The sequence below is a fragment of the Diceros bicornis genome, unplaced genomic scaffold, assembly GCF_020826845.1.
Source record: "Diceros bicornis minor isolate mBicDic1 unplaced genomic scaffold, mDicBic1.mat.cur scaffold_396_ctg1, whole genome shotgun sequence".
NCBI lineage: Eukaryota > Metazoa > Chordata > Mammalia > Perissodactyla > Rhinocerotidae > Diceros > Diceros bicornis.
This window is the reverse complement of record NW_026691266.1, coordinates 1-141159: the sequence shown is the minus strand read 5'-3', so window position 1 is coordinate 141159 and position 141159 is coordinate 1. Positions and strand designations below refer to the sequence as shown.

The 141159-nt window shown below is 41.9% G+C and overlaps 4 protein-coding genes and 2 pseudogenes across 11 annotated transcripts; 4 read left to right on the top strand and 2 right to left on the bottom strand.

Moving 5' to 3' along the window:
• Positions 1–32312: 32312 nt before the first annotated feature.
• Positions 32313–37782, top strand: LOC131402964 (stomatin-like protein 3). Its single transcript, XM_058537411.1, has 5 exons — positions 32313–32316; positions 33048–33130; positions 33898–34032; positions 35008–35211; positions 37108–37782. The coding sequence occupies exons 1-5, from the start codon at positions 32313–32315 to the stop codon at positions 37309–37311; spliced, it is 630 nt and encodes a 209-aa protein (XP_058393394.1). The 3' UTR covers positions 37312–37782.
• Positions 37783–59838: 22056 nt separating this feature from the next.
• Positions 59839–62539, top strand: LOC131402957 (serine/threonine-protein phosphatase 4 regulatory subunit 2-like; annotated as a pseudogene).
• Positions 62540–65902: 3363 nt separating this feature from the next.
• On the bottom strand, positions 65903–78187 carry LOC131402963 (small ribosomal subunit protein mS31-like). Its single transcript, XM_058537410.1, has 3 exons — positions 77865–78187; positions 66787–66945; positions 65903–65906 (listed from the first exon to the last, which is right to left on the bottom strand). Exons 1-3 carry the CDS (start codon positions 78161–78163, stop codon positions 65903–65905), a joined length of 462 nt encoding a protein of 153 aa, XP_058393393.1. The 5' UTR covers positions 78164–78187.
• Positions 78188–86712: 8525 nt separating this feature from the next.
• On the top strand, positions 86713–102618 carry LOC131402956 (mitochondrial ornithine transporter 1-like). 8 transcript variants are annotated; one of them, XM_058537403.1, is made up of 7 exons: positions 86777–86795; positions 87918–87967; positions 89552–89676; positions 95154–95412; positions 99160–99329; positions 100329–100487; positions 102036–102618. In XM_058537403.1, the coding sequence occupies exons 3-7, from the start codon at positions 89622–89624 to the stop codon at positions 102158–102160; spliced, it is 768 nt and encodes a 255-aa protein (XP_058393386.1). In that variant the 5' UTR covers positions 86777–86795; positions 87918–87967; positions 89552–89621; the 3' UTR covers positions 102161–102618. The 8 variants fall into 8 exon arrangements, with proteins under 8 accessions (XP_058393383.1, XP_058393386.1, XP_058393389.1 ...); XM_058537399.1 differs by lacking the exon at positions 86777–86795 and adding an exon at positions 87534–87552; XM_058537398.1 differs by lacking the exons at positions 86777–86795; positions 87918–87967 and adding exons at positions 88462–88883; positions 89015–89288.
• On the top strand, positions 89692–140946 carry LOC131402958 (serine/threonine-protein phosphatase 4 regulatory subunit 2-like; annotated as a pseudogene).
• On the bottom strand, positions 106767–133694 carry LOC131402960 (phosphatidylinositol 3,4,5-trisphosphate 3-phosphatase TPTE2-like). The gene is made up of 9 exons (XM_058537409.1): positions 133568–133694; positions 133377–133465; positions 121308–121369; positions 119675–119755; positions 116021–116126; positions 113026–113117; positions 110038–110130; positions 108665–108735; positions 106767–107062 (listed from the first exon to the last, which is right to left on the bottom strand). Exons 1-9 carry the CDS (start codon positions 133672–133674, stop codon positions 106933–106935), a joined length of 831 nt encoding a protein of 276 aa, XP_058393392.1. The 5' UTR covers positions 133675–133694; the 3' UTR covers positions 106767–106932.
• Positions 140947–141159: the final 213 nt, after the last annotated feature.

The following is a 141159-nucleotide window of genomic DNA, read 5'->3' as shown; positions in this document are numbered from 1 at the left end:
TTTTTAAAGATTATTGTGTATTGCTTATATATGTTGTCCATTCATTCAGATAAGTTATTGAGTAATCTTTCTATATTGATGCTAACAGGTTTAGTCTGCTGTCCAATGAGCCCCTTATCATCACAGCAAAGGAACTGTATCCTATTCGTTTTTTAGATGTATTCCTGACATCTTGCACATATTGGGCACTTAAAGGTTTATATAAAACGAAGAGAACATTTTGGAGCACTTGCAATATAATTACTGGGAACTAGTTTTATGTATCTCACAACCCTGTGAGATAAGTACTAGCAACCTAATTAACCAGATAGAGAAACCAAGATGTAAGTCACACATGAGGAAGTGTAGATTTGAACCAAGCATTTACTACCAATATCAAGGCTACTTGTACTATCAAGTGCTATGAAAATACATAGGAGGGTGGGTGAGTACCTTACTGCCTGAGGAAATCCAGAAAGGTTTTCTCAGTGACATTAAAGTCTTAAAGGATGGGCAAGAATTAACATCCTTTATAAAGGCACAAAGTGTGACAGAGTAGCATAGTAAAACAATCATATAACTGGATGGAGTTTGAATGAAGTTTGTAGTTCAAGTGAATCTAAAAAACAAGGGAAAGACATGATCACAAAAGACCCTCTAAGCCATGCTAAGGAGTTGGGCATTTGTTTTGTGGTCAAGAGTTTGGAAATTTATCAGAGAGCACTTTGCAAAAATCACTTGGGCTGCAGCATGGAGGCTGGATTGGAAGTAGTAAACTGGATGGTTATTGCAGAAATCCAAAAACGAAGAGGATAGATTTTTCATTATGAGAAGGGAATAGAAATGTACCTCTCCATTCCCTTTCCATAAAGGCCTGTGGTCTACACAGGATTTGCAAACATTGTTATATAATTGATTAACCTTATTTTAAGCCTTACCATGTGATTTGCCAAATGAGTTTAGTGTGTGCATTTATAAAATACAGTTAGTGTCACAGAATTTTAGAAAAGACTTTACTCCGAATCAAACTTAATGAGCCTTTGTTGTTTTTAAAGGTGATACAATGTTAGTAAACAGTGTCTAATTTGGATGAGTTAAAAGATTAAATATTTGAAAACACTGGCAAGTAAATTGGGAAGGATGATCAAAATTAAAGTATCCCCTTGGGGGCTGGACCTGTGGCGTAGCGGTTAAGTGCACGGGCTCCGCTGCTGGTGGCCCCGGGTTCGGATCCCGGGTGCGCACCAACACACCGCTTGTCAGGCCATGCTGTGGTGGCATCCCACATAAAGTGGAGGGAGATGGGCACGGATGTTAGCTCGGGGCCGGTCTTCCTCAGCAAAAAAAAAAAAAAAAAAAAAAAGGAGGATTGGCATGGATGGTAGCTCAGGGCTGATCTTCCTCACAAAAAAATAAATAAATAAATAAAAAGACAACTCTTTAAAAAAAAAATTTTTAAAGTATCCCCAAGGTCTTTGTACTCAGGAGGGGCATTATGATACTGACTTTTTAATTTACATTTAAAATTTAATTTATGCCTGGTAAAATTTCATGGTGAAAGGTAAAAGTCATCAGTGTTTATAACTCCTAATTGATAGAGAAGGAAAAGAATAAGAAAAAACATCTAGAAGGCACAGAAAAATGGAAGAAGTGAGAAGTGCACAGTAAGATGTTAGCAATACTTGCCTGTGTGTTAGTATGACAAACCTTGTAAGTGGAAAGGAAGCAGCAGGCTCAGAAAGCTTTCCAGGCTGGTTCTCCTGAACATACTCTTCCTAGAGAATAGAAAGAGAACACACTCCTCAGCTCATTCCTATGGACCAGTATAACCATGATACCAAAACTCAGACAAGAATAGTATGAGAAAGAACAAACGCAAGTCAACCTTACCCAAGATAATAGTAAAACATCATAAATAAAATAGCAACAAGAATAGAGCATTTATTCTTAAAAAATGATATAATCAAGTTGGGTTTATATCAGGAGTGTAAGAACAAAATAACATTAAGAAATCTAAAAGTGTAGTTCATCACATGGACAAATGGAGGAAAACCATTTTCTCAGTCTCTGTATAAAAAAAGTAAAATTCAGTCACCATAATGGTTAAAACACACACACTTAGCAAACTAGGAAAAGAAGGAAACTTTATCAGGTAAAGAAAATCTATAAAAGTATAGCACACATTATTCTTAATTATGAAGTGTGAGGAATATGCCTTTAGAATCAGAGAGTGATCAAGTAAAATGTAATTCAGCGTTGTACCTGACATCCCTAGCTAGTTCAGTAAGGTACAAAAAAGAAGTAAAAGGTGTAATGATTGGAAAGGAAGATATAAAGCTTAGCAAGATACATTTTACAGATTTACAGATATACTCAAAAGTCAGTTGCATTTTCAAATATGAGCAACAGGAGAAAACGATTCAAAAAAAGAAAATACTAGACAATGGAATACTATTTGGCACTAAAAAGAAATAAGATATCAAGCCATGAAAAGACATTATGGGACCTTAAATGCATATTACTAAGTGAAAGAAACCAATCTTAAAAGGCTTCCTGTGTGATTCCAAGTATATGACACACTGGAAGAGGCAAAAATATGGACACAGTGAAAAAAATCAGTGGTTGCCAGGGTTGAGGGGAGGGGCAGGGAAAGGTAAATAGAGTGCAGAGGATTTTTAGGGCAGTGAAAATACTCTGTATGATAGTATAATGATGGATACATGATGTTATACATTTGTCCAAACCCATAGAATGTACAACACCAAGAGTGAACCCTATTGACTTTGAATGATTATAATGCATCAGTGTAGGTTCATCAATTGTAATAAATGTACCACTCTTGGTGGGCAATGTTGATAATGGGGGAGGATGTGCATGAGTCGGGGCAGGAGAGATGGAAATCTCTGTACCTTCCTCTCAATTTTGTTGTGAACGTAAAACTGCTCTAAAGAAATAAAGTCCTTGGAAGCAACCTAAGTGCCCATCAAGGGACGAATGGATAAAGAAGATGTGGTATATATACACAATGGAATACTACTCAGCCATAAGAAACGATGAAATCCAGCCATTTGTGACAACATGGATGGACATTGAGGGTATTATGCAAAGTGAAATAAGTCGGAGAAGGTCAAATACCACATGATCTCACTCATAAGTAGAAGATAAAAACAAGAAAGAGAGACAGAGATTGGATTGGTGGTTACCAGAGGGGGAGAGGGGAGGGAGGAGGGCGAAAGGGATGATTAGGCACATGTGTGTGGTGATGGATTGTAATTAGTATTTGGGTGGTGAATGTGATGTAATCAATGCAGAAATAGAAGTATAATGATGTATGCCTGAAATGTATACAATGTTACAAACCAATGTTACTACAATAAAAAATTTAATTAAAAATTAAAAAAACAATAAAGTTTTTCAAAATCATCCCATTTGCCAACAGCATGGATGGACCTGCAGGGTATTGTGTTAAGTGAAATAAGCCAGAAGGAGAAAGACATACACTGTATGACTTCACCCCTACGTGGAATATAAACTAAGACACAGACAGAGAGAACAGTTTGGTGGTTACTGGGAGAAGGGAGTTGGAGGGTGGGCACAAGGGGTGAAGGGGCACATTTATGTGGTGACTGACAAATAATAATGTACAACTGGAATCTCACAATGTTATAAACTATTATGACATCAATAGAAAAATTATTAGAAAAAATAGAAATAGCAACAGAAAAAAAAGTCTTTAAAAAAAGAAGAAAACAGTAACATGTTACCTAGGAATAAATCCAACAAAAAAATAAGCAACTTTATGGAGAAATTTTTTTTTTAACTTGATGAGAATCATTAAAGAAAACCTGTTTAAATGGAGGACACACAATGGTCACGGTTACAAATAACAGATACTTGAGGATGTCCAGTCAATCTCTGAATTCAATGCAATTCCAATCAAAATCCCAACAGTTTTCAATGTTTTCTAAGCTTATTCTAAAATTTATATGGAAGAGCAAAGGACGAAGAATAGCCAAAACACTTCTGAAGACAATGAACAAATAACCTGCACTATCAAATACCAAGACTTATTATACAGCCATAGAAACTGAGACAATGCAGTATTAATTGGGGATAACAAACTGATAGTGGAGCATTATGGAGAGCCCATGAACACCCACTCATATGGAAACAATTTATAACACATCAGTTAAGGTGTTGGACTATTATAAGCTGCTGTGATAATTGGTTATTTATATGGAAGAAAATTTAAATGAATCCCTACACTACACCATGCACAAAAAGCAACTCTAGGTGAATTAAAGACTTAATTCAAAAGAATAACTCTGAAAGCTTTCCAAGAAGATACAAGAGAGTGTCTTCAAGACCTTAGAAAGGGAAGGATTTTTAAACAAGGCACATCAAACACTAAATACATTAAAGCTTCATGTATTTATATCAAAGGCATCATAAAAAAGGTAAGATAAACCACCACTAGGAGAATATACCTGCCACTCGTGTAACTGTTACATATCAGTGTATATAAGTATATAGAAAGTATTTGTACATATCATGTATATATAAGTATATACGAAGACTACCCCTAAATCAGTAAGAAAAAGGCAAAAAAATTTAAAAAGAGCAAAAGACACGTACAATTCACAGAGAAGAAAACATGAGTTGTAAATAGCCATATGAAAATTGTTCAGCCTCGTTAAAATTCAGGGAAATAGAAATTCAGATTATGATGAAATACTATTTTACACCCACTAAGTTGTCAAGTATCAAAAGTGCTAACAATATCAAGTGGTATCAATGATGTGTAACAAGAGGAAAACTTGTACACTGCTAGTAGAAGATTAAGTTGATAAGAACAAACCACTTTGGAAAACAGTTTTGCAAAATGGTGTACGACAGTTTTGTAAAGTTGAATATAATTCTAGCAATTCCATTTCTGGATGTGTATACCTTGATTTTAGGGCCTAGAGAAATTCTTGCATATATATATGTACCAGGAGACATGTACAAAAATATTCATGGTAGCATTATTTGTAATAACAAAAACTTGAAAATATTCCAAATAAGTGAACTGTGGCCTATTTACACTATCATGTGTTAAGTAGACTGAAAAAGAACAAACAATAGCTTCATGCAGCAATGTAGATGAACCTTAAAAACATAATATGGAGCCATAAAAGCAATCCAGGAGACTACATGAGTATTTTTACATAAGTCAAAAGCAAATAAAGCTAAATAATATATTGTTCAGAGATATATACATGTATGATTAAAAAACTTTTAAAAGCAAAGAAAATAATCGACACAATTATGCATTGTGGTTATGGGGAGATGGAGATGAGACTTGGGGAAGAATACTCAAATAGCTTCATCGGTGTTGGTCATGTTCTAGTTCGAAGGTTGGGTAGTATGTTCATCATTGTTCCTTTTACTCAATAAATACACACATATGCACACATTATACATATACATACATACATTGTATATATTATGTCATGTGTATCATCAAAATTTCCATAATAAAAATGTCTATTCAATAGAATGCTTTCTAATGGATAGAATATTAAATTGGAGGGAGGGGCATTCAGGTAGAGCTGTTTAGTCAGCTGATAGTTGAAAACATTCTGGGGGCCGGCCGGGTGGCACAGCAGTTAAGTTCATGCGCTCTGCTGCGGCAACCTGGGGTTCGCAGGTTCTGATCCTGGGCATGGACCAACGCACCGCTTGTCAAGCCATGCTGTGGCACAGTCCCATATAAAGTAGAGGAAGGTGGGCATGGATGCTAGCCCAGGGCCAGTCTTCCTCAGCAAAAAGAGGAGGATTGGCATCGGATGTTAGCTCAGGGCTAATCTTCCTCACACACACACAAAAATATTATTTTGGGGGCCAGCCCCATGGCATAGCAGCTAAGTGCACGTGCTCCGCTGCTGTAGCCCAGGTTCGGATCCCGGGCATGCACTGACACACCGCTTGTCAGGCCATGCTGTGGCGGCGTCCCATATAAAGTTGAGAAAGATGGGCACAGGTGTTAGCTCAGGGCCAATCTTCCTCAGCAAAAAGAGGAGGATTGGCACAGATGTTAGCTCAAGGCTGATCTTCCTCACACACACACACATACACACACACACTAAATAAATAAATATTAAAAAAATATATATATATTATTCTGGAAAGAGGTCTAGGCCAGATGTACAGTTTGGAAAGTTATCACTATAAATATCCTTACAGCTCTATGGACTGGATTTGTTCTTTAAAGATGTGGATACTCAAGAATCAGATAAACGACAATGAATAAGATAGATGGATGATGGATATTGGTGAAAAGTTAATGAAATCAGAGAGTTTAGCCATTTAAAGAAAAGGGAACATTTTCCCAAGGGAGTAGCAAATGTCCTGTAACATACGTGTGCATCTTAGCAAGAAGTGATGATGGGTGACGTCTGGCGGAAGAATGTTTCTGAAACCAGGAGCTTGGGAAAGGAGAAAGGTCCAAGGCTACAATGGATTATCTCAAGAAGCATTTGTGCTCTAAGATGAACATTCAGGGAAAATCAAATATACATATTTAGGGACATCTTGTATATACGTCAAGAGTGGGAATAGAGACAGGGCTTTTAAAAACATAGCTGTCCTGGTGAAGGGGAAGTCAAGATGGCAGCGTAGGCAGACTCTGAACTCGCCTCCTCCCGTGGACACAGCCAGTTTACAACTACTCATGGAAAGGTTACCCCTGAGACGGGACTGAAAACTGGATAAGAGGAACTCCTGCAACAACGGACAATCCTAACTGAGGTGGAAGAGGCAGAGACTCCCTTCTGGAGAGGAAAAACACCACCTTCACAAGCCTCAGCACCTCACGGCCGCCGGGAGAAGCCCACAGGTCTGCACCCCTCCCTGGAGGAGCGGGGCCCTGAGCCGGGGTGCGCCCCCACTGTGGGCATTTTGGGGACCCACCACAATCGAGACGAGTGGCATAATATCTGACTTTGCCTGCTACTAAAATATTGGGGAGTACCCCCAGAAAAGCTGGTTCACAAAGACATTAAAACCGGCTCTTAAAGGGCCCCCACGCAAACTCACCCATTTCAGAAAGCATCCTAAAATCACCAGAAAGAAAAGTGCATAGTGCTTTGGTGAAAAGAGACTCACCTAATAGGCCCTGAGTGCATCTCGGTGAGAGGTGGGACCTCTCCAGGGACTGGGACGTTGGCAGCGGCCGTTGTTGTGGCCTGGTGTGGGCATGCTGACACAGATGCCATTGGAGTTTTCCCTGAGGCCTGCTAGCCCAGGGTCTGCCCCACCTGCTAGAGCACCCATTTAATCCAGCTCAGCCAGGGCCGGCAGCCCACCCTAGAGACTGGCCCCACCCAATAAGAAGCCCTCAGGCAACTTGTGGGCCTGCATAGATTAGTGACTGGATTCTCTGCAGCCTGGCAACTGAGCCCACTTCAGAGGGGCAGGGTGAGCACAAGGAGCGGGTGGAGAGTGTGGGGCAGTGGTGGAGTGTTTAGGGCTCCCGCCGTGGAGAGACTGGGTCTGCTTCAGGAGGTCGGGGCACGCACACGGGGCAGGACTGTGTTGACTGTGTGTGGACCTGTGGGCAGCGGGGCTTGTCAGCTGCTTGTGCTTCTCAAAGACCCACATAGGGGGTTTTCCCCACCTTCCAAAGCCTGAAACAATTGGGTGCTCCCGTGCCTGAGGCCAGCCCCATCCAGCTGCAATCCTCAGACACCTGACAAGAGACCCAAAGGCTGGAGGCTTATAGCAATTGTAAGGCCCTGAGCCTAACAACCTGCCACGCTGGGGGCCTACTCACTTAAAAGAAATACTGCAACACAAATGTGCTATTAGAACTTGCAGCCAACTGTGCTGGGCTCCCCACACCTGATAAAGAGACTGAAGGGCCCACAACAACTACAAGCAGCTGAGCATTACAGCAGCTGGCCAGGAGCATAACTTGGCCTCCCTGGGCACCCACAGGGAGAGCAAATAGGCCACAACAGAAGGACACACGTAGCCCACATAGGGGTCACCCCTGGAACATTGAGAACTAAGGGAAGCACACTGCAGGCCTCCTAAGCCATCACTTACATAAGGTCATCTATCCAAGAGCAGGAGACGTAGCTGACCTACCTAATACGTAGACACAAGCACAGGGAAAGAGGCAAAATGAGGAGGCAAAGGAATACATTCCAAGTAAGAGAACAGGACAAAACCCCAGAAAAGGAACTAAGTGAAACAGAAATGAGCAACCTACCCGACAGAGAGTTCAAACTAAGAGTGTTAAGGATGCTCACTGATCTGGGGAGAAGAATAGATGAACTCAGTGAGAATGTCAACAAAGAAATGGAAGATATAAAAAAGAACCATCAGAAATGAAGAATACAATGCTGGAAATGAAAAATTCACTAGAGGGACTCAAAAGCAGAGTAGAGGATACAGAAGAATGGATCTGTGAGCTGGACGCAAGACTAGAAGAAATTACCCAAGCTGAACAGGTAAAAGAGAAAAGAATTAAAAAGAGTGAGGACAGTCTAAGGGACCTCAGGGACAACATCAAGCGCACTAACATCCGTGTTATAGGTGTCCCAGAAGGAGAAGAGCGAGACAAAGGGACAGAGAATCTATTTCAGGAAATAATAGATGAAAACTTTCGTAACCTAAGGAAGGAAACAGACATCCAGGTGCAGGAAGCACAGAGAGCCCCAAACAAGATAAACCCAAAGAGGCCCACACCAAGACACATCATAATCAAAATGTCCGGAATTAAAGATAAAGAGAGAATCCTAAAAGCCACAAGAGAACGTCAAGTTACATACAAAAGAAACCCCATAAGGCTATCAGCTGACTTCTCAGCAGAAACCTTACAGGCTAGAAGAGAGTGGCATATCAATTTAAAGTGCTAAAAGGAAAAACCTTACAGCCGAGCATACTCTAGCCGGCAAGGTTATCATTCAAAATGAAAGGAGAGATCAAAAATTTCCCGGACAAGCAAAAATTAAAGGAGTTTGTCACCAAGAAACCAGTGCTACAAGAAATGTTAAAGGGACTGATTTAAGGGGAAAAGAGAAGACCACAAATAGGAAAAATTATCTATTTCCATGATAAGAGGGTAATGGATACAAATGCACAAAAAAGAGGTTAGATATGATATCAAAAACATAAAAGGAGGGAGAAGGGGAGTTAAAGAATAGAGCTTTCAGACAGAGGTCAAATTAAAGAGACCATCAATTCTGTATAGAAGAAGAAAGGAACAGAGAAAGACTACTAAAACACTGAGAAAAAAAAAAAGTTAAAAAATGGCAGTAAGTACATACTTATCAATAGCTACTTTAACGTCAATGGACTAAATGCTCCAATTAAAAGGCCTAGGGTGGCTGATTGGATAAAACAACAAGACCCATATATATGCTGCATAAAAGAGACACACTTCAGACCTAAAGACACTCACAAACTGAAAGTGAAGGGATGGAAAAAGATACTCCATGCAAATGGCAATGAAAAGAAAGCTGGGGTAGCAGTACTCAGATCAGACAAAATAGACTTTAAAACAAACGCTGTAGGGCCGGCCCCGTGGCTTAGCGGTTAAGTGCACGCGCTCCGCTGCTGGCGGCCCAGGTTCGGATCCCAGGCGCGCACCGACGCACCGCTTCTCCGGCCATGCTGAGGCCGCGTCCCACATACAGCAACTAGAAGGATGTGCAGCTATGACGTACAGCTATCTACTGGGGCTTTGGGGGGAAAAAATAAATAAATAAAATATTAAAAAAAAAAAACAAACGCTGTAAAAAGAGACAAAGAGGGGCATTACATAACGATCAAGGGAACAATCCAACAAGAGGATATAACACTTGTAAATATCTACGCACTCAATGCAGGTGCACCTAAATATATAAAGCAATTATTAACAGACATAAAAACAGAAATAGACAGTAACAAAATAATAGTAGGGGACTTTAACACTCCACTTACACCAACGGATAGATCATCCAAACAGAAGATCAATAAGGAAACATTGGCCTTAAATGACACCCGAACAGAGGGACCTAGTAGATATATACAGAGCACTCCGTCCAAAAACTGAAGAATACACATTCTTCTCAAATGCACATGGAACATTCTCCAGGATTGATCACGTATTAGGCCACAAAACAAGAATCCATAAATTTAAGAAGATTGAAATAATACCAAGCATATTTTCTGACCACAACGGTATGAAACTAGAAATCAACGATAGGAAGAAAATCAGAAAAGCCACGAATACATGGAGATTAAACAAAATGCTACTGAACAATGACTGGATCAACGAAGAAATCAAAGAAGAAATCAAAAAATACCTGGAGACAAATGAAAATGAAAATATGACATGCCAGAATTTATGAGATACAGCAAAAGCGGTTCTAAGAAAGAAGTTTATAGCAATACAGGCCTATCTCAACAAACAAGAAAAATCTCAAATAAACAATCTAACAATGCACCTAATGGAACTGGAAAAAGAAGAACAAACAAAGCCAAAATCAGTAGAAGAAGGGAAATAATAAATATCAGAGCAGAAATAAATGAAATAGAGGCAAAAAAAAAAACAATAGAAAAAATTAATAAAACCAAGAGTTGGTTCTTTGAAAAGATCAACAAAATTGACAAACCTTTAGCTAGACTCACCAAGAAAAAAAGAGAGAAGGCACAAATAAGTAAAATCAGAAATGAAAGAGGAGAGATTACAACAGACACCTCAGAAATACAAAAGATTATAAGAGACTACTGTGAAAAGCTATATGCCAACAAATTCGACAATCTGGAAGAAATGGATAAATTCTTAGACTCATACAACCTTCCAAAACTGGATCAAGAAGAAATAGAGAATTTGAATAGACCAATTACCAGCAAGGAGATCGAAACAGTAATCAAAAACCTCCCCAAAAATAATAGTCCAGGGCCAGATGACTTCACTGGTGAATTCTACCAAACATTCAAAAAAGACTTAATACCTATCCTTCTCAAACTCTTCCAAAAAATTGAGGAGGGGGGGAAGCTCCCTAACTCATTCTACGAAGCCGACATTACCCTGATACCAAAACCAGACAAAGACAACACAAAAGAAGAAAATTACAGGCCAATATCACTGATGAACCTTGATGCAAAAATCCTCAACAAAATACTAGCAAATCGCATACAACAATATTTTAAAAAGATTATACACCATGATCAAGTGGGATTTATTCCAGGTATGCAGGGATGGTTCAACATTCGCAAATCAATCAACGTGATACACCACATTAATAAAATGAAGAGTAAAAATCACATGATCATCTCAATAGATGCAGAGAAAGCATTTGACAAGATACAGCATCCATTTATGATAAAAACTCTGAATAAAATGGGGATAGAAGGAAAGTACCTCAACATAATAAAGAGAATAATGAGAATAATAATGAGAAACCCACAGCTAATATCATCCTCAAAGCTGAAAAACTTAAAGCTATCCCTCTAAGAACAGGAACCAGACAAGGATGCCCACTGTCACCGCTCCTATTTAACATAGTACTGGAAGTCCTAGCCAGAGCAATCAGGCAAGAAAAAGAAATAAAAGGGATCCAAATTGGAAAGGAAGAAGTGAAACTGTCACTATTTGCAGATAACATGATTTTATATATAGAAAACCCTAAAGAATCCACCAGAAAACTTTTAGAAGTAATAAAAGAATATGGTAAAGTTGCAGGATACAAAATCAACATACAAAAATCAGTTGCATTTCTGTACACTAACAACGAAGCAGCAGAAAGAGAAATTAAGAATACCATCCCATTTACAATTGCAACAAAAAGAATAAAATACCTAGGAATAAACTTAACCAAAGAGGTGAAAGAGCTGTACATGGAAAACTATAAAACATTGCTGAAAGAAATCGAAGAAGACACAAAGAAATGGAAAGATATTCTGTGCTCTTGGATTGGAAGAATTAACATAGTTAAGATGTCCATACTTCCTAAAGCAATCTATAGATTCAATGCAATCCCTATCAAAGTTCCAACAACATTTTTCACAGAAATAGAACAAAGAATCCTAAACTTTATATGGAACAACAAAAGACCCCGAATAGGCAAAGGAATCCTGAGAAAAAAGAACAAACCTGGAGGTATCACACTCCCTGATTTCAAAATATACTGCAAAGCTATAGTAACCAAAACAGCATAGTACTGGCACAAAAACAGACACACAGATCAATGGAATAGAATCGAAAGCCCAGAAATAAACATCTATGGACAGCTAATCTTTGACAAAGGAGCCAAGAACATACAATGGAGAAAAGAAAGTCTCTTCAACAAATGGTGTTGGGAAAACTGGACAGCCACAGGCAAAAAAATGAAAGTAGACCCTTACCTTACACCATACACAAAAATTAACTCCAAATGGATTAAAGACTTGAATGTAAGACCTGAAACTATGAAACTTCTGGAAGAAAACATAGGCAGTACGCTCTTCGACATCGGTCTTAGCAACATATTTTCAAGAACCATGTCTGACCAGGCAAGAGAAACAATAGAAAAAATAAACAAATGGGACTACATCAAACTAAAAAGCTTCTGCACAGCAAAGGAAACCATCAACAAAACGAAAAGACAACTTAACAATTGGGAGAAGATATTTGCAAACCATACATCTGATAAGGGCTTAACCTCCAAAATATATAAAGAACTCATGCATCTCAACAACAAAAAAACTACCAACTCAATTGAAAAATGGGCAAAAGACCTGAACAGACATTTCTCCAAAGAAGATATACAGATAGCCAACAGACACGTGAAAAGATGTTCAAAATCATTAACTATCAGGGAAGTGCAAATCAAAACTACAATGAGATATCACCTCACGCCCGTCAGAATGGCTATAATTAACAAGACAGCAAACAACATGTGTTGGAGAGGATGTGGAGAGAAGGGAACTCTCATACACTGCTGGTGGGAGTGCAAACTGGTGCAGCCATTATGGAAAACAGTATGGAGATTCCTCAAAAAATCAAGGATAGAACTACCATATGATCCAGCTATTCCACTGCTGGGTATTTATCCAAAGGACTTGAAAACTCCAATGCGTAAAGATACATGCACCCCTGTGTTCACTGCAGCGTTATTCACAATAGCCAACACTCGGAAGCAACCTAAGTGCCCATCGAGCGACGAATGGATAAAGAAGATGTGGTATATATACACAATGGAATACTACTCAGCCATAAGAAACGATCAAATCCAGTCATTTGTGACAACATGGATGGACATTGAGGGTATAATGCAAAGTGATAGAAGTCAGAGGGAGAAGGTCAAATACCGTATGATTTCCTTCATTAGGTAGTAGATAATAACAACAATAGACAGACACATGGAGACAGAGATTGGATTGGTGGTTGCGGGGGGCTGGGGGGAGGGAGGATGGGGAGGGGGATGATTTGGCACGTGTGTGGTGATGGGTTGTAATTAGTATTTAGGTGGTGAACATGGTGTGGTCTGTGCAGAAGTAGAAGTATAATGATGTACACCTGAAATTTATACAATGTTATAAACCAATGTTACTGCAATAAACAAACAAACAAAATAATAAAAAAAAATAAAAACATAGCTGTCCTCACTTCAAGACTTTCCCTATTTCCGGAATTGATAGAATGAAAGTGTAGAAACACAGAAAAATCTTCATTGGGAGTGCATTCCAGCAATTCTCCATCTGCTTTATTCCCCCATCCTCACTCCCCTAATGGTGGAGGGGAGAAAATTCCATAAATGTGGCCCACAGATGATGAGAATTCATCATTTGATCCTGATGGTTTATATTTTAGACAAAGGAGGAGGAAATATTGAAAATGGGCTCGTGTTTCATTTGTTTCCTGAGGCCCCCCTGGTTAGGAGCTCGGCTTGTCAGCTTGTCATAGGTGTTCCTTGAGTGTTGAAATCACTCTTGCTTTCTAGGCTGAGCTATTTGGAACATTTTGCAGGAAGAAGAAAAACAGTTGATTAGTCATCTTCCAAGGGGATGTATTTGTTACAAATGCTCTGGAGGCTCTTTCCAGCTGCCACCAGGGAACAATTATTGTTACTGTTGTTTTGAACCTTGTGGCCCCAACTAGGTGCCTCCAGAAACTCAAAGGTGGGTTTGGAAGCAATTAACTGTTTTTGCAAGTTGTTTCTTTTCCTTTTGTGTGTTAAGGAGATGTAACCACCAGCCATCCTGAAACTGACCAAGCCTCACCACAAGAGCTATGCCCATGACCTTTGCCTGATTTTCAATGCAAAGATCTCTCAAGGAGGAGCTTAGGCCTCATTATGTGGAAGCATGTTCTCAAGCTGAGCCTGTGCAAGCTAATACTTGCCTCTGCCTTTTGAATATTCATTCCCCAACCAAAATAAAAGTTCCTGCTTCCCTTTGTTCGGGGACACCATGACTTTGGAAATGATTCCTCATGGTCTCCTATTTGCTGCAAACACACTGTACTTTGTGAGACAACTTCCACTGGTGTAGAGTCATTTAACTCACCAGGAGGCGAGCCCACTTGGTTCGGTAACACTTGCACCTCCGTGACTGGTGGTGCTCCCATAAGTGGTATTTGGCCAATATTAAGCGGAACTGTATTTAGAAATTAGCTAAACTAGTACTTCCAAAACACTTTGCTGCATGACTCTGGAGGGTCATCCAATTCAGAGGGAAGTGGGCTTCCTGTTCCAGGCAAAGATGGTCTATGGCCTAGTCGCAAGAAATGAGGGAAACAGGAAGTTTTCCTGTTGCTTTTTCCATGAGAGGTTAGTCCCAAAGTGATGATGACATGGGTCAAGTAGAGACCAGGAAGAAACAGAATGGAATCTATGGATTGACAGTATGGGACCAGGAACAGACCTCAAATCTTCAGATTTTAAACAAACTGGAGTAGCATTAGACAAAGGAGAGAAGAGAGGTAATGAATGTTTTCAATCAATCACTAATCAATCTTCCATTTGTTTGAAAGAAGGGGAAAAGGGAGATATTATGAAAATTAACACAACACTCTCATTTTAGAAAGAAGATAGTTGAGTCCTAAGAAACACAGCTCAGCTCTCCTTCATGGTAATAATAGTTACCATTTATTAATGCTGGTCATTACTTTGAGTATTTTCCATATAATATTTCATATAATTCTCACATAGCCAACTCTGGTGGAGATCATTATGATGCCCATTTTACAGATGAAAAAAATGAAACATGAAGGTTAAGTAAGTTACCCAGTGTCACACAGCCAGTTCATGATAGAGCTAGGATTTCCTTATACCCAGGCAGAATGAGCCCAGAGCCTGCCTTCTTACCCACTATGCCTCTGGCGTCATTTCCACATCAAGCTGTTAACCCAGGACGTATGACAACAGTGCAGAGGCAAGGATTCTACAGCAGACAGTCACTTACTGTGTGTGTGTTTTAATCTGTATTTCTGGTCCCAGCCTCCTTTCCCAAAGTTCTAACAGTCTGCATTAATTCTTATCATTACCAACTGTGGATGACAGCCCTGGTTATTACTGTAATTCGAGTTTGTGGAGAAGGCAACCAAGATTATCAAGTAGTTGGCAAAAGTAACCCACAATCTGGGAGGTCTTGTAAGATGAAGTTGCTAAGAAGAAAATAACTGGCTGATTGGAGAAGAAAGACTAGAAAAGACAAGATGACCTGGGAAAGATCAGAGTTTGTTTGGTATTATTTTGTTTTCACAGGAAGGAAAACAAAATATTATTTGGAACATTGAAATGAGAAACATGAGCATCAGAAAATTAGAAAGTTAGTGCTTCAGTATTGGAATAAGTGCAAAATTGTCCTCGATTCCAAGTTGCATGATGAAAGGACTCCTGGGATGCAGCCTGGGGATCTGGATTTGAGAAAGAGCCTTGCCATTTGTGAGCTGTTGTCTTTGACAAATTACTTAGTTAACAAGTGACATTGTTACTTTTTAACAAGTATCTGGTAGGCGTCAGCTATGTGCCTGCGTTGTTCTAAATGCTGCAGGTGCCACAGGAAAAATCACAGACCTAGTCACTCCCCTCTTGGAAGTTACGACATAGGGCAGGGGTCAGCAAACGTTTCCGCAGAGGGATCCATAGTAAATATTTTAGGCTTTGCAGGCTACACAGTCTCTATAGCAACTACTCAAGTGTGCAAAAGTGGTGCAAAAGTGGCCATAAATAATATAGAATGTGAATGTGGCTGTGTTCCAATAACATTTTATTTACAGGGCCGGCCCCGCGGCTTAGCGGTTAAGTGCGCGCGCTCCAATGCTGGTGGCCCGGGTTCGGATCCCAGGCGCGCACCGAGGCACCACTTCTCCGTCCATCCTGAGGCCAAGTCCCATATACAGCAACTAGAAGGATGTGCAGCTATGACATACAACTATCTACTGGGGCTTTGGCAGGAAAAAATAAATCAATAAAATCTTAAAAAAAAAAAAAAACATTATATTTACAAAAGTAGGTGGTAGACTAAATTTGACTAGCAGGCTGTAGTTAGCCAACCCCTAGTCTAGAGAAAGAAACAAACATTAACCAAATAATTATGCATATGGTCACATGTGCAAAGGCCCTGTGGCATAAAGGACACACATAACTTTAGTGGGATTGATAGAAGGCCAATGGGGTTGTTGGTAAGTGAGTGAGGGGAGTGTCATGTGAGTGAGGCTGGAAAGGGAGGGAGGGACAGACTAGAAGAGTCTTAGGATTTTAGTCTTTTCCAAACTAACAATTGACAGTTTTTGGATTATTTTAAGCAGGATGGTGACATGATCAGATTTGAGTTTCGAAAGATCACTCACTTTTTGTTGTGTGTATTGTAGTGTGTAGTGTATTATGTAGAATGAATCAGATTAAATTTTCTCATCTGAAACATAAGGATGAATATGCTTACCTTGTGTATCAGACAGTTCAATGTGGTGAATAAATTGTACAAGTTGCATAGAAGTGTTTTATAAAATATAATTTATTTAGAAAATTACGTAGTGATATTTTATGGGAAGCAACACCATCAGAAGATCATATTCTTCTGAACTTTCTATATGAACACAGGCAGTCTGAACTCATGAAAGACATCCTTTTGTTTATGTTAACAGGCTTCCTTCACCAGGGTAACTACTCCTTTGGGTGCTCATGAAAGAAGAGGAAGTTCTCTCACTCTCTCAGTCTTTCTCCTCTTACCCTCTCCCAAGCACGTCTGGGGTGCTGTCTGGAGCCCAGGCCTGGCTCCAAATCCATGAAAATTGGCCAAGTATAAAAGCTTCTTAAGAATGAGATGGATCCTGGGGCGTCCTCTCCTGAGAAGCAGGATAAAGAGAATTTAGTGGGTAGGTTCCTTTGTCCTGCTTTAACTTTGTTTTATGTATATGAAGCAAAGCGAGAGTCATGGCGTTATAAAGAGTTATAGAATGAGCATAGGGTGGATTAGTTCACACTGAGATTGGCTTTGATTTCACTTAGATCCCAGGATTTGGGATTCATTGTTTACTGTGGTTTTATTTGCTTCTTGAACAGCAGTGTATAACTTGCTCTTTTTCTTCAGTGTTAGATACAATTTGTATTTATCTTTGCATTCATTTTGTTTGCATTAGTTAGTAAAGGCGTTGAACAGGCTGAAATTTATCCATTTTCAAATATCATCTGATGATGCTGTGATTAAAAAGAAAAGTTGGTTTGAGCTGCACCATGTTTGGCACAGAGAGAAGTTGAGAAAAACAGAACTTAGCCATAAGTACCAACTACTACCTTGAATGCTAATGGCTATTCTGTACTACAAAGCATTTTGCTTGCATTATATTTTTAAATCCTGCGATAATTCTGAGGTAGATGCTCTTATAATCTTGTTTTATGAAGGAGAAAACTGAGTCTTGGAGAGTTAAAAAATTTGTTGGAGGTCCAGAAAGTGGTGAAGGTCATGATGATGATGATGGTGATGGTGATGCTGATGGTGATGGTGATGTACGTGTGTGTGTGTGTGTGTGTGTCCTAAGCCGTGCTCTGTACCTTATGTTGCCAAAGAAGTCATCGTGCAAGTTAGAAATAGAGAACACATTTAGCATTATCAGTTTGTAAATGAAAAAGTATACAGTTATCTGAATTGGAGAAGAAACTTTTCTCTTGCGTCAGGCCTAGCAGCACTGATATGTCGGAGGCAGTAATATCGTTTGGAAGTGCAAGTGGGAGGTCTCTTCAAGCGGGCCCTTCATTATCTTCTTAAATAAGAAGTTTCATGAGACGTTTTCGCTTCCATTTAACAGGTTAAGACATCAGCTGGGCAAGTGGCACGGTTGAAGCTGTATCACCAGTGAGATATTTAAAAGTGTTCATGGGATTACTTGGTTTTGATTTTTTAATATAATGAAAAACCTGCACTATCACAGAACAAACAGAAATGGGGCTCATATTTTACAACTTCTGATTTCATATGCTTTTGACAATTGATGAGAGCTGTAATACCAATCATTCTCTGAGATTTGTGGGGTACGTTTGCCCTTGCTGTCCTCCATCTTGCATACACTAACGAGACAACATTATTCAGTCTTTCAAGCTGTTCATTCGACTCACGAAGGTCGAATGAATTAGACGAATAACTGAGAGTGATCACCTGCAGCAGGAGCCTTCTGCAGTACTGTGCCGCTGCCTTGTACCAGCTTTCGAAAGCCACTGGCACTGTGCATCTCTTCCTAACTCCAAGCTCACTGACACCAGAGGGGTAGATCAGAAGCTGTAAAATGCTATGAATTAGGGCGTTTCCCCCCAGAGTCCTATTTCTTAAACATTTACTAGCAGACCACTAATCATTAGCCTTTGCGATTCTCTGTCACCTCTTTCTTTTTTTCTTTCTTTTTTCTTTAAGAGTTAAAGTGAAGTTAATTGGAATCTCCATCATCTAAATCTTAGAAGTTCTTCTCAATATTAATATGCAAAAGAATCTTCCTGGGGAGCTTTTGAAAACACAGATTCCTGATCCTCACCTCTAGAAGTTCTGTTACTCTAGATCTGGGATGGACTTGAGATTTTGCATCCAAATAAATTCCCAGGCTGGTGAGGATGCCAGACTGAGGCCACGCTTTGAATAGCACAGGATTTCTTTTTAGCAATTCCACGTTTTTCCTGAAAAATGTTCCTTGATGCAAGCTGTGTGCATATTTCAGAGAAAAAGGCAGAAGGGAAGATGACTTATAGGTGATGAAAGGTAGTGTTTACGCGTAGGGTTTCACTTTCGATTTTATGTTTAGTGCTTAAAATTCTTGATTGTCTAGGGAAAGAACCAGGAAGTTGCTGAGATTCCATTTTGGGGACTGTATCTCCACAGGATTGGAAGTGAATAGAAAGACGGGAGAGGGGCTGGCCCTGTGGTGTGGTGATTAAGTTTGGCCCACTCTGCTTCGGCGGCCCACGTTCAGATCCCGGGCACAGATCCTGGGTGCAGACCTACACCACTCGTCAGCAATGCTGTGGAGGCATCCCACATACGAAATAGAGGAAGATTGGCACAGATGTTAGCTCAGGGCTAATCTTCCTCAAGCAAAAAAAGAGGAAGATGGGCAATAGATGTTAGCTCTGGGAGAATCTTCCTCACCAAAAAAAAAAAAAAGATAAAACTTTCTTTAAAAAAGAAAGAAAGAGGAGAGAATTGTTAACACTACATTCCCAAGCCCAGGGAAGGTAGTTGTTCTCATTCCACACACCTTTTGTTTTTCTGCTGGGAAGCATCTTGTCTTTCTTGCTCTGGAAACACAAAGGAGTGTTTTTTTCACTTGACATGATTAATTTTTTATTTTAAAATTGCTTTTTAAAATCATAAAGGCATCAAAAATTAGGTAAACTCAGAAGAGTATAAACCAGTCATAGTTCCACCACTCAGAATTAACCACTGTTAATATTTTAGTTAATCTTTTTCCAATATTTTTTCTATGCATATATTTTTACCAATTAGGATCATACTGTTCGTATAATTTTGCATCCTACTACTTTTTTCTTTTAACATTATACCATAATAATCTTTTCATGTTTTTGTAAATTTTGAAAAATATTCATAATATAATATTGTGTAGATATATCATGCTTTGCTTAACTATTCCTCCATTGTTGTACTTTCAGGGTGTTTTTGATTTATCACTGTTATAAATAATGCCATCAGGAGACTGGGCATAAATCTTAAGGACAAAGTATTTGCACTTGTTGCTATTGGTAGTGTCGTCATTTCTGACAGAAAAGGCAGGGTGGGGGAGAGAGAACGGTGCAAGGCAAACATTTTCTCTTTAGTTTTTTCTCACAATGGTGTGGCGGTAAGGGTACAGTAAGGTGGTACATATGAAGGAGAAAATGCGAGGCCATATGGGTCTCAGGTTAAGTGACTCTTGAGAGCAAACGGAATCTGCTCTGATGGATTGATATTTCCAGACAAGAAACTTCAAACACATCAATAAATCTATTACATTGCTGAGCATCATTCTTGACATTTCAAAGCATTTAGTGTGCCATTCACTTCATTCATTCAATGAATGAATTAGAATCTACTGTGTATCAGGAGATGGAGACAGAAAATAAAATGCCTGCTCTCAAAGCACTGGGAATCTACAGGGAAGACCCACAAGTTAACTAAAAAGTACAATTACAGGGGAGGAAGACAATTCCTCTACTCTCTGGGTCCTCTAGCTGGTCTAAGAATTAAATTGACATGAGAGAATAACAGGAGAAAATCAAAGTTTAATAACATGTATACATGAGAGAAACCCAGGAAAACTGAGTAACTCGCCAGAATGGCCCAACCCCCCACCTTAAATACCATCTTCAGCTAAAGACAAAGGAAGATGTTGGGGTAAGGGGAAGTCAGTTATGGGAGATAAAAGCATTATTATTACATATTTTTGAACATTCTATTTTGAAATATATCTTAAATATTTCTCAGAAGGATCAAATGGCAAACAGGAACTCAGTATAAATGTGTCCTAAAGTTCATGTAGCTACTAAGCACAGATCATCCTTCTGTAGTTGAGATATACATGTGACAGTTTAGAAAACTCTTAGGATTACGGGATTTTGTGGTCATAGGACCAGTGATGATGATAAGATCATCATCTAGCTCTGATTTAGTAGTTTTGCACCAAAGATCTGGTATCTCGCGCTCTCTTTTTTTAAGGTTCTAAAAGTTATCTGAGTAATCTACACAGAAATTGAAATATAATGATGTACACGCGAAATTTATATAATGTTATAAACCAATGTTACCACCATAAAAAATGAAATAAAAATTATCTGAAAGAACTTATAAAATCAGTGGCCAGATTACTTTAGGAGATAGAAACCTTCAGGAGTTAGAGTTTTATTGTACGTTCTCCTTGAAAATGTAGTTCTTGCACATATAGTAGAGCCATCATCCTGACGGATCAGAACATCCACAGAGATATTTAGAATCCTACCTAGTAAAAGAAAAAAAAATTAAAAATAAAACAAAACACTATGTAAATTGTCAAAGCAAAAACTGCACCAGACAAAGTTAGACAAGAAAGACTTTAGTTAAGAACTATTGCAGTAGAGGAGAGAGGCCGGAAGTCCCTCTGAGCCAATTCTGCTGAAACAAACGGGGGTAGGGTTTTTAAAGGCTGGAGTGAGCGAGTGGAAAAGTACTGGAGAACCTTAGGGGCTGGTCCTAGGCCATCTGTGTTTACTAATAAACTTCTTATATCTTTATGACTGGCGGTATTTTTACAACTTGGAGCAAGGTGCCCACTGAAGTTAGGCTCCTACCCTCCCACAGAGGCTGGGAGATGGGGGTGCTATCTTCTTCTTCTTTTTTTTTTTTGTGAGGAAGATCAGCCCTGAGCTAACATCCGTGCTAATCCTCCTCTTTTTGCTGAGGAAGACCAGCTCTGAGCTAACATCTATTGCCAATCCTCCTCCTTTCTTTTCCCCCCCAAAGCCCCAGTATATTGTTGTACGTCATAGTTGCACATCCTTCTAGTTGCTGTCTGTGGGACGCGGCCTCAGCATGGCCGGAGAAGCGGTGCGTCGGTGCGCGCCAGGGATCCAAACCCAGGCCGCCAGCAGCAGAGCGCGCACACTTAACCGCTAAGCCACCGCCGGCCCTGCTATCTTCTTTGATGATTACATTTCAAAAGAATAGTTCCTGGGTCCTTGAGAAGATAGTCCTGGGTTATAAAACTGGCAAAAGGCTTTAAAAAAGATTTACATCTCAAAGGGGCAGAGAAAGAATTTACAATGATAAGTGTTCTAAAGAAAATGCTCTAGGGGCCTGCCAGGTGGCGCAGCGGTTAAGTGCGCATGCTCCACTTCCCAGGCCCGAGGCTTGCAGGTTCGGATCTCTGGAGGGCACACACCCACTGCATGTCAAACCATGCTCTGGCAGCATCCAGTATACAGTAGAGGAAGATGGGCACGGATGTTAGCCCAGGGCCAGTCTTCTTCAGCAAAAAGAGGAGCATTGCCATCAGATGTTAGCTCAGGGCTGATCTTCCTCACAAAAAAAAAAAAAAGAAAGAAAGAAAGAAAATGCTCTTTTTAAAGGGAAGGATCCGTTTAACATTTGATCAAGCTGAGGGAGGGGGCAGGCCCTGTGGTGTAGCAGTTAAGCGCGTGCGCTCCACTGCTGGCTGCCCAGGTTCGGATCCCGGGCGCGGATGGCCTCACCACTTGTCAGGCCGTGCTGTGGCGGCGTCCCACATAAAGTGGAGGAAGATCAGCAGGGATGTTAGCTCAGGGCCAGTCTTCCTCAGCAAAAATGATTGGCAGGGATGTTAGCTCAGGGCTGATCTTCCTCACGCACACAAAAAAAGCTGAGGAAAATGTTAGGCTGTCTTGACCAAAATACACCTCGAGGAAAATCCTAGGCAATGGCCTGGTTGACTAGAGGGCCTCCTGATACAGCTAATAATTCCTTTCCATGTAATTTACTTAATCCTCATAACTAGTTATTATTGTATTAACAGAGGAGGAAACTAAGACTTAAGCAGGCTAAGTGCCTTGTGAGATGTCATCTGGCTCTCAAATGGAGGTGTCTCCATTAGAACATGTGGCCGATTCACTAGGGGCCTGCACCTTCAGTGCCTGCTCGGCACTGTCCCCCGTCTGTCGTCAGGCTGCCTTTGCTGAAGGTTTTCCATTCTCTCTGTCCCCTGCTTTCTGAGAATGCAGAACAAGCAGTGAGTTTTCCATCCTTAGTACTAGCCTGAGCTTATATTCTCTGATCTTTATTTGAATTATTTATTGAGGTATGAGATACGTACAATAAAGAGCACAAGTCTTAAGTGTTTGGCTTGAGAGACTAAATATATAAACAGACAGTGGCTGGACTATATATAAAAATAGAACTTTGACCCACGACCTGCCGTGGCCTGCCCAGGAACCCAACCCTTTCTCTACAATAATCAGCCCAGGAAGCCAGCCTGCAATAAGTCAGACTTGCAGGAAGCACCAGATTGTTATCTCTAGTAACAATCCAGCAAGTAAACAATCACTTCTGCGTCTACCAGCCCAAAATGGCCAGGACTTGATTATATACTGACAGCTTCCCTACTTTTTGTCCTTGCTTCCAACTTAGGACCAACCAGAGAAAGCCAAATGTGCACCCTAACCAATCACATAGGATGTCCCACGTCTAGTGGGGCCCACAGCCTCCAGTCGGGGCACACCTGGAGCCTTCCCTTTGGTTCACGCTAAAGCTTCCCCACTCCTCTGCCTGCCTTTGTGTCTCTGCCAAAACTCAACTGACAGTGGCTGACTCCCTTGCTTCAGCAAATTGAGAATAAATAGCCTTTACTTTCTCATTTGGTTGGTCGTTGTGTATTTCCATAGGCTCTCTATGTGTAATCTATGTAAGCATCCAGATCAAGATACGGAGCATTTCCAGCACCCTAATATGCTCCCTCGTCCCTTCCCAGATAACACCCAACCACCGGCAACCCCACTACCTGGAGACAGCTACTACCCTGACTTCAAACATAATAGATTAGTTTTGCTTGTTCTTGAGTGAAGTGGTACAGTATAAGTGAGATATACAGTATATACTCTTATACATGGAATCAAAAATTACAGACTCTTGTGTCTGGCTTATTTTGCCCAATATTTTGTCTGTGAGATTCATCCATATTCTGCATATGGCAGTAGGCTCATCTTTTCTCTTTCTGAGTAATATTCCTTTGTATGAACACATCACAACTTTATTCATTGTACTGTTGATGGGTTTGGGTGGCCCTTCTTTTCTTGGAGAATAAAATTGCAATGAACATTCTTGAATATGTTTTGCGCTGTAATCAGCACTCATTTCTCTCAGGTATTACTTAGAAGTTGAACACTCAGTCATAAGGTAAGTATGCCCTGGCTTTAGTAGATACTTCCAAATAGTTTTTCAAGGTGATTGTATCAATTTGCATACATGAAAGCTCCAGTTGCTCCACAACTTTGCTAAAATGTCATATTGTCAGTCTTGAATGTTTGCTATTCTGGAAGCTGTGTATTATTATCTCATTGTGGTTTTAATGTTCATTTCCCTGATATGTAACGCACATCATTCTGTTTTGGTGCTTTTAAACAGCATCATAGCACCCAAATGGCTATTTCTGCTTAGAGAGGAAATGACTATTTACAGTAACACAGATCTGTGGGCAAGAATTACATGTAGTGTTGATCTAATATTTAAATACTGTTGACCAAGCCAAAGTTGGGAAATAAACAACCAAGTCACCTCACCTGTTTTATTTACTAAAATTCATTTCCACTTCCAATGCTATCTAAGTGGGGCTAGTGATTGGGAATATTCTCCCCTCCTTTCTGGCCTCACACGAGTTACAAATCTTGCCTGGAGTGTTTACCCCTAATCCTAAAGGGTGTTCAAGTCTCCGCTGGTGCTCTGTGCTGTGTTTAAGCACCAGGAACAAAGCCCCAGAGGTGCACCTCTACAAGCAAAGCTTGGTTTTGCCTCACTGCCTAAGTCAATAAAGGTAGACATGAATTACTGTCAGTTTGTGGAATTTGTGGGTACCACCTTACTCAAGGAGAGAGAAAATGATGATGGTGACAACACTAACCAGGAAGTTTTCTGTCTGCAAAATGAAGAATTGGCCTTCGTTATCTTTAAAGTCCTTCCGACTGAGGTCCCAGAGTCCTTCTCCCAGTGTCAGCAGCGCTGGGCCTCGGGTTCCGTGCCTGATGGCTCTACCTTTCTCTTTGCAGACTGAAGGAAAGATGTTGACTAAACATTCTCCTGTTCTTTGTCACAGCCACATACAGGAGGGAATCTCCACTTATATCACCAGCTGTACACATCCTAGAAGGAAGCACAGCAGAGCCCTGATTCTATTATTACACCTGTCCCTATGGTCTAGACTTGAAGCGCTAGACTTGAACTCTTGATGGGACTTTCCCCATCTTATTCTCCTTTGTATCCTCAGCTCCAGCACAGTGCCTGGTGTATAACTGGTAAAATATTTGTTAAATGGATGAATAATAAATCTTGGTCAATTTGTTGGAGGTGGCAAAATCCAGTTCTCTACCAGGAAGTAAGCACATGATGATGGCTTTATGGTATCATGACAGTTACCCACAGAAAATGCACATCCATGGATTTGGATAAAGCAGGAGATGATTAAATGTGCTCAGCGCTTAGTGGCTAACAGAGAGGTTGTGTGGCTCCTTTTCCTTCCATTATCCCCTTAGTCTCAGGGAAGGTTCTGGCAGGAGCCTTGTGTAGGCTGAAGGAAAGGTGGTATGGAAGATTTCTGAAGATCCTTTGTAATACAATCCCTGCATATCCTTTCAGTCAGAATTGTCATCCTCAAATCCACTTCTCAGCACAGCATCCTGGTTTTGACTGTGGGAGGGGGTGGGATGGGGGGAAGGCTGGCTGAAAGATTTGCTCTGCTGGAAGCCGTAAAAGCAGGCTTTGTGCTCCCCCCGGAGCCCTGCAGGGAGGCTGACAACAGCGCCTTAGGCGGCGGCTAATGACATCCCACAGGCTCCACAAGTCTCCCAGCAGCAGAGGCCTGGGTAATTCTATGCTCAGGTGTAAATCTTGGAAGACTAATCGCGTCCTCATCTCTTGTCTCAGCACATTTAGTACCTAACAGACCCCACTCCCATTAAGGATGCAAGGGCTTGACGGGACTCCCGAGGAGCTCCTGTAGGTCAGGGCCATTTTCTCTGTGACAAACACTTGCTTATGCAGCTTGCTGTTAAGGCTGTAGCTACTCTGGAAATACCTAGGGCTGGCTCCGGGCCTAAAGTGTAGCTGGTGTCCTTGTTGGAGTCCCAGCTGCCTGTGTGTCCTGCATTGTTAAAGTCACAGCCTGGAGCACCCCAAGGTTCCCGAATACCACATACTGCAGTGTCAGCAGGGAGGGAACACCAAAGGTGGCAGGAACTGTGCTGCCTTCTCAATGCTTTTGTCAAGATTCCAGGAAAGTGCAAGTTGTCCCAGAGAGGCGTGTAGAAGCACAGTATTGCAGCCTTGTTTGTAAAGGTAAAAATTGCAAGTAACCTTAATGTTGATCAATAGGAGAATGGCTAAGTAAATTGAGACACAGGTTTAGGATGGAATAGTAGGCAACAATTAAGAAGAATGAGGTAGATCTGTATGTAATGACATGGAAATATCTCCAAGATATATTCAGTTAAGGAAAAAAAGTAGAAACAGATACAGTGTGATGTTGTTTCTCACAAAATCTACAAATCTAAACCAAGAGTTTTCTAATTGTACATACATGTAGATTTCATGTATGTAAATACGTAGGAATGGCTCTATAAGGAAATATAGATAACTATTCATAATACATTGATAACTATGAGACCTTCTAGATAAAAGTGAATTGAGAGGAGAGTCAAGGGGACTTTAGTTTTATCTGCATTGCTTGGACAGATATTTTTTTCACAATGAGAATGTATATATAGGTTGTATCATTAACAATAATAAAAAAGCACTAATGGGGGCCGGCCCTGTGGCTTAGCAGTTAAGTATGCGCGCTCCGCTACTTGGCGGCCCGGGTTTGGATCTCAGGGCGCATACTAACCCACTGCTTGTCCGGCCATGCTGAGGCGGCGTCCCACATACAGCAACTGAAAGGATGTGCAACTATGGCATACAACTATCTACTGGGGCTTTGGGGAGAAAAGAGGGGAAAAAGAGGAGGAGGATTGGCAATAGATGTTAGCTCAGGGCCGGTCTTCCTCAGCAAAAAGAGGAGGATTGGCATGGATGTTAGCTCAGGGCTGATCTTCCTCACACACACAAAAAAAGGCACTAATAAATAAAATACAACAAAGAGTCTATGAGAATGCACAAAACGTCTTCTTACCCTGCAAAGTGATAGTTTGATCCACTTCAATGTGGCCCAAGGGTTTGGAAAGTGATATTTTAGGAATTTAAACTTTGGCACATGCAGGAGGCCAGCCTGGTGGTGCAGCAGTTAAGTGCGAACGCTCGGCTGCAGCAGCCCGGGGTTCACAGGTTCGGATCCTGGGCGTGCACCAATGCACTTGTCAAGCCATGTTGTGGCACCGTCCCATATAAAGTAGAGGAAGTTGGGCACGGATGTTAGCCCAGGGCCAATCTTCCTCAGCAAAAAAAAAAAAAAAAAAAAGGAGGATTGGCATCGGATGTTAGCGCAGGGCTAGTCTTCCTCACAAAAATCTATCAATCAATCAATCAATCAATAAACAAACTTTGGCATATGCAGACAAGCCCTTATTGTTGTTGAGTATATCTTGATGTGTATTTAGAGCCTATACAAGGACATTTGCACCCAAAAGTTTTTACTGCTAAATATGTATCTAAAACTTAGATACTTTTTATCTATCAGAATGTCACAATTGAGAAGACTGGAAATGTCTAGTGAGGACAGGGCATGTGGCAATAGGCATAGTGTCATGGTGTGCTGTTGATGAGAGGGCAGATTGGTACAAACTCTTTGAAGGGCATTTACCATCTATCAAAATTGTAAATACTAATCCCTTTGACCTGACACTTCCACTGCTAAGAATTTATCCTATACAAGTGCACAAAAACACACATTAAAAAGCATTCATCACAGCATTTTTTGTAAGAGCAAGGTCCTAGAATCTTCTTAAATATTCAAAAATATATGGCTTGGGCACCAACCAGTCAGTATCAGTAAAATGGGTAAGTGAGGATGGATTTGAGGTGGTATCCGTTAGACTTAGTGACTTCTGGGGTTGGATGGGGGGAAGCAGTGATGACCTTGCGTCTCTAACCTAGACGACAGCGTGGACAGTTAAGGCATTAACTGAGACAGAGATAGCACAAGGTGTTTGTGGGATATTCTGGGTGGAGATGTCTAGTAAATATAATTAGTTCTAGTGCATGTGTGGAGAATGTGAATCAATTGGAGGAAGTCTAGAGGGGAGGATGGGGTGGTTGTCAAGGAGAGGAGAACAAAAAGGAACGAGGATTAAAAAGAAGATGAAATAGTGAATATAAAGAATTCTAAAGTAAAAGGGTCAGCCAGACCTGTATGTTTCACAAACAGGAATTCTAAGACATGAGACTTGATTTGAACTTGGTCCCATCTTATTGCAAGGCAATATTCATTAGGCCAACATGTCCCTGTAACCATGATATGTGATTAGGAGAAAGACATCTAAGGTAATGAGCCAATGTAACAAAATTCCATGAAAAGTCAGAAACGTAAAATATCGACGTCTGACAAGTCTCTGTAATATCCATCAATCTGTGAAATGGAATTACAGTAGTATACATTTACTAATATAGATATTAATGTACGGGCCAGGAGCCAAAACAAAATAATCTCATTTAATTGTCATCGAACACTTCAAGGTAGGTAATTTCTACTCCCCTCCTACAGATGAAGAAATGGAGGCTCAGAAGCATTGAGTGGCTTACCTAAGGCCACAGCATTGGTAAGTAAGAGAGCTCTCATAGAAACTCATAACTAAAGACGCTTCAAAATGTTTTTCCTTGTGCCACATTGTCTCCCTCTGGGGATAATAGTACTTACCTATCTACCTCAGAGCTTGCCTTGAATTTCACCTGGAGAATTCTCCAGGCCCAGGGATCTGCCTTTTAAAATGGCACCTTGATGATTCTGATGTGAGTAGTCAACGGATCACACTCTGAGTAACACTGTTTTATGTGTTTTAAGAATAATAAATCATGACATGTAATGGTAATTATTATTGTCGATTGCTATGAGACTTTTCTTGGAAGGGACAAGTCGATTTTAATCTAAAACCCCGAATGAATGTTGTTTGTGTGTGTGTGTGCGTTCCTGCATTCATGGGTGTGCAAAGATTTAGGTTGCTTCCTCAGTCCCCTCAGGCTTGGCCAGCCTTCTGGGTAGTTTCCTCACCCACACAACTGGATGTCTGTTGTAAGAGCCACATCAGTGACAGGCTGCTTCCCTCTCACTTCCTAGGCATCAACAGTAAACGTCTTGGCGTGTGTGGCTGGATCCTCTATTCCCTTTCTTTGCTGTTGATGATCATTACCTTCCCTGTCTCCATATGGATGTGCTTGAAGGTAATACCCTGGGAAATAAATTGGCCTCTCTATAGGAGCTGATGAGCCATTAAGACTAAATGCTCTCCCTTCATCTCTTAGATCATTAAGGAGTATGAACGTGCTGTTGTATTCCGACTGGGACGCATCCAAGCTGACAAAGCCAAAGGGCCAAGTAGGACTGCCCTGACAAGGATCATGGGCACCTATTACCACCACTCCTGCCACCAATATTTTCCCTGGCAGTGCCTATTGAGAGGCAGTGAAAACTCACAGGGAGCTGGAGCCCTAGCCTTTCTGTAATTGAATGATGTTGTCCTCTTATGCAAGTTAATGGGAGTGACCACCAGACCACTATTGGAGGCTTAGGAAATCTGGACCTGCTTCCTAACACTCCCTCTGAGAGTTTCAGTGAACATGAGCAAAGAGTGGCTCTGGTTACACTAGCTGGACGTCACTTATTACCTGGGCCACTAAGAGAACGACGGAAGAACGAGAGGCGGGAGGAAATGGCAGAGGGAGATGATTACATTACTCAGGGAGAGTATTCCAGGAGCTGGTTGTTCATTCTCACTCTTTGAAAAGACCTACTGGAAAAGTAAAAGGTAATTTCCTCTCCTGGCAAGTAGATTAATAGAAACAGACCTGGAAGCCATTGTACAACTCTTTTTGTCAAATGTAGTGTTTATTTCTGTTCTTTCTCCACAAACTTAGAATAAAAATGTCCCAAACTGTTCATGTTATAAAAGGATGAGATTTTTTTTGGGGGGGGGAGTATCAGGCACTAAAACTCCCTAGAACTAAGGTACTGATTTAATACTCATAACTTGCGGGTATATATTTAGCTAAACTATGTGAAATTCCTAATATTTGTTTTGTTTTGTTTTTAATTAATTAATTTTGTTTGTGTGAGGAAGATCAGCCCTGAGCTAACATCCATGCCAATCCTCCTCTTTTTGCTGAGGAAGACTGGCCCTGGGCTAACATCTGTGCCCATCTTCCTCCACTTTATGTGGTACGCCGCCACAGCATGGCGGGACAAGCGGTGCGTCGGTGCACGCCAGGGATCTGAACCACCGGCCGCCAGCAGCGGAGCGCGCACACTTAAGGGCTACGCCACGGGCTGGCCCCTACTCTTTGTTTTTGACTGACAAAAATGGCAATTTCACATGATAAATTCTGATATTCTTGAAAAGAGAGGCTATCAAAAACAGCATCTTAGAAGATACATGGAAAACAACGATTATTAGCTATGCTTCTCTGATAACATTTGTTTTCTGCCCCTTAGTGTGAAGTATTTGAGTAAAATCATTCTCCCGCCCACGGGACGGTAAGATCTCCAGGAGCAGGAACTCTTACTCACTGTGACTCTGTGTGTGCTGCCCTTGGCCATGCACTGGGGCAGGCACTCAGATACCTGTTACATTAAAAAAACTAGTGAGAGGGCCGCCCGTGGCTTAGCGGTCAAGTGCGCACGCTCTGCTACTGGAGGCCCAGGTTCGGATCCCGGGCGCGCACCGACGCACCGCTTCTCCGGCCATGCTGAGGCCGAGTCCCACATACAGCAACTAGAAGGATGTGCAGCTATGACATACAACTATCTACGGGAGCTTTGGGGGGTGGGGAAAGGAGGAGGATTGGCAATAGATGTTAGCTCAGGTCTGATCTTCCTCACACACACACACAAAAATAAGTGAGAAACTTCAAAGGAGAAGCTTGTGAAGGAGGCTTGGCCATTTCAAGTATTATAATCCTACTTGTCTAATTTCATAAAGAATCTAAGAGAAAGAAGGCAGAAGGGACTTATTATGGATGCTCTTATGAGTTTGTCAAAACAGAAGTATAAGAATCATCCAACTGAGGTATAACAGACCAAGGTTAACTCCTTCCTAGTCATGTTGCATATGGTGCGGCTAAGACTGTAAATGAGAATAAAATTGGATTTGAGAGAGGTAGAAGAGCTATAACTTGGAGGACTCTAGAGAAAAATGTATCTCTTTTAAATGAATTTTCCCAGAAGATTTCACCACTAAATGTCCCAGGATAACTGCTCTCGTCATACATGTCTCTGGGGCTAATGAGTTACCTCAGAATGTCATAAGAGCCGGAGGGAAACAAGCCAAATTGCTAATGGAAAACCTCTCCACTTTTGTAAATTGTAAATTATCCTTTAATAATAAAAGTATTAATAATAAGAGCTGGCACTTCTTGAGCACTTAATACATACCTGGCATGGTGTTAAGTGCTTTATTTCATTATCATGTTGAATCATGCTTAATCTTCACCACCATCTTACATATATATTAGGCAACTGAAGCTCAGAAAAGTTAGGTGAATGTTCCCAGGTCACAAGCTAGTAATTGGTAGGGCTAGGATTTAACTCTCTCTAGTTCTAAGGGCCATGATCTTAACCAGTGACCTGGCACCAAAAAAGGAAGTAAATTAGGCAGTAATTCTTTTTTTTTTTTTTTAATTTTATTTATTTTTCCCCCAAAGCCCCAGTAGATAGTTGTATGCCATAGCTGCACATCCTTCTAGTTGCTGTATGTGGGACGCGGCCTCAGCATGGCTGGAGAAGTGGCGCGTCACTGCGCACCCGGGATCCGAACTCGGGCCGCCAGCAGCGGAGCGCGCGCACTTAACCGCTAAGCCACCGGGCCGCCCTAGGCAGTAATTCTCACCACAAGTCTCAGAAAGGTTTAGAGACCAAAAGAAAGAAAGTACCTGAGCAGCATTTTCTGTTGATGCTACCAGCCTTTTGCATGGTACTCAACCTAAAAACTTGTTTCTTCTTTGAAAATACAAACAATAGCACAAAAACTTTCTGGTAAATGGAAATGGGTTGGTGTCCTCATCTTGCTGACATCCCTTGGGGTTCTAATCTTTGTAATTCTTGCTAGAGAGAGCATTCACCAGGGGAATGCTAAGGAGTCATAGGATCCTCAGATGACTTTTCTTCTTCCCCATCCTTCCCCCACCCAGCCCAATCTAAATACTTCTCAACACAGAGGGAAGTAAAAGTGCTTACAATTGCGGAATGCCATTGACTTGAACTAGAACACAGCTATGGAGAAACTGTAAATTCTGCCATACATTGGTTTTAGGGACTCTGAAATCCTGGGAAGATTTTAATTCTAACATTCCTTCAGTACTATTGAAGATGAATGAGAACGTTGACAGCCACTGATATTCAAGGTCAAAAATCTATTATTTAATCTTTTATACAGACAGCTTTAATATAGGGAGACCAATTTTCAAAATATCCTTTTAAATTGTTAAATTCAACACTTGGACAGAAGTAGATTGAGTATTTTAAAAATAAAATCTAAAAATTAAATGTCCAGGATCTTTAGCTTTTTACCAAAAGATTTAAATTCCTAGGGAACCACTTTTCTTTAGTCATTAACTGATGGGAGGAAATAATTTTCCCCAAAGTTATAGGTGTACATATTGAAGATCATCTGAGAAACATCTATAGTCCCATGAGAATGATGTACCATATAGCTAGGAGACAATTTGTTGTTGTTATTTTCAATAGGGTGAAATTTTAATCCACATTTTCTTTTGCATAGGTTTGATCCTGGTCCTGCCCTGCATAGACGTGTTTGTCAAAGTTGATCTCCGAACTGTTACTTGCAACATTCCTCCACAAGAGGTAACACTGGTTAAAGATATGTTACTAGAAATAAAACCGATATCTTTCCCATTACTTGGACAACTGAAATTTAACAGTATGTTTTTAAACTCTAAAGGGGAAGATGAACTGAATCCCCATAGAGACCTGCGTGAGGAGGCCTAGGTGGCTTCTCAAACTACTGGGCTTTGTTTTGCCAAATGAGAATGAAGCCGGGGCAAGGGCCGACTGGCTAGAAGATGTGGAATGACTGGGTAGGAGAAAGCCCAAGAGAGGAGAGACAAGGGATTCAGTTGGCAGAGAAGCTGGGATGGAGGAGGACAGAGCAGATGCTCAGAAGAGACAAATAAATCATTATATGAAAGAGCTGAATTTAATTTGGCAGAGGGCAGTGGTTGGTGACAGTATTGTCCTCTCCATCCCTTCTCAGATTTTTTAGTTATATCGGTATCACTCACCTTTGCCTTAAATTTTTTTTGTGTTTGGATGCAAGAAAGTGGGGTAGTATTGGAGAAACAGCAGATGCTGTACAGGGCCTACCCACATTTGGATTTTAAATAATTCTTTTCAATTCTTAAAGTATTGCAAATAAATGAACAAAAACAGTAACTGGGCAATAGGAGAGAGAAACAGAGTTACTAATAATCATGTCACTCTCTGATAACCAAATGATGCAGCAAGAGGGAAGAAAATGTGAGTAGGACCTATGATGTGGGAGGGCAAAGGAGATGAGAAGAGAGAAAATCAACATTTGTCAGTAAATGTTAATTTTCTTCTTTCTGGTCCAGGAAACTCAATCAAGACTCAACAATGATGTCTGCATGCCGCTGGTGGGAACAGCAGTCCTTACTTTAGGATTCACCCCAGCCATGAGAGAGCTCGGGATGCTCAGTGACCTATCGTGGGCCTTTTCTGGCTCCATGGTAGACAGTTCTAGGCAGGAGAAGGGAGTTCTAGGTTCTGCTCCCACAGTACAACCGGAAATCTCATTTGCTCCAAAGGACCTTGCTGCATTATTTAGAATGATTAATGCAGAGCCTCTATGTAAAGCTAAATTGATTTTTCTTTATATGAATACAGTACACGATCTCTGGTGCCATCTATGTTTTCTAAGAAGCACTGCTGTTCAACAAGTCTGATAAAAACTGAAAACCAAGTGAAGGGAGACATGTGTATGGTGATCGACAAACAAAAATGTACAACCAAAATTTCACAATGTTATAAACTATTAAGACATCAATAAAAATACATATATATATAAGGGGGCCGGCCCCGTGGTGTAGTGGTTAAGTGCCGGTGCTCTGCTGCTGGCGGCCTGGGTTTGGATTCCAGGCGCGCACCGATGCACCGCTTGTCAGGCTGTGCTGTGGGGGCATCCCGTATAAAGTGGAGGAAGATGGGCATGGATGTTAGCCCAGGGCCAGTCTTCCTCAGCAAAAAAAAAAAAAGAGGAGAATTGGCACGGATGTTAGCTCAGGGCTGATCTTCCTCACACACACACAAATATATATATATATATTAAAAAAACTGAAAACCAAAAATATTTCTAGTATCAGGGAAACAGGGGTTCTATCTCTGTTTAGAAGGGAGAATTCCAGCAGGTTCTACCATGACCTTTTAAAACTAAAGTGCCTGTTCTCACCATGGCTAATCAAGGGCCTCTGCCTATGGGCTATAAGACTTCCCTGACATGAAGTTACGGGGAGAGGTACAGACCACACATGTGTAGGAATTTTGTTATCAACTAGGACAATGTTGTATTCAAGCCAGGACGGATTTTTGGTGACTGAGTTGTCATTAATGCCCTCCTCCTGTGGAGAGGCTCCTGAGCTGGCTGACACTTTGTCTATGGTTGTGAAAGTCATAAACATGTGATTTTCTCTGTACTTGCTCTCCAGATCCTCACCAGAGACTCTGCGACTACTCAAGTGGATGGAGTTGTCTATTACAGAATCTATAGTGCTGTCTCGGCCGTGGCTAATGTCAACGATGTCCACCAAGCTACGTTTCTGCTGGCTCAGACCACTCTAAGAAATGTCTTGGGAACACAGACCTTGTCCCAAATCTTAGCTGGCAGAGAAGAGATCGCCCATAACATCCAGGTAAAGACACCGGGAACTGACAGCCTGCATCTTTAATTCATTCATTTTAGTCCTCAGTGATTATCAAATCTCAGCAGTTCAAAGCATCTCCGTGTGCACACATGTGCACGTGCATGTGCGTGCGTACACACACACACACACACACCCTGCTCTAAACAGATGGGCTTCAGTTTGTGGTTTTGTTTCTTTATAATCACGAGGTTAAATTTAAATATCTGGGTAGGAGGAAGGAGCTCTTGGAATTACGTGCTTTATCCATTTTCTTTGGCATTCAAAATTATGAATTAGCATTGTACACTTTAGCCTTTTCTGAGGAGGTCGCAGACCAGATTTATTTTTAGCTAGGATTACTCCAGAAGAAGCGCAGCCGTGTATGCCTGCGCTTCAGTGGAGTGTGGCAGTTAGAAGAGGATGCGGTTGAGTCAGCACAGGCCTGCCATCCCTGGAAAATCTGACGTCATACCAGCGATATCAACCACAATATTAATATCATCATAATTAAAATGTTGATGAGATTGTAGCAGGGATCCAGCTCACCTCTTGCACACCCTAGTTTATGGACAATTACATTTCTGTATTTTCTTAAATCAATTAAATTTTCATTCTGAGTCTCCCTTCTGTTAGTTAGGAAGGAAATTCACCTTTGGTCCTTCTTGGCATCTCCTCCAGTCCCTAATGTAGCGCAAAGGCTGTAAGGGTTTGTGAGATAATATCAGTTCTGCACGATCACTCTCCGTGTCATTTGTAAGAGCCCTGTGAGTTTGACAACTCAGATGTTTCCCCGGCTGCAGTCGTGTCACTGGTTTCCTGTGAGGTCTCAGGGTCTCCTGGGCTTCTACAGGGAACACAGAAAGGCAAGGGATCACTTGTCCATTGGTAATATCTCTGCCCCCTCCCCTTTGAGGGAAGTGCCCACGTGATCTCACTATTTTGCAAGGCATTCTTTCTCATCCCTCCCTCTCCAGGATAACAAGCAAGAGATCCTCAATGGTTTTAAGCTTTTACAAAGGACAAGAATATCTTTGATTTAGGCTGCTTCTGCTCTAAAAACCGTATCTTGCTACCTTGTTTAAAACTGGCCACAGGGCAGAGGTTAAACGGAGCAAGAAAAATAATATCTCAAGATAATATTTATTGAGTCCTTGCTAGGCACTGATAGATACCTTACATGTGTTACTGCCAAACCTCATGACAGGCCTGAAAGGAAATCTTTAATATTTTTTTATTTTTATTTTTTTATTTATTTTTTCCCCCAAAGCCCCAGTAGATAGTTGTATGTCATAGTTGCACATCCTTCTAGTTGCTGTATGTGGGACGCGGCCTCAGCATGGCCGGAGAAGTGGTGCGTTGGTGTGCGCCCGGGATCCGAACCCGGGCCGCCAGCAGCAGAGCACACGCACTTAACCGCTAAGCCACAGGGCCAGCCCAAAAGGAAACCTTTAATAGGTGAGAAAACTGAGAATCAGGGAGGTTAAGTAACTAGCCGAATAATTCACAGCTGCAAATGGCAGAGCCAAGACAAAATCCAGCTGTCTGAGAAACCCATGCATTGCTGCCTGCTTGATGTCAGCAACAGGAAAACTTGGGGTATTTGCTCAAATCTAGATGGACAGTATATATTTCATTAGGGCTGGTTTTGGAGTGAATCCTGCTGGGAGACCATCCTCTAAAAGATCTATCAAGTTTTGTTACCGAATCCTTCCTGGGATTCACTTCAATTTCAGGAAGTGAGCAATAAGAACTGCTATTCCTTTCCTCAGACTGTCTCACTGCAAATGCTGTAAACACAAAAGAAGAAGGGGAAGAGGCATTTATCCTGCAGTATAAAACATATCAGAGACGTACATCACGTCACCTGTCTTCTGATCAATGTCCTTTCCTTTGACTCGGAAACAGACGATACTTGATGATGCCACCGAGCTGTGGGGGATCCGAGTGGCCCGAGTGGAAATCAAAGATGTCCGGATTCCTGTGCAGTTGCAGAGGTCCATGGCAGCTGAGGCCGAGGCCACCCGGGAAGCAAGGGCCAGGGTAAGGGCTACTCCGTCTACACTGGAGGGCAAGCTGGCTCACCTTGGAGCAGACGAGGATAGAGCTTGAATGGAAAATCAGGCTCCCTTAATTATTTTGATAAGAAAAGTGTTTCTGTTTTACAGTTTTGACTGAGAATTGCCCCCTGATTTAAAAGGTAATGGGCAGCCTAACGTACTTCGAGGAAGCTTGGTAACAGGTCTTGGGTCAAGGGGGCACTCGGCAACTTGCTCAGTGACTTAGCAAGGTGAGTCCCAACTCTGGCTGCACATGAGTTTCCTAGAGAGAATTGAACTCAGCAAACACCAGTTCCCAGGCCTCACCTCAGACTCGGTGAGCAGAGTCCCAGTGGGCCCAGGAACCTGCATTTTTATAAAGCTGGTGATTCTGATGTAGCCAACTTTGTGCTCGTCTTTTGAGCATCTTTGTTCTAATGTGTTAAGTGTACTGGATGAAAAGAGGGATGATTAAGTACAATCCAGGTTAGAATTACAAAATGTAAGCACACCCTGGCCTCGAGTGTTCTTGCATCTGTGGGATCTATAGCCTTCATGTCTATGTGGATGGGTTTCCTGAAGAATCGGAAACCAATTAAGATTAGAAGCCCTTCCTGTACCCTCTTCAGAATCTTACTTGTAAGCCAATGAAGGTTTTCCTCTGCCCTCATTCCTTACGCATCCCTGCTTCATCTGCTAAGCTCCAGTAGCTTCCAAGCAGTGGGCTTGCCCATGATGGATGGGAGGGTGCTTTGCACACAGGCAGTGAGTTCCCATGGATGGGGCAGCTGAGTTCCAAATTCTTCTTGGGCATTCTGAGAACTAGAAGAGGAGCCCAGTACTTAAGAGATTTCCAACAAGCAAGTGTTATCAGGCTGCCACTTGCTGCTACTTGAAATCAAGAGCAGAGAGAACTTGAAACAATGCTTACATTCTAAGAATGAGACTAAGCTGGCAACAGAATAAAATTCAAAACTCTCCTATGATAAGTAAAAATGACAGGAAAAAAGGCAATTAGAGGCCTTGAATTTCAGACTTCTCTGAAAACTAACGCAGCGATGGTGAGGCTCCAAAATGATGAAGAGCATCACTGGGGGGAGGGCCCTGTATTTGACTGGGTTAAAGACAGTGCTTTCATTTTATGCAAAAATGAAGTCTAGGGACTCATAATTCGTAAAATATCTTCCCGCTTCCTGCGACCCCCTCAAAATTCTGTAGTCACATTAGGATGTGAAACTCTTGCCAAAGAAGGAAGGAGATGAAACACGTATGGCAAAGCGGGGCTGGGAGTGAGGTCTCAGTACAGACTCAGAAAAAGAAAGCACTATCACAGTTGTAAACTTTTATTTCTGAACTCTTTCATTTCTGTCGTTTTAGGTCCTTGCAGCAGCAGGAGAAATGAATGCTTCTAAATCTCTGAAGTCAGCCTCCATGGTGCTGGCCGAGTCCCCCATAGCCCTCCAACTGTGTTACCTACAAACCTTAACCACCGTGGCCACAGAGAAGAATTCCACGATTGTGTTTCCTCTGCCCATGAATATACTAGAGGGCATTGGTGGTGTCAGCTATGATAACCACAAGAAGGCTCCCCACAGAGCCTGAGGCCCTCCTGATGCAGCCAGCCTTGGCTTAGGGAGTCTTTCCTGTGAAGAAGCCAGCAGTTAGAAGTGCTGGGAATTTCAGCACTATTCAAGCAGAGTAATCCACAGCTAGAATAGCATCAGCAGGGAAATGCTATAGAGGCTACCAAAAAAAAAAAAAAAAAAAAATGAGGGCTGTGTACTACTTTTATTTTTAAGAACATAAACAATTTTGCATTATTCTTGTAATACTCAGTAACCGTCCCTAACTTACAGCAGGAACTTGCTTGCAGCAGGGGGAGGAAATCTTTGGGTGACTGTGACCAAGATCTCAGAATTACTTTTTTAATGGTTTTAAGAAGCTCTCTAGGTAATCTGTGAAGTAACGTAGGTCTCATATTTATGCTAGATATTTGCTTTATAATTCCAAAGTAATTATTTGCTAAATCTCCAATAATTACAAGAAAATCCCACAATGCTTAAAATCATGATTGATTTTGATGTTGAAGGCTAAAGAGGCGCTGAGGCTTCCAGCTGCAAATTTCTCACCAAGCCTGCAGGGCAGATTGCACTCAGCGCTCTTGCTGAGCTGCTCCTGCTGGGAGTGGGGGCCAGTTCTCAGCCTCCAGGCACCTAGTTAGAGGGTGGGGCAGGCACCGTCAGGGGGAAAGCTCCAGCCAGCTTATCTGCTTACAAGTGAGAATGCTTGTCAAAGGTTGAAGTCAGTGGGGACTATCCTTCTGTGGATTTCTTGTGTCACTCTATTTTTAGTCCCAAGAGCCATAAGTAATCAAGAATTGTTTGTAAATGCTGGTCTCCCACTCCAAAAAAAAAAAAACCTGTTAAAAATAAAGAAGCTGTAGAATGTGGATGTGATGTATTTAAAAATTGCTTTGTTAGAGATTAGTTTGTTGCCATGGTGCAATTTTCTTTTGGGATCCATTTTGAGCAATGGGCTAGAATTTTTTTAAGTTATCATTTATCGAATATCTGCTGTGTCACACTGTGCTCAGCCCTTTATGGATGCTAAGAAACATCCTCATTTTACAGATGAGAAAGTGATGTCAAGAGGTTAAATAACTTGTCCAAGATCCCTCAGCTAGGGAGGGTTGGGTTAGGATTTAAAACCAGGTCTGACTCCAAATCCTTGCTCTTAAACATCAAGTTTTACTCTGGGGAGGCTCAGAGTGGGAGGGGATGGAGCCCTTCCATTCCCCTTTTGCCTTCAATACCTATCTTTTAGGTTCTGGAAGTCTGGGCACCCACTATAGTTTCCACTGCGTCCAGGACTGTGAGAGCATGCACACACGTGCGTACACACTCCCCACACACCTCACGCTCCTTTCCACACTCCACACATACTCTCCATGTAACCCCCCACCCTCACATCCCCCCATCTCTGCTCACACCCCCTCCATGTGCTCCCCTTACACACTGTCAAAACATAGACATTATCTGCATATTAATGCACAATGAGGATCACATTACCTTTGGTTTTGCAATCTGTTTTTTTTCATGAAACCATATCATACTTGATATCATTTTTGGACAATCCACAGCTTACGAACTTTTTAGTACATTTCACTGACTATGACTCTAGCATTCATTTTTAACTCACGGAGGTTCATATTTTTTCCTTATAGGCTCAATACTTGCATTCTAACAAGAACTGAGGACAGACAGAAACCTATCTTAGCTCATCCACGTCAGTACAATCTGAGTCCACGAAGTCACACCATGTAGACTCAACTGGTGACCATACATCTTATAAACAGTGGTGGAGAGACTTACCACAGACTAGGGCATCTCTGGCATTGCGGGCCCCCTGAGGAGGGAGCCCTACTAGTACAGGGACATTTTGCTGGCTCACTGCAAAAATCTCTTCCTAGCCTGTTCCAGAATTCCACAATTATTCCTTCTTTTGATTTCAGTGATTGCACTAAAAATGCACATCTTTTCTGTCATCATACAGCAAACTCTAAACTAGTGGTTCTCCCTGGAGGTCATCATTCTCTCACTCACTGGAAGCTTTTTTTCAAAAAGCACAGCCCGCTCGCATCCCTGTGGGGTGAGAATGCGGGTGTGAAAGCTATACCAGAATCTCTGGGGCTGGGGCAAGTAAAGTGTGAAACCTCTCCAGGAGATTCAAATTACTGCACCCCTTCCAGCATTCAGCCTCATTAATTCTTTAGCATTATAATAGGTCATTTATTATATTAGTTACTAAAGGCTGACTAAAGAAGGTTCCTTTGAAGGTAAGTGTATTTGGGGGCAAAGGGACTGTAGAAGAATCAGGAAAGGTCAGAGCTCTCCTGGAATGTGAATGCCAAGAACGGTATTCTAAATACAATCAGCTCTGCCCCAGAACAAGGCTGAAGTTTTGTTTCTCTTGAGGGGGGCAGTGGGGAGCTGGAAGGGAGCGCAAGATGAGATGGAGAAACAATTGACAACCTGTCTTGGAGAGAGGGAAGTGTCCAATCTCTTTGAGGTACAGTCCGGGACCACAGCCATCCCCACCAAGATTTAAGCCAGCGCAGAGAACACCCCGCAGGTGGTTTTCCTGTTCTAGCAACAGACTTGCTCTCCACTGACCATACTGCTGAAGCAGCTGAAGACTCCAGCTGTCCCAGCACTGCCCCTTAGTTGCTGGGGCAATACAATTTCTGGTGGTTGCCGGCATCACACACACTGTTCACTAAGTGTATTTGGCTGTGCCCAACCTTGGAGAACGGGGATCCTTGAGAGGTGATCTCTTTCCAGAGTCTGAAAAGGGAAATGGTAGAGGGAGGGGCAAAACCCCCCTTTTGTCCTTACTGTAATCCTCATTTACCTAATCAGCCTCCCAACCTCTCTCTCTGTCTCTCTCTCAATCCCTCTTTCACACAACCCCTTGATATTAGAATAGGTAGGCTATCAGCCCTTTCTCCTCCTGTCCGGATTTCCCTTACACAAAACTGCAATGATCTGGCTGGCAAAGTCTGGCCCTTAATGTTCTCAAGGTGGAAATAAAGCAATTTACACAGCCCTTTATAAAGACAATTGCCTGGCTTGTAAGGTTATTGTCTTGCCATAAAATCCCATTTTTAAATGTCAGAAGCTCTCTTCATTCCTTCTGGAATATTCTAATTATCCCTTACCCCCAGTTCCATGGAAAATATAAACATCATATAGTCATAAAGGCAAAAAAGAAAAGCATTTTAATAATTTTCAAAATACTGTGCATTCCTAAAAAACTAAACTAAATTATTTTTATTCTTGGGACATAGGCAAGATAACCATTGTATTTTGAGCTATATTCATTTTTTTTCCAACATGAAGAAGTGAAATGACTCCTGTGTTTTTGCTTCTTTTAGATTGGGCAGATACAGAGATGGCATTGATTCTATTTACAAAGTAGAAGGTTCCTCAGAACTCTGTTGATAACTCCTCATTAGCATGGGATTTTTCTGTTTTTTAAGGACCATCATTTAACATCTAACACGGAATTCAGAGATGAAAGGTTCCAAAGAATGGAATCAACACGGCTCATATCTTGCCAAACCACCTGCTGTAGTCAACACAATTTGAAAATTAAAAGGTGTTGTAGACTTTTTTTTTTTGGTGAGGAAGATTGGCCCTAAACTAATGTCTGTGCCAATCTTCCTCTCTTTTGTATGTGGGATGCCACCACAGCATGGCTTGATGAGTGGTGTGTAGGTCAGCGACCGGGATCCAAACCCATGAACCCCAGGCCACTGAAGTGGAGCATGCGAACTTAACCACTCTGCCACCAGGTCAGCCCCTAGACTTTTTTTCAGGACAAAACTTGCCTTTTTTCCTTCTCAGAGGTATGGCCCAGGGGAATATACTTTTATGTGTTAATATACAGCATCCTTGTTTTGGGTCTGTGAATGGGTATTGTTGACACAAATAATCCATAACCAATCCATAAATCAAAATTAGGATGACTTTCTTATGAGCCAAATTTGAGGACCATCTAGCCCGGGAGAGTCCTTTCACAAAGGAATGGAGCACTCCAAAGAAGTGGGGGGTACAGAGTGGTTATATACCATCAAAGAGCATGTATCACATAAGACTGCAATATCCCTTTTACAATAGTCGCGACATTGCCCTGTTGGCACAGCGATTGACGGACACAGCAGGTATCAGGTCTGCTGTGTCCATGGGCGCAGCAGGTAGCAGGTCTGTTGTCTCAAGTTGGGTGGTCACAGGGTGAGCACAGCAATCAAATCCTAGCCTAGAGAGAAATGCTTATCCTTAAGGAAATGCCAACGTGGGGGATGTTGCATCCTTATCTTAAGGGCATTTGTTCTTGCCTTTGGGACATGTTAATTGCTTAAAGCAGATATACAATGCATGTTCAAAGGCCACAGGCCCTTTTGGAAAAACAAGGTCAGGCCGAATTAGTTTGACAAAAATGGCTTCCTCATATGCTCCAATATATCCTATTGCTTGCCATTTATTTACTGGTATCATGGCCTTCTACTCTCAGGCTGGATGTGTTGGTGGAAGTGGACCACTAGCAGCAGACGCAGCAGTAACAGCAAATGTCCAAACAAACTAGTTACTGTTGGTACATCTGTGAATTCTACAAGGTTCCATATTGACCTCAGTGTTCCCAGGACCTCAGTGTTCCCAATATACACAGACAAGTTTAGTACTGTCTTGAGTTAGCTTTGTTTAATGCTCTTTGTTAGGAAACCATGCTGGTCAGTTGGGGCAAGCTTCCAGGTCCAGGAGGGAGGGTGGGCTGATCCTTTCATGGAACCTGCCATTTCTCATTTATTGAGTTTCTGAAGACAAAAAATCTCTCTCAACCTATGAATAGTGATGAAGTGCATGAACTGGGAACCTGTTTTAGTTTGGGTTCCCTCAAAAGCCTGCCATGAGACAAGGATTGGGTGTAAGCAATTTTTTTGAGAGCCTATTCCAGGAAGTACTCTGAGGGAATGAAGTGAGCTAGGGAAGGGAGGAAGGCAAATACAAGTTTTGTTAATAAATAATTTACTGCCGTGGGCCACTGGGGTTCATTCCCACTGAGGACGCTCTAAGAAACTTGTAGAACACATCTCAGAATTATCTCATTAAAGGACAAGGAAGCGGTGATATATCCACCAAATCCTATTCCTCATTGGTTGAAAATGTCTGAAAAAATTGTGAATGAGTTTGAACTATTAGTGGATGTTTCACCTAGCCCATTTATCCAGGCGAGCTTTGTCTTTCATTGTCCATTGTTATTTTATAAGTCTAAGTTGTAGAAAATAGATAGTAATGCAGATAATTCTTATCCATAGACATGCAGTGAATACAATTGACTATTACCTGTGGATATTGACCAGTTTTGCTTCTATCTGTAAATTCATCTCAGCATTGTTTGTCTTCACATATACGAGTGGTGCTTTGAATTCTCCTTTGAACCGGTTGGAACATCTTATTAGTTACCTCATCACACAGTGATTTAAATAAAATTTTTGACACTTGTTCATTTTATTTTTGTATGAAAGTCATGATTTTACCTTTTTTTTGGGAAAATTATCCTTTAAAAAGAGTAACACCCTAGGGCATTGACTCCCTGACAGTTAGCACAGCCAGAGAAAGCCCCAGGAGAGACACAGGAAGCCTTTGGTATTTACAGGCACTATCTGCAAGTGATCTTTTGGGTAGGTCAAAGGGATGAGTGGGGACCAACAATGTCTGCAGTAGAGACTTAGCAAAACTTTTAAAAAGAGCACCTTTCCTACTTCCCAAGGCCAGCACTCATGTCTGCTTTGCACCTCCTTTCAAGGATCTCTTTTTAGTAAAGTCACCTTGGATTATGGAATAAGAGATTATGATTTTTCAGATGTCTTTCATAGCCATATTCATTTACTTTATCAAAAGCAGAAAATCTTTTATGACATAAAGTCTCCAGAAGGTAAGAACCTTATAAACCAGGTTGTTATTCTCATCACTATTGTATCCCTAGCACCCTGAACAGAGTCTGGTACACAGTGGGTGCTCAATAAGTAAGTATTCTTCTGGACACTGTGACATAGGGTGCTCTCTACCAAGGTTAATTGGAAAGTTTTGACTTTTTCTTTGAAAAAGGGAAGTAGAACTCCTCAAAATGGGAAAGTGGTATGAAATGGCACATTCGAAGCCTCATACTAGTACATTCTGTATCACATGTGGTCTCCTGACAATAGAATAATAGGCCACTGAATATTCAGACTTCATCTGATTGACAGAGATGTTTAGAAAGGCACTGTATGGTTAAAATAAGCAGTGAGATTCATAGTCATCACCACTGGAAGGGAGAGATGCTGGCAAGCCACTTCTCTGAGCATTCTATGGCTTCTACATGATATCTCCCAATTCTATGAGAGTAGAACAGTCCTGAGAGAATTACTTAGTTTCCCTAGAAAAACTTAGTTCACCTTAATCTGTTCCATCCGCTGGGGTACCAATGCTAAAAACTACACTTCCGAGACCCCTTTGCAGCTACCGTTACAGATGTTTATGAAATTCATCCCATGAAATGCACAGGTGTGTGGCTTGAGTTTCGAACTGAATTAAGTGGGAGAGAGGCAGCGGCATGGGACACATCCATTTTGCTAGTGATGATCTGGCAGCAGAGCATGGTCCGGCATCCAGTAATTTTGGTGGTCACTTCTTCATCCCCAGATAGCAGCTAAGGCAGTGTATTGCCGCAGCTAGAACCGGCAGTAGCAGCAATTGCAGTAGTTAGGCTAGAGAGGCTGCAGTAACAAATGAATTTCAGCGGCTTCGCACAAAGAAGTTTATTTCTTTCTCATATAACAGTCCTGCAGGGAGGGGCTCAGTAGGCTAGCTTTCCTCCATATGACCTTTCAAGGACTCATCTCAGCATGTAAAAACGTTTCATACCTCCATGCTCCTTCCCTGGACTGGAATTTCCATGCCAAGGATTACCTTGAAGGTCCACGTCTTCTTTTCCTTCATTATCTTCTCTTACCTCCTATTTGTACCTCTCTCTCCCTTGGAGATAGCAAGCATTTCCATGATTTCAATGGTATCTTCTATGCATATGATTAATTATTTTCTATTTCTCTTAAACTCTAGATATAAATTTCCCACTTTTAATAATTGAACTTTGTATCTTACTTCAAACCAGCTCATTTCCTGTTGTATTGCTCTGAGTGGAGGATGGTTACATTTACTGGGTATACCTTTTACTAACCAGGGCATACAATATATGCTGTTTACTTCCATACTAATTGGGGTAATTAAAGCTAACTGGTGCAATAGTAAAACACCACTATCTTAGTGAATTAAAACAAGAAAGATTTATTTCTCACCATTATGAAGTTCGATTTGGGCCAGGTGACTCTCCACTCTCTTGTAGCAACTCCATCTGGAACAAACAGCTTTAAAGGGTGTTATGTTGGGAGGAGAGGGATGGAGGAGCACATGTCACTCCCATTCATGGTCCATTACCCAGAACTGGTCACATAATTCCAACCTAACTGCAAGGGAGGCTGGGGAATGGAGAGAGGCATGTGAAATATTTGATGATCACTGACTTTGTGTCATACTTATTTCCCTAAATCAGATTAAGCCTGCTCTGGGCCCCCACCTATCTTTCTTCCATAGGATCATTCAAAAATTCCAAGCTTCTGAAGCCCCAAAGTGGGGTTCCTTCATCCCTGGTTGTCACAATTTTTACCGTGCTCCTCTGGGGATTCCATGTTGTTGAGCACTGGTCCCCAGGGTGTGATTGCTGGGCTGTGCTGCTCCTGGTGGGCCCCGAGCCTTCATGGAAGTCCTCCCTACTGGCTGCTGACTCAGCATCATGCAGCCATTCCTCCATGTAAAGGCTGTGTACACAATTGGGACCCTGGTCTTTGCCCTTCTGCCCCATGTAGTCTCTATTATTGCAAAAAGCTCAAAATTGCAGTCAGGTTCAGCATTTCTGCTTTCCTAACATGGCATTCCTCTCTATCCCTTCCCTTTCCGGGATCATTAAGATTGATATCTGAGAAGAGAGCCTGGTGGGGTTAAGAAAAGGAGATGTTAAAAGCAATTAGTATTATTCCTAATAACTCACTCAACACATATTAATTAATGGCATCACTCACCCAGTCACCTAAGCTTAACTTGGTATCATCTTCGACCTTTTCCTTTATCTAGCTTTCCTTTCGCAGTGTCCTATTGATTTGGCCTCCAAAACATCTCAATGTTCTTTGCCCTTCCTTTTCTATCCTCTCACCTTTATTACCTCATACACTAATAGGCATCGAACTTTTTTTCTGACTTCATTTTCCTCTTTTCCAAATTGTCTTGTATATTGTTTTAGTTCATAAAAATACTATTTTCTAACCATTAAACCTTTTGTAAAACTATTTAAATATACCTAAAAGTAGAAAGAATACTATATTGAACTCTCATGTACCCATCACCCAGCTTCAAAAGTTAGAAAATTTTGCCTATTTGTTTCATCTACAAAAACATTCCCCCATTTTTTTTTCCTGGAGTATTTAAAAGAGATTTTCAGACATTATATCATTTAAACCAGTGTGTAACTCTAACCAGCAATAACTATGTGTTATGTAATATTATCTAATACTTAGTTCAGGGGCCGGTCCGGTGGCGCAAGCGGTTAAGTGCGCGCACTCTGCTGCAGCAGCCCGGGGTTCGCTGGTTCGGATCCCAGCGAGCACCGATGCACCGTTTGTCAGGCCATGCTGTGGCGGCATCCCATATAAAGAAGAGGAAGATGGGCACGATGTTAGCCCAGGGCCAGGCTTCCTCAGCAAAACAAGAGGATGATTGGCAGATGTTAGCTCAGGGCAGAACTTCCTCAAAAAAAAAAAAATAATAATAATAATACTTAGTTCATGTTAAAATGTCCCCAATTGCCTCAAAAGTATCTTTTTTCATGTGGGTTGCTAGAGTAAGAATCCAAAGTTCTCACAAAGAAGGCGTTTGTTTCATAGGCCTCTTAAGTTTCACCTAATCTACAACATTTCCCACTCCTGGTTTCTCTCTTTGCCATTTATTTGTTGAGGAAACTAGGTCATTTGCCTTTAGAATTTCCTCTTTCTGAATTTTGATGATGTATAACATGTTTCTCTATCCCTCGCATTTCCTGTAAACTGGTTAATTAGATCGGGCAGCTTGAATCCATTCAGTTTCAGTTTCGACAAGAGCTTGCGTTGCTGGGCTCCTCCCCTTGCATCACACTGGGGCACACACAGTGTCTGGTGTCTCACTTTAAGCGATGTTAATTGAGTCACCAGTTGTAAAGTTCCCCATCAATATTTCTCATAACATTTTCAGTATCTATTTTGCCTTGACACATTATTCTGAGTTGCAAATGGTATTTTTTTTCCCAATTCAATCTTTCTCCATTAGCTGAAAATCTTTTATAAAGAAGAACTGTCTCTCATCAAACTATTTGGTCATTCAACAAAAAATTGAGAGTCTACCATACACCTGATCACTACTAAGCTCAAAAAACAATTTTTTACATTGACCACACTCCTTGGTCTTAGCCTGTGACCTCAAGCTGTTCAACGTCCAGCCACAAACTTCCTTCCTATCTCATCTTTCATGTCTAATTAATACATCTAATTGATAAGCTGCTCAAAACTGATCAGACAGCTTATAAGTTAAGCCTGCTTTCTGGGTTCTCTTTGTCCAAACCCAACCCATCCTTCAATCCCAATTCTCCCTGAAGTCTTGCTCAGTATACCTGCAGCCCTCTTCATTGTCTCCAGGGCACTTACATGTTCTGGTTATTTACTGACATCTCACGCAACTGCTACTTATTCCCTGAGGTCTTCTAGAGCTCTTCACATGCTAAGTCTTGCTTCCTCAACTGGACTCTAAGCTCCTTGAGGCCTCTCAGTGGACTCAATCTTATTCATTTAAAGGTAACATATCCCTCCCTGATGTGTAAAATGTAGATAACATGGATCTTCTAAATTCAGTATTGAATCAATATGGTAGGTTGCCAACATGTGGAATCCAAATAGTGCTGATAAACATCATGAAATGTCAGAAAGACAATGAGGCTCTACGAAAACAAACAACAGAAGCACCTCCTCACATTTTTTTTTTTCTTTTTAATGAGAGGTGCAGCTTGTAGTTAACAGGAAGAAATGTAATTGAGTAGAGGTTTGAAGATAACACAGCGTTTCATCTGGAGAATTTTTGTGAAATTTTATTTCTGTGAATCCAGCGTAATACAGGGCCCACACTCCTTCCATGAAATCTCCCTGGATTTTATGAGGTCAATAAAATATCCTAAATTTCTCTAAGCCAGAATGTCTTGGTCTTCTCTAGAAGTCTGTCAAAATACAATCTATTTCCTGATCAAATAGCATATAACGCCATTTATTCCCTCTTTCTAATATGCGTGAAATACCTAAGAAATAAAAGCTTTCTGAAATCAGCTCACAAAATCGTTGAGCCAACCCTGTGGCTTCTTCTGTGTCTTGTCTTTTTATTGTTGCTTAAGGAAATGGTAATATCTTTAGACATCTTCCTTTCAATAAGAAAATCAGGATTGCTCGACTGGTGCTGGGAAACCTGGAATCTGGGAAATCATGAGATGAAATTCCAGAAGCTTCATTTACCAATGTTACAGAAGAACGTAAACTTGCCCTCACTCTTACAGGGGTGGGGCCCTACCTCAGCCTTCATCTCTGAACCTGTGGGCTCGATAAATCATCAACAAAAATGCATGGCACTCAAAGCTGAGGCTACTCTAGTCCCAGGAAGGAGAACACAAGCCTGAAATGTTTCCAGAAGCGTTTCCATCATTTTTTTTTTTTTTTACCTATCAAGATAGAAATTTTTCGGCCAACAAAATTTTTGCTCGCTTGCAACTTTGTAATATCTCTGTCAGAGAAAGAAAAAAACCCTTTTCAGTACTCTAAATCACAAAAGAAAAATGTTAATTGGATGCTATCCCTGTCAATCATCTTAGGTATAAAAGAGCGAGGCAGGCACCTCTAGAGAGAGAAGCACAGGCCACATTATGCTCAGGAAGCACGTCTCTGTGCTAATATTTATTTGTCTGTCCCTCCGTGTAGTGGCAGGGACAGGAATGGGGGTATAGGGATGGTCTCCATTCTTTTTGGAGCTTTAAGTTAAAGAAGAAAGCCAGCTCACTCACAGACTGTGGAGAAAACAGCAATTCCAGGAAATACGATTACTAATTAATGTTAGTTTGGGTAGAAATTCAAATTGGGTTGAAAATCCCTTACGACTGTCTCTTGGATATTTGGACCTTTCATTATTGCCTTATAAAAAGTACTTACTAATTAATTAGGAAGTGTGGCAAGAGAGCCCCCCTGTTCATTGGCCAAAAATTCATTCACTTCAGATTTCCCCTGAAACATTTGAAAAGGCCTATCCGGCCACCTGCTCCTCCCTGAGTCTTGTTCCTCTGCTCACAACTCCTAGAGGACCTGCCACGGCCCGACTGATGGCCCAGTGGACAAACCTTGGGGCCCAGCCCCCCAGCAGGCCTCAGAGCACCTTCTGAGGCCTGGAGGCGCAAGCGCCCTCGAGGGCTGTGAGGCCGCTCGCTCGGAGCAGGTCTGACAAGGCAGTGGGAAAAGCCCCTCAGGCTGGCAGGCTGAAGAGACCCTCGGGCACCCAGAGAGCCTGCCTGACCCTTACCTGAGAAGTTATGCGCCCAACTCTTCTCTCGGGGAAGCGACGGAGGAGCAACTCAGTTTCCTCAAATGAAGCCCGCTAACTGCCGCCCACGAGCCAGGAGACGGCGTCCATCTGGCCCCGCCCCTGCGTTGACTCCGCCCCTGCCTTGGCCCCGCCTCCAGCGTTGGCCCCGCCCCCAGGGCGCGCTGCGCAAGAGCTCCCCGCGGAGATCCCTCCCGTGGTTCATTCACTCTCTCAAATGGTTGTTGAGTACCAGCCGCGTGTTGAACTCCAGATGCTGGGGACAGGGCAGTGTGTGGGATAGACAGTGTCCTCAGTGTGAAAAGTGCTGGGATGGAGACAGGAAGGGACAAGGAAAGTCTTGCGGAGAAACACTTCTTTCAGAATAAAAGGAAGGAAAGAAGGGGTGGGATATAAGTCTCATTGAAGGTTTCTGGATGGAAAGCTCCCATTTGATGGCTCCTGGTTCCTCTGTGAAGTGGGGGCTCCAGCCCATCAGCTGGGGGAACAAAATTTTGAGGAAAGTGGAGATATGTGAAATAATCTTGAGTAGGATGGAAGAGAGGGTTGACTAAGAAAACTATGATGTAAACTCTGCAAGACAGGAAGCTTCCTGTGCTGGGGTTCACAAGGGCTAAGTACAGTACATAGCACATGGAAGGTGCTTAATATGAATGGAATGAATGAAGTAGTGAATGAATAAATGATTTTGGTGTTGGAGCAGATCACTAGTTGTGACCATTAGTTCCTGATAGCACCAGTATCCTCATGTGTGTGATTTTATCTAATAAGGCTGAATCACTTACTAGAGGGCAGATCTGGAAGAGGCAGGGTTGAGATTTTGCCAGGCGGGAATGATGAAAAGGAAATGGAGTGAAGATGTCTGGGATGTCATTTCAGTGATGGACCTTGAAATCAACCAGAGAGGGAGGAAATGAAGAAAAGAGAGGTTGCTAATGGTTAGAGAGTAGGTGGAAAGGTTGATGGATCGAAGATCCTGACAAAGTTGAAGAATTGGCATATTAAGGACACAGGCTAGAAGGACTGGAGGTTGAGGTCAAAGGGTAGGATATCAGAATATTATTTCAGAAGGCAGAGCTGTTCCTGGAAGTAAGGTCTAGGCCTTTCCATAGCTGAGTTAAGAGCTCTGAGATGAGAAAGTCTATTGAGAGTCTAGGTTATTGGATGGTCCAATCACATGGAAGTTAGGATCTCCCAGAAATTTCCATCCTGCACTGGAATGCAGTGCATCCACATCCCACTCCTTCCCCTCTCCCAGAGCCTCCACAGAATTTGCATCCACCCTTCAATCGAAGTTTGAGAGCCTAAAGGGGCAGCGAAGTGGCTCTGAGCCAGCAGACAGCAGCAGGGCAGTGAGAGAAGTATGTGGTAGATATCTGTTTCGTTTGTTTTTAACACCCAGCCTTCGTTCTCCCATCTGGAAACACTATCTCTATTGTTCTCTGGGAATTAACTACCATTCTTCAGTCTCAGTCTATGTGCAGATATTATAGTTTTCCCCACCGCATCCCTACGCCGGGGGTGGGTATGTGACTCAGGCCTGGCAAAAGAGATGAGCATGTGACTCAACTGGAGCCGCTAAGGCACAGTGAGACTTGCACATGGACCCTTGTGAATAAGGCACCATAGTTTCAGCTGCACTTGAACCTGGGAGGGTATTGCCCTGAACTTGCTGGCAGCCATCCTGCCACCATATAAAGTCTGCGAATAAAGCCAGTACAGAAGACAGAGAGCCAAGAAATGGAGAGATGCTGAATCCTAATGGTGTCAGTTGAGCCCTGTGTCAGTGCTTCTGCTTAAAGCCAGTCCTGATCCAGGCTTTTCAGTCACATGAGTCAATATATTCCCTTTTGTGTTTAGGCCATTGAATTGTACTTTATATCGCTTATATTCAGATTTTTCCTCATAATACCAGGGGGGTTCTCCATCCCTGGTTCCTGCTTCTGAGCTAGTTCATTAAATGTATATTAACTTCTCTGTGCCTCAGTTTCTTTTTCTGTTAAAGGGGATGAATGATACATAGAATTGTAAGATTAAATGGATGATAAATTTAAAAACATGAATCTGTTCTACAACATCGAGATGCAAAAAAATCACATTAATTTTTCTGAATTAAATTAAATCTGGCTCTTTACCCCCATTTACTGTGGTAAGAAAACACCCAATATCAGTCATTCTTTGGGCCCTTCTTTTTTAGCATGATATACACTGCTTTTAAAAAAACTAAAGAAAGAGCATCTGGTCTTCAGCTCGTCGTGGTTGTCACTAGTGTTTTCAAATTCACACAAGATACTGAGTTCTAGGATTCAGGAATGAGAAATTTGATTCTCAGGAATTCCCAAAACCATAAGTTATTTTACAGTTTTATAACATTTTATTTACATATTTTTAATAAATAAAAAGTTAAGTTTATTAATGTTTTTAAGAAAATGTGGCCTATAAGAAATATTCAAACACTGCAAAATGACTCTGTAAGCATTATTGAAGAACATTTGAATAACAACTTTTGGTGTTCTAGCAAAGTTAACGGTGCTATATGAAATCATAGGTGATATGTCAAAACTGCAAAATTAAAGACGGTTTCTTTCCAAAACTTGTTTCTTGGAAAATCATTTTTAGGATTTGTGTAGTGTATACTGTGTTTAAACTTAGTAATTTTTATTTTATTTTCAGGAATAACTGATTGTTGACAGATAGGGCCATGAACACACACTCAACATGGCGACAGCTACACAGGAGTGGTTAGATCGTGACCCCTTTACAGTAAGGAGATAGAGCACGAGTCCCTACACAGGGAAATTATCCACCCCCACCTCACCCCCCTAGTTCTTGGCAGCTCAGACTTTGTCCCGCATTGAGGCATTGCCATGGGTCCTACACTTGCATGATAATCTGCCTTTCTCCAGTCCCCAAAAGAAAGAAGGAACAAGACCCTGCGACTCGGGGACAACAGCCACAAGTTCCTGAACTGCCTCTCAGTCTCCCTAATAAAACCCAAACTGGTTCTTGTGACGCGGGCAGGCTAATTTAGGCTCTGGCTTCCAGTGCCCGTGGAAATTCCAGATGACAGGTCTCCAAGAGAAGAGGTCTTTCCTTGCCTGGGTCCCTGCCCTAAGCCGAAGACTCATATTCAATTCTCAGTGTTAGTAACTGCTATGAAGGCTGGCGCTCCAGTGAGCCCAGCGAGAAAATCTAGTCCCCAACAGCTGGGCTCTGGGCTCCCTGTTCGCACTCCACACCCAAGATGTCAGCCCATTCATGCGTTTTGGTTGCCCTGATGGTAGGTGTGGAAAGTAGGGCTTGGTATTGTCTAACTCCAAGGAGCCCTATTCCTGTTGTATTCTGTGTCAGCGGCAACTCCTGGAACACAACTCTTTTTGAAAAACAATCGATTCCAAAGATGTACAAAACTGTGAGTGCTAGGTGTGAGTCCAAAGTATGTTTTTGTAGGTAAATAGTTCCTCATCCCCCCTCTGTTACTTGGCTAACGAGTTTGGTGTTTCCCTGAAACCTTCTACTTTCCCCATGGGCAGGAGGAGTAGGGGACAGGGGAAACAGTGCTGGAAGCAGAGCGAGAGTAGGGCTTCCCTCCAGGATGGGCCCCAACTTCATTTGGGATAAGTCAGTTACTAGCTCCCTTGTGTGTGCAAATCCTGATCGCCTCTTCCCCTGTTTGTCTCCAGAGATAAGCCAACACCTGCGAGTCAGGTATGCCTTGCTGTGTGACTCCATAAGCCCTTTTAAGACATTACCTCTCTGGGTAAAAAGTTTTGGGGCCATGGGCAAATGGGGGACAAATCATTGGATTTGGGTTCTTTGGTCCTGGCTTTTCCATCTTTTAGGTGACAGCCTCTCTGAATTTCAAACTGTGAGAATCAAACAAAATGATGGATGTGCAATATTGTTAAAGATATTATTAAGAGCAGACATTATTCATCTTGCTAGCCATAAGGTTTGGCTCTCTCTATAGGAACTGAAGATTGCTGCTGTAGTCCTGAGATCTGAGAGCTAGAGCAGAGGAGTATGGGTCCAGAGCTACGTGCCCCTAAGTTGTACACCTCTCTAGGCCCAAAGATAAGTGATGTACAGGATCCCGTGGTTCCTTTACTACGTCTACATGCTAACCCCCACGTCATCTTTGCCTCCTTCTTTTGGTGTCTCCAACTCCTTTGATATCTTTTCCGCCCAGCTTTATTGAGATATGGACATATAACATTGTATCAGTTTAAGGTGTACACAGTGATGATTTGATACACGTATGTATTGTGAAATGATTGCCACAATAAGGTGAGTTAACACATCTATTACCTCATATAACTACTATTTTTTTGTGGTGATAACATTTAAAATCTACTCTATTAGCAAATGTCAAGTATATAATACAGTATTGTTAACTATAGTCACCATGCTGTACATTAGATCCCCAGAACTCATTCATCTTGTAACTGGAAGTTTGTACCCTTTGACCCACATCTCCCCCTTTCCTGCACCCCCCTAGCCTCTGGCAACCACCATTCCACTTTGTTTCCATGAGTTGAGGTTTTTTTTAGAGTTCACATACAAGTGAGATTATACAGTATTTGTCTTTCTCTGTCTGACTGATTTCATTTAGCATAATACCCTAAAGCTCCATCCAGGTTGCTGCAAATGAAAGGTTTTCCTTCTTTTCATGGCTGAATAATATTCCATTGTGTGTGTATATATATATATATATATATATATATATATATATATACACCACAACTTCTTTATCCATTCATCCATCCATGGAGACTTTGGCTGTTTCCATGTCTTCGTTATTGTGAATAACACTGCAGTGAACATGGGAGGGCAAATACTTCTTCAAGGTGGTGATTCCAATTCCTTAAGATATGTACCGAGAAGTGGAATTGCTGGATCATATGGTAGTTTTATGTTTAATTTCTTGAGGAACTTTCATACTGGTTCCTATAGTGGCCGCACCAATTTACACTCCAACCAACAGCACAAAGTTTCCCTTTTCTCCACATCCTTGCTAACACTCCTTATCTTTTGTCTTTTTTTATAATACAACATCCTAACAGATATGAGGTGATATTTCATTGTGGTTTTGATTTGCATTTCCCTGATGATTCGTGATGCCGAGCATCTTTTCATATACTTGCTGGCCATTTGTATCTTCTTTGGAAAAATGTCTATTCAGGTCTTCTGCCCACTTTTAATCAGATTATTAGTCTTTTTCCTACTGAGTCATATGAGTTTCTTAAGTATTTTGGATATTAACCCCTTATCTGATATGTATGGTTTGCAAATATTTTCTCCCGTTCTGCAGGGTGCCTCTTCATTTTGTGGATTGTATCTTTTGTTGTATGGAAGCTTTTCTGTTTGATGTAGTCCCACTTGCTTGTTTTTGCTTATGTTGCTTGTGTTTTTGGTGTCATATCCAAAAAATCATTGCCAAGATCAGTGTGGAGGAGCTTTTTCCATATGTTTTGTTCTGGGCGTATTATGGTTTCAGGTCTTACATTTAAGTCTTTAATCCATTTTGAGTTAGTTTTCATGAGTGGTGTAAGATATGGGTCCAACTTCATTCTTTTGCATGTGGATCCCCAGTTTTCTGTTGCCCTTTTTCTAACATCTTAAACGGGATGCTTAGCTCATTAATTTTCCATCTTTATTCTTTTCTAATCCCAGCATCTGAAGAAATAGGTTCGCCTCTCAATATCACTTTATCTACTGTGTTGGAGGACCCCAAGACCACTCTCGAGTTCAATAATTAGCTTGAAGGACTCACAGAACTCACAAATGCTGTTACACTCATGGTTATGGTTTACTACATTGAAAGGATATAGAATACAATCACCAAAGGGAAAAGGCTTATGGGACAGAGTCCAGGAGGTTACCAGGCACAGCTTCCAGTTTTCCTCTCTCTGTGGAGTTGTGTGGACTTACAAAGCTTAATTCTCCCGGCAATGATGTGTGACAACATGTACAAAGTACTTCCAACCGGTGAAGCTCATCCGAACTTCAGTGGATTTTATTGGGGGTCAGACACATAGGCTTGGAGCCCTCATGTGACTGATGTTAACTACTCAGTTTCTAGTCCCTCCCAGAGGTCAAACCCATACAGCATGACCGAGGGCCCCAGGTGAACGAAAACAGGTGTTTACCATAAATCACATTATTTGCGTAAACTGTCTGACACGGCCCAAGGCCCCAGGTATACAGATGCTCTTATCAGGCAGGATATTCCAAGGCTCATTGGTTATCCCCTGGGAGATTTCTTTGGAATGTACAAAGTTTGAACATCCTAAATCTGCTGAGTTAAACCTTTCCTACTCACATTTTATGAGTTAGATTTATAGTTCTACTTTTAAATTTTATTTATTTCCGAATCTATAGACTATATATTTTTACATTTAAAAAATAAGTATATATTTATAATATATACTAATACAATTACTAATATACTATACTACACTATATACTATATACTAATCTACACCTTGCTTTTTTCACTTGAAGTTGTTCCATATCTGTAAAAACAAAAAGAATTTTTTCATTCTTTTTGATGGCTGCACTTTATTAGCCAATTTTCTATTGATAGATGTTAGGAGGTTTTTTTTTCTTTCAATTTTTGCTATTTCAAATAAGACTGAAATTAATAACCATATATGTATATTTTTACTCATGTTCTAATATATTTGTAAGATATATCCCTAAAAGTAAAATTATTGGATAAAATTGTATGTTCGTCTCTAATACTGATAGATATTGCCTATCAAAATAAAGTGTTTTCCACAAAGGTTTCACCAACTTTTAGAGTCTCCTTCTAGCAATGTGAGCGAGTGCCTGCTTCCTCATGCTCTTGCTAAGTCAGTGTATTATAAAACGTATTTATGTTTGTCAATACTGTAGGAGTGATACCTTTGTAGCATTACTTTTCTTTCACTCATCATGTGTAAGGTTGAGCATCTTTTCACATGTGTGAGTCACTTTTATTCTCTTTCAATGAACTGTTTTCACATACGCTTCGTCTAGATTTCTGGTGGCTGATTGATCTTTTTCTTGTTGATCTGAGGGAGCTTTTTCATATCAGTGATATCAGCCATCCATATGTATTGTGAATTGAAAATATTTTTCCCCATTTTTTGTTGACTTTTTTATTTATGTTGGGTTTTGCTACACATTTTTTTGGGGTTTATATGGTTGAATTGATCAATCTTTTAGTTTTTTTTGAGTTTTTTTGTTATATTGTACTCTATAAAACCTTCTCTACTCTAAAATTATGAAAATATCCTCTCAGGGTTTCTTTTACTAATTTTATCATTTTCTTTTAAAAATTTAAATCTTTGATCTGGAATGTGTTTTGATATAAGATGTAAAGTAGAGCTGAACTCATTTTTGGTCCAAATAGCTACCCAGATATCCCAACACCATCTATTAAGTAATCCATCTATTTTTCACTAACTGGAAAAGCCACCTTTACATTGTATAAAGTGACACATGTATCAGGTCTATTTATAGACCTTCTGTTCTGTTTTGGTTGGTCAGTCTCTCATCATGTGTCAGGACCACACTGGAGCTTTTTTATGGTTGGGGGGATGCAGATGAGGAAGACTGATGTTGACTTCGGGGTGCACAATTTTGGTTGAGGTATAACAACATACAGAGAAGTGCACAAATCACGAGTATAAAGCTCAATGAGCTTTCATATTGTGAATATACAGTAGAGTATGTACTCAGTACTCGTAACCAGCACTCAGATCAAGAAGCAGAGCATTACCAGGACCTAGAAGCTCCCGTCTAGTCACTTCCCTTGTGAAGGTAACCATTATCCTGGATTAATTCTGACTTCTTTTTTTTTTTATAAGGAAGATTGGCTCTGAGCTAACAACTGCTGCCAATCCTCCTCTTTTTTGCTGAGGAAGACCGGCCCTGGGCTAACATCTGTGCCCATCTTCCTCCACTTTATATGGGACGCCACCACAGCATGGCTTGACAAGCAGGGCGTTGGTGTGGGCCTGGGATCCGAACCTGCAAACCACAGGCCACCACAGCACAGCGCACGCACCACCGGGCTGCCCCCATATTCTGACTTGTAATAGCGTAATTAGTTACACCAATTTTAAAATTATGTGAGTTGAAATATTCAGTTTCTGCACATCCTTCTAGTTGCTGTATGTGGGACACGGCCTCAGTATGGCCGGAGAAGCAGTGCGTTGGTGTGCGCCCAGAGTCCGAACCCAGGCCGCCAGCAGCAGAGCGCGCGCACCCCACCGCTAAGCCACAGGGCCGGCCCGGTAATTTTTATTTCGTTTCTCAATAGTTTCGTGCTAACATACAGAAATACAACTGATTTTCTTTTATAATTTGATGAGTCATGCAATTATCCTTCTAGCTGCAAATATTGGATTCATAACAATAATAATATATTTATTTATTTGTGTTATCTAGTAGTACAAAACAAATCCAAAATACTGATGAATAGCAACATTCACATTGGGTTTGGGGCATTCATTCTTTTTTTTTTTTTGTGAGTAAGATCAGCCCTGAGCTAACATCCATGCTAATCCTCCTCTTTTTGCTGAGGAAGACCTGCTCTGGGTTAACATCTATTGCCAATCCTCCTCCTTTTTTTTTTTCCCCCAAAGCCCCAGTAGATAGTTGTATGTCATAGTTGCACAGCCTTCTAGTTGCTGTATGTGGGACGTGGCCTCAGCATGGCCGGAGAAGCAGTGTGTCGGTGTGCACCTGGGATCCGAACCCGGGCCGCCAGTAGCGGAGCACGCGCACTTAACCGCTAAGCCACGGGGCCAGCCCAGCCCTTTCCTTTTTAATGAGAAGATCCAATGCTGGCAAATATGGCATGAAAATTAAACCTTTGATTTATTGCTGATACAATCCCTTGGATTTGGCAGTATATATTAAGAACTCTAAAAGTATTCATACTCTTTGACCAGGTAATTTCTCCTCCTTGGAAACTACCCAGAAGAAGCTTTATGCCTTTGTTGCTGCGTTATTGATAATAGTGACACTTAACATCCAACACTAAAGGTTAATTACAGCACTAATAAAATATCATGCAACCATTAGCATACGCTTCTGCCCTTATTTTCTCAGCTGTTTTTTGTTGTTAGCACCATCGAGTTGATTCCAACTCACAGGACTCTGTGTACAGCAGAGCAGAACCCTCCCTGGTCAGGTCCTTCTTCCTAGTCTGTCTAGTCTGCAAGCTCCACTGCAACCTGTCCACCATGGGTGACCCCGCTGGTATTTGAAATACCAATGGCATAGCTTTCAGCACCACAGCAACACGTAGTCGCCACAGTATGACAACCAACAGACGACTGGTGTGACATTCCCTGATGAAGAAACAAACCCAGGCTGCAGAGGCGAGAGCGCCAGAATCTTGTCCACTAGACCACCAAGGCTGGCTTTATTCTCTCAAGAAGTAACTATTTCACAGTGGTTAATTTATGTGCAGCCTTCTTTAGTATACCCACATTTAAGCAGAGTCAGTATTTGCTTTTTTATGGGAAAATTAATATATCTGAGTGGTTAAGCTTCAGGGATTTTAAAAATCTCCTTCATATTTCTCTAAATGTCTAAAAATGATCTTAAGGGTTTGAGTTTTCTCCATGAGTCCATCCTTGACTCAATATGGAGACAATTTGGGGCTGGCCCCATGGCTTAGCGGTTAAGTGCGCGCACTCCGCTGCTGGTGGCCCAGGTTCGGATCCCAGGCGCGCACCGACGCACCACTTCTCCGGCCGTGCTGAGGCCGCGTCCCACATACAGTAACTAGAAGGATGTGCAGCTATGACATACAACTATCTACTGGGGCTTTGGGGGAAAAAATAAACAAAATAAATTTAAAATATGGAGACAATTTACTGCTGTGTTTTCTGACCTAAGTAGTTTACCTGAAGACTCCAAATACCTCTTATCCGAATTAGCTGAATGGAGACATGAAGCATCTAGAGAAAAGTTCGACTCTGCCAAGAAACTACGTTTTTGAGTCACAGTCTGTCACCAGATGAACAGTTTCTGTCCTCGAGCAGAATAAGGAATATTCAATTGTACCAAATCAAAAACAAAAAGCTAACTAAGAAGATTTTTAGGATTATAGGTAATCGATATCTCATTTTTCTCAGTGGCTCAGCTGGGCTTATTAAGTTGACAACTCCTGAAACTCTTCCTTGAGATGCAAAAGAGGAAAATGCTGTTCACTCTTTGAAAGCCTTTTAACAACAACCTCCACCTTTGGGTTTTTAAATAAGCCAAACCTTTCTCTCTGTTTGAAAATTTAAAAATACCATTTAAAATAGCATCAAAATCCATCAAATAGGGATAAAACTAACAAAAGATGTGCAAAGCCTGTACAGTGAAAACGTTGCTAAAATAAATTAAAGAAGATCTAAATAAATGGAGAGAGATATTATGTTTGTGGGTTGGAAGACTCAATGTTTTTAGATGCTGATTCTCCTCCAAATTAAGCTATATAGTCAATGTCATCCAAGCTAAAATACCAGCAGGGTGTGTGTGTGTGGAAATTAACAAGCTGATTCTGAAATTTATATACAAACTCAAAGGACCTAGGAAAGTCAAGATAGTGTTTTTTTTGGTGTGTGTGTGTGAGGAAGATTAGCCCTGAGCTAACATCCAATGCCAATCCTCTTCTTTTTTCTGAAGAAGACTGGCCCTGGGCTAACATCCATGCCCACCTTCCTCTATTTTACATGGGACGCCGCCACAGCACGACTTGACAAGCGCTGCATCAGTGCGCGCCCGTGATCCGAACCTGTGAATGCCGGGCTGCCGCAGTGGAGCACACACACTTAAACACTAAGCCACTGAGGCGGCCCAAGCCAAGATAGTTTTATTTTATTTTATTTTTTTTGTGAGGAAGATCGGCCCTGAGCTAACATCTGCCAATGCTCCTCTTTTTTTGCTGAGGAAGACTGGCCCTGGGCTAACACCCATGCCCACCTTCCTCTACTTTATAGGGGACTTGCCAAGCAGTGCGGCGGTGCGCACCCAGGATCCGAACGGGCAAACCCCGGGTCGCTGCAGCGGAGCGCGTGCACTTAACCGCTTGCGCCACCAGGCTGGTCCCCCAAGCCAATATAGTTTTAAAGAAGTACAGGCTCTTCTGGGTTGGTGAGCAGGTGGAAATGCTGGGAGAACGGTGAGTCTGGAGAGGGCTTGGAAGCTTTGTGCCCCTTCCCCCATACGTTGCCCTAGGCATCTCTTCCATCTGGCTGGTCCTGAGTTGTATCCTTTGCTAACAAAGCGGAAATCTAATCATCAGGTGAATAAACATCAAATGAAGATGCTGTGGAAACATCAGGTGAAAAGACTCAAGTTGGACAAAGAAGGTGAAGTCGGAGAGATGGCCAAACAACTTCTAGTGAAATCTCTTCAGTTACGGTAGAAGAAACCGAAGAATCGTCGTCATCTAAGAATAAAGACAAAGCAAGTGGTTGTATCAGGCAGCACTGTACAGAAGAGGACAAAGAGGAAGAAGAGTCTCTAATGACATCAACAGACTTGATCCCAGAAAGAAAAAAAATCAAGAAAAAAAATCAAGAAAAAGAATCTGACGACGCCTTAACTGTGAACGAAGAGACTTCTGAGGAAAAGACTCAAATGGAGGAATCTCGTCTGTCTCAAGCTGAGAAAGATTTGCCTTCCAAAGGAAGTGAAACTATAAGGCCCTGTAAGTAGTGATTCTCTCTGCCATGAAACAGAATAATTAGTAGGATCCAATACCAGTCGAACTGGAGAGATTCTCTCAGAATCATCCATAGAAAATGAGGATGAGCCACAGAAGTCACAGAGGAACTGATAGAACAGATTATTTAGAAACATTCAGCTGCAGTATTTGACATACAATTCTAGTTTCACACTGTACGAGGTTTGTATGTAGTAAAGTGGAGCTTTAGTTTTACAAGAGAAGCAGGTTGTAAAATAAAGTACTTTATGGGATAAATCCTGAGAGAGTTGTTCACATAGGAACTGTGAATTATCAGCTCCTCTGGCTCCTGCTTATCACTGATTTTTTTTTGGGGGGGGAGTCTGGTTAATCAGTGGTTTGTGTATAGATTCCTTAAAATTTAGAATTAAAGTATTAAACTGGATGGTAATAATTATAATTTTTAAACTTTGAGGAGAGTATCACATTTATACATAGACACGAGAAAGCTTTGTGTCTTGTCTTTTTCTGACAGCTCTAGCAGTTTTCATATTTTCATCAGTTTCAACATTTTACCATGTGAACTGTAGGGTTTCATGATAGTTATATACTATTAATATTTATAAATATACATTATATATATTCATCTCTTACAGAAACAGAAAAATATGAAATTTGCCCCCCTAGAATAATATTTTATATTTATATGTAATATATTATACAGGTTATAGTACAACATACAGGTTATATTATATAATATATACATATCTATGTTACATATATATAACAGATAATGTTATATGATATGATTATATACAAATAATTATATTATATATTATATATGGCATATATTATATATAAATTACATAATTTTAAATATAAATATACATATATTAGTCTAAGGGAGACCATGTTATATTTTTCTGCTTCTATAAGAGATGAATTTATATTATTATATAAATTATACATATTTATAAATGGAATAATATACTTTATATATAATATATATTAAACATTATAAATAAGTATATAATTTTTATATGTAGTTATATTTAATTGTATATATTATATAATATACATACTATATATTATATATAAATATACATATATTATTCTAAGGGACAAATGTTATATTTTTCGTTCCTATAAGAGATGAATACAGTGGATACTTTATCTATTGGTAGTGATTGAGTTCATCTCTCTCAAAGCAGTATCTTTCTCTTCTCAGTAATTCAGAATCTGGTCCTTGTGAAACCCTGGGACCCTTAAGGCTGCTGAAATATCAGGCTAAACACATTCCAAGAGATCTCTTCAAACTAAAATTCTTTTGTATACTTTCGTGATGTTTGAGAAAAGGACTTCATTATTTGTAAGACGATGTGCTTTATCTTGGAGACTGTGTTCAAACATTAGCTTACCATATTTTAGAATGAATGCTTATGAAGCTGACATGAGACCATCTCAGAAGAACTGGGCAGGTTCACTGACTTTTTGCTTGCTTTTCTGAACATCTGTGAATATTACACCTTTCTTTCTAATCTAATATATTCTAAAGTATGCAAATGGGAATGGTGTGAACCACCACTGTACTGGAAGAATTAATACATCACTTTAATGATGACTTGAGCTAAATGACTGAAGGTGTAGGGGTACAGAGAAAGCACAATACTTTGCATTGACATTTTGAAGTGAATTAAATATTTTTAAACATGATTCTTCAACAGCCAGTCTTATACTTTTCTATCAACACAAGAGCATAATGATTACTCTAAAATCAATATTTTAAAATTCACATATTTAAAACCATGCAAGCTGTACAACTTCCCTGTCAAAATTACTGGCCACCAAATTTATACTTGTTTCTTCAGCTGTATCTTTTCATAGTTAAAATTTTTAAATTTCTGTAAAGTAAGATCTTGTAGAATGTAACATGTTTGCTGCTTTTGTGAAGCAGTTTACAATTGTATAATTTCTGTGTGGAATGCTTGGGCTTTCAATACAGTCTTCAAGAAAGCAATAAATATTAATGTTATATGTATAAAAAATAACTACTGTACATACAACAATATTAGATGAATCTCACAAAATTTATTTTGAGCATAAAAAGCCGGTCACGAAAGATGTAGTATATGATTCCACTAATGTGAAATCAAGAAAAGATAAAACTAATAGTGGTGACAGAAGTTAGAATGGTAATTACCTCCACTGTGTTGGAATCTTGACTGAAAAGAGCAAGAAGTGTTCTATACCTTCAGAAGAGTGTTGGTTACATGCCTATATATCTATATACAATTTCATTAAGATATATATATTTTTTTCAGGTGTACATCATTGTATTTCAAATTCTGTGTAGACTACATCAATACCCAAAAGTCACCATCCAAAGACTAATTACCATCCATCACCATACACATGTGCCCTGTCACCCTTTCATCCTTCTCCCTCCCACCTTCCTGTCTGGTGACCACCAACCTAATCTATGTATCTATGTGTTTGTTTCTTGTTGTTGTTGTTGTTATCTTCTACTTATGAATGAGATCATACAGTATTGGACTTTCTGCCTCTGACATTTCACTTAGCATAATACCCTCAAGGTTCATCCATGTTGTTGCAAATGGCAAGATTTCATCTTTTTTACAGCTGAATAGTATTCTATCGTGTCTATATACCACATCTTTTTTATCCATTCATCCCTTGATGGACACTTAGGTTGTTTCCAAGTGTTGGCTATTGTGAATAATGCTGCAATGAACATGGGGGTGCATATATCTTTACACATTTGTGTTTTCATGTTCTTTGGATAAATAGCCAGCAGTGGAATAGCTGGATCATATGGTAGTTCTAGTCTTAATTTTTGAGGAATCTCCATAGTGTTTTCCATCATCAAGATATATACTTAAGATTAGTGCAATTTATAGTATTTGTATTCTCAATAAAAGTATAATTATATACACATGTGTATATATGCACACATATATAGACATACGTATATATTACATTTTTACTGATATAACAAATATTGTAAATTACACTAATGTCTACATACCCGCACATGTATGCAAACATCTTAAACAATGACTTTAAACTGGAATTTCATAGTAAACATCATTATATGTTTGATATTAATTTATTTAATCCACAGAACCTAAAGCAGTCTGCCTCCTCTATAGTTTAGCATCTCAACCTAGAGAACACACGTTAGTTGAAGAATTCCCATACTTCTCCCCTATGATAGACTACAAAAAATGGCCACAGTTCATTGCAATTCCTGCCATCAAGATATGGAGCCTGTTTTCTACTCCTTGAATCTGGAATGGGTTTGTAATTGACTTTGTGCAATAGAAGCAGGTAGAAGCCTCATTATACTAGTTTTGAGCCTGGGCCTTTAGGGGCCCTGCATTCTTTTGCTTGCTGCTTGTGGGATCTTTGCCCTGCCACCATGTGAACAAGCCTGAGCTAGCCTGCTGGAGAATGAGACACCACATGGAGCCATCCAGCCACGCCATTTTAGACCAGCCAATCCTCAGAGGCCCAGTAGCTGCCCACAGATGCATGAGTTAGCCTGGCAGAGATTAGTTAAGCCTGTTCCTGATTAGCAGAACCACTTAGTTAAGCTTGACCCAAATTCACAAACCACATTATGATAAGCTAAGTAAATGGTTGCTGTTATAAGTCACTAAGTTTTTGGGTGGTTCGTAACACAGCAAAAGCTAATTGATATCAATCCATTATAATTTTTACCTGAAAGAGTAAGTAAACTTTTAGGAGAATACTGCCATCTCTGTGCCAATATTAAACTTATAACTCCATAGCCTGTTTCTGGAGAAATATGAGCATTTGTTAGATAAATACCCTTACCTGAATGGGATTCCTATAGAAAGACTGTCTTCCAGAAGATGGGAAGGACATTGCAATAATGCGTTCTGGAAGTCAAAATAGTCACTATTACAAATGTCATAATAGATGTGAAACAATAAATGAGAACTTAATTTACATATAACCAAACTCTTTTTTCATAGAAAGGAACTTTCAGGATTGGGAATGATAGAAAAAAAAGCCAACTAACCCTCAGGATACTCAACATAACATATTAAAATATCCAATATAATGACCATTAAACTCACATAGTTCCCAAGACTTAACTGTTAGCCCAGGGACAGTCTTCCTCAGCAAAGAGAGGAGGACTGGCAGATGTCAGCTCAGGGTGAATCTTCCTCACACACACACACACACACACACACACACACAAAACCCAGCAAATTATTGGGTGATGAGTTGATACTCATCAAGTAATGAGAAAAATTAATCTTCTCAGAGAAGCTGTCTTATTCTGTTATTTATTTATTTATTTATTTTTAATAACACTACTAAATTTATCATTTCTTTTTCAGGGACAAAAAACTGTAATTTCTTAAAAAAAAGTTTCACTATTCAATTAGACTTTTCAAAACTGCAATTTCACTTAAGACATGAGTTTTAAAAAAATCAGATGGCTAATATTCCATTTATGAGGCATATTTTATATATAATGAATATATTATGTATATTACTCACTAGTCACATAAAAAACAACCTATTTTGAGATACCAGCCTTACTGGAATAACTATTTGACTCACTAACCTAATTTTAGTTCTTTCTCCATCTTTCTGTGCCCTTGAGTCTTCCCAGTGCTGCTGGAGCTGCCTGAGCAGCTCCGACTTGGTTGTCTGCTTGTCAAAAGGGAGAGAATCTGCAACAGCAGATGCAGCGGCCACCAACTCAGGACTCAGGGACTCGCTTCTGAAAAAGCCAAGGAAAAACAAATGAGAATGAAAAAAGAGGTATTACTTATTATGTTATAAGTTTAGCAGGAAGTAAAATGATTTTTTTTGGAGGAAACTTTTATCATTCAAAAAAGTATCATGCAATGCAATTTCTTTTATCATTCAAAAAAGTATCATGCAATGCAATTTCTGAAAAAATTAAGAATGCTTAAATATTAGCTATCGGTTTTATATAAACTTTGAAATGTTAAAGGTCAAAGTTAATGGAAACTTGCTGAAGCACAATACTAACTCAGAACAATATATTAAGGTGGAGAGGTGAGGGACCAGCCTTAAAAATTATAAATTGGTAGATTTATTTATTAGATGCCATTTTATTTCAAAAGCAATATATATTGCAAGCAAATATAAAAGTAACTAAACCTGTTCATAGAAGCTTTCTTCATAATAGCCTAAAACTGGAAACAACCCAAAGGTCTACAATCAGGAGAACAGATAGACAAATTGCGCTATATGCACACAATGGAATAGTACTCAGCTCACACCAGGACGTGAATGAAACTGAATGAAACAAGTTGTTTCAAAAGAGTATATACTGTATGATTCCATTTATATCAAATTCTAGAAAAGCAAAATTAACTTAAGGTGTAAAAAATCAGAATAGTGGTTGCCTCAGGACAGAAGGCTACTGACGGGGAGGATGAAAATGGGAAATGCTCTGCGTCTTGAGAAGTATGGGGTTACATGGGCATACCCATTTCTCAAAATCCTACAGCTAAGATTTGTATACTTCAAAGTATGTAAATTTTACCTAACCAAAAAAAAAGAACCATAAATCATCATCTTCATCAAGTAGGAGGTGGAAAGTGGGTAAAGGCATAAATGTTAAAGAATAGCAAAATGTTGCTAATTATTGAAGCTGGGTGACAGGTATTCATTATATGACTTTGTTTACTTTGCTTATGTTTTAAATTTTCCATAAGAACAAGCTAAAAAAAGAAACCCAAAAGCCCACTCTTCAGTAAATTAGGATAAGTTAATAGAAAAATATGCCAGACATAAAAAGAAATTACTTACATTTTTTAATTCACTGAGAATTGCCATCTCAATGAGTAGGATCCAAATTAATGTTTTACTATACCTGCCTTTTTATATTATGATCTGTTGTCTAATATGCAAGTCAAAGTTCCCAAATCCCTGAAGTTGTCGGAGAAAGATTTTAAGGACTTTACTTACTAAGATATGGGAGATCTACAATCTGATTGGAATAGAAGAAAAATAGGAGAATGAAAAGAGTAAATATAACAATTAGTTAAAAAGAAATGTGCTACTTTCAAAACTATTACCTGTGACTAAGGCTTAAACCTTATCCCAACTACTTGTGAAGTTAACCTTCAAATTTTAATATATATATTTCATCAGAGTATGCAAAGAATATAGATGAGCATTCATTTTCTAGAACCATGCATTTTATGACAATGGTGCTCTTTATAGTCATAGCTTCTGGTTTTATAATTTGCAATGTTCTAATTAATAAAAATTGTGGAGGAGCCTCTGTCATCGAGACAATTTTTACATACGGGGATCTTTCTACATTGATTTTAACAAGCTGATGAGAACTTGTTAAAATATCTTTCAACAATCTATTCTACCCTATCATCAGACTATTTCATGAATACATACTTTTTCACTTTATACCCTTCTGTACTTTCTGAATTTCTTTAAAATGAACTGTATGACCTATACAGTTTCAGAAAGGGAATCCTGATGAGCGGAAAGATATTATTGGGTGGACACGCAAAATGGCATAACTTTCGGCAGGCAAATCGGTGACATCTATCAAAAGCCCAAAAAATATGCAAATCCTTTGACCTAGGAATTCTACTTTGAGGCATATTTGTCTAAAGAAAATAAACAGCTACGTGGAATTGGAGGGACACAGCACACTCCAAACTCAAGGCCTAAGCAGTTCCATCCCCTAGGCCTGAAAGGTATCAGCACGTCTTTATCCCTAACCTTTTCAGGTCTTTGCTCAAATGTTACATTATCAGAATTCTTCCCTGCTCACTTTTTAAAAAACAGCACCTCTCCAGCCCCATCACTCTTATTTTTTCCTTCATGTTTCGTCATCTGACATACTGTGTATGTGTGTGTGTGTGAGTGCGAGTGTGTGTGTGTGTGTAAATACATCCCCTCTCCCGCCACCACCACCACCCCTCCACCATAATGTAGGGTGTAGAGACTTTGTTTTGTTCAATGATCTATTTCCATCACTTTGGACAGTGCCTGACACATAGTGGCAACTGCAAGTTGCTGAATGAATGAATGAATGTTAATCACAGCATCACTTTATACTAATGAAAAACTAGAAATAATCTAAATTTCAAGTAGGAGATTAATTAACTGAGTAATAGCTGAAGCTTTCTTACTGGATGATCAAAGCAGGTAGTTACTTGGTTAAGAAAAAGGTCAACTCAGAGCTAGAAGTTTTGGTTACTGCTGCACTCACCAGGGGTCTTGTTCAGTTCCATGACACGTTCAGGCTCACAAAACTACCAGACACACCTGGCCCATCTACTCAGAAAGACAAAGGACAGAACCATAGCAGGCTGGCAGGGCAGCCTCAGTGTCCCTCTTGGCAGGAGTCCTTATAGCACTTATGTTGGTGACACTTCACTCAGCCATCCAAGAGCTGTCACAGAGGTGTGGGAGCTTCCTGGCTTAGTGTCCCACAGGAACCGATACCTCCTGTCACAAGGCCACAGGCAGAGTTTCCGGGGTCCCTACAAGGGACATGCAGTACGAGAGTAACTGCACTCAAGGAAGCCCAAAGTATGGTGTCCCCATAGGCTACCTTATAGTTCTCCTAATCCAGATGCAATCAATCAATCAGGGGTCAATTTTAGCATGATAATGTTGCCCACCATACAGTTGACACCTGAGACACGGAAGTCAAGTGGCAGCGTAGGGACTCTGAACTCACCTCCTTCCACAGACACAGCCGATTTACAACTACTCTTGGTAAAATTACGCCTGAGACGGAACTGAAAACTGGATAAGAGGAACCCTTGCAACAAACAACAATCCTAATTGAGGTGGAAGAGGCAGAAACTCCCTTCTGGAGAGAAAAAACACCACCTTCACAAGCCGCAGCGCTTCACAGCCACCCAGGAGCAACCCAAAGGTACCCAGCCTTTCCTGGAGGAGTGGGGCCCTGAGCCGGGGAGTGCTCCCACTATAGGCATTTTTCGGACCCAGCACAACTGAGACAAGTGGCATAATATCTGACTTTGCTTGTTACTAACACCACTGGGGAGTACCCCCAGAAATGCTGGTTCACAAAGAAATTAAAGCCCGCTCTTAAAAGGCCCACACACAAATTTACCTGTTTCGGAAAGCAACCTAAAATCAACAGAAAGGTGCACAGTCCTTTGGTGAAAAGAGACTCACCTCATAGGCTCTGAGTGCATCTTGGTGAGAGGTGAGACCTCTCCAGGGACTGGGACATTGGCGGTGGCCACTGTTGTGACCTGGTGTGGGTGTGCTGACACAGACGCTGGCAGGTGCCACTGGAGTTCTCCCTGTGGCCTGCTAGCCCAGGGTCTGCCCCACCCACTAGAGCACTGATTTAATCCAGCTCAGCCAGGGCAGGCAGCCCACCCTAGGGACTAGCCCCACCCAATAAGCCCTGGGGCAACATGGGGCCCTGCATAGATTGGTGACTGGATTCTCCGAAGCCTGGCAAGTGGGTCCACCTCTGTGGGGCAGGGCATGCACAAGGAGTGGGTGGAGAGCGTGGGGCGTTAGTGGAGTATGTGGGGCTCCTGCCTTGGAGAGACTAGATCCACTTCAAGAGGTCAGGGCCCACACACGGGGCAGGACTGTGTTGACTGTGTGTGTGGACCTGTGGGTGGCGGGGCTTGTCAGCTGCAGAAGACTTGTGCTTCTCAAAGAGTCACACAGGGGATTGGCCCCACCTTCCAAAGCCTGAAACAACTGGGTGCTCCTGTGCCTAAGGCCAGCCCCACCCAGCTTCAATCCTCAGAGAGCTGACAAGAGCCTTATAGGCCAGAGGCTTATAGCAATTGTAAGCCCCTGAGCCTAACAACCAGCCACGCTGGGGGCCTACTCACTTAACAGAAAAACTGCAACAGGAATGTGCTATTACACCTTGTAGCCAACCATGCTGGGGCTCCCCACACCCGATAAAGAGACTGAAGGGCCCACAACAACTACACGCAGCTGAGCATTACAACCAGCCAGCGAGGGGGACAGCTCAGCCTCCCTGGGCACCTATGGGAAGAGCAACCCCACCACAATAGAAGGACACACGTAGCCCACACAGGGATCACTCCTGGCACATCTGGAACTGGTGATGAGAGGGAAGCACACTGCCAGGCCTCATAAGGCATCACTTCTATAAGGTCACCTCTCCAAGATCAGGAGACGTAGCCGACAAACCTAATACATAGATACAAGCACATAGAAAGAGGCAAAATGAGGAAGCAAAGGAATAGGTTCCAAGCAAGGGAAGAGGACAAAACCACAGAAAAGGAACTAAATGAAACAGAAATGAGTAACCTACCCACAGAGAGGTCAAAGAGTGTTAAGGATGCTCACTGATTTTGGGAGAAGAATGGCTGAACTCAGTGAGAACATCAACAAAGAAATGAAAGATATAAAAAAGAACCAATCAGAAAAGAAGAAAACAATACTGGAAAATGAAAAATTCACGAGAGGGATTCAAAAGCAGAGTAGAGACACAGAAGAATGGATCAGCGAGCTGGACGAAAGACTAGAAGAAATCACCCAAGCTGAACAGGTAAAAGAAAAAAGAATTAAAAAGAGTGAGGACAGTCTAAGGGACCTCTGGGACAATATCAAGCACACTAACGTCTGTGTTATAGGTGTCCCAGAAGGAGAAGAGCGAGACAAAGGGGCAGAGAATCTATTTCAAGAAATAATAGCTAAAAACTTCTCTAACCTAAGAAACAAAACAGACATCCAGGTATAGGAAGCACAGAGAGCCCCAAACAAGATAAACCCACACCAAGACACATCATAATTAAAATGTCCAGAATTAAAGACAAAGAGAGAATGCTAAAAGTCGCAAGAGAAAGACAAGTTACATACAAAGGAAATCCCATAAGGCTATCAGCTGACTTCTCAGCGGAAACCTTACAGGCTAGAAGAGAGTGGCACAATACATTTAAAGTGCTAAATGTAAAAAACCTATAGCCAAGAATACTCTACCTGGCAAGGTTATCGTTCAAAATAGAAGGAGAGATAAAAAGCTTCCCAGACAAGCAAAAATTAAAGGAGTTTGTCACCCAGAAACCAGTACTACAAGAAATGCTAAAGGGACTTATTTAAGGGGGAAAGATAAAACCACAAATAGGCAAAATTGTCTATTCCCATGATAAGAGGGTAATGGATACAAACGCACAAAAAAGAGGTTGGATATGATATCAAAAACATAAAATGTGGGAAGAGGGGAGTTTTAGAGTAGAGCTTTCAGATAGAGGTCAAACTAAAGAGACCATTAACTTAATATAGATCGCTATATACATAGGTTACTGTATATGAACCTCACGGTAATCACAAACCAGAAATCTATAATAAATACACAAAAAACTAAGAGAAATGAACCCAAACATAATACTAAAGAAAGCCATCAAACCACAAGGGAAGAGAGCAAGTGAAGAAGAAAGGACCAGAGAAAAACTACTAGAACACCAAGAAAAAAAAGTTAAAAAATGGAAGTAAGTCCATACTTATCAATAGCTACTTTAATAATTTTATTTATTTATTTATTTATTTATTTCCCCAAAGCCCCAGTAGGTAGTTGTATGTCATAGCTGCACATCCTTCTAGTTGCTGTATGTGGGACGCGGCCTCAGCATGGCCAGAGAAGCAGTGTGTCGGTGCGCGCCCGGGATCCGAACCCGGGCCGCCAGCAGTGGAGCGCGCGCACTTAACCACTAAGCCACGGGGCCGGCCCTCAATAGCTACTTTAAGTGTCAATGGACTAAATGCTCCAATTAAAAGGCACAGGGTGGCTAATTGGATAAAAAAACAAGACCCATACATATGCTGCATACAAGAGACACACTTCAGACCTAAAGACACTCACAAACTGAAAGTGAAGGGATGGAAAAAGATACTCCACGCAAATGGCAATGAAAAGAAAGCGGGGGTAGTAATACTCATATCAGACGAAATAGACTTTAAAACAAAAACTGTAACGAGACAAAGAAGAGCACGACATAATGATCAAAACAATCCAACAAGAGGATATGACACTTGTAAATATCTATGCACCTAATGTAGGAGCACCTAAATATATAAAGCAATTATTAACAGCCATAAAAGGAGAAATACACCGTAACACAATAATAGTAGGGGACTTATACACTCCATTTACACCAATGGATAGATCATCCAAACAGAAGATCAATAAGGAAACACTGGCCTTAAATGACACTCTAGAACAGATGGACCTAGTAGATATATACAGAACATTCCATCCAAAAACGAAAGAATACACATTCTTTTCAAATGCACATGGAACATTCTCCAGGATCCATCACATATTACACCACAAAACAAGTCTCCATAAATTTAAGAACATTGAAACAAGGCCAAGCATCTTTTCTGACCACAACGGGTATGAAACTAGAAATCAACTATAGGAAGAAAATCAGAAAAGCCACAAATATGTAGAGATTAAACAAAATGCTACTGAAAACGATTGGGTGAATGAACAAATCAAAGGAGAAATCGAAAAATACCTGGAGACAAATGAAAATGAGAATACGACATGCCAGAATTTATGGGATACGGCAAATGCAATTCTAAGAGGGACATTTACAGCAATGCAAATAAAAATCTCAAATAAAAAATCTAACAATGCACCTAAAGGAACTGGAAAAAGAAGAACAAAGCCCCAAAGCAGTAGAAGAAGGGAAATAATAAAAATCAGAGCATAAACAAATGAAATAGAGACTAAAAAAGCAACAGAAAAAATTAATAAAACCAAATAGTCTCAGCCAACAGCCAGCATCAACCACTGAAATGTACAAGAGCAAGCCTTCAATGATTCCAGAGACCAGCCTTGAACCTGCCCCTGCTAACTAAGAGTGGAGCAGACACAGCCATCGCTGCCACACTCCGCCCAAACTGCAGACAGATGCTGGCACTGTTAAGCCACTAAGCTTTGGGATGGGGGGTTTGTTACGCAGCAATAGGGAACTGGAACAGATTTTGGTGCTTGGAAGTTGGGTAGTGCTGTAATGAAAAAACAAAAATGTATGGGAGAGGTTTGGGTATTGGGCTGTGGGTGGAAACTGGAAAGATCTTGAGGAAGTGTCAGCGAAAGCTTAGGGCCTCAAAGAGGCTGTGAGACTCGAACAGCCCTCAAAGCTGTGAGTGAGGGCTTTAGGGAACTCAATGATACAGCCAGCTGGAGGAAATGGGATCGTTGTCTAGCAACACTGTTGCTTGTAGTGATGTGGAAAACGGGAAACAGACTCAATGAATTGGATGATCTGCTAAGGAGACTTCCAGACGGTGTGTTGAAGGTGCCTCCTGACTTCTTAGTTGCTGATGATAAAATGTGACAGGTGAGAGATAAGAAAAAACGGTTCCATATAAAGGAGCCAGGACTGGCTGGGATCAAAAATAGAATTGTTTCTCATTCTTAGCCCCTCCAGACAGCAAACAATGCTGAAATTTAGAAATGGCTTCTGACTGGAGATTAAATCCAGGGCAGTGTCAGGAAAACACTGTAAAGATGGGCAGGACTGTAAAACCCTTTGTTAAGATCTTGGAAAGATTTAAGGTGGTGCCTCAGAGAGCCTTTCAAACAGACAACAGGATTTCTAAGAAACTTAAGGGTGTGGGCCAACAGCCTCTCACAGGAGCTCAGCGTAGACCAGGACATTGGTTCCCAAACTGTGCCCTAGGGCAGGCTGGAGCACACAGGGAAACACAGGCATATCTGTCACTGACCATGTGAACTACTAACTCAATGGAGTTCACAGTTTTAGCATTAGACTACTGCACTCCTTTCTATGACATCATATCTTTGTGAAAATGGTTTTCCGGCAGTCGCTGTGATAAAAAGCAAGTACTCTTCAAAAATCAATGTGGAACAGGAAATGAGAGGGGCATGCTGTGTCCAGTCTGATTCCAAGGCCGGGTCATAAAAACAATACAAACTCCTCCTGGCTCACTTTCTCTTGGGACACTCACCCTTGGAACCCAGCCACCACGCAGTGAGGAAGCCCAGGTCACGTGTAGGTGTTTCTGCTAACAGTCCCAGCAAGGGTTTCAGCTAATAGCCAGCATCAACTGCCGGACCTAGGAGTGAGCAAACCTTCAGATGATTCCAGCCCCTGGACTTCCAAGTCTTCCAACTGAGGCCCCAGACATCACGGGGCAGAGATCAGCCTTCTCCACCAGGCTCTGTTCAAACTGCTGACCCACAGAGCCCATGAGCACAAAAAACGGTGGTTTTCTCCCTCCCTGCAGCCCTCTTCTCTCTCCTCCTGTCTTCTCCCTCACCCTCCCCTTTCTCCTGTTACCTCTCCTCCTTTGCCCCCTCCTCTCTCCCCTCTGGCCTTGTCCTCTCCCCTTCCTCCCTGCTCCCTCTCCTCACTCCCCCTTTTCCTTACTACTGTTTAGTATTTTGCCTCCTGCACTCCCCTTTTCCTACACCCTCACGTCCCTTCCCCTTCCCTCACCACCACTTTTGTTAGATCTTCATCCCTCTCCCTTCCCTAAAAAAAAAAAAAACATTAAAAAAATGGTTGTTTTATGCTGCTAAATTTTGGGGCAATTGTTATGTAGCCATGGTAACTATATCGATGGGAGATCAATATATATTACAAATAAAGAAACTAAAAGCAGGCCATGCATGGAGCAACGATGACAGCGCATCATGAATCACAGATGATGATTAACCCAAATCTGTGCATCTGGAATCCCTTAAAAGACAAGAAGGGAGGGCAAAAATCATTAAAAGATATATTTTTAAAAACTCAAAACAAATGTACCTCATTTACCAATCTTTTGATGTAGGACCAAAGCCTCTTCTTTGAACGTAGGACCACTGAGAGAAGTTCCAAGATACGTCTTATATATACACCACATCCATAGTACATCCTCCAATATTTCCAATTTTGGTTTCTTTAAAGTAGAAACATGGAGCGAGAACTTAAAAATGCTTACAAAGCAATCTGAGTGCAGAATTCTCCTAGATTTTTATGCTTGTCTCATTCATACCTAATTTGAAAGCAATTTTCAAAATTACCTTTCCTGAATCTCTGCCAAGCATTCAACTCATTTTAACCATTTCTATAATACTTAATTAAATTGTATAATTATAATAAAAACCACGATGGGTCATAAACAGATCTGGGAGCTAAAAAAATCCCATTCTTGACAAGTATTACATACGTATGTGTGTATTACCTAATTCTATATACTTATATAGAATTTTTTTGTTGTTTTATTTTATTTCTAAAAAGGAGGAGGAGGTACCCACTATGGGCACATCACTGAATTAGCTTACCTTCTACCACCAATTATGTTTTCCAGGGGTAGTTGTGATACAATGTCATACAATGTAGAAACTAAGAAGGTCCATAAAAATGTTAAGTCACTCTGGGAAACAGAAATCTACACTATCTGTCTATTCTGCTAAGAGAGGTCAGAGATGGGCATCTTAAGGCTACATACCTTATTACTTGAATCGATGATGTCATCAATTTAAGACACATCATTTATGTATCACTAAAACAAAACACTACCACTTAAACTACAACACAATGCTAAAATATCACCGACTGCACTTAGCATCAGTGAAAGACAATACTCTTTTGGCAAGCACAAGTAAACACTATTTTGAGGAAACCACATAAGCTGAGAGCACTGATAATTACCAGTCAAAGGAAGTCATATAAAATACTTGTAATCAGCGCTGGCCTGGTGGCGTAGCGGTTAAGTTCACATGCTCTGCTTTGGCCGCCTGGAGTTTGCCGGTTGGGATCCTGGGCTCAGACGTACGTACCACTCATCAAGCCATGCTGAGGGGGTGTCCCACGCAGAACAACTAGAGGGATGTGCAACTATGACATACAACTATCTACTGGGGCTTTGGGGAGAAAAAGGGAAAAAAGGAGGAAGATTGGCAACAGATGTTAGCTCAGGGCCAATCTTCCTCAAAAAACAGAAAAAATAGTTGTAATCAACATGCTAAAATTCTATCCTAGGTGCAGTTTTTTTTGTTTGTTTTTTTGGTGAGGAAGATTAACCCTGAGCTAACATCTGTTGCCAACCCTCCTCTTTTTGCTGAAGAAGACTGCCCTGGGCTAACATCTGTCCCCATCTTCCTCTTAATATGTAGGACGCCTGCCACAGCATGGCTTGATAAGCGGTGCATAGGTCTGTGTTCAGGATCCCAAGCTGGGAACCCCGGGCCACTGAAGCAGAGCACATGAACTTAATTGCTATGCCACCCGGCTGGCTTCCTAGGTAGCATTTTTAAAATGGAAATTTCCAATAAACAAGTCCTTCAGAGACACAAAGCTACTTTCAAATTAGGACGTAAATGATTTGTTAATTTACACCTTAAAGAGGCAATTAATTGGCAATTAATAGCACTGATGAATATGTAAGAGAATGTGTGAAATTCTCAGTTCCATCAATACTCGTTTCCTCTCTAGACTGTATAGAGATGTCCCTTTCTAAGTACAGAACAATAACAGTGTTACTCAAGTAATCATTAGTCTCTGTGTTTACAAACTGATACTCTTCATTAATTCAGTATCTCCCATGGACTTTAATTTTAAAAAGTTTTTCTAAAAGAAAAAGCTTACTGGAGTTTCAAAAATTACTTTCACAGAAGAACATTCAAATTGCAATTCAGTTTACCTCTCCTTTGGGGCACCTCCTGGAGCTCTCTGAGGCCTGCCAACTGTGGCCTCCAAACTTTTCAGTTGTCTTCTGCTGGGCGGCTTTGCTGTTTGTACATTTACTGTGCTTAATTCAACTTTCACGCCCTTAATAATATGTGACAAGTCTTTGTTCCTATTCTCCTTTACACTGTCTTGGCTCTCTGTCTCCTTGGAAATCTCCTGGGTTGGAATAGACTGCTCATCTTTCTTGCCATAAATCACACTGTTAGTGCCAAAATATCTTTGGATATTATTTTTTGTCCTAGAAAGATGCATTGAAGAAAAAAAAATGAAAAATACCATGCAAAATAAGAAAGCAAGGTCTCGGAACACTGTTTCTACGTGTTTTTAAAATTTTTCAATTCAAACCCTTCCCTTTTGCTTTTTATTATTATTGTTGGCAAGCATAACGACAGCAACTTAACATTTATTGAACGTATACTAAGTGCCTAGTCTTGTGCCACATATTTTATGTACATTTTCTCATACCCACATCAACCCCATAAGGTAGGAATTATCTCCATTTTGCAGATAAGGGAAGTGTTCAGCCAATGAACCTAAGATGGGAAGAGGGAAAAGAGATCTTTTTCCCTCCAATCTTTTTCAGCTTGGGCTTCCTCACAGCATAGCATCTTAGAGTATTTGAATTTCTTACATAAAACTTCATGTTTCGACTTCTATGAAATTTTGCAAAGAACCGTCACATACATTAATTTGATCATCATGATAACAATTGAAGTAGGCAGAGCAAGGATTTTTATCCTCAATTTACTAATGGGAAAAATGAGCCTCAGAGAAGTTGAGTGAGTGGCCCAAAATCCTATGGCCAGTAAGTGCCAGCCAACAAGCCTCCTGACGCCTAACCAGGGCTCTTTCCCCGGTTTTCACGCCCTCCTCAAAGGTGTGTTTGTGTTCCGTTGGCATCATTCCAAGATGAATGTTGAAGTTCAACTGACATCAAGGTGCTGGTGTCAGAAAAACCATGCTTCTGAGATTAGTGTGGTAAGACAAATTAAGAAAGGGCAAAGGAAACTTTAAGGATCCATTTACTAGAGAGATTTTAATTAGGATGTATTTCAATTTAGATTGTAGGTGTTGATTGTACTATCTGAAAAGAAGGGCTTCTACTATTATCTTATTGGAAACTCTCCTGGCCCCAGCACAAACCATCAACAGTGGTAGGATAAAAAGTTGGCATGAACCATTTACACCACCAAGTAACTTTTTAAACCAGTTAGTTGTCTCACCTCCCCTTCCATCTGTTCCTTTTCAGGATCATAAATGAGCAACAAATGGAGTGGTTTCAATTTTACTTCCCCTTCTTGTCCTTGGCTAAAATTGTCTTAATAGATGCTGAAATGGCTTCAAGTCAGAGATGGGAGAGGAAAAGTTGTCAAGGAGACTGTTAAAGGGAAGTGATTGATGCTTTGATAAGAGTGTCGTCCAACAAGAAAAGCTAGTACTGGTAAAGCAAACTTATACGTCCCTGTATCGTAGCGTCCAGTAGGACAGTGATGATTATTCAGATTCTTCAATGAAATGATGCTGTGGCAAGAACAAAATGTGTTTCAAAGATTACTTCATCTTTCTAGCTGTCAAACTTGATTTTGATTTTGTGAAATATGAGATAAGCAAAAAAATTCCCATCATGCACTAACGTTAGAGCTGATCTCAAGATAATTTGTTGTTGTTGTTGTTGTTAGGAAGATTCACTCTGAGCTAACATCTCTTGCCAAGCTTCCTCTTTTTTTGCTTGAGGAAGAGTAGCCCTAAGCTAACATCTGTGTCATTGTTCCTCTGTTTTGTATGTGGGATGCTGCCACAGCATGGCTTGACGAGTGGTGTAGATCCACGCCTGGGATATGAACCTGCAAGCTTGGGCTGCCGAAGTGGAGCACACTGGACTTAACCACTATGCCATGGGGCCGGCCCCTCAAAGTAACCTTAAAATCATGCATAGACAAGTCATGAATGCTCAAAGGACCTTGAAGAAAATAGTCTATCTTTTCAAGTCTCAAATATTTATATTGGTGACACTGTTTAGTGTTGTGGTTCACAATGCCCAGCAAATGTCAAGGTCAACAAAAAAAGGCTATCCTACTATATGTTAGAGAGTTACTTCATGGGTCTCCTCACCTCCTTAATACATGGAGACAGGCGGGGACAGGGCCTGGGACTATAAGGAAAGGAAGCTATTTGAAGGGTGCCATGTGACATAGACTGCCCACAAAATACCCATAGTTAGAGGGAAAAAAACTCTGACATATGTTTTAAAAACTATTTGTAATATTTTCCCCAAGAAAGTAAAAGCAAAATGGAGAATAAAGCACTAAAACTCTGTAGCTCAGGTATTATAACACACGCAGCGGAGAGCGCAGGCTTCCAGGATGGGCAGAGCAGGGGACCGGGCTCCGGCCTTTCCTGTGGGACGCTGTCAAGTTTTCTTACCCTCCCTGGGCCTCAGGTGTCTTATCTGGAAAAGCAAATAATTATAGCACCTCCCTTACAGGGTGGCCGTGAGGATTAAGTGGATTAAGATACGTTTACGTGCTTCTAATGGCTCTTAGCTCACAGTGCGCACTGTGTAAGTGTTTGCTACTCTTACAGTAAAAATTGAAAGATAGAATGGTAATATCCTTTGAAAGTTTAAAAATCAAAGAAGCCGTGTGGAAGAATTTTGTTTTTTAATAAACCTTTTATTTTTAAATAATTTTAGGCATACAGAAAAGTTGTAAAAACAGTACAGATATTTCCCTGTATGCCAACCCAGACTATCCAAATGTTAACATTTTAACACATTTGTTTTTATCATTCTCATTCTCTCTCCTATTATTTTTCTCAGAAAACACTTGAGAGTAAATTGCAGACAATGCACTTTACCTCTAAATATTTGGGGTGTATTTCCTAAAAACAAGGACATTCTCTTACATAGGCAGAGTACAATTATAAAATTAGGAAATTAACATTGATACCATACTATAAATCAAGCTACAGATCTTATTCAAATTTCACCAGCTGTCACAGTGATGTCCTTCAGAGCAAAAGAGAAACTTTTTTGCTTCTAGGACCTAACCAGAGATCACATGTTACATTTAATTCCATGCCTCTTTATCCTGCTTTGATTCAGTTCAGTTCCTCAGTCCATCTTTGTCCTTCACGACTGTGAGAGTTTTGAAGAGTTCAGGCCAGTTATTTTGTAGCACACCGTCGTTCTTTTTTTTTTTGGCTGATGTTTCCTAGTTATTAGATAGAAGTCATTCATTTCGGGCAGGAGAACAACAGACGTAAGGTTGTGTCTTTCTCTGTGCTTCATATCAAGAGGCACAGATGTTTATTTGTCCCATTACTGGTGGTATTAAAAATGAACAGCTGGGTGAAGAGGTACATGGGGCGAGGTCTGGAAGGGTCCCAAGCACAAGAGGCCCTGTCCCCATGGAGCTGAGGTGTGCCACCCTCCCGGCACATAGACGTATTCGCCAACTCCGAAGCTCCTGCAGAAAACAGTGTTGGTTGAGGATGTTAAATTATCTAGAAGGCTAGTAAATACCATCCTTGACAAGGATGTCTTCTGATTTCAAATGTAGCACTCCTGGAGAACACCAAGGCCATTTTTTCCAGCGATTACTACTTCTGGGCCTAACAGTGAACTTTCATCAATCAACCCTTATCAGATAGTCCCGGGGCAATATATTGTTGTTGTTGTTAAGAACTTTAATATATTTCCTCACGATAGTGCTGAAGAAAATGAAATGAAAGAATTTTAAGAAATAAGGAGAATACTGTTTCCAGCCTCTTCATGGTGCTGCAGATCTCTGCAATCTATGATTCGAAGGTGGAAATTCAGGTAAAAATAATACTGATATTACATTCAGTTGTGTTATAAAGCAATAGGTACACTTGGCACTGGATGTTGAGAAGAGTTATTCAAATATTCTGAATTATAGGACATCCTTGGATGAGGACAGCCTGAGAGTTTAGGAAGGGTCATATCCTGAGACGTAGATAGGCATTCTTGGTTCTCTGCAGCACGAAGGGCAAACAGGAAAGACCAGTGTTGAGAATGAGACCTGCCCTTGGGTGTCACAGGGATGCAGAAGGGAAAGGGTGGGTGCAGCTGCCAGAATGCAGTATTTGAAGCCTATGCCGACAGCTCTCTGGAGTCCAGTGTGATAGTTATATTTATTGCCATATAACACACACACACAGCCCACTCAAAGTATATATACATTGCTCTGATTCCAAAGCACTGTGAATAAACGATCATGTGAAATTTGTTAGCTAATGAGTCAGAAGTGGGGTTCAATGAATAGTGGTTCACTAAGCTGAGAGAGTTTGTTATGCATAGAATTAATAATTATATAGAAATATTGAAAACAGGCTAAATTATACAAAGTTACAAAATAGCAGCAAAGATATTAAAATAGCAGGTTACCTTAGTGGCACAAGCAATTTCACTTCAGCTTAATGTACTTCCTTCCCATAATATCTAATCTACCCCAGGTTCATTTCTTATGTTATTTGATTACTATGCTAATTCTAAGAAACACTTTAAATCTGAGTAAATAATACATCTTGGAAAGATCTAAATGAATAATACACCTAGAAAGATTCAGGAAAAGTTAGAAATATTCTGCCTATCTGCCATTTGCTGCCAATCAGTTCCTGCTGGTGGACCATAGTAGGGCAAATAGAGAAGCCACTTCTCCCTAGTGGCAGGTGGAATACAAATGACACAGCACAGGTGAGTTTTACCGGTACTGTGGCAACTTGCTATGCATTCATCAAAATGTTTGCGGCTTCTTTTATTCCACGTTCCATCACACTTGCTCTGTCTGCGTATACTTCATATGCAATCAAATTTAATTTATAGTATGAATTGCTTTTTCAGCCACTAGCATCACCCGTATATGTGGCTTCATTTTCCGATAAATGTGTTGCTTGGTTGTTTATTATATACCAGTATCCATTGATACCAATATATTTATTTTTAGCTTTATGATTTTATATTTTAAGGTTGGTAGACATTGTTGAATATCCAGAATTTATGATTTCATATTTCCATTTTAGAGAATCAGTATACTTTATTTTATGTGGAAAATGATCCTTTTCCCTAAAATCAACTCTAAATTAACTTTCAATGCTTCTATGTAAAAGAGTACATAAAACGTTTTCCAACAAAATTGGGAGGTACCATCTATACTTGCAATATGGTAATTAATGATAGTAGCATTGCCATCGTTGGGCACTAAACAATTTATATCTGTTATGTAATTTTCTGAATGACATCAGGATTATCCAGTGCAGGGTAATTGTGTGTCACAGCAGATGGATGACACCATGTAACAAGTTGTCCAGGAACAGTCAATATTTGGAAATCCAACTAGCCAGGCTGGCAGTGGCATTCGCACACTGAGGTTTGCTCTTTGTGAAATAAGCCTCCAGAATAAACCCACGTCTCCAGCAGTTTTAGCTCACCATTTCAATTTACTTTGACTCCTCTAGCAAAAGTATTCACTTATTATGAACATCTTTCCAAAGGCAATGGACTGGCTGAAAGGCACAGAAAGGAGAGAATGGGGCTAGGTGTGGGGCCTTGCTTGTCATGAGGTTTCCTGATTTGCGTGGGGACTGTGTGTGTGGCAGAATGTCAGATGTGCTATTTCCCTTCTTTTCTCATAGGTGGAATAAGAGCTGTTTTGTCTCCACACCTTCCACGATGGGAAATTTTTATCTTTCTCCCTGTATGTACATGTATTTCCAGCTAATCTAGTTTAGGAACCAGGGCTAACTATAGTATCAAACATGTCCTAAAAGAGATGAATTACATATATGTGTTTATATAAAATAAATATAGATGTATGGTGTTAGTATAAATATGTAACACTTACTACGTGAAAATAAAGTTTAGTCCCCCTTGGAATACTAAAACGAGTAAGACTTCATGCTTGCCTCCAGGGGCTGGTGATCTGGTCGGGGCCACAGATGGGCTAATAAGTGAAATAACAAGATCCTCAAAGCAGTAGGTGCAAAGTGGCGCACTCTGAGGAGCCTCCGAGATCCCAGTAGCCTTTTGACAAGGTGTGCAGTGCCCAAAGCCAAAGGGCAGGGGCTGGGGCAGGGGCATCAACAGACCTGCAGCAGCACATACGGGAGATGGGGAGATGCGGCGGAGTGGGAAGTGGTTTTGTGCCCGTCAAATGAGACTGTCTAGATGCTTGCCTCTTCCCTCTCTATGTAAAATGAGTCATTCTCAGTACATTTGTATGCAAAATTGCTTTGGATTTTAAGTTTATCAGAGACCAGGATCATGTCACTCTAACGTGCATTGCACAGCATATGAGAGGACTATGTTGAAACAGTGCTTAGCAAATGATTTCTGGAGATGACAGAGAGGCTTCCAGGCAGACCCGTCCTCAGGCCGAATTCTGAAGCATCTGCAAGTTCCCTGGTCCCCACACCCCCACCTCCTCGCCTTTTCCTCCTCATTCTCTCCCTCACTGCCTTCTGGCTTCTCAGAGCCTCCCTGCGGTGGGCCTCACCCGGGCCTGACACCCTGGCGAAGCCTCCTCCCCAAATTAGGCTTCTCCTCCCTCTTCTGCCTGTCGAACTCCCTCTCTCTCGCCCGTCCTGGTGGACGGCTCTGTAATCAAACTAACTTACACTAATGTATGAAGGCCAAATTGCTGGCTTATTATACTAGCCATGGCAAGAAAATTTTTTAAAAGAAGAGCTTTTAACTTCCAATAAGCAAAGACTGTAGCTTCAGCTGAGATTGTTTCTTTTTGCTTTCCTGGCCCTCTCAAATTATGCCCTTGGGAAACTGCTTCTCGGCCTAGGAGTTAACTTACTCTGACCCTTGGACACATTTGTAATGTTCAAGTGCCCTCTGGGGGCAAAGATAATCTCACGTTACATAAAACATTTATACCGTGTGTGTGTGGGGGGTGAATCTGTGTTGTGGTGTGTGTGTGTGCATGCACGCGCCCCCACCAAAAGACTACAAATGGTTGGAACCTGTGCTGCGGGGTCCCATCCTTCCTCTCCCCCCACTTCTAGACCCCCAGTCCAAGCCACCGTTGTCCTGGGCCTTGACTATTTCAGTAGTCACCTAACTGGCCCCCTTCCCATCATTTTCACTCTGCTACAATTTCTTCTCTCCCCAGCCATCAAAGTGATCATTAGTAACTTAATTCAGACCATCTTCTTCACTTGTTTAAACTCCTGAACTGGCTCCTCATTGCACTTAATGTTTTTTCCCCAGAGGGTAAGATTTTACTTTAATGTTACATCAATCTCACAAATAAACCCAGCACCGCCAGAAACACTGAGCAGAAAAAGTGCCAATGCAGAGGCCTGGCACAGAAGGAGGGAGGAATCCAGCTCATCTCCCCCACGACCCTAGCCTGGAGAGGTATTTCTATTACACAAGAGTGAGGACAGCTGACATAGAAGCAATCCGGTCTATAGACACTTCGAGCTAAGAAATAGAAAATCTTACCAGGTGGGGTTCCGGCAGGGCCAGGAAACAGGCCCAAATGCCTTAAAGAGCACAGCCCTTGGCTACTGCTCTGCCCTCCTTCCCCACCTCTCTCCGCCCCTCACTCACTGCATTCCCACCACCAGGGCCTGCTTTCTGTTCTCCGTATAGGCACAATGCAGCCTTGCTTCAGGACCTTCAGCTTTGGCGGGGAATATTCTTTTGTCTGGAATATTCTCAAAGACTGTCCCAGGATTGGCTCCTTCCCGTCTTTCTAACTTGGCTCAACAGTCGCCTTCCCAGCGGTGCCACATCCAGTGAAGCCGACCCGCCCTCTCCACCGCGCTGCCTTCCCAGCGCTCCTCGCGCTCTGAAATGACGTCTGTTCGTTCACTCGGCGCTTTCACCGAGTGCGGTGGGCACTGTCCCGTGCACTCGGGACATGTCATGGTGCAGACAGACAAGCTCCCTGCCTCGGGGAGCTTACAGATCTTCTCAGTCCTGTGGTTTAGTCCTTTATCGTCAGCCTCCTCCACTGAAACGTAAGCTGTACGAGAGCAGGGGCTTCGGTCAGCCTTGTTCAAACTGCTTTACCCCCCGAGCCTAGAACAGTGCCTGGCACATCGTTCACGGTCAATCAATATTTGTTGACCGAAGAAGCAAGTATTTATATTTCTTATTAGGGTTCACAAAATAACATTGTAAATTAAGTGCCAGAGAGCCATAGAAATAACCTACAATTCATTAGGAACTAAAAGATCAGAGGCCGGCTTAGAGTTACAGTTGTCATAGGCGGGTGCGCTTTCCCGAATGTCCTCTGTGGGATGGATTTCCTTGGGGGAGGCAGAATGTAAAATGTTTTATTTTGTTTCGTTTTTTTACCGGGTATTAGCGAATTTATTTTTCATCACTACCTCTCCAGTGCTTGCGTCCTCAATTATACCTTAAAATCAAGGCCTTGGGGCTTTGGGGGGAAAAATAAAAATAAAATCTTTAAAAAAAAAAAAAATCAAGGCCTTGAGCCCCAAGTCCCAGCAAGGTTAACCAGCCCAGAGACTCAGTCCGTCCTCCTAACTCCTGACACCCGGCCCGCCTGAGGTCAGACTGCAGCCGAGGCTCGCCGAGGCCTCCGGGAACCTGCGGGGAGGGAAGCAGCCTGGAGGCCGGGCCCCGGCGCCCCGGCTCCTCCGGCTCCCGCAGCTCCCGGCGCCCCCGCGGCCTCAACGCACCGCCGACTTCCGTTGCCCCGGGAGGCACCTGCCGGCGCCGCGCCGCCCGCCCGTCCGTTGCGCCGCCGGTTCCTCGCCCGCTGGGTGCGCTCCCGCGCGGGGCGGGGCCGCGGCCGACGTGGGTGTTAAGAGGCCGCCCCGGCGCCGAGCGGGAGCCGAGAGCTGGCGGCGGAGCCCGAGCTGGGACGAGCGGGACGTGGCGGTGAGCTCAGCCCCGGCCCGGCGCTCGCGGGAGCCCGGTGGGCGTGGGGAGCGGGAGCGGGAGCGGGAGCGGGAGCGGGCGGGCCTCCCCGGTCGGGCGGCGCGACCTCCCCGGGCAGCCGGGCGGAGGTCCGGCGTCGGCCCGCCGCGCCGCGCACGTGCCCCGGGACCCGCGGCGCCCTTCGCCCTGGCGCCGCCGGGGGGACGGCGGGCTGGGCGGCCGCCTCCCCGCGGGGGTCACCTGCTGGAAAACGCTGCCCTCCTTTGCCCCCGTGGTGGCAGCTGGCCTCCGCGCTCCGCGCCGCCCGAGCGCTGGGGAGGTTGGAGGCGCCGATGAATGGGCGACTCCGGCAGGCTGCCGGGCCGAGTCAGCGGACGTTCGGCAAGTTGGAACTGGTTTCTCGCGCTGCCCCTGTGCGGACCAGGATCCCGGCCCGGAGGAGGAGCGCCTCGCCGGGCTGCTTGGGGGCGAGCCTGGTGTGCATCCGAGCGCCCCTGTGCTCCGGCCCCCGCCGCGCCAGCTTCAGCCTGAAGCTGGAATCTTCCGTGGCGGTTCGTGTAGGTGGTGGGAAGTGCCTCGTCGGATTCTCCCATACGAAGTTAATTTCCCTGAGGAACGAGAAGGATGTATGATTGGCGCTGTTGGCTGTCTCTCCCGAAGTGGGACCCTGGTGTAGTTTGAAAGAGGGGTAAAGGGACGCTGAAACGATTCCGTTTTTCTGTTCCAAGCGGTACCGAATGGGTTTCAACTCCTGCTGGTTAGTCTTCCCTCCCCCGAGCCGTACGTCTTCTTCAAGCCAAAACTACGCATCATTTGAATCAATTGCCCGCACCCTCTGAGTTAATCTGTTAGTTCCCATCACTGTTTACTATCCTAACAATTCTACAAGTAGTTATTTGTAGGATTTGGTGTGTTCAAGTCTGGCTTACCTAAAGCGTTGAATTCACCTTGATAACATATGCCTTTCTTTCCTTCTAAGAAAGAAATGCCCACAACAAAAGGAATGAACACACCAAAAGGCCACACTGGATGTGACCTGCCTGTGTGACTTCTCTCCCCACTCGCCCCCATTTTCCTCTGAAATGCAGGATTCAGTGTTTTTTTGTTTTTTCTTTTTGCCAGGTTGGAATATTCTGGAATGAAGTATTGGTTAGTAAGCACAGACCCAAAAGGTGAGACTTAAGTTGAATCCTCTCTCTACCCGTGGCTAGTCGTATGACCTTGGACAGGCCCTTGTCTTCCTGTGTTCTCCGTTTTCCATCTGGAAAAGGAGGAGAGTGGATTAGACTCTGATGTCCTTCTCTAGATGCCCGATGGCCACCACCTTATCAACCTTGGTAATTGGTCCTGCCTCTCCAGGCCCATCAATAACATAAAATCGGTGTCTTGTATGTTTCAGTTGCTTTATTAAGTACTGTGTTTTTCTTGTTGCTGGTTTTAAAAGTTTTTGTAAAGAAAGGAAGATTTTTGGTGTCTGGTCATTGGCAGCATGCTTCAAGTGGTTAAAAAACTTGTTGGCTAAGATTGTTTTCTGCTGGCGTTGAGGATGATGTTGGCGTTTGTCAATGACCCGGCAGCACCCCCCCCCCCCAGAGGTGGCCTGACTGGGATCACACAGGTCTTCAGTGCAAGGAATAAAAATTCCTTGTTATTCACGGATAAGTCACTTAACATCGTTTGAACACCATACGGAATTGTCGCTGAATTGGTTATTTGAATATTCTATGTTAAGGAGCCAACTTTCCTTTTTCTAGTCGATGTTTATTAAGTCCATGCTCAGCAATAACTGATTTTTGTCTAAAAGTAGAGTAGTAGACTCTAGTTTTCCCAAACTTCCTAGGTTTCAGCCCAAACCTCCTGAATCAAGGTTTCCAGGAGGGAGGCCTGGTTATCCGAATCTTGAACAAGTGCCCCAGGTGGTTCTTATCCAGCAAATTTGGGACACGGTGGACCAGGTGTTGCTCTTCAGAGTGGTTGGTGGCCAGGCCTTATCCGCCTCATCTGCGAGGGAGCGGTCAAGACGGGCAGCGTTTCTGGCCCCAGCTGAGGCCTGTCGCCTCGGAATGTGCGTTTTAACGAGGTCCCCGGGTGATTTGAGTGCACGTTCACAGTTGAGCTCTGGAGGGGACTACGATGACAGTAACATTTGGTGCTGACGTGGCTATCTGTGGTGGCCTTTGTGTTATGATGACAATACTTTTATTATTCACCTTGTGTAGATGGGGACCCCCAGCTCTAGAGGCCCAGGGAGCCCCCTGGTGGCAGAGCAGGCATTCAGTGTCATCGGCCTGTGTTACTCAGCAGAGCTCCTGACCTGCTCCTTCCCAGACTGTTGGGTGACCTCCTCTTGGAGACCCAGCACAGGCCACTGTCTGGATTTCGGACTGAGCCTGGTGGACTGGTAGATCCACGTCACGTCTGAAAACTAATTCGATGTGAGCCATCTGTGGTTGGCTCACTTATTTGGCATTTGTTTCTAAGGTTTTCAGAAAGGTCGGTTGAGGTGCCCCCCTCCTGTGGCTGTGGTGTTGATACTCAGGGAAGGTTTTTCACCCGTGAGCTTTCCGTGGGGAGGTGGTGGGCGGGAGAGGGGAGGCCACGGCTAAGCTGCATGGACACCTTGAGCCCTCTTCCTTTGGAGCGAGTAGAGCCCCTTTCGCGGGTCCCAGAAGTTCAGGCCCGGTAACTAGGCAGCAGGCCTAGAGAAAGGGAGGCTGCAGGGGTCTGACTGATGGTGAACACTGCCCCCCTCCCAGGGATATGAGGCGCCTGTCCTAAGCTCCAGAGAGCTGCCTTCCACGGAGCCCAGCAGAGGAGCAGACGAACATGAAGTCCAATCCTGCCATCCAGGCTGCCATTGACCTCACGGCAGGGGCCGCAGGTAATCCCAGAGAAGACCCGTCCCCTCCTCCCAGTACCTTCTACAGGTGAGGTCGAGTGAGAGCGTGGTGAACGCGTTACCTTGGTCACTCCAGAGGCAATACGCCTTAACTCTGGGATGAAGCCATTTGATGGAAGTGTAGTACTGTGTCCAAGCATGGCAGAAGGTGGAGTAGTTCCCGTTGTGATAAAACTTGTTGAGTCGGGGTGCGGGCATAGCCAGTTTACAGCTGGAAGACATCGCAGCTCAGAGCTGACGTCCCTTGTCCATGGTCACACAGCTGGGATATGTGGGTGACGTGGGCTTCCACTCTGAGCCTGGCAGTCTTCAGAGCCCTTGTAGTGCAAAAATCACACCGTGCCATCTCTCCAGGGAAATCCCAGTTACTGACCTTCCTGCTGCCAGGGAGAGAAAGGAGGACACCCTTTAGAAGTGTCTTTGGTGAATGAGACTGACGTTCGACTGTGTCTTAAAGCCCTGAGAGGAAAGGAGAGGCCCTAGGATTTGTGGGGGAATGGTGGGCGGCCCCATGGGCGCAGGTCAGCACTCCCAGGCAGCACTTGCAACACGCAGGCTACTCTCTAAAGAGATCACCTTACTCAGCCTGAGGCGAATGGCAGAGGTGGACGTGCAGGGGTGGTAACTTGGTTCTCCAGGTTCCTGTGTTATTTTAGGGCTGGAGGACCACTGGAATGCTCATACTTCTCGGATGAAAACCCTGGTCTACCCTTGCCTCCCGCACCGATTCTTATAATGAGTCACAGCTCCCCGGAGTGGAGAGGCCAGGGGGGTGGCTTGCCCTTTGTCCTCTTATCTGGTGGGACCTCCTGGGTCAACAGCCCAAGTGTAGTCGGAGAGCCGCCTCCTCTTATCCTGTCCTTAATTATAAAAAAGAAGTCGGGTTCAGAGAGGAACAAAGTATTTTCCCATAATCCAAAGGTCGGCCAAGGTAGGCTAATGAGGAAGGCCAGAGGGGCTGGCCTGGTGGTGTAGTGGTTAAGTTCACAGGCTCCGCTTCAGTGGCCCCGGGTTCATGGGTTCTGATCCCGGGCGTGGACGTGGACCTACGCACTGCTCATTGAGCCATGCTATGATGGTGTCCCACATACAAAATACAGGATGATGGCCACAGATGTTAGCTCAGGGACAATCTTCCTCACCAAAAAAAAAAGGCCAGAGAGCACATTGCAGACGCTGATAAGAAGTGCAGGGGAGGGCACGGGCTCCCGGGTTAGAGAGCAAGAGAGCGCAAGGAGTGTCCCACTCCAGGAGCAGGGGAAACTTAGGGCCACCCGGGTTCTGCCCAGTGGCCTCTTGACTGCGTGACTTTGGGTCAGCCCCTCATCCTGCCGTGGAATCAAGCTGCAGCCCCCAGGCTCCCTTGCTCACATGCCACATTCAGAGGACACTGACCATGGGAACATGGAACCATTCGCCTGCCTCTGCATCCTCTTACCATTCTGTGAACCCTTTGGGCTCAGTTTTTGTTTCTGCAATGGGAGGGTATTTAACCACAGGAGATATTCTCAGGTTTTGGAATTAAATGGCCTTCAGTCAATCAAAGATATAGGATGTGCTATGATAGAATTAAGAGGCTTACCTTTTGCTAGAAAGGCATTTATGTGTGGACAGGTATTGGGGGCCACATTTATAATATACAGTAAATTTTAAAGATATAAATTGCAACAGTATTGTTGGGAGTCTGGTGTGTGAGGCATTTGCTGGTGGATGTGCTTCTCTGCAACAGTATTCACATGCGTCGGGCCCTTACACGACCAGCAGTTCATCTTCCCGATCACTGTGGGTGGGGGTTTCTTCCTGTGCTGGTGCGCAGGGTCGCCCCTCACTGCTGCAGCGCTGCCCTGGGTGGTTCTAACTTCCAAGGATAACCGGCTCCTTTGCAGGGGGTCTGAGCCTGTCCTGGCTCTGGGCAGAGGAGGTTCCCGTTAGTGACCTGAGAACTTTCTGCTGGGAGGCACATGGAATGCAAATGGGAGCAGCAGTCCCACTTGGGAGGGGTCCCTGTATTCAAATGATGGACCTAGAAGAGCTTTAGAGACCCCTGGCTCTAATGTTCATTGTATATGTAGAAAAAGAGGCCCAGAGAGGGACGGTGGATTTGTTCAAGGTTGCACAGCTAGATGGTATAAAGACAGGGCTAGGACTTTGGTTGCTTGGGTCCTTGTCTAGTTCCGTTGTCTGTTAATACTACATAATGGGCCAACAGCATTCCCAGAGAGGGGTGTTAGTTTGGAGCCTTGGCTGCCCCAGCCCCAGCTCTCTGGATGGGGAAACGGTTGGGCTTTGGGATCTTTCGGCTGGCTCTTGCCAAGAGGAGAGGACCACCCCTAGTGCTTTGTGTGCACAGTCCACCCAGGAGAGTGATTCCTGCCTGAGAGCAGAGCCAGTTGTGGTCTGAGGTGACGTGGCTGTAGCATACATAGTTCTTCTCCGTGTCTCTCCTTTTTCTTGTAAATGAACCTCCCCCACCAAACAGGTTTTCAGCCCCACTCCTCTCCTCTGAAGTGCCGGGAAGCCAGCACTGTCTATCTGTGCTGCTGTGGGAGAGATTTCAGAGAAGGATCGAGAGCCCCAGGCAGCCAGCAGGGGGAGGATTTGAAGGAGAGAGGTGGTAATTGGATAACCATTGAAATGAGGCAGCGTGCATCTCAAAAGTCAAGTGGCCTTGAAGGGAAACCTTGGTAGTGCTTTAAGACTTCGTGGTTTAGCAACTATGAAATAACACGCCCTACTCGGACTGCTCTGATGCAGTGTGCCTGTTTAACAGTGTACTGGGGGAATGTCACATTTTAGAGAATTGAAGTCTATCCTCTCAAATGTCAAAATTAAAAACAAACTGAAAGTCTTCTTTGATTGGAATGTTTTGAAAATGATGCACTTCTCTGTACTGTTAAATGGAACATTTAATGACTGCCCCCGGAGGGGTTTGAGGGTCCCGCCTCTGCGTGGGTGGAGCAGATCCTTCTGGTTGAAGGTCTGCGTCTGGAGTTTCACCTCTGCCCTCCCTCTGAGCTGTCCTGCCCCTCCAGTTTCCTCAGCTGCTCATCATTTGCTGACTCCACTGTGTCGAGGACTGAAAATCCCCGGCAGCAGCCTTGGTCAAGTGTAGGGAGCAGCACCACCTGAGCGCCTCTCTTACAGAATAAAATGCAACTGTGACACCTCCGAAAGGATGCAGAGGCTATCTCTGTTCGTCTCTTAAGGAGAAGGAGATGATCACAGGTCTGAGCTCCAAGCCAGTGGGAAGATATTTAATTCCTGTAAATTATTGCTTCATTAACTTGATAAATATCTGAAACCTGCTAGGTGTCGGGCTCAGCGGTTGGTGCTGGTGTTCAGAATAGTCATCATCCACTGGAGGGGGCATGGTGAGGGCTGCCACAGGGTCATTTGTGTGTGGTACGTGACAGAGGAAATCAGCTTACCTCCGTGGGTGCAAGGAGAGAATTGGAGCTGGCATTTGAAAATTCATTAGCCTCCTGCCTTCTCTCTGTTGGAAATGTAACTGTTACAGATATACGACCCATGCATATTGTTGTAATCTGTGATATCTGAACTGTTCAGGATGATTGGGTTAAAATATGGAAAACTTCCATGGGGCTGGCCCGGTGGCAGCGCAGTGGTTAAGTGCACGCGCTCTGCTGTGGCGGCCCGGGGTTCGCAGGTTCGGATCCAAGGCGCGCACCGACGCACCGCTTGTCAAGCCATGCTGTGGCGGCATCCCATATAAAGTGGAGGACGATGGGCATGGATGTTAGCCCAGGGCCAATCTCCCTCAGCAAAAAGAGGATTGGCATCCGATGTTAGCTGAGGGCTGATCTTCCTCACCAAAAAAAAATACAGAAAACTTCCAGTTAAAATATATATATTTTTAATACAGAGTAATGTTATATATAAAAATTAAAATCTTATGATACTCTGAATTATATGCTTAATTGAGCTTACCTGCATCTAGATTATCTAAATTATGTACCCACTTAAATCCTGACGTTCACCTCTTCTTTTGGAATGAATTATTTGGCTATAATTAGGATCTTTTTTGATTTTAGTCTAGCAGTACCTGAGAGAGAATAACTCTAATTACAGTAAAATCTTATTAAATTATAGTCCACCAATTCAGAATTGGTGATAATTTGGCAAGACAAAGCAGAAATATATCGTTCCTCTCCTAGAAGGAACAAACAATAGTGATAGGGTCACGGAGATCAGACTTGTGATCGCTTCAAGGAGAGGTCAGACAGCTTTCAGACTCTTTGGACGTGTCTGTTTCTCTGCCAATAGTTAATTGGGAGTTATTCTTGACAGCCCCTCCCCCATCTCTCCTTTCCACAGCTTAGTTGGAGTAACTATGTATAATGTGAAAGTTGGGAAACTGCATTTCTTAAATATTTTATGTAAGCCTTCTCTTCAATTTTGATGAGGCTTTAATAACCTCATCCAGTGGTTATGTTTCCTGACACAAGCAGGGCACGTCTGGGGCCCAAGGAAAGTGGAAGGCGTTCGCCAGTGGCGGTTCCCAGAATGCTGACCCCAGTCCAGGGTCTGGGGACATTATAGAGGCGTTATGGCTCATTCTTTTCCCTACCTTCAGAATTTTTATTGAAGGCATCTAATGCAATTTAGATTCTGCTGTATTTAACACTCTTAGAGTATAAAAGCTTATAAATATAGGGTTTGTGTCAAGCAGAGGTAAGTTTCAGTCCGTTCCCTGTTGGAATGCAAATCATTAATGGGGACAGTCCAAATTAGAGGTTTTTTCATAGGGTCAAATATTTAGCTCCTCAGGGATTAATTAGCCAGGCTCTTTGTTTTCTTTATCTGCTGCCTGTTCCTCTTTTGCTTTTCTGATGGTCATCAGTCCCACTGGGCATTAGGCAGAATGATGAACTGTTCCCGGATTTCTCCCCTCCTCCCTTTTATAATGCCACACACACACACACACACACACACACACACACACACACACTGCTGTTTATTAACCACTTGTTGTGTAGCAGGCATTAGGTTAAGCCTTCTCATCCAGTTTTATTTAGTCCTCACACTAACCCCCGAGATGGACACAGCTCAGGAGTTGAGTCTTAGAAGTCACATCGCTTGTCCAGGGTCTCACAGCAGAGCCGGGCTTCAAGCCCAGGTCCCTCTGACCCCATTGCCGATGCTCCTGAACACACACCCCACCTTTGCATCCCGTAGCTTTCACTGTTGAGCACACATCTGTCCCCTACCACGTGTGAGCTCCTGCAGGGCTGGAGCTGGCTGCTGGGCACGTTAGGGAACTCCTAGAAGTGGTTTATTGGACTCGGCTAGAAGATATGGGGGAAAGAGGTGAAAATGAACTGAAGCAGAGGTGAGCCCTGGCATAGGCTGCCTGTCCCTCGTTTCCGTGGGTAGTTGGGGCTGCGCTCTGAAACACTGCTGTAGACGTGTGCTGGAGAAGGACTCTGCCCTGCTTGCAGGGGGCACAGCCTGCGTCCTGACTGGGCAGCCCTTCGACACCATGAAAGTGAAGATGCAGACGTTCCCTGGCCTGTACAGGGGCCTGACCGACTGCTGCCTGAAGACCTACTCCCAGGTGGGCTTCCGGGGCTTCTACAGGGGGACCAGCCCGGCGCTGATCGCCAACGTCGCCGAGAACTCGGTCCTCTTCATGTGCTACGGCTTCTGCCAGCAGGTGGTGCGGAAAGTGGTTGGATTGGACAAGCAGGCAAGGCTGAGGTGAGTCGAGGACACTGACCCTCTTTCTGTTTGTTTTAAAAAACAATACTGTTGTCGTGATTTTTATGATACCTTACGGGCAAGGATGTTTCGTTTTTTAAAATAACTGCTTTCTTTCTGATTATGAAGTCATACCCCGTCATTGTATAAAACTTGGCAAACACGTATGCGTTATGCAAAAGGAGAATTGCCTACGACCCACCATGGAGAACGAACTGCCCTTACGTGCTGGTATTCTTCAGGAAATGCTTTTCAGGTGCTGATGGTGGTGCTACTTCTCTCGTGGGCAGAAGTGCTGGACTGAAACCATAGACACAACTTGTGATCCACCTTTTGGGCTCCAGTTCATCAGCAAAGTGCAGAGCATTGGAAGAAGTTGCCTGAGCCAACTAGGTTTGAGGAGAAACTTGGAATTTTAGGAAGGGTCAGACGCATCTGAGAAGATGCAGGTGAACCTACTGTTTGGCCAGGTCTGTCCCAAACATCCGACTTGAGCTTGTGCTTGGTCATCCCTTGGGTATTTATGATACAGAGACTGAAAAGAATTTGGAAATCATGGAGATGTTTAGCCATCCCTCCTTTGAAGATTGATTTGTTTTAAATCACTTAAAATTACTGTATCAGCTTCATGGTTGCAAAGGGTGGTCTTATTGGTTGTTTTGGTAGGAGTTTGAAACCCTATGCAGCTACAGGTCCCACATGACTAAAGTGGGTTCCTTTTCTGTAGAAATGTTCTCTGGGGGTGACTAGAGGTCTAAAGATGTGCCCTTTTGTAGACAGGAATTCCATCTTGATGGATGGAGCTTGTTTTTAGAGGCCTGGGACTGGATGAGATCCCCCAGGGAGACAGTGTCTATAGAGGGCTGAGCACCGGTGCTGGGACCCTCCAGCACAGAGGGGTCAGGAAGGAGAGGAAGGAATAAGCAGGAGACAACCCAGGAGGCTGTGGTCCCCACGACAGAAACTGACAGAAGGGACACTGTAGGGACTGTAGCTCTGCCCACTCCAGGGAGAAACCTTCTACTCGAGGAGACCTGGAGTGTAGGTCTCCTTCAGCATCCTTTGAGAGGGACAAATGAGGGGAGAAGACAGGGACACAGTGAGCAACCACAAGAGATTCTGGAGGGAGTCCTGCAGGAAAGAAACCATCCTGTTTCACTTGGCCTAACCCAGCTCTCTCATCTTTTTGAACCTGTGGGGCTGCTGCTTTTTCATCCTGCAGACAGCGTTTGCTCGTTAGCTATCGGGAAATGCTGCCTTAGTTTACACAGCTCTGACGTGTATGTCGTGGTTCTAGCCGTCACCCTGGTCCTGTGAGGGGAGCAAGGCAGGTGGTGGTGTCTGTGTGGGAGACGGGGAGACTGGAGCGCAGACACGGACGGGCTCGGGATCACTGGTTAGTAACCGAGAAAGCGGGACGCAAAGCCGTGTCTTCTGAGCCCCCGTCCAGCAGTCTTTCCCTACAGCCACATGCGGGGCTCCGGAATGTTTCGTAGGGGTCAGAGCTAGAGAAAAGATTAGTAAGCAGAAGTAGTGAAAAGAAAAGTGCCTGTGAGAACCCGGTGGATTTCTGCAGTGACATCGTCAATATTTGTCTGCTCTCGGTCTGCGCTATCCTGCCTAGTGTTCCCCTTGGACCTTTGGCTGGACGGGGTGGTACACAGCAGGGGTGTCCAGGTACATGTTTGTCGAATGGGTGGCAAACAGTCGGTTCTTACAAAATCCCATCCCACGCCTGGCGCCGTTTCCATTCCAGTTCCGCACGTTTCCGCCGTGGGCCCAGCCGGGGGTGCGCGGCCCTCAGTTAGTGCGCTGGCAGAGGAGGGGGTTCATTAGAGAGCCAGAGTCCACTGCACGTCTGGTGTGGCCTTGTGGTTGCCTTGTAACAATGTGCTTGGTGTTCACTCAGCGTCCGAGCCGTTACTGCATCTTAGATTGACCAGCCAGCTGCGTTTATTGGTGCCACCTTTGTTCCAGCAAACCTGGCAAACTGGGACCCTCGTGGACTATTGCCCGTCAGCAGGTTGACAGAGAGACCCTGAGGGAGGCAAGCGTGGACCTGCAGGCTGGCCGGAAGACGGCGGAAACCATTGAAGCTTTGGTTTTGACAAACGAGCCAAGTAGGAGTGGAGGGGAAGGAACGGAGTGAGCGGCGGTGGGCAGTGTCCACACACTGGAAAGCCGTGTGCACGTACAGTGGTGTGTCTGGCTGTCGTCTGGAAATGGTTTGACCTTTAATTCTCTAAGATCAAAAGGAAGTCCATACTGCAGGCAGTGTCTTCCTCCTGCAAGAAAGCCTCACCCCGAGCCAACTCGTAGAAACCTGGGTTTGTAGTAACAGGCCAGCTCGGCCCCTGGGGGCCCGCCTTACATCCACCTGCGTCACCGAATGGGGCACAGGAGGTCGGGGCTGAGATGGGAGGCAGGCCTTGATTTTATACTGATGTTTGACGTTAATGTATGTGACTGTTAGTTTAATGTAACTTTAGGACAACTGGATGTGGTAGGTCTATTAGGCTTTTGCTCACAGTTTGGAGAAAAATCGTTAGGGAATCTCTCTCCCTTGGGCAATCAGCTGAGGGGATGACCTCCTAGGGCTCTTCTGGAAATGTGTGACACGTCTTGGTTGTCCAGTGACAGCAGGATGCTGGTATTTAACAGGTGAGCACCAGGGAGCCAGTTGTCCTGCTGTGAGCAGTTCAGTAATTCCCGTCCTAGGAAGGATTGCCGCGTCAAAACCCCGTCCCAGGGTTTGGAAAGGATCTTCTTTTCTGACCCCTGGGAACTCTCCGAGAAGTCTTCTGGCAATTTGTTTCTCAGACTTTCCCCCTTATTCTTGGACTCGCATTGGATTCCAGTTTCACAACCCTGCTGGGGACTGTGGCTGGTGGTACTAAACCCACAGGAGATGAGGCGAATGCTTCCATTTTTGGACTAAAGTGCATTCATTCCTCCGTCTAGATTTGCGTCGGGATAGTTAAAAGCAGGTGGCCGTTATCCCCTCAGGGCTTGATCTTTATTGGTCCAAACCGAGTCACCTGCTCTTTGAGAACAGAATGAGGAGCCAGGGGTTCACCAAGCCTACCGAGGGTGTGGTTTCTGGCGCTCTCCTTCCTGCCGTGGCGCACGCCACCAGGAAGAGGAGTCTGGACGGAAGGAGTCCTGCGTTCCGGCTGCTGCAGGGGCCTGATCTGCTAAAGTAAAAACTCGTGCACACTTATCTCTCTAGGAACTAAATCCTCGGTGCTTCTTGCCTTTCAGGAGCTGTAGCTCCGTTCTTAGAATTTCTTTTGTCTTGATTGTTACTTGCTCATTTCCCTGCACTAACACAAAGCAAACAAACCCTAAACACCTGAACAAATTCTCTCCAAACACCAGATCAAAAGAAAGGTCGGGGAGCTAGGAACTGAGGGAGGTAAGAGACTGGGCAATATGATACCATTTTATTCTTGCTGAGTTTGGACAACCCCTTATTGTAATTTCACTTATTCACTATCGAAAAAATGGGTCTTAGCTCTCTTACATCTTTGATAATGACTTCTAGAAATGTATTCATCCATTTTAATAAGATTTCTTTACCCTAGAGTAGTTCAGGAGAGAAAACTTGTTATAAAATCATTGTATCTGTGCTTCTCTGAGATTTCCTTCCACAGCAGCCTTTTAGAACTCTGGTTTTCTGTCTACAGAACTAGCTGCTTCCCTGCTGCTTCGCCTGCCGTGACTGTCTCTCTCTCTGTCTCCTCCCAGTACAGTGTGGTCTGTTGTGAAGAGCATCCTTAGAAAGGATGGCCCCTTGGGCTTCTACCATGGACTCTCGAGCACTTTACTTCGAGAAGTCCCCGGCTATTTCTTCGTCTTCGGCGGCTATGAACTGAGCCGATCGTTTTTTGCATCCGGGAGATCAAAAGATGACCTAGGTGAATGTATTTGCAAGGACAGCAGGTGGGGTGATGGTGTCCGCTTCCCATGGTGGGCTTGCTGCAGATTCTGTGCACTCTGCGCCCCCTTGTGGGGGTCCACCTGGCACTGGGGAGTTTCTGGATCCCAGAGAGTAACATGGCCTAACAATTTCTAGCACCTTCCTCTGGGCTTGGCAATTTCCTCAGGACAGGGGCTGAAGCAGTTCATCCCGAACTTCTTTCCTGGAATAACATTTGTGAATTTCCTCTGGATCTGTTTTAGGGAAGAAGAAATATATAAATTGCTTTCCCTGTGGGAAATCACCAATAAGGGAGGAAATCACCTACAAATCAGCTTGCAATAAGCTTGAAACTTGGTAATAAACCTTGAAAGTGTTTTGAGAGCAGTGAAAAGTGTAGTTCTTTCTGGCTTATCCTCTGTAGCTGCTGGACGCAACCGTACCAACGTTTGGCTCACAGAGTGATTACTTTTCTCTTAAGCACCTCCCTTCAGTGTTGGTGGACCTATTCTGGGGTTAGTCACGCTCCCAGGCTTAACTATCCTGTTAATAAGACAACTTTGGTTCTCATGGTGAAGGAAGAGTCAGGGCTGCGGGGCATTAAAATATTAAAATGCTTAAGAGAAAGCTGAAAAACGCCTCGGGCTGTGTTTCACTGACCTCTGTTCTCATTCCTCATGGTGAGGGGTTGCCGTGCTGCTGGGGGCCTGCTGGTTCTGGGGGCCAGCCCTCTGGAGGATGGGGCAGGAGGGCCACAGTGCCACAATGACCAGCCGAAACACGACCCTCACTAGGGCTTCTTGTCCTGGCTTGATGAGGGGTAGACCCAGACCACCAAACGGAACCTTGTTCTCTTAGAGCTTTGACAGTCTCCTCAGGGAACTGTGTTCTGCAGCATTTTTATTTGCACCTACCTGTGGCCACTACTGTTGGCCTCTGGAAATGTCACATCAGCTGTTCTTGAGACAGAATACTGTTTGCTAATTTTCTTTTCTAGGCCCTGTCTCTTTGATGGTAAGTGGCGGCATTGGTGGCATCTGCCTCTGGCTTGCTGTATACCCAGTGGATTGTGTAAAATCCAGAATTCAAGTTCTTTCCATGTCTGGGAAACAGGCAGGATTTCTCAGAACCTTTATAAGTGTTGTGAGAAGTGAAGGTGAGTCTGGTCATTGCAGAAACAGAGGAGGTGTGTATGGAGTGACCGGTCATTTCGCTGCTGGTCTTGTTGAGGTGGATCAGGTGGTCTCCTGATTGCTCTCCTCCGCCGCCTCATATCCCTTTTCTGGTACTGTATATTAATCCACCTTTGTGGATGCCTGTTTCCAACCCCCTTTCTTGAGTTTGCTTTCATTATTCTCAAGAATATTTAAAGTTCTTATTCCTAACCCCTGGACCAGGTACCACCTGTCAGGATTCTTTGTTCTAAATAGCCTGGAAGGGATTTTTAAAATACGGGCTTTGTCTAAGGGAAGGGATGTTTTGAAGTTAGCACAACTTGTTTTACTTAATAGAGATATTAGCAGAAGATGATCTCTAAGAACCACAAAGGAACATAAAAGAATAGATGACATTCTTAATGCTAAGACTTCTGGAATTAGAAACGCGCTAAGCGGGGCCGGCCCCGTGGCTTAGCGGTTAAGTGCGCGCACTCTGCTACTGGCAGCCCGAGCTCAGATCCGGGTGCGCACCGATGCACGGCTTCTCCGGCCATGCTGAGGCCGCGTCCCACATACAGCAACTAGAAGGATGTGCAACTATGACGTACAACTATCTACTGGGGCTTTGCGGGGGAAGAAAAAGGAGGAGGATTGGCAATAGATGTTAGCTCAGAGCCGGTCTTCCTCAGCAAAAAGTGGAGGATTAGCATGGATGTTAGCTCAGGGCTGATCTTCCTCACCAAAAAAAAAAAAAAAAAAGAAACGCACTAAGCAACTTGTGAAGGTGATATGCTGTTAATATTTAGAGTTATGCAGGAGGATAAAGATTTTCTAATTAATGTTTGTATAAAACCAGTTTTAGCCTACTAGTGAGTAAAGATCTGTCCCTCCAGCATCCACTATACATCTTAAAACTTGGGATGTGAACTTCTCTGCCTTGATTTTGAGAGAGAGAGCACGGTAACAGTTTGCAGAAACTGTTTAATTTGTATCCCAAATAGAGCACAGACATCTTGTATATTACTGATAGTAACCCCTCTTTAAATTTCCATAACACTTTAGTTTTACGAAGTATTCACACCTCCCTTATCTGACTAGTTCTGCATAACTACCTTGGGCAGTGCTGATACTAGAAACAGGTCTCTGACTTCAACACCAGTGCTCCTTCTGGCCCCATGCCTCGTGGTCCTCGCCCCCAGGAGAAGCTGCAAAGCTGCTGCCCCCTGTGGCCCTATGGATGCCTTCTGTCGGCCCGTGTGAGGCCTCAGCTCTTCCCAATCCATTTACCAGGAGTTAACCAGGCGTGGAATTGGTATATGTTACCTAAGCATCAACCAGCTTTGCTGGGAGACCTAACGCTTGTCTTGTCTCCGTTAGTCTGTTTAGTTCCGTTAGTCTGGGGAAACCTGGAAATAAGTCCTTCCATCACTTGTGGTTTTTAGTGCTGTTGTCTGGATTTGGAAGTGTAAAAATATCTACACTGTGCAGCTTCGTGGGGCATCTCCAAGGAGGGGAGTCTGAGTCTTTGATCACCTTTTATCTTCTAGGAATAACAGCCTTATATTCTGGCCTGAAACCTACCATAATCCGAGCGTTCCCTGCCAGTGGGGCACTGTTTTTGGCCTACGAACACAGCAGGAGGTTAATGATGAGCCAGTTGGAAGCTCACTGAAGTGTTCTGGTGAACCTGGATCTGAGTGCAGGCATTTGAGGACTACGTTCATCTCAGGGTTTCCTGAAGCACAGGACCAGTGTGGAAATACTTTGATTTTGTGGGAATTTTGTTTTGTCTTCCCTTCTTCTGCTTTAAATCCTAAGCTTTATGGAAGGAGCCCTATTTTACATCATACGTTTCTGCTCATAATGGTACTGAAATAGGAAAGTTACTGCTCTTCTCCTTGGTGGGACACGGGGTGAGCTGCTGGCCCTCTGTGCCTAATCTGAAAGGCTGGATATAGTTGTACGAGGGCTTTTGCACGACCGTGTGTGTGTACACGCAGCCTGGACGGTTATGAGTTGTGAGTGAAGCACAACTTGGTTCCCTGTTTAACCTCAAATCTCACCAGAAAAACCCAGAGGTGTAACTGTGTTTCACAAAGATGGTTATAAGTGATGGCTTAACCCACTCTCTATGTACGGTCTCTTCTAAAATCTGCTTAGCACCTGCACTATACTAAGTGGTTCAAGTTTTTAAAAAGTGTTCCTGTGGTTCTTGAAAACTAAAATATCCATCTAGATTTATAGAGGAGACTATACCTGCATACTGGTGTGGCTTCCACGTTCTTGATTTAAGTTTCAGAGTAGGCATCCTGGGTTTCCCCAGATGCTCTACTGTTAAAATAGTGCCATTCATTTTCTAGGTGGGGTCATATTCCCCACTGTGATGCCTTGTCGGGTGTGGCCTAGAGCACAGGCCTTCGAGAAGCCTTTACCTATGCCACCTTCCCTCCTCCTCTCCCCAAGAGCTTCCTCTCTGCTGGGCTTTAGGTTGAGGAAGGGGCTGAAGGGGGTGCTGTGCTGCTGTGCTTTGGGAAGACCTTGTGGCTGACAACAGCCCTTAGCTTCTGTCTCGGTCCTGGCCTGGGTGGGATTCCAGAGTATTGTGTTGGACCATCTGTGGGCTATTGATCTACTTTGAGCTGCTCACTCATTGCCCCCACCAATTGGAAACCCATCCAGGAAGCAGAGTGCCAAAGCCAAGAGAAGCCCTCGTCCCCCGTCTGGTGACTGAGTGACAGTGCTCATGGATGGAGTCCTCCCATCTCAGAACCAGACACAATGTAGTGTCTGCACTCTACTGTGAGTACTGTCAGGGCTGAGCCATTCTGAAGTTGATCTCGGGATCCACACTCCATGCCGTGCTTTTCCAGTGTTGGAGCTTTTACTTTTGGTGCTGGCAGTCAGTGAATTTGAATGATGATCGTATATGGGGTGTTCTTTATAAAGCAATGAAACAAGAAGGGTAGTTTTGTGAAACTATGCCGTATGTGTGTACTGACAACAACAGGAAACCCCGGTTCATCTGATGCCCAGACTTGGGGATGGGCAGCTGTTCTTTGGCACCTGGTGTGAGAGAGTCCTTCTTGTCACCGCTAAAGTCAGCCACCTCATTCCGTGCTGCTCCTAGGCTGGCAAGGGTTCTCGCAATAAAGTGTGCTTAAGCAGCCCGTAAGGCTCAAAGCAAGCAGCCTGACAGTGTTAATAGTAGTCCATACATGTGTGCCTGTCCCTGTTGGCAGAATGTAGTTTTTCTACCTTACTTTTCTCTCCATACTTACGGTCAGTAGCTGCTGAGTGGTGCTTCACGTGAACAGTCCTGGCTTGAAGCAAAATAGAAGATGGGCCTGGCTTCCGCAGGAAGTGAAGGGCTTCAGAGTCCGTGGTCCCACTGCCCGGTGCCTGTGGCTCGTCTGGGTGAGCCCTGTTGGCAGCAGACCTTCTCACATGTCGTCCTTTAAAGATTGAACTAAATATCTTCAATAGAAGCAGTCTGAGGCCAGGAGGAGTGACTGGGAGTAAGCAGTGGAAACCTGAGTCAGGAGAATTTTTTTTTTCCTTCTATTTGCTTAATTCATGGTTCAGTATTTGGGTACAATTTGTACCATTTCAGATTTGTACTCCAGACAAAAATATAGTAACTGGAAATATTGTTTGAAGAGCTTGTAGTGTTCTAGCATCATTAAATTATTTACCTAGTATTTGAGTATATGATGAGTTGGTTTAAGTACTTTATATCCACGCTAAGAACCAACTGTCAGCAGCGTTGGAGGATGTTTAGTCATGTTTCCAGGTGGTGGTTTTATTGCAACAAGCACTGGTTTTTGTCAGCAGGATTCCTGCTGTAGAACAGTCTCACTGTAGGTAAATGGACAGAATGCACGTTCTGTATGTTCACTGCAGATACGACACACGGCTCTCCAGACTCACTCTCCCTCCCCCAGGCGGTGGGTGGGATGGGCTGGTTTGGCAGGATGCCATTCTGTTTTTTAATGTAGTTAAACTTCTGGCTATTAAGTTTTGGATACTTCTATTCCAGGTTAGTAAGTTCTGTTTAAGAAAACAAGGATCATTCTGAAATATTATGATGGAAGCTTCTCGCATTGGTCAAAGAATGATTCATGCTGGGTTCTAAGAAAGCAACACCAGGAGGCTATAAATAACTTCTCTTTGTAGGAGCAAAAGCAGAGTAGTGTGGCGACTCAGAATTGCCAGAAATTTTGATGCATCTGGAGGGTCAGGGAAGAGACACCCCAACTGTAATCTCCTGTATTTCAAAAAGCAAGGTTCTTAAAAACTGGAGTTTCCTTCCTTGTTATTGCCAGTATTGAGAAAGATAACTGGCTGTTGAAGAGTGAGATCTAACTATTTTTTCCCATTCACCTAAGCCCGCCACCTCATCCGCCCTCCATGGATTACTGCTGCAGGAATTTTAGAGGAAACTGTACAAGCTGTTCTGCCACAACACGTTTCTGTCACACAAATGACGGACTAATGTAATCATGATATGGAAGGAACCTGACAGCATGTTCCTCCAAGATCTTTTGCTCCAAGGGGAGCCAGATTAGGGGAGTAGAATGATGACTTTTGTCAGAAAGCCGTCAGCCAGGCTCCTGCACTGGCAGCTGGGGCCCTTTGTGGGTTATGTTGAGGGGAAAGAAGAGCACCACAACCAGGCAGCCTGCCAGGGTTGCGTGGCCTTCTGTGCCACCATGATGCCCAGTAGCTCAGAGCTCTACTTCCATCTGTGCCACTTTGCCACCCACCAGCCCTTCTCTCAAGTATGGCTCTAGTTCCCCTTTAAAAAAACACCTACTGTGGTAACTGCCAGATAGCCTGAGCTGCCAGCCTGGGTGGTTAGTGGTTAGTGTGCTGGTTACAAAGTTGCTTAGTTGGCGTGGTCTGCCCCAAACCCTGTTTTTCCCCCACAAACCATTTTTTTTAGCGTGTGCTTGTGGGCGAGTGCGAGGTTTTCAGGAACGAGGACACTGTTTCAGCAGAGGCACTGGTTCTTCTTAGTTGCTACCTCTCATTTCCTGATAAATTCAACTTGGTCTAGACTTGCCAATAAAAGGAAAATCACTCAAGGATAATTGAGATAAAGCCACAGTAGAACTGTTTTCAAGGACAGTTACGGCCATGAGGTATAGTGGCAGTGAAGGTGCTTAGAATAAAGTGGCTGCCAGTACCAAAGAGAAGATGACTCCCCGTGGACACAGGACTAACCCGTGTTCACGACGATGAGGTGACCTTCCCTCACAGAGCTCCACAAGCCCCGGTGAGGTTGGTGGTGAGGGGGGTGGATTTTAAAATAATAAATCTAGATTTCTCTAGGCAAATGTTTCCTGTGACTTCACCTGTGATGTTACGCAAAACCAAAAGTTACCGAGGAGTCTTGATCCCTCACGTTTACAAGGCTCAGCCTCCCCGACGCCTGTGCCTGTGGAGGCAGAGGTGGCTCAGCACGCTCGGGGCAGTGCTTGGAGCAGGACAGAGCATGTGTGGGGGGGACTGCTTGTGCAAACATTTCTCTGGGTGTGCAACAGTCTTTGCTGCCAATCTGATGTTTGTTAACAGATGGTTTGTAAATCAAGTGGAGGAAGAAAATAGCAAGTACCTTTCTAATAGATCTGAAATTACAAATGTGAAACAAAGCAGGGAATAAATACTTGTCCAAAAATATATAAGGATATGAAATAAACCCACAGTATTGGGGGGAATCGCAATTTTTAAATATCTCAGTTGTGATATGCAAGTTTTATTATTTCCAAGTTCTTAAAAGTGATAACTTTTAATGTTCCCGTTCGTGCCATGGAGTGGATCCTGACTCCTAGCGACCCGGTGTACAGCAAAGCAGAACCCTGCTGGGTCTTTTTGCGTGGTCCTCTCACCTTCCTGGGCTTATCAGACAGTGCTCCGCTGCTATTCACGGGGTTTTCATGGCCAATTTTTTTTGGAAGTGGGTGGCCAGGTCCTTCCTCGTAGTCTGTCTTACTCTGGAAGCTCTGCTGAAACCTGTCCACCATGGGTGACCCTGCTGGTATTTGAGATACCGGTGGCACAACTTGCAGCATCACAGCAACACGCAGCCGCCACAGTATGACAACCGACACAGACGGATGGTGTGGTTCCCTGACCGGGAAACGAACCCAGGCCGCAGTGGTGAGCACACCGAATCTTAACCACGAGACCACCAGGGCTGGCTAACGTTCCTCTGCACCGTGTTCCAGGTTTGTCTCAACACGGATGAGAACTGTGTGTGAGGCATGCTCCGAAGAAGAAGAAAAAATTGCCACTGACATTTTATCTTTTATATATTTAATAGATTTCTTAAGACCATGTTTACATATATTTAAATGTATATCGAGAAGGATATAGGTTTATCAGCTCTGTAAACATGTAGCAGGGTTTGGGAAGAATTGATCTGTTCTGGAAGGGCTACTGTGTCTAGACGTCAGTTATGACTTCATCAGCTATGACTTCATCAAAACAGAACTCAACTGCAAAATCTGCACGGTAAATTTTCCATGTTTTTTTGTTGTGGGGATTGTCTAGTTCGCTTCTTGATAGATAAAGCCTAGAATAGAAAAAAAATCATTACATTTTATTTTAGGGCTGAGAGAAAAGCCGTGCAGCAGGGCACCCTCGTTTGAGCTTTAAGACAGACTTGCCATGACTAGTCTCGGCCCTTTTCTGTATCTTACATTTCTCAGAGCCAACTCTCCCACTTTCTCTAGTGAGACGCAGAATATCTTCATCCTCAGTAACAACATGTCACTGATTCTTGTAACATTGGCTTTAATGGAGTTGATGACATCTGGGTTTAATAAAATAAATTTCTATGTGACAGAAATCAGCCAGAGAGACTAGATGTGTATTAAAACCCAGTAGTAAAATACTGAGTGTCTTTTAAATGATAAAGTTGGCATTTTCAGCCAATTAAGAATCTTGTAACTAATAAAAGCAGCTTTCCCAAGTAGTATGGAAATTTAAATGTTAAATCTTTAGAAACATAAAAGTGAGAAAAATCATCTAGTTTGTTGCCTCTCCAGTATGAATGTGGTGTTTTAAAGGAGAAAAGCGTGTTCCTAGCAAGAACCACTCTTGAGGAGGAGCATCAAGTGAAGTTCTACCCAGATGTCCATTTGAGGGACTTTGCTGGTGTTAAGAGTCCAAGTTTATTGTTTGCAGCCATCTAGGGTTAAAATTCGTAACAATTTTCCATCAAATCCAAAGTTCACTCTATCAAAATCCATTCAATGTGTGTGTGTTATAAGTGTGTAGGCCAGATGTTCAATTGACTGTTGCCTTACTGGGCTTGAGGTGTGATTAAATGCAGGTCAGATGTGAAGAAAAGGCTAGGCTTGTATGTAGTGTAGAACTATCAATTCATGCCACATACGATCACAACCATTTCTTCAAAACTCACCTGCACAATCTTTTGAATAGTATTTTTCCTTTTGTATTGGATGGCATGGCGATACCAATAATCTCAAATTTTTAGCACCACAGAACAAATACTCCTTAAAGTGGAGAACTTATAGACTCAGGAATGAGTTTTTGGATATGGTAGAATGTGCTTTGGAATAATCTTCAAATAAATTAATAATTACTTTTAAAAAAAGGTTTCCCAATTTAGTTATTAGAAAATCATTTTTAAATGGGAGACTTCTTTTACCTGTCTTCATTGATACTTATTGTGTCTTATAATTTCTGCCACTGATATAAATGTGTCAGTCAGCTTTTAAACTAGCTGAAGCCTCCCTAGATGACGCCTTACTTTGGGATAGAATGTGGTGGTGGCCATCACAGTAAATCAACACTCATCAGTAAATCAACACATACTGAGGACCTGCCATAGTCAAGGTACTGAGCAGACTCCTATTAAACTTCCATGGGAGGGATTTATTACCACACTCGAGATCTGATTATAATACGTTTTAACGTATAACGCAGTCCTGTGGTATAGACCTTGAGGATAATGCAACAGTGGGTCTCAAGAAGAGCCATATTTTTTAAATAACCAGATTAAGATGAGTAAGGCAGTGAAGAGTGGTGACGCGAGGATTTTTTGGTTTCTATAAATTGAGCTTATGGCAATCAGCAAAAGACTTGCCATTACACCTTACACAGACATTGAACATTAAACTGTTTCTACTGGGTTATATCATAGCCATACCTGTTATTTTTTATAAAAGATGTATGAAACCACAGGAAAAAGGGACACTTATCGTAGTAGTTAGGAATATGCTGAAAAGACATGGTTAAAAAAAAGGTTATTTTTCATACTAAAATTGATACCAAGAACTAATCATTCCAAAGGGATTAAAATTCCTTTATTCATTTATATATTTACCAAAGAATTGTAGCCATTAAATATGCAGCACTTACAGTCTATAACGTTATACTCAAGACACAAAGAAGGCTTTAAGAGACTGCTGTTCCTTTCTCTTGCTGTTTCTACCAAAATTTTCAAGGAAATCTATTTTTTCTATGATATTTATAAATTGAGACACTGGTCTTTTAATCTGGTTTAGATAGTGCTAAACAGAATCTACTAAGGATCTATGCTTATTTATGCCCAAATATACCCATTTCTACAAGGAGCTGCTGCATTGGATAATTAACCGTCATTCTTGATGATAGAAATACCTAAATTTTCTGAAAGTGCGCTCATCTCATGGCCCTTAAAAATCACAAAGGCCAGGTATTACCAATGTCACCTGGGCCAGTGCCCTTACACCAGTGTGTCTGCTTAGAGACCACTGACGGAGAATACAGACTGTTCCGTTATTCAAGGGGTAACCATTCCAATGTGGGAACTATCCAGGTCAGTTGCTTCAACACATTTACCACTTCATTACTTAACAGATTCTCCCCCAGCAGCAGATGAAGGAAGGCACAGAAAAAACAAGTTTTAAATTGATCAGCGTATTTACTTGTTGGCATTTCTGTTTGGTGATTTAATAGGAATATGAATTGAAACTATTGAGGCTTAGAAATTTATGTACAGAATAATGCTTATACATTTTATGACTCGTCAATATAAATTATACTCATTCAGAGTAATGACAGTGGCAGATATTCAGTTTTTCAGTAAATATTGGATTAAAAATACTATTTATAATGTATTATAAATTAATTCAGAGGAAAGTAAAATCTCCCTCCTGGTAAAGTATTTTGTAAATTATGGGGAGCAATGTGTTTTCATAACACAAAACAGAAACATGATCACTGCTATACAGTAAAACATACCTTTGTTGTTTTAACATCTTGGTTTCTGTATTTTTTCTTATTTGAAAGTTAATCCATGCAAGTTGTATAGAATTTAGAAAAAATAAATGAGCAAAAGAATTTTTAAATTACATATGCTCTTCTTTTAAAACAACTTTACAGATGTGACTTGTTGCTTTTCTTTTCTCCCCTCCCTGGCTAGGGGTTGACATCTCCTATCCTCTCCCTGTTGGGAATTGTAGCAAAGGAAATCCCAAACCAGCATCATTTAGAAGACCAGACAAGAATAAAGGCATAGGCTGTTTCTTGATTACTCACTGGCGAGAAAAATTTCACTTTGACATCCTCATAGAGAGGTGGACAGTCAAACAGACTAATTATTACTTTGTTTTCTCCGACTTCATGATCCACCTGTGAATGAATACATGGAATTCAGAACTATACACCTAGCTAATAAGGAGATAATAAGTGTAACAGTGAAGTTCATGTTCACTTATTGAGGCTTCCTGTATTTATCAAGTACTCTTGGTCTCATGGCCCAATCACTATATGTATAAATAAATGTTAATCATTATTTCTATAAAGTTGCAATACTGTTGTTTACATTTTAAAAAGCCCCACTTGTTTGAGGGTTATCGTAGGGCACTATTGAAAAGCAAGTATTCAATTTTCTATTAGAGTTTAACTAAGTAAACTTGACTGTTGAATGTGTGTCACCCGATTTTCATATATTAGGAATACCCTAAGAAGCTCAATTTTAAAGCCGACATTCACATTCAAAAAGCAATGCATAATTGCTCACGTTTTATCAAAAATGTGATTGCTGATGGGATCATAGGCCTCGTCCAGAGCAGACTACTGACTGGACTGACCAAAGACATGCCATGTTTCTGGCATGAGCGACTTTGAAGCTATACTGAATATTTCTGTTACTGGTTCACCCATGTATAATAGTGGCATCCACAGTGAGAAAGGTCTATGCTAGACCCTGTGAAAATACAAAGGTGCAGACTCAGTTGATGCTTCAGGGAGCTACACACATAAGGAACAAAGTAGAATGGCATATAATTACGTGTCAAGCTGTATGATGAAGTCTGAGTGTGCCGTTGTGTGCTTTGCGGGAGGTTAGCTGGAGGTATAGAATGAGAAAGCCTCACTAAGGAGGCAGAAATTGAGTTGGGCATGGAAGGACGTGTATAAATGAAGAAGAGCATTGAAAAGACAATCCAGTTCAGGCAGGGGGCAGTTGGGGGGGGGAGGGGGCACAAAGGGGAAGGGGGAGGAAAGACCAGCAAAAACAGGAATCAGAAATTAGTGTTGTGTTCCAAAGGCCAGAGGGGACGCAGTCTACCTGGAATGGAGCCTACAGGCCAGGTTACTGATGGAATAAGCTCATGTCTGATCGGGCTGGATCTCGAGAGTTCAAGAGGTGGGGAAATAAGAACAAAGTTGTTGAAGAATATGGTGGGGCATTTCCTCTATGACAAAGTGGCCTGATAATTATCACATGTAACATTTATTTAGTGATTAATAGCTCACAGAGCAACGTCACATATATTATGTGATTTAATCCTTGCCACACTTGAGATGTAATCTTGATTTTATAGATAAGAATACTGAGCCACAAAGATACTAACTGGCTTTGACCACGGGCACACAGTGTGTCGTCTCCTCTACCTATAGCTTTTCACCAGGAGAGCAGTATTTCAGGATGCACGTTGCAGGACTCCTTATACTGCATTGTATAAGGAGAAGGAAAAGGTAAGGAGATGGTTGTAGAAATCTAGGCATGAGCAAATGAGGTCCTGGACTAGGTAGTGGCAATGGGAACAGAAAAGAAGGGAGTGAGTGAAGAGAGATTTCAAAGGTATAATCAGCAGGAATTGGTGACCAACCGAATATAGAGGGCCAAGGCAAAGAGAGAATCCAAGATAATACCAAATGTGAAGGCCTGAGTGAGAGAATGCTGGTGCCGTTTGCAGAAGCAGAGGAAAAGCTCATTTGATAAATATGGATTGACAAGTGTGTCTGAATTGTTGGGGCAGAGACTGTCCCTGTTGTAGCTCCGGTGTCTATCACACAGTGGGTGCTCTAAATATGTGTTGAGTGAATGAAAGAAAAAAGTAGAGTTTAAAGCAGGGGGATGGATGAGCAGAACCAGTAACAGAATATGCACAGAGATGGGAACAGCAAGCCAAGGGTCAGGCCTGGGTGAGTGCCCTCATGTAGGGGGCCAAAAAGAAGGGAAAGGAATGGTGTTGGAGAGGTAGTAGTAGAACTAGAGACAAAAGCCTGAGAGAGAATTTTAAAAGTTAATTTTTCTTAGACCCACGAAGGAAGCTTTCTTATTGCTTCCGAGAAGGTCTGGAGTCTTAGGCATTGCTTTACATGTAACAAAACATTGAGTATCAGGTCCTATTGCTTTGGGTAGAGATTCCTCCGCAATCCAGACACTCGTGCATTGTTTCTCACAGTGCAGTCCCATGGGACATCTGGGTTAGAATCACTTGGGACATTGCTAAGTCTAGAGATTCCTGGGCCCCATTCCAGATTTCCTGAATCATACTTTTGGGGTACAACCTAGGAATCTGCATCTTACAAGCTCTTAGGTGATTTTCTCGCACACTACAATTTCAGAATCAGCGCCATACAATAAAATGACGAAGAAGAAGAGTATATGGCTAAAAATGACCAGATACGTGAATTTAAAACTCTGATAGATTCCTGGGAGCATGCTTGGCATTTAGGGAAAAGTGAAAGGCAATGCAACACTCTGAACTGAAAATATGTTCTGGAAAATGCCCTGAAAAAACTGTTTTGAACAATGAGTTTAATTTACCTCTGACTAGGGACACCCAGTTGGATGGTAATCAGAAAGCAACCTGGGGCCGGCCCCGTGGCTTAGCGGTTAGGTGCGCGCACTCCGCTGCTGGCGGCCTGGGTTCGGATCCCGGGCGCGCACCAACGCACCGCTTCTCCGGCCATGCTGAGGCCGCGTCCCACATACAGCAACTAGAAGGATGTGCAGCTATGACATACAACTACCTACTGGGGCTTTGGGGAAAAAAAAATGGAGGAGGATTGGCAATAGATGTTAGCTCAGAGCCAGTCTTAGCAAAAAGAGGAGGAATAGCGTGGATGTTAACTCAGGGCTGATCTTCCTCACAAAAAAAAGAAAGAAAGGAAAAAAAGAAAGCAACCTGGCCTGTCTTTGTGGTGAGCAACGGTTTGGGAAGGTCAACATGCTGATTTGACATTGAGACTGAGACAAACACCAGAATTTTCAGTTCATGTGCTTTCTCTTACCCTGCAGTTTATGTGAGCAGCAGAGACAAAGACAATCCTTCGCTCCATTGTTATTTGTACTTTTAGATCATTTCCATTGCCATTTCCAACACCTGAATGAAATGAAAAAGTTAGGCTGGTTAGAGCAAAGACCAAAATGTCTCACCAATTAACATTATGGATCAAAAAGACAAAAGATTATCCCAGCTAACAGCATGTCCATACTGAAACATTTGGGACTGCATCGATTTTGTCTTTGAAAGACAAGACTTCAAGCCCAATTCTGTCTCCTAAAGCAGAATTTAGAAGGCTGGAGAAAAAAAGAGACATATAGTTCAGCTTCTAAGACTTAGAATCTCATCGTTTCATCTTTCTAGGAAAAAAAATAGGAAAGGTGACTTTGCAACCTTCCTTGTTAACATGTTGCTTGCTTCAGACTTCTAATCATGATGTTTCTTAACAAGAGTGTAAGTTCCTCTTGCCCTAGTTTAAGTCCAGTTCCTAGCACAGCCTCTATGAAAATATAGGATAGCTGTATCCAAACATTCCTGCTGTGGTCAGTGTATATTTACAGACAAATGGTTTCTTGCCCCTTTTGCAATTCCAATGACCCGCTTCCTTTAGCATTTCGTCAAAGGGCTGGATTCTCAAAGCTCCAATTAATTTTTATTGCTTTCCTTTCAACCATGCATATTTCATTTAACTATGCACAGAATTAGGGCCGGCCCCGTGGCTTAGCGGTTAAGTGCCCGCGCTCCGCTACTGGAGGCCCGGGTTCGGATCCTGGGCGCGCACCGACGCACCGCTTCTCCGGCCATGCTGAGGCCACGTCCCACAGACAGCAACAAGAAGGATGTGCAGCTATGACATACAACTATCTACTGGGGCTTTGGGGAAACAAAAAAGGAGGAGGATTGGCAATAGATGTTAGCTCAGAGCCGGTCTTCCTCAGCAAAAAGAGGAGGATTAGCATGGATGTTAGCTCAGGGCTGATCTTCCTCAAAAAAAAAAAAAAAAACTCCATTAGACTAAATGCCTGTCTGCCTGTATGGAATAGTTTACTACTCACAGAGGTTTGTACAGATACTGTTATCCCCAATGTTAACAAAGAAGAGACTGGGGCAGAGTGTACACTCAGGTACAATCCAGGCTCTCACGCCATCCAGATGGTTTATAGTTGGCTTTAAATTCCTTAGAGGAAGAAACTGCTCCAACAGCCCACTGTGCTGCCTCTCACACTGTAGAGTGAGGCAGTCCAGCAGGCTGTGGGGGCCACTAAGGGTGGAGAGGAGGGGGAGCAAGGTGACGCTGACCCCTAACTTCTACCAGGCAGCCCCCTGCTGGGACAGGCTGTGCTTCTAGGCTCTGCCTGCACAATGCTTGCTTGAAAATTTAGACCCAGATTTCCCGCAGAAACAATGCTACTGGGTTGAAGTTTGTTTTCAGAAGCCAGAAACCTATGTAATCTGTTTGTGGTAATCCACTAAAATTCCTCACCATCAACAAGAGGTGGTGGTGATATGGGTGTGTGTGTGTGTGTGTGTGTGTGTGTGTGGAGGGGGCATGTAAGTAGTTTGAAAAAAGCATTTTATATTTTAACTAACAATCATAATTTATTTTTTTGACTATGCAGTTTATATTAAAAGATTCTTTCATTTCTGAATAATTGGACGAAATGTTTCAAAAGTATACATCTAGATCTTATTTTGGGTGACTCCTCAGAAGGCTATAAACACTGTGCTGTCTGGGCAGATACCAATGCTCTGGCACCATTCCACCCAGGAGAGGTCCCGCACTCAGCACATCCTCATGGTCCACAATCTGGCTGGTGCTTTAGGGATCAGAAGCATCGCCCCTGCTGCACCTCTGGCAGTGAGAGTGAGGCCCCATCCCCTCCCTGCAGAGACATCCCTTCTTTCCCACCTCCCCGAGGGTGAGCTGTGCAGGCAAGAGAGGTGAGTGAGAGAGAAATAGAGACACGGGACTTGAGGCCAGTTCCTCTCCCCTCCCTCCTTTCTTTTCTTTCTCAGGTCCCAGAGATGGACGATCTGACCAACTTTCCTGCCTCCCTGGGCGGTGGTAGATCCCAGTCTCTCTCCATCATTCCAGAAGCAGGCAAACATCAGCTCTTTTGAAGTTTATAAAGATTTTTACTCCTGGTAATAACTGCTAACAGGGGGCTGAAAGGCACCCCACAGAGCTCAGGTTTCTCTCAACCCTTTCCATGTTCACGTAGATTCAGGTAGGGAAGACCTAAGCGCTGTGCCCGCAAGAAGCATTCCTTGACCCCCAGGACGGGCAGGGCCCAGCCTCTGTGTGCTCCCAACACTGTGGTCAGCTCTTTGTCTATGTACTCACTCCCCTCCTCTGCTTACCACCCAGGGACTCCTTCAGGGCAGAGAAACACTAGCATGGGGCTGGCCCAAAGCAGATATTCGGTAGTTATTTGTAAAAGGGATATGTGGCAACAAAATTCATTTGCTGTTTGGGTATTTAAGACATCCTGATGGAGTTGCTAGGGGTGAGGGAGCTACAGGTGGAGGACGGAGGGGAAAGGGAGAGACCAGGGTGATGAGAAAAAAAGAGTCTCTGAAAGGAGTAGGTGAGAAGATGGTAGGGATGCCCCTGCCAAGACGATCCCCAAACTAGAGGTGGGTGAGAGAGAAGTGGTCTCCAGGGCTCACGGGCCCTTCCTCTTCTGCATCAGAGGTTCCACTCTGAAAAGTCCACCTGGGCTGAGGCCAGAGGAGCAATGGGAACAGGAGAAAAAGGAAATGGATGGACCCCTCAAACTGGTGACGGGAGAGGAAAGGAGAGGACATCTAAGGGTTGGTAATATGGCCACAGCACTGCTGGGCCAATGGGAAATTCCAGAGGGAGGGGTTCATGTGTGAGGATACATAAAAAGACAGCGGTGAGTTGGGACTGCCTGTATATAACTATGAGGAAAGCCCTCCTGAATAGTAAGAACACCGGCCCTCCTGCCCAATTCTCAAATTATACGTAAAGCACTTACCACGAATTGAATAAATAACAATTTTTTTTATCTTGACGATTTTCCTTGGAGGAAGATTCAAATTGTAGATATTTTTCACATCTGCAAAATATCCAACATATCTACTCTGCAAAACAACAGAAGCCTCAGTTTAAGTGGAGATGAAAAGCCTAAAGTCAGCATTCCTGATTTATTTTTTATATAGAACTTGTTAAGGAGAGTAATTAATGAAGGAAACATTTATTGGATGCCATTATATGACTAGGCATTTTTATATCTGTTGCCTCACGACTGAATATCAACCTTAGAAAAAGATACTGAATGAAGAATGAAGTGCTGTGGGGAAGTAACAAGAGAGGAGCCAGGTGTTGCTTACAGGCTGCTGTGACTGAGAGGTCAACTAACCAGAACCAACAAACCAGCTGCAACAACATCACCACGAGATGCAGCTAACTGCAGCTGTGCAAAAGGTCGATCCGAGGGTAGAAGCTTAGCTGTGACTGAGTTAAAGGAAGGTTTGTGGTTTGCTGGAGAGCAGCCTCGTAAGCATGAGCGAACTGCAGACCTGAACACTCGAGAGGAAGATCTCTCCAGGACAGTAGTCGATACATATTCTTCTCTCGTCCCTGCCAGCTGAGTTCCTTCATCTTCCATTTCCCCAATTCTATTTTTGCAAGGAAGCCCTGTCCTTTCAGTCTAGCTCTTCTCCTATGGCAAGCGGCTCAGAAGGGCTCTCCTTGAATCTTGCTTTAAGAAGTTGAAGAGTTCTGGTACCGAATCAACAGGACTTAAAAGTGCACAGACTCTTCTGCAGCCAAGGGGAATTGTTAATCCAATTAACTGCCATACTTTCCATTGGAAAGGGCCAGTCAAGGGAAAGGCTCCTGCAATTTCTTAACTCAAGGGTGGAGGAAATGTAGTCTGTAGAATGGCCCACAATGCAGCGTCAGAATGTGATGGTATCTGAGAATTACCTCCCCACATGGAGGGAACTCTGTCCCGGGGCCTTGCCAACACAGCTGGCAAACCTGAGGCCGAGTCCTTGTATTGGTCTCCCAGTGAATCAGAAAAGATTCAGTTGTAGCCTAGGGAGTGCTGGTTCTGGACCAAAGTTAGAGAAACTGTGCATGACTACAGAAGAAATGGGGAAGGGAAGCTGTACAGGGGAGGCCCTGAAGAAGTTACATCTAACGTCCCCTTGGCTTCTGCCACTAGATTCTCGACTTCCCGCTAGAGGTTGTCACCCACCACGGCCCTCAAGCTGCTCTTACTCCCACTCTTCCTTCTCCTTCAGCCTAAAACAACAGGGGCTTGTAACACAAGTTAATAAAGCCAGCATCCACTTAGTAAGCACTCACTACAAACAAAGCAGATACTATGAGAGGCGCTTTGGGATGCCAAGGGTGGAAAGGTGGGTAAGACATGGGCCTTGTCTGCAAAAGGGGTAGAGAAGTCACTGCTTCACATGGCTAGAGAATAATGTAAAGTCACTTAGTCCCTAAAAGAAACACAAAGGGCTACAAGAACTGAAAAAGAAAGCGACTACTTCAGGCTAGGAAGAGAAAAGGACCCCAGAGAAAGGGGCCCACAGGAGCAATAGCATGTGGGTACAAAGTGGTGACAGGCTGAGAAACAGGAAACGGTCCAAGTGTGTTAAAGCGTGGACATGTGAATGCACACTGTGGAAGAAGCGTTTGGAAAAATCAAATACCAGAAGACCTCGAGGGTCTGATTAAAACATTTATACTTGTGTACAACTGGGATACACAACTATGCACTGGGGCTTTGGGAGAGAAAAAAAGAACTCTGTGTTAAGAAGGCTGAAAGACAGGCAATCAATCAACTGTCAAAAGATGTAAGGGCAGTGTAAGCTTCAGGAAGTTTAAAAAAAGAAAAAATTTTATATTTGTTCCCATTGGCAGTGGGGAGCCATTACGGATTTCGAACATGGAAATGGCATGGTCAGAGCTGGGCTTCAGTAGGTTCATGTATTACTTTTAGCCAACGGCTTATTACTAGCTTTTTTTTCTTCTTTTTTTTGCTTGGGTGTGGCAGAAAAGGATCAGTGGATAAGGCTGAGTTCTTTTGCCCCAAACTCAAGGTCTAGAGCCAGCAGTTACAGACTAAGGCCAAGGTTACCTATTGAGCTTCCATCACTTCATTCAAAGAAAACTTTCATCTGCAGCCACATCCACATCTACTTAAGAATTCCCAACCAACTCTCACTTTGGTTGGAGGGGCAATATAGAAAAGGCAAAATAGATGAGATGCTGTGCACAGGATGGGAAATAATGGGCTTCAGAGTCTGACAGATCTGGATTTGAGTTCTTGGTTCAAAAAATTTATTTCCCTGAACTTCAATGTCCCAATCTGTAAAATGGGAATCATGATGGTGCCCACTCATGGAGTTATTGAGAGTGTTAAATGAGATAATGAATGTAAAGCCCTTAGCATGGTTCCACAAAGTCTAGTATATTTAAACTCTATAGGATAAATGTCCTGGTTTCTGCAATAAACAAATTTCAAGGAATAAAAAAGAGAGGTGGGAAACCTATAAACTAAAAGACACTTAAGAGACAAAGCAACCCAATGAAATGTGTAGTCCTTCTTTGGACCCTGATTGAAATAAACTAAATTAAAAAAAAATATTTTTAAGATAATTATGGAAATTTAAACATGGACTAGACATTTGATATTTGGTATTATTAAGGTATAATATTTTTAAATATGATAAATGGTTTTAAGGGTTTTTTTCAACAACCCAAGTCTTTGTTAGATGTCACACTAAAATATTTGTGGGGTAAAATGATCTAATATCTGGGATTTCCTTCAAAATAATCCGGGTGTAGAGAAAGAGTGGAGAGTGGGTGTGTGTGTGAGGAGAATGGGGAGGGAATGGACGAAGCATGGTTGGCTACGTGATGAAATGATTGTTGAAGCAGTGACGTGACTGTAAGGAGATTTACTGTATGACTGTTTTGACTTTTTATGTTTGAAAACGTCCATAATAAAATGTTTTTGAAAGGAAAAAATAGGGTAATAGCATAGATTTCACATGGGTTGTCTGAGTATTAAATGAGCTAATATATGTGAAAGTACAATAGTGTCTGGCATAAAATAGGTTTTTGAAAAATGTTAATTCCCCCTTTTCTTTCTCTTTCAAAATACAGCCTCCCCGTGTCTCGCTCGCTCTCTCGCGCTCTCTCGCTCTCTCTCTCACATACACACACACACACACACACACACACACACACACACACACACACACGTGCACTTGCGATGTTCTGCATGGGCTGAACTGCCCTAGTAGGGGTTTGTGAAAGACTCAGTTGCTCTTTGCAGGGAATAATAGGCTGATGACTTTAGTTATCTTCAGGGGTCTGGAACCTTAGGAACTGGACCTTCCTAGTTTGGGAAGGGAATCGACTCCTGAACTCTGCAAACAATAACCAATATAAAGTGGAAAGCAGGATGCTCTGGGGAGAACTCAGTGCTTCCAAAGTACAGGTGCGCCACACTCATGTCTCTCGGCCCCTGGGCGGGATCCGGGCCTGTCACAGGGCACCCGAGTGCTGCCACCTGATCACCAAAGGAGGAGAGTCTAAATGAAACCAGGTAATCGGCGCCCATCTAACCCGATTCCTCCAAGAACCCCTTTCTTTAAAAGACACTTACCTGGGAAGGGGTCTCTATCCCTTGAAATTTAGAGCTGGTGGTTTTATCTGTTCGTCGTTCTCCAAAATAATAAAGGCTGTCCTACAGAAAAGGGGAGAATACAATCACGGTTCATTTGTACTTTCCTTTCCTATATAAGGCATTCTTAAGGTTTCCGAGGCACATTATTTCCTTAAGTCGGCGGTCTTTGGGCAGAGGCTACCCAATATAACAAAATGAACAAAGCCACATCAAGGCCTGCTCTCATTCAAAGCTTCACAAAGACATGGAATTTTAGAGCTGGAAAGACCTTAGAGATCATCTGGTCCTTCTTCCTACCTTTCCATTTTACAAATGGAGAAGATTGAGACCAAAAGAAAAGCAAGTGACCTGTCATGGAGACGTGTGCCGCCAGTTAGAGGGAGCACAGGCCTGGGGCACAGGGCTCTGGCTCTCAGTCAAGGGCTCTGGATCAATGGCTTTCAAACTTTTTATTTTTAAAGCTGCAGTCCACATTAATAAACCTAGGAGTCCACATTAATAAACACACACACACACACACACACACACACACACACACCTGAAACAAAAGCTTCACAAAATAATACCATTTGGTATTTTCTATTCTAATCTATTTTGTTTTACTAAAAAACATGCAAGTCACAACCCAACAAGTTGATTTACAGCTCACTGATACACCGTGATCCATAGTTGGAAAACATTGTCCTAGAACAGCCGTGTCATAACCTGCGTGTCTGAATCAGGAACAGGAGACGGTGGAGTCAGAGTGCCGGCACTGTGCACAGCCTCCAGCTCCTCTTCCTGCACTGCAGGCCAAGCGAGGAGCAGAGCTGCCGGGAGCGGGTCCTCTAGTGGTACCTTCTCAGCAAGATCACGGCAGAAAAAAGACTGACAACCCTACTTAAAGAAGTAGAAACAGCCCACCCTGTCTTCTCAGAAATTTCCAGAGGGCACAGACCCCAGCTATATTGACTATGCAAAGATAATAACATTCAGGAGAGACTTTGTTCTAAGTTGAAAAATGATACCTTTTATCTACCTAGCACTTCTGAGGATGTCTAAGGTCCTCTGGAGAACTTACCTTAACCATCTTGATATTATTCTTGTGAGGAAGGAGGAATTCCCGTAATTGTTGGGAGCAGGAGCAGGGCTGGGACTAGGTGAGGCGAGTAAAGCATCTAGGTTGCTGAGTACTTTTGCAATTGCATAACTTGACCTTTCTCATCTCACATTAATCCTGTCCCTATTGAGTTCTGTTTTTATTTAAAATGTTGATATTGTATACATCATGGATTTCTTGCACTAACTTTGATTTTTAAAAATATCGCACTAGAATATTATTTATCTTAATTTCTAAGATTTTTGGCATTGCCTTACATTTTGTGCCCGAGGGGAGTGTCTCACTGACATCACCCTAGTCTTGGCTCAGAGTAAGAGGTACCTAGGTCAGCTACTGACCAGTCTAAGTTAAGCAAGGATGTATTAAAACCAAGCTTCCTAATAACTACCTCTCCCATTACAATTTCATTAAGTACCATGGCTCAAAGGATCATCTTAACATCCTACCAGTGAGGCTTCAGAACTAGCAAATTCAATCAGCATAAGACAGAGTTTGTAGTAACATCTTTCATACCTCTGCAGTTACAAACACTTCACTGGCAATAAGGCAGGCACAAACCATAGTTCCTGTGCGTCCTAGAAAAGAAAAGTAGTTAGTTCATGAACCATTGTTCATGGTAGTACTTGGTATAAAAATACTCTCAGAAATATTCACAGTTCATCTTGGACTGATTTTCTTTCATTCTGCAAGTGCTTGTTCAAAATATTTCAATTCAGAAATAGCCAAAGCTGTTTCACCGCTCAGAGGTTCTACCTGGAATTCTGCCCTAACTGTGTGCATGAACGCACGTGTGTGTGCGTATCCTGTTCTTGAGTCACCACTGCTGGGGCCTGCAGTAATTGGCAGAGGCAATCAGTTCTGCTCTAGGGCTCTGAAGCTAAAGAGTTACCTACCAGTTAAGAGCTAATCACACACCCTGTTTATCTAACATCAATAAAAGTACCTGTAAAAGGCAAAACATGGTCAGAACCCAAAACACCATCTTGTATTTGAATACCCATTATTCCTTACATTTTAGTTAGAGTTTTTAAGTGTGTTACAAAACATATATGAAAGTAAAAAGGACAGTATAATGAACCCCCGTGTACCTGTTCCCCAGATTCTATAATTATCATATCATATTGCTGTACTTGTTTAATTTCTATTTCCTCTTCCCTTCCTTCTTGCTTCTCTCTCTCTCTCCTCCTTTCTCTTTCCTCCGTAGCATTGTAAAGCAAACCCTTGATTTCATGTCCTTTCATCCTCAGTTTCTTATGTTTTATTCCAATATATATTTTTGTCCTACTATACAAAATTCGAGCTAAAAAATTATGTTGCTTCTTTTATTTAGACAATGATCTGTAGCTTTTGTCTTAGCCAGTATATGCTGAACTTATTTTATGTAATTCCAAACTTAGCCTTCTACCTTGAGATGCACTCTATTTTCTAGTCCATCTTTTTTTTTATTGGACCACTAAAGTTATTTTGCAGCCCATAGGTTGAAAAACACTATTTTAAGCCAAGTACTTCCAAACAGGACTTTGTACTACCCTGTGCTATTACAAATAAAAGCCTCTTGCTAAACGGAGCTACTGACCGTTAATGACCTGGCTGTCAGTTGTATAGACTGTTAATATTTCAATTTTGGAGGACATCTCTGGTCTCTATAAGTCTGATATTTTCCCATTTGAAAAAAACTTTTTCAGCTTCACGTCCTTGTGGCTATGGATAAGTACAACCACAGCCATAGTAGATGCTCTCTCATCCAGTCAAGTCATGTACAGCAGGGAATCATAAAAATGATACATACTTGGCTTCAATATTGTATTTTCACTTAAAACATAAATGTACATTCATTCACTACACTTCTGATATTAGACAAAGGTTTTAACTTTTTAAGTATGAGTCCCCCCAGTTGGCGTTCTTTCTTGGAAAGGCCAGGCTCATGGTATAAACCATTGCCTCATCTATATTTCTAGTTTCAGATTCTTTAGAGCAACCTAGGTCCAGAATCCTTCTAGATTTTACTACTGGAATTTTTCTCCCAATGTTTTACATTAGTCTTACTTGCATTTAATTCAGCTGCAATTTTGGTTGTAGGCACTCAACTTCATTGAATCTTCTTGAAACATTCAACTTAGGTTTCATAAAATTGTAACTCTTTCTGTTCACTCCGACATTTTACAGATCTACATAATATTTGATTACTTGACGTAAGCATAATAACAAGTAGAACTGGCAGATACTGGTGGAAGCAGAAACACATAGCCATACTAAAAAGAAGCTCACTAGCTACAAGTTTTCAACAGGCCAATGGACACCAATAGGTGTGTTCATGGTGGGAATGGAGAACATCAGATAATCTACCAAGTTAGTCAGATGGAAGTCATAAGAGAGCTTTTGTTATCCTGAAGTCAGCAGAAGCATCTTGCACCTCTAAATATAGCACAATTCTTGGCTTTCATAATGCTAATAACTAACGTTTGGGTCATGCTTTACAGATCTCGTATAATCTTTACAACAACTCTGTGAGGTAAATAACCCAGCATAAAGAAACTGAGAAACTGAGGTTCTGTAAGTTTAAGAAACTTTCACATAGTCAAATAGCAAGATATCTTAACGCCAGCTTATATGACCTTTTACAACAATCCTTAAACTGTATTCTTTCTCAAGTTGTGTCCATCACCCTTCCTCACAATACAGATCTTATACTTCAAATTCTTGAATCTACAAGCAGAGCACTGAGGTAATTTTCCAGACACCAAGAGTGGTAGCTGTGTGTGTGTGTGTCCCTTAGAGTTGTTTAAAGCACTTAAAAATGTAACTGAAACAATTTCTTCTTCAAGATATTCAGACCAAAATAGGCTTTTGTCAGTTTGACTGCCTTATTTGATACAATGAATGTCTCAAATGAAGATGAACTTTGTAGCATCCTTTAAAAGACTTTGAAAGAGCTAGAGACGCTTAAATATTCACTCCTATTATTTAAATAAAAATATGCTCATTGCATATCTACTAGAAAAAGACTCAGGAAAGATAAGTCTGCTGCTAAAAACTGATAGCATACAGTTGAAGGATAACAATAATGGCCAGTATTATTGAGCCATCGACACTTCTTGCCAGATGGATAATTTTCATATTTCATTTAATCTCTACAATAGGACTCTGAGGTTGGAACTGTCATCATCCACATTATACATATTAGAAAACTAAAGCATTGAGAGTTTAAGTAATTCACTCTGCCACACAATTATTTAATGGCATAGTTGGGATTTAAACCCAGATATTTTATTTCAAAGCCTGTGCTTTTAATCATTATGTTCTGATAACTGCAACATTTCAATTTTCTTTTTTACTTGTCAGTCTTTCAAATAGGAAAAAAATTCCAATTGAAAAGGATAGACTAAACATTAGTAAAAGACATCTATAAAAGACAGCTGAAGAATCTGAGAGAGAGTTCTCAGTTCATTCTAGTCCTTGGGCCCAGTGGAATTCTATTCCAGAAAACTTAGAATTCCTGACTGGATAAACTTGCAAAAGAGATTCCCCAGCATCACTAGTTATTCCCCATGGTGGAGAACAGGAGAGGTGTGGGTAGCCTAGAGCTGATTTCATTTCCTGCTTTGAAAACCAGGAGGTGGTGCATTTCCCAGATTGTAAGCCAGTAACCTTGGTATCAGTTGAGGGAGAAATTTTAACACAAATATACTTGAAAGGATTGGTTGCATACACATAGATCAAGGAAAGCCATGATCACTCAAGCTCAATGTGAATTTTCTAGGCTCTGGTGGATTTATTTCATTTACTTCTTTGATACTCTCTTGGTACTCTTTATACCCTACCTTCCCTGCACACCTGTACTCTCAGGGTACTCCTCGTGTGACATCTCTGCTCAAATGTCTTTGTATGGGTAAGACCTTCCTTGGCCATCTACATATCAATTAGCAACCTCTCTCCCACTTCATATTCTCCTTATTTTTATTTTTTCAATTGCACGTATCACCATCTAATACATATATTTTTTCTCTGTAAACAATAGACTGTGGTCTCCATGGGAGAAGTGCACGTGTCTGCTTTGTACACTGTCACATAAATGCATCTAGACAGCATCTGGTGTTCAATGCATGAATGAACGAATATATCTGCCCTTTCAATTTATCATGTCATCCGGTCCCATGACCACTCATTTTTCTCATTTTGTTTTCACTTCCTCAACCCCCTAGAAGCATGATGGACAATTTCACTGTTGGTTTTACCAATACTGCATAACATTGCCAATAACATTGCCACTCTCGCTTCTGGGTCCTTTTGCTGTACCCATTCTGTACAAACCTAATACTGGGTCAATTTGGGCACCCACTTCCTGCATTCCTAGACCAGAGATGCAGAGACACCAGAGATGCAGAGACACCAGAGATGCAGAGAACTGCTGGAGAAAAATCACACAACTTTTCATATTGGTAATAATATCAATTAATGGTGTACCTTCCCACTGACTCTGAGTTTGTGTCTTCATTTCTTTCTTCACAGAGGCGAGACCTCCCATAACTTGTTGCCTCCCAGTGCCCCCTACAATCTTCCTGTGACTATGTCTATTCCTGTGACTACACCTCTTCCCTTGAATCTCATTGGTGAGGAGTTTCTCCTCTTCATTTAGCCAAATCCTCCACTTGGGCTCTGGACCCCATCCTCTTCTCTCAACTCAGGGTTTTGACTTTATTAGTCCCCATTCTTCTGTATCTTCAACCTCTCCCTCTCTCTGACCCTTTCCCTTGGCAAATAAACACATTCAGGTCCCCCCCGCCGTGTCTTATAAACAACACTCTCTATCAGCCCCAAATGCCCAAACACCTAACTTCTCTCTGTCCTTTTGCAGCCAAGCTGCTTGAGTCCCTAGTCTACACTTGCTATCGCCACTTCCTCCTCATTAATGATTCTGGTGCTGGCTATCTTTAGACCCCATTTTAATAATTATAAGAGCTACCATTTATTCACTGTTTACTATTTACCAGGTGGTCTACTACACAGTTTAATATGCATTACCTCATTTTAGTTTCTTAACAATCGTCTCAGGTAGGTATTACAATTCCCAGTTTACAGATGGGAAAACTGAGGTTTTGTTTTGTTTTTTTAAGTTTATTTATTTATTTTTTTGTGTGAGGAAGATCAGCCCTAAGCTAACATCCATGCTAATCCTCCTCTTTTTGCTGAGGTAGACCGGCTCCGAGCTAACATCTATTGCCAATCCTCCTCCTTTTTTTCCCTAAAGCCCCAGTAGATAGTTGTATGTCATAGTTGCACATCCTTCTAGTTGCTGTATGTGGGACGTGGCCTCAGCGTGGCCGGACAAGCAGCGCGTTGGTGCGTGCCCGGGATCCGAACCCGGGCTGCCAGTAGCGGAGCGTGCGCACTTAACCGCTAAGCCACGGGGCCGGCCTGAAAACTGAGGTCTTGAATGGTTATCTAACTCACCCAAGTGGTTAGCAACGGTCCTAGGATTTAAATTCAGACAGTTTAATGCTAACTATCCCACTATTACCAACTGCATAATGATATGCACACTTTGAGGAACACCATTCTGTAGCATTTACAAGTTTATTATGGCTTTCCGATTTTATTTCCAAATGCTTTCTTACATAACCATTTTTTTCTTTTTATCCTTTTACAGTAATATCACAGTAGATATGTACAAGTTTACGAAATCAATCCATTTATCTAGCTTAGTCTTGAACTTCTTTATGTCCCGCTAATATGACTGCCTTTTCCAGTCACCTGCAGGCTTGCTTGACTCCTCTGGATTTTTCAATATTTTTTCACTGTACCCTGGATCACTGTTTTTGGAGTTTCCTTTGCTGGACCTTTTTTTTTCTTTTTGCTTCATTTCAGGTATTTTGTTATTTATCTGGCAAATCTGGCAAGGAGGTTTCTGTTCTACCATTTTCCCATAAAGGACACAAAAATATTCTAAGAAATTCTAAAGAGTTTTCTTTACAAGCATACTGAGAATATTAAATCTGAGTATTATTTGCATTAGAGTTCAATAAATCTAACAAAGATGATTGAAAGTTCTGTTTCTAAATCAAGATGATGATTTGAGCACCAACGGTAGACTGAAAAACTTCCACCTCTATAGCAAACATGTGGAAATGATAGAGAAAAAACATGGCTGAACTCAATAATGAAAAGGCAAGGAAAACACAGAGGATCAGAAATGGAGAGAGGAATCAAACTGGTAGGTAGGAGGTGAAGCCAAGAAACCTCAAAATAAACTATTAGAGGAAAAAGAAAAGGGTGAGAGGATCCACAGAATGCAGGAAAAGAGATAAAAAGAAGCACAGAAAAATTGTGGTAAATATAAAACACGTAATTGAATGCCACAGATAAGTCCAAATATGTCAGCAATCACAATAAATACATTGAAAATGGAGCTACTAAGGCTGCATTTTTAATGATGCAGGTATATGCTGTTTCAAGAGACAGACCTAAACCAAAATGACACAGAAAGGTTGAACATAAAATCATGACAAATTTATAGCAGAAAGAATCCATTCAGAAGATATAATAATCATGTATTTGCATGCACCTCACAACACACTGTGAAATATAGAGAGCAAGAGTTGACAGAATAAAAAGAAGAAACCAACACATGAAATAGTTGATATAAAGAAAGAAATAGTAAAAAAGATAAGAAATAGTAAATATAAAGATTTGAGTAATATAATTAATAAGATTGATTTAATGGATAGATAGAGGCCCCTGCTCAAGAAAATTAGAGAATATACATTATTTTCTAGGTATGAGATTTCTAGTTATAGTTTTAAATGGATCCTACATTACACCACAAAGAAAGTGTCAACAAATTCCAAAGACCCAATATCATCGTGCAGAAAAGAGTTAACACAGCAGGCCTGAGACTGCTATCCATAGGCTTGCTTGCAAGTTTTGCCTTGGCTGGCATCTGGGAAATTGGAATTTGGGAGGATTCCCACCATTCCCAGATAAGACTGGCTCACTGTGCCTAAACCGTTTATGAAACAATATGGTTTATGCTGAACACCTGCTTTTCTTCTGAGAGTCTGGAATTTCAGCGCATGCCAGGGAGAAGGTGTCTGTGTGACCAGCCCCCAATGAAAACCTTGGGCACTAGGTCTCTAATGAGCTTTCCTGATCTCACGTGTGTTGTCACAACTCAGTGCTGAAGGCATTAATCACATCCTGTGTGACTCCACTGATGAAGACCCCTGGAAGTCTGTGCCTGGTTTCTTCTGGACTTTGCCCCAAGCGCCTTTTATCTTTGCTCATTTTGCTTTGTATCCTTTCACTGTAATCAATCATAGCCATGAATATGACTATGTGCTGAGTCCCGTGAGTCCTCTGGAGAATCACTGAGTCTGGGGGTGGGTCTTGGGGGCCTCTGACACAGCTGGTGGTAGAAGTGGGATTCACTAAAATGACCCTGACTCGCTGCAATATGGCAAAAGCATTGTTTGGGAAAAGGAAGGATGAAGGGATGGTACGACAAATCTGTGGTGCCTGAGTGGTTGTGGAGTTACCAGTGGTGTGATACAGCAGCTCAGGTGCTGTTGTGAGACGGAGAAGTTGCCTATGGAAGTAAAAATGATGGATCCAACCATATGAGAGTTGGCTTGCTGGCTCCCCTAGCAGATTTTGGCTGTGCTGGCTAAAGTGAGGAAAACATGCAACCCAGGTGATGCCCTTGGTTTTTATTCCCTCCTCCAAGTGGAAGGAGAAAGGGCCAAACATTCCTAAAAGTGAGCTTTGAGTGGGCCAAAAATGTTAAAAGTTTGCACTGCTCTTTTCTCCAAGTTGAAGGAAAAATGGTTAGATCAGTTCCCAGCGTGAACCAAAGCTTTAGATAAACCAGAGGGAAAAGAATAAAAGGCAAAAACTCTACAGTCATTACTGAGCAATCATATAGATTGGTGCTTCTCAAATTTCAAGGTGTATGAGTCATCTGAGGATTGTATTAAAATGCAGATTCTCATTCAGTAGGTCTGTGGCGGTTATGAGATTCTCCTTTTCTAAATGGCTCCTAGTTGATGCTAATGCCGCTAGTCCACGGACCTCACTTTGATTCTAGATCACTATCTCTGAACAAATACAATGAAAAATCAATAAGAAAACTAGGGCTAAAACTCCTAAGCACTAGGGAATTTAAAATAAATAATTTCTAAATAATCCAGATGTTTAAAAATCACTTCTACATAATCTCTGTGTTAAAAAAAATCAGGTAATTTTTAGGAGAATTATTTTTATGAGAATTAGTAGAATAATCATAAATTATTCAAAACTAAATGACAACAAAAGCAGTACCTATAAGACAACTGGAAGTTAGCTAAAGCAGTATTAACAGGAAAATACATAGACTTTAAATACATAGATCACAAAGCTAAGAAATTAAAATTTAATTAGTTAAATTTTCAATTCAAGAAAGTAGTAAAAGAAAATAAGTATACTCAAAACAAGCAGAACAAAATTGAATCTAGCAATTTATTAAAAAAGAATACAGCACAACAAAATTGTGTTTATTCCAGGAATACAAGGTTGGTTTACCATTTGATAATCAGTCAACATAATCAACCAGCTTAATAGAATAAAGGTGAAAAAGCATATTATCATCTTAAAGACTCAGAAAAAGCTTCCAATAAAATTCAACATCCACTCATGTTAAAAACTCTTAGCAAATTAAAGGAATTTCTTAATCTGATAAAGAGTATCTAAAAAGCAAACACATTCACACGCAGGCACACACAAAACCCTAAAGTAATTGACGAGACGTTGTTGAAAGCCTTTCCTTTGACAGCAGGAACAGAACAAGGATGGCTACTATCACCACTTCTAATTCAACACTGTACCAAAGGTTCTAGCCAGGGCTGGGGGAAAAAAAGAATTGAAAGGAAAAAAAAATACAGTTCGTTATTTTCACATGATGTAATCCTGTGCCGTAAATCCCAAAGAATTTACAGATAAATTAGTAGAATTAATAAGAGAGTTTAATGAAGCTGCTGATTGCAAAATGAATAAAATCAACTGCATTTAAAGCAACAATAAAAAACATTTAGAAAATAAAAATTTTAAAGGGCTATCATTCATAATAGTATCAAAAATAACAAATACCCAGGAATAAATCTAATGAGAAACATACACAGAAAATGAAAAAACATTGTAAAGAGAGATTAAAGAAGACCTAACCAAATGAGGGGATATCTCCATTTATGGATTGGAAGAGACAGTATTGTAAAGATTTCGATTCTCCTCAATCTACAGATTCAATATAATTCCAAACAAAATTCCATCAGGCGTGTGTGTGCGTGTGTGTGTGTGTGTGTGTGTGTGTGTGTGTAACTTGACAAGGTGATTCTCTATTTATGTGGAAATGTAGATGGCCTAAAAAACCCAAACAATTGTGAAGAACAACAAGATGGATGGATTTCCTTGACTGTAAATCAAGACTTATTAGAAAGCAATTTGTGTTACTGGCACACAGGTAGATGAAAGAGCAATGAACAGAATAGAAAGTTCAGAAACAGATCCATGTCCCGCAGAGCAGTAAAGAAATGAAAGTCTTTCCAATTAGTGTGCTGAAACAATCAGAGAGCCATATGGAAAAACACGAAACTTGACCTCTTCCTAACACCACACACAAAAATCAACTCCAAATGGAACAAACCTTCTGTAAGATAATATAAGAGAATGTCTTTTTAAACTCAGGGAAAGATTTCTTAATTCGGACACAAAAACACTATCTTTATAAAAAGAAAGAATAATATACATTGACTATGTTAGAATGAAGAACTTCTGTTAACCAAAAAATACTCGTGAGAGAGAGAAAAGGTAAGTTACAGAACAGAAAACCTTTCTTGCAATACGTATAACAAACAACAGAGTTGAAATCGAGAATAAAGAACTCCTACAAGTCAACTGGAAAAAATCAAACAATCCAGGAGAAAAAATGGACAAGGAAATTAAACAGATACTTCACAAAAAAGGATATCCAAGTGGCTAATAAACCTATGAAAAAGCTGTCTCAGTTTCATTATTATTCTGTAATAATCATAGAAATGCAAATGAAAGCCATAATGAGACACAACTACACATCCACCCAATGGCTAAAAATAAAAACGACTGAGAACTCCAAAGTATTGGTGAAGCGTGGAGCACTTGGAACTTTTACAAATGTCAGTTGAGTGTAAATCGGTACAACTGTTTTGGAAAACAAATGATATCATCTATCAAAGTTCAAGATTCATTATCCTAAGACACAACAATTTTAGTTCATATACTCAACAGAAATGTGGGCACATGTGCAACAAGAAGCGAGTATTTCATAGCAGCATTATTTATAATAGTAAAAACTGGAAACAATCCAAATGTAATAGGAAAAAAACCCTTCCATTTGCAGTATTTAACAAAAGATATGCAAGACCATCATGAAGAAAAGTATAAAATATTATTGAAAGACAGACAAGATGGTTCAAATAAACAGAAAAAAAACCCATGTACAACTCAATATTGCAAAGTTGTCAGTTCTTTATCAAATTAATCTATAAATTCAATCAGTTCCAATAAAAATCCTAAATGTATATTATTGTAGAACTTAATAAAATGATTCTAAAATTAAGTGTAAGAAAAGCCAAGACAATTCTGTCTTTATCAAGACATATAAAGCCATAAAAATTACAATAGCATGATATAGAGAACTCAGAAACAGTCCCAAACATTTATGGAAACTTGATAAGTGACTGAGAAGGGATTACAAATCAATGGGGAATAAATGAGCATGCAATAGATGGTGTTAGGACAACTTCCAACCATATGAAAAAAACACCTCCCTCTCCAAATTCTAATTAAAGACCTAAATGTAAAAAATGAAACTTTAATATTTTATATTAGAATATCTTCACTATCTCAGAGTATGGGTGGGTTTTTTTTTTTTTTTTTTCCTGCAGGGAAAGATTCACCCTGAGTTAACATCTGTTGCCAATCTTCCTTTTTTTTTTTTTCTCCCCAAAGCCCCAGTACATAGTTATATATCCTAGTTGTTAAGTCATTCTAGGTCTTATATGTGAGCCACCACCAAAGCATGGCAACTGACAGAGGGGTGGTGTGGTTCCGAGAACCAGAAGTGGACCTGGGCTGCCGAAGCAGTGAGCGCCGAACTTGAACCACTAGGCCATCAGGGCTGGCTCTGGATTTCTTAAACATGACAAAAAAAGCATGAACCACACACACACACACACACACACACTCGACTGATAAATTTCACTACATTCAAAATTACAAACTTCTATGTGACAAAATAAATCATAATAAAATTTAAAAGACAACACAGTGGGAGGAGATATTTATAGTATAAACTACTAACAAAAAATGAGCATTCAGATTATTTAAAGAAGTCCTATAAATCAATAAATATTTTGACTATCATGATACTACTGGTAACACGGAGGCACTAACCAACAAGAAGAGAGGAAAACCAATACGAATGAAAACTTGGAAAAAGAGGCTGCTCTGGTGCACACCAGCTGAATACCAGCCCTCCAAAGAGTCTTAAAGGAAAATCAATGAAAGACGTGAACATAGAATAATGTTAAGACCTCTCTCAGAAAAAAGAAAAAGATTAAATTTGAAATGAATGTTTTGCTTCAAGCAGGGAATTAGCTTTAATGAAAAGAAAACTGAAGCCAATTGCTTGAATTATAATACTTTAGGTTGACCCATGTGAAATGGCCATTTTTATAAGTAAAAGATAGTCAAAAACTGGCAATTCCATGTGGTTCAACCACTGTATTCTTCATTTATCCATGGTATTGTAAATTGCCAATATATACAGAATACTTCAACCTGTGGAGCTGAAGACAGAACTTGCCTACTCACGAATGGGCTTGAAACTCATTTTCAAGTAACACTAAAACTTGATTCTACTCAATTATATAAGCCAGTTTTAAAGAGTGGTGTTTTCCTGGAATTCAATATAAAAAGCCATTTTATAGCTCACCAAAAACATAATTCTTTGTTTGTCAAAAATTGTGAGATATGCTTAGATGATTATTAAAAGTTTGAAGCTGAATGAGAGAAAATCTAACTCAACTTAAATTGGCTGGATTTAGAAACGGCTTTTTTTTTTCATTTTACCGCCGCAAAGTCAGCTTCTTTGTATCATTACACTATAGGAATTCCAGCATAATTTTGGGTTTTTGAAATAGCATCACTATTGACTCCCTTAACCTTAAAAGGCTCTCGCAAAATTTAAGAATAATCTTAAATAGAGTAAAAGGGCTCGGACAGTAAACACCGCTTGTATTTCGACAGATTATTTTAGCAAATCAAAAATGAAGAAACCCAAATAGTCAATAAACAAGGGAAAATACGCTCAACATTGCTCAGTTCTTTTATTCCTATTTTCTTCCTTCCTTCCTCCCCCTCTCCTCCCTCTTTCCTTCCCTTCCTTCATTCTTGAAGCTAATAATAAAAAATGTTAACAACTATTAATACTGATTAATAGCAGTATGTATCTCGGTCTTGCACTTTAACATATGTTTCAAATTTCTTAAGAAAAAGAGAAAAGAAAAATGTTTTTACCTTTGCCGCCTTTGCAATGAATCGCTACAATGTTCTCTGTATCTTGAGCCAGCCACTCAACTACTTCCTTCGCAAGTTGCAGCATCTCACTGATTTCAAATGTAAGATTTTTAGTTGAATTAAAATACTTCAAAAAAATCAAGCTCAATTTATTTAGCCCTCTTCTGACAGGCAACTTGGAGAAAACTTACTTCAGAGTGGGGACATTGTGGTCGTCAATCATGACTCGATGGACCCTATGGTGGAAGTGCTCAGGATCATAAGCTTTCTCACCTAAAATAAATGATATATAGGTCATATTTCTATACCTAATAAACACAGTAAATGATCAAGCTATGAATAAGTTATACTTTTCTATTAGAAATTCCTTATCCATCTTTAAAAGGAGCTTTCTGACTGGCTCCTGCTGCTCTAAAAGAAACTAAATGGTCTCAAAAACATAAGGCCAGTAGTGGTTTGTCCATCTTGAGTGACCTAAGCCCAACTTATTTTGGTTTGTTTAATAGGCCTTACTTGAAATTTTCTAGCAGGCTACTCTTTACATTAGCGTAGGGTAGTTAGACACCACAGAGCAGAAGCAAATGTGGCTGACCAAAATGCTTGCCTCCTGAAAATGTCTATCTAATGTACAGGAAGAGGAAAACTCAGGAGAGACAAAGTAGTAAGCTGAGATATAATCTGTTTTCTACACAGTTTTCCTTTTTTTTTTTTCTTCCATGTAGGGGCCTGCTCTCCTCACACCCCACACCTAGTGGGTTAGAGTACGCATTTGTTGAATTGTCTGTCTTCAAAACACAAGCTGGCAGGAAAGACAGGAATATTTTCCTAATCTAATACCACTAGAGCGGACTCCTCCTAGAATGGGTCCGCCTCTACTCCAGCCTCCTGCCTCCCTCACAGGGCACTTTGTGCTGTTGAGCTATCTTCTCCCACCAAATAGGGCCAGCACAAGATGGACACTTTTTTAACTCACTTCCTACCATGACCAAATACTTAGGACTAGATGAAATGGAAAAACTGAATCATCTTCTTACATGCAGTGATCAGTTTTCTACCTATAGTAGCAAAATACCTAGTCATGTACATACTGCATAGATTGTAGACTTGATAGTGGTTTTGATGCTTGGTATCCAGGAACCGCACAACTTCCTAAAATCGATGGACACATATATTACATATATCCACACAGCACCAACAGAAGCCATTTCCTAGGAGTAACCTAAAGTGCTTATTACCTTTTATTCACTTGTCCCTCACTTAGCACCTTTTAGGGGAGATTCAGGGACTATGAGGGTACGTGCATTCCAAGTCATATCTAACCCACTGATAGTTTTCAAATAGCCCACAAGGTTGTGCTTGACTACTCTGATCAGCCTCTTATCATAAATACACATTGTTTAAAGACACCAGAGAAGGAAATTAGATGGTTAACCGGCTTTAAGTAAATTTGTTCCAAATCATTAGTTCACAGTAGTATATGATTCTCATCTAGATCTAATTCTAAATAGATATGTCTTTTAGATAATGATCTGGATATTACAATCTAAGCACTATTTAAATAAATAAATGCAAAAAATGTATGTATGATTGTGTGTGTGTGTGTGCACGATAGAAAAAGATAAACACATTATATCAAATTTTATTTTATTTATTTATTTTTTTGCTGAGGAAGATTAGCCCTGAGCTAACATCTGTGCCCATCTTCCTCTATTTTGTATATGGGACACTGCCACAGCGTGCCTTGATGAGTGGTGAGTGGGTCTGCCCCCAGGACCCGAATCTGCAAAGCCCGGGCCGCCAAAGCAGAGTGCGCAAACTTAACCACTACCCAAATTTTGGATAAGTGGTGGCAATATGGAGACTTTCTTGGCTCATCTGTGTTTTCTTATTTTCTAATGAATATGTATATGTGTATGTGTATATATGTGTATGTATATACACACATATATGTATATATGCATAACTTTAAAATAAGAAATAGTGGTTATTATTTAAAATATAGTTAATATCACCATACTAATACAACAATATTTCCAGCAAACTTATCCATCTGCAGCACACACATGTGCATGTGTCTCTGTCAAAAACAAAAGTTACTGTAAAAAATCTCAAAAATTGATTAGTATAGTACCCTTAGAGCAATGTTTCCTGGCTTAATATTGAGAAAAAGAAAAACTAAGGTATTAAAGTAATCAATTTGTTAAACTGATTATCCCTGTCAGGAGAAAATAATAAATCAAAAAGATAAACATTCTGAGTCTGCACAGGACTGTGGTAGGGGGGATAAATAGTCTTACACACATCAAAAATGCATGGGATTCCTTACACCAAGATAAAATCCAGATGGATTGAGGAATCAAATATAAAAAACCCACAAATATCTCTAAGAAATTTAAGTGAACATTAATCAAGTCTTTGGATGAGGAAGAACTAAGGATTAAATCAATGGAAGATCAACAGATTTATGTTTGACTTCATAAAAATTTGAAATTTCTGTTTAAAAAATGCCACACTACAACAAACAAATAATGGGAGATTTTTCAGTAAAACTGAGTGAACGAGGACGATGCCTAGTATACTCTATAAATTAGTTAGAGTAGTATAAACTAATAACTCATTAACAATAATTGAAAAAGTACTCCCTCACCCTATAGATAAATGGGCCATAAATAAAAACGTCAATTCACAAAAGAGAAAATCCAACTGGCTGACAACCTACATAGACGAATATTTAGCCTCACCAATAAAGATGCCAAAACGACGACGAAATGCCATTTTCACCCATGAAATTAGCCCTTTCCTTTTTAATGAGAAAATCCAATGCTGGCAAATATGGCATGAAAATTAAACCTTTGATTTATTGCTGATACAATCCCTTGGATTTGGCAGTATATATTAAGAACTCTGAAAGTATTCATACTCTTTGACCAGTTAATTTCCCTCCTAGGAATCTACGCAGAAGAAGCTTTATGCCTTTGTTGCTGCGTTATTGATAATACTGACACTTAACATCCAACACTAAAGGTTAATTACAGCACTAATAAAATATCATGCAACCGTTAGAATACGCTTCTGCCCTTATTTTCTCAGCTGTTTTTTGTTATTGGCACCATCAAGTTGATTCCGACTCATAGGACTCTGTGTGCAGCAGAGCAGAACCCTCCCTGGTCAGGTCCTTCTTCCTAGTCTGTCTAGTCTGCAAGCTCCACTGCAACCTGTCCACCATGGGTGACCCCGCTGGTATTTGAAATACCAATGGCATAGCTTTCAGCACCACAGCAACACGTAGTCGCCACAGTATGACAACCAACAGACGACTGGTGTGACGTTCGCTGATGAGGAAACAAACCCAGGCCACAGAGGCGAGAGCGCCAGAATCTTATCCACTAGACCACCAAGGCTGGCTTTATTCTCTCAAAAAGTAACTATTTCACAGTGGTTAATTTATGTGCAGCCTTCTTTAGTATACCCACATTTAAGGATAGTCAGTATTTGCTTTTTTATGGGAAAATTAATATATCTGAGTGGTTAAGCTTCAGGGATTTAAAAAAATCTCCTTCATGTTTCTCTAAATAAACTGTTTAAAAAATGATCTTAAGGATTGGAGTTTTCTCCATGAGTCCATCCTTGACTCAATATGGAGATAATTTACTGCTGTGTTTTCTGACCTAAGTAGTTTACCTGAAGACTCCAAATACCTCTTATCTGAATTAGCTGAACAGAGACATAAAGCATCTAGACAAAAGTTCGACTCTGCCAAGAAACTACATTTTTGAGTCACAGTCTGTCACCAGATGCACAGTTTCTGTCCTCAAGCAGAATAAGGACTATTCAGTTGTACCAAGGCCAAAAACGAAAAGCTAAATAAGACTTTTAGGACTATAGGTAATCGATATCTCATTTTTCTAAATGGCTCGGCCTTTACATGGGCTTATTAAGTTTACAATTCCTGAAACTCTTCCTTGGGATGCAAAAGAGGAAAATGCTGTTTATTCTTTGAAAGGCTTTTTACAACAACATCCACCGTTGAGTTTCTAAATAAGCCAAACCCTTCTCTCTGTTTACAAAATATTAACTCAAATATTAACTAAACAAAAGAGTTCACACCAGAAGTCTATTGTCTACCTTAGCACATTCCTCGACGTGGAGGTGAAGGTACACCCTCCTTGCTTGCGTGTGGTGGCAGCAGTGGCCAAACTTGTTGACACTTCCACCATAGTGCTTGCTTCTCCTCTCCCACATCCACACGATTCTTGCTACTTCTAGGCAACACTTCTGGACACTTCTCTGTTAGCAAATTTACCACTTATGAAATCCTACTGTTTGCCCTGCATATTACTATTCAGTGTTGTTCAAAATATAACCGTGCAAGTTTATTCCCTCTTGAGAGTAAAGGAGAACCACATGACTGTTCAGCGTTCTCTCGGGAGTTAAGTATGCCCAGATCTGACTCTCGCACCCTTTAGTCAACCCTGATTTAAAATAGTTTGTAGATGGCTCTTATCTTGAGTTTGCTTGAGCCTGCAATCTGGCAAAAGATGAGAGTAAATATTAATATGTATAGTAGATGTGTTTTGGGGGTGGTTCTCAATTTACAGATTTTATGAAAACAGATGATTTATTATCTCCTCTTTGAATATGCTGACTAAAAATGCTAAAGGGATCCATGACTTATTAGAACTTTGTCAATATTCCAGAAGATAATAGTATAATAACTGATAGAAACCAGAAGTCTAGAGACCACTCCAGAAGCCACACATAATGTCCTTGCTTTGACATACACACTAAATTAAAGTTTTTGCTTTTTTTTTTAACAGCTAGTATTAAGTGTTGTTAAATTGATATTTATCATCACCAAATCTACAAAAGAAAATTGGCTCCGTTTAGACAAGTTATAATTAACTCACAGTTATCAGCTGAACCTACTGAAAAAGCAATATTGGCAATCAAGGGATGCTTTATCGGTAAAGATGGATTATGGCAATTTTGGGATGGCTGCCCAGAAGTGCCATGATCCATCCAATGGACCCTGGTCAAATTACTCCATAACTGTTCTCATTATGGACGAGGTTAAGTAGTTTCTACATTAAACAGTAATTTAGAAAATTATTCAAAATTGGCCAAGGGAGTGGTTGAATCGTGTCTTACATCGAAATAGCATAACCTGGGTAAGATATGCTTCAGGCCTCCTTCCTCAAGGCCTTTTTGGACATTTACAAATGGATTTTATGCAACTTTCCAAGTCACAAGGCTCTGAATATGTATTAGTTATTGTTTGTAAATGTTTTACATGTATAGAAATGTTTCCCTGCCTTAGAATAAGGTAGAATGATTTCATTAATGGTCCCAATTCTTCATCCCTCCCTGTATCCATCTTGTAGTGTCCTCTCACTCTAATATTGGGCTCCATCATCATGTGAGTTGATTTGGTCAACGGGATGACACAAAGCAGAGGCTTGCAAAGCCCTTATAAGATTCCACTCTAGCTCTTGCCTTTTGCCATCACCATGAGAACAGACCCAGGCAAGCCTAACGGAGGATGAAGACATGTGGAGCACATATGAGTTACCCCAGACACCCCGCTAAGGTCATTGTAGACCAGCTGATAAGCACATTTCAAGAAAAGAAAATTGAAGTTAATATCTCTCATTAATATATACAAAAATCCCTAAATAAAATATTAGCAAATAGGATCTAGTGATATATAAAAAGGATAATACATTAAGACCAAAAGGGGGTTACTCAGGAATAAAAAAGGTTGTTTTAACATTTGAAAGTCTCAATGGAATAAGAGAAAAACATTTTGATTATCTCAGTAGATGCAGAAAAAGTACCTGATATATTCAGCACCAATTGATGATTAAAAACTCTTAGCAAACTACAAATAAAATGGAAGTTTCTTAATCTGGTAAAGGACAGCTACAAAAAGCCTCTCGAAAACATCATTCTAACAGTGAAATAACTAAGTCTTTCTACCTAAGTTTGGGAACAAGGCAAGGCTGTCTACTCTTACCACTTCTATTCAACATTACAGTGGAGTCATAGACAACTCAATAAAGAAAGAAAAAGAAAAGGTATAAAAAGTGGAAAGAAAAGAGTAAATTACATGATTATGTATGTAAAAGTTCCCAAGGAATCTACAAATTAATTATTGAAATGAATACGTGAAGTTATGAAGGGTGCTGGATATACATACAAAAATCAGTTATATTCCCATGTATCAGCAGCAGACAATTAGAAAGTAAAAATTTAAAAATACCATTTAAAATAGCATCAAAATCCATCAAATAGGGATAAAACTAACAAAAGATGTGCAAAGCCTGTACAGTGAAAATGTTGCTAAAAGAAATTAAAGAAGAATCTAAATAAATGGAGAGATATATTATGTTTGTGGGTTGGAAGACTCAATATTTTTAGATGCTGATTCTCCTCCAAATTAAGCTATGTAGTCAATGTCATCCAAGCTAAAATACCAGCAGGGGGTGTGTGTGTGGAAATTAACAAGCTGATTCTGATATTTATATAGAAACTCAAAGGACCTAGGAAAGCCAAGATAGTGTTTTGTGTGTGTGTGTGTGTGTCTGTGAGAGGAAGATCAGCCCTGAGCTAACATCCGATGCCAATCTTCCTCTTTTTTCTGAGGCAGACTGGCCCTGGGCTAACACCCATGCCCACGTTCCTCTACTTTATAGGGGACGTCGCCACAGCATGGCTTGACAAGCGCTGCATCAGTGTGCACCCGGGATTCGAACCTCTGAACGCCGGGCCGCCAAAGTAGAGCGTGCGCACTTAACCACTAAACAACCGGGCCGGCCCAAGCCAAGACAGTTTTAAAGAAGTACAGGCTCTTCTGGGTTGGTGAGCAGGTGGAAATGCTGGGAGAAAGGTGAGTCTGGAGAGAGCTTGGAAGCTTTGTGCCCCTTCCCCCATACGTTGCCCTAGGCATCTCTTCCATCTGGCTGGTCCTGAGTTGTATCCTTTGCTAACAAAGCGGAAATCTAATCATCAGGTGAATAAACATCAAATGAAGATGCTGTGGAAACATCAGGTGAAAAGACTCAAGTTGGACAAAGAAGGTGAAGTCGGAGAGATGGCCAAACAACTTCTAGTGAAATCTCTTCAGTTACGGTAGAAGAAACAGAAGAATCATCATCATCTAAGAATAAAGACAAAGCAAGTGGTTGTATCAGGCAGCACTGTACAGAAGAGGACAAAGAGGAAGAAGAGTCTCTAATGACATCAACAGACTTGATCCCAGAAAGAAAAAAAATCAAGAAAAAGAATCTGACGACGCCTTAACTGTGAACGAAGAGACTTCTGAGGAAAAGACTCAAATGGAGGAATCTCGTCTGTCTCAAGCTGAGAAAGATTTGCCTTCCAAAGGAAGTGAAACTATAAGGCCCTGTAAGTAGTGATTCTCTCTGCCATGAAACAGAATAATTAGTAGGATCCAATACCAGTCGAACTGGAGAGATTCTCTCAGAATCATCCATAGAAAATGAGGATGAGCCACAGAAGTCACAGAGGAACTGATAGAACAGATTATTTAGAAACATTCAGCTGCAGTATTTGACATACTTCTGAGGAAAAGACTCAAATGGAGGAATCTCGTCTGTCTCAAGCTGAGAAAGATTTGCCTTCCAAAGGAAGTGAAACTATAAGGCCCTGTAAGTAGTGAAACAGAATAATTAGTAGGATCCAATACCAGTCGAACTGGAGAGATTCTCTCAGAATCATCCATAGAAAAGGAGGATGAGCCACAGAAGTCACTGAGGAACCGATA

Excerpts from the sequence above, each read along its gene's own strand:
- LOC131402963 (XM_058537410.1), bottom strand. The coding sequence starts at position 78,163 with ATGCATCTTTCTAGGACAAAAAATAATATCCAAAGATATTTTGGCACT. Across the intron at positions 66,946-77,864 it reads GGAGGTGCCCCAAAGGAGAG|AAGCGAGTCCCTGAGTCCTG; the intron begins GTAAACTGAATT and ends TGGCTTTTTCAG.
- LOC131402964 (XM_058537411.1), top strand. Across the intron at positions 34,033-35,007 it reads GGGCCTTTTCTGGCTCCATG|ATCCTCACCAGAGACTCTGC; the intron begins GTAGACAGTTCT and ends CTTGCTCTCCAG. Across the intron at positions 35,212-37,107 it reads AGATCGCCCATAACATCCAG|ACGATACTTGATGATGCCAC; the intron begins GTAAAGACACCG and ends ACTCGGAAACAG.
- LOC131402960 (XM_058537409.1), bottom strand. The coding sequence starts at position 133,674 with ATGACCTATATATCATTTATTTTAGGTGAGAAAGCTTATGATCCTGAG. Across the intron at positions 133,466-133,567 it reads CACAATGTCCCCACTCTGAA|TGAGATGCTGCAACTTGCGA; the intron begins GTAAGTTTTCTC and ends ATTTGAAATCAG. Across the intron at positions 108,736-110,037 it reads AAGTGAAATTTTTCTCGCCA|CATATTCCTAACTACTACGA; the intron begins GTGAGTAATCAA and ends ATGTCTTTTCAG.
- LOC131402956 (XM_058537400.1), top strand. The coding sequence starts at position 89,622 with ATGAAGTCCAATCCTGCCATCCAGGCTGCCATTGACCTCACGGCAGGG. Across the intron at positions 99,330-100,328 it reads GAGATCAAAAGATGACCTAG|GCCCTGTCTCTTTGATGGTA; the intron begins GTGAATGTATTT and ends TTTCTTTTCTAG. Across the intron at positions 100,488-102,035 it reads AAGTGTTGTGAGAAGTGAAG|GAATAACAGCCTTATATTCT; the intron begins GTGAGTCTGGTC and ends TTTATCTTCTAG.